At 41.2% G+C, this 121896-nt stretch overlaps 4 protein-coding genes across 12 annotated transcripts in view; 2 read left to right on the top strand and 2 right to left on the bottom strand.

The window, feature by feature from the left end:
* The window catches only part of LOC125464842 (uncharacterized protein C1orf232), an 11401-nt gene extending 11217 nt beyond the window's left edge, over positions 1-184 (top strand). Inside the window, exon 4 of the mRNA XM_048557673.2 lies at positions 1-184. This exon is cut by the window's left edge and continues 3178 nt beyond it. The gene's annotated coding sequence lies outside the window, so the exon portion shown is untranslated.
* Positions 185-12132: 11948 nt separating this feature from the next.
* On the bottom strand, positions 12133-105223 carry LOC125464835 (palmitoyltransferase ZDHHC18-like). Of its 5 annotated transcripts, none has more exons than XM_048557657.2 (10): positions 104407-105223; positions 95760-95920; positions 94682-94831; positions 92005-92142; positions 91331-91379; positions 88692-88794; positions 82848-82960; positions 80636-80732; positions 69125-69209; positions 62818-62929 (listed from the first exon to the last, which is right to left on the bottom strand). In XM_048557657.2, the coding sequence occupies exons 1-9, from the start codon at positions 104628-104630 to the stop codon at positions 69168-69170; spliced, it is 1077 nt and encodes a 358-aa protein (XP_048413614.1). In that variant the 5' UTR covers positions 104631-105223; the 3' UTR covers positions 62818-62929; positions 69125-69167. The 5 variants fall into 5 exon arrangements, with proteins under 5 accessions (XP_048413616.1, XP_048413613.1, XP_048413612.1 ...); XM_048557658.2 differs by having other exon boundaries at positions 62873-62974; XM_048557659.2 differs by lacking the exons at positions 62818-62929; positions 69125-69209 and adding an exon at positions 12133-13381.
* Positions 19255-56503, top strand: LOC125464833 (uncharacterized). The gene is made up of 17 exons (XM_048557654.2): positions 19255-19509; positions 25553-25780; positions 26872-27219; positions 28503-28567; positions 31139-31301; positions 38580-38963; positions 39050-39146; positions 44018-44226; positions 45340-45479; positions 46512-46677; positions 46764-47005; positions 47123-47251; positions 49355-49532; positions 50298-50435; positions 50517-50606; positions 54006-54131; positions 55051-56503. Exons 1-17 carry the CDS (start codon positions 19362-19364, stop codon positions 55335-55337), a joined length of 3138 nt encoding a protein of 1045 aa, XP_048413611.1. The 5' UTR covers positions 19255-19361; the 3' UTR covers positions 55338-56503.
* Positions 105224-112252: 7029 nt separating the features above from the next.
* Positions 112253-120532, bottom strand: pigv (phosphatidylinositol glycan anchor biosynthesis, class V). 5 transcript variants are annotated; one of them, XM_048558398.2, is made up of 4 exons: positions 119968-120529; positions 118246-118496; positions 115613-116788; positions 112253-114737 (listed from the first exon to the last, which is right to left on the bottom strand). In XM_048558398.2, exons 2-4 carry the CDS (start codon positions 118312-118314, stop codon positions 114468-114470), a joined length of 1515 nt encoding a protein of 504 aa, XP_048414355.1. In that variant the 5' UTR covers positions 118315-118496; positions 119968-120529; the 3' UTR covers positions 112253-114467. The 5 variants fall into 5 exon arrangements, with proteins under 5 accessions (XP_048414355.1, XP_048414353.1, XP_048414354.1 ...); XM_048558396.2 differs by having other exon boundaries at positions 119861-120529; XM_048558397.2 differs by having other exon boundaries at positions 118246-119468; positions 119861-120529.
* Positions 120533-121896: the final 1364 nt, after the last annotated feature.

Consider the following 121896-nt stretch of genomic DNA (forward strand, 5'->3'; position numbering starts at 1 on the left):
TGGGATTTGGATCCTGGATCATGGACTTAAGTGTTATCCCAAGTACACCTGCTGCATTGTTTTCAGTTTTTCCTTTTATACCTTTATCGTACAGGAATGCAGAGCCAGATGTTTGTGTTGGCTTTATTGCTTCCTATAATATGCATGATTCCATTGCTTTGTCAGTGTTGTCACTTGCTGTGTATTGAAAGTAAATTTACATAAATTATTTGTCATGTGGTTCTGATTGCTTCTCTGTGCTCATTCAAATCTGTACCCACTCTTGACTGTGTTAAGTGTTCCAATGCTGTAAAGCAACATAACTTTATGCTGCTCAACATTCTGTTCAATGAGGTGCATGTTTTTGACCAGGCACTCAAGTGTAGCGAAATACACAACCACACAAACCTGCTGAACTGGAGCTGATGAACAAGACACAGAGGAATGATCGGAAAATGGCATGATGTGCCTCCCTTTCATGCATTTTAATCTTTCACAGGAAACCTATTCAGCTTCCTCTTGAATTTTCTGATATTCTCACTCCCTTTGAGGTCTCACTCACTTGGGGAAGAATTTAAACTGAACGATACCAGAACAGAGAGGTTTAATCATCAGAAAAGAGTGAATGATCTTTTTTATCACTCGGAAAGGTGATGAAGAATGAATGACAATTTTATTTTACAATTGTGAAGGAGTTTCACAGTAAACAAGGGAAGATGTCTCCTCTTATGGGGAAGACTGAAATAAGGGGCATAAGTATATTCATTAATAACAAGGAATTTTGGAGAATTACCTTTTGTCAGAGAGTTTCACTTTACTTTATCTTTCACTTTAAAACTATGGATCGAAATCAAGGAATAGTTCCCAAAATATGACACATTCAGAGTCTACAGTTGAGTGATCACAGACAGATAATTCCAATGACAGTAATTGGACAGAGTCCAAATGAACCTAATTTTAAACACAAACGTTTTCACAAAACAACACTTTGCTAAAAAGTTTGGCGGTAAGATACAGCAGCGACAACATAATCCAGGCACACACACAGTTGTCAACTGATGCCAGCCAGCAATAAAATGTAAGTTGAATTGACTGGGAATTTACAAGTAGGACGTGTATATGCAGGAGCCCAGTACCCCACGTCAATCCTAACAGACTGACTGGAGTCGGTCCGGGCCGTTGCATACATTCCAGACTGAGTCAAACAAATTTTGATCCGGTGGGAATCAAAAAAATGAAGTTAACATGACAGTCAGTTCAGCATTGCTCTTATCACTCGATAGCTCTACCCCTTTCTGATGCTATGATCCATCCGCTGCTCTGGTATAAACAAACACACTACAATAAATATCCTTTATGGCAGTATCATGTCGCCAAAATAATGTAAGTTTCAACCCAGTGTCTTTGCTGAACTTCCAAAATTTGTTCTGCTCTTCTTGTCAGTTGTTTGGTTTAGAGTCATGGAGTCACAGAGATGTACAGCATGGAAACAGACCCTTCAGTCCAACTTGTCCATGTCAACTGGTTATCGCAGATAAATCTAGTTCCATTTGCCAGCATTTGGCCCATATCCCTCTAAACTCTTCCTATTCATTTACCCATCCAGATGCCTTTTAAATATAATAATTGTACCAGCTTCCACCACTTTGTCTTGCAGCTCATTCCATACACACACCACCCTCTGCATGAAAATGTTGCCCTTATGTCCCTTTTAAATATTTCCCCTCTCAACTTAAATCAATGCCACCTAGTTTTAGACTCCCCCACCCCAGGGAAAAGACCTTGTCTATTTACCCTATCCATGCCCCTCATGATTTTATAAACCTCTATAAAGTCACCTTTCAACCTCAGGCACTCCATGGAAAGTAGTCCCAACCAATTCAGCCTCTCCCTATAGCTCAAGCCCTCTAAACCTGGCAGCATCCTTGTAAATCCTTTCTAAACCCTTTCAAATTTAACAACATCCTTCTTAAAGCAGGGAGACCAGAATTGCACGCTGTACTCCAAAATGGCCTAACCAATGTCCTGTACAGCTGCAATATGACCTCCCAACTCCAGTACTTAATGCATTAACCAACAGAGGCAAGCAGACCAGACATCCTCCTCACTATTCTACCTACTTGCAACTCCACTTTCAAGAAACTATGAACCTGCACTCCAAGGTCTCTTTGTTCAGCGACGGTCCCCAGGACTTTACCATTAAGTGTATAAGTCCCACCCTTATTTGCTTTTTGAAAATGCAGCACTTCACATTTATCTAAATTAAACTCCATCTGCCACTCCTTGGCCTATTGGCCCATCTGATCAAGATCCCGTTGTACTCTCAGGTAAATTTCTTCACTGTCCACTATACCTCTAATTTTGGTGTCATCTGCAAATTTACTAACCATACCTCCTATGTTCACATCCAAATCATTTATATAAAATGATAAAAAGCTGTGGTCCCAGCACCAATCCTTGTGACACACCACTTTGATTGAAAGAAGGTTATTGTTCTGTGCCCAAACAACATTATATATTCTTAGCATTGAAATTGCATAGAGGGTCACAGTCTGATGATAATTAGCCTAGAACTTCACTGATTAGTTAATGAATTTGAAAAACTGTTGCCCACTTTCACATCTGTTGAAAGTTGCTTCTGTGCTACATTTATTATCAAAATCTGGGTGAAGTTTTTTCACTGTCAGCACATTACCAACGTACCTTGCTAGCAGGCATCTTCAGCTGCATATTTTTCTTGTTAAGATTTAGGTGCATCTGGCAAATGCTGTCTAGCAGTCTCACTAGATTCTTATTGTTGGCTTCTTCTATCTTATTCCCATATCCATGGACTGACAGATCATCCACAGTTACACACACACCTGGAAGCTCACTGACTATCTTATGCTATCTCCTAGAGCGGTAGAAATATAAAATGGCAAGTAAAACCAACTATATCTCCCAAAAAACACACACAAAAAAAATCCTGCTGTTTTTTTCCAGTTTCCTTTCCCAATAACCATCCTTCAAATGTAGCATAGCAAAGGTCTTTACCTGGACAAGATTTGGCAAAATCTCTTCACTGGTTGGTACGGGGGCAGATCTGTTCAAAGATCCTTTGGGTTGGTGACAAACACTGCTCCAGATGCTTGTCACGGCTAACACGCTGCTAACGCAGCCTGTAAATGTTCACAGTTTCTTGATTGCTCTCTTCTTTTCCAGCTTTTCCATCTTGTCTTTACTTGTGGGAAACTGGAACAGTCCTTGGCACAGGGTTGCTGAATTGGTCTCAATCTCTCATCTACTTCATGATAATATTTATAATATTTACTGGGAAGATATCCACATCCTGTAAAAATGTTTTTGCGATCTTTTAGGATCTGTTCAGCAGTCAACCATTTAGTAACCTGCAAAACACTGCAAATTCCTCCTGCCACATATAGGGTTACTAGTCCAAATTTTAGACTTAAAGCTGAGTTTAGTCAGTTTTGTGTAATGTCCATAGCAGACATTGGGCTCAAATAACTGCAAATCTTCATGCTTCTTTTTTGCTTTTGTACAGTGATCTCTGCAATATCTACATCCTGTACTCCAGCCTTGATTTTTCTGTTGGCTCTTTTGCAAACATTTCTTCTTTTTTTCCTGACCTCTGATCCCATGCTATCTATAGTAATATGAGCAAAGGGTTCAACACGTGTCTTCAAAATTTCTCCAGTCAGACTTTTCTGCAGGATATTTAGAACATCATATCAGGATCAGACAGAGTGAACATGGTTTTGCAAAAGTGAAAATGTTTTCAATAATTTGTTAAAGTTCTTTTATATAAATAGTAAAGTGGATAACTGGGAACCTGCAATTATAATCTTAGCTGAAGATAATATTGGACAAGTCCACCTTAGGTTTTTGACCCTGATCAGCTATGTTTGATTTTAAGACTTATAAAACCTCTTATTGTAAAAGTATGTTTCTAGTCCTATTCTCTTCCACAACAGAAGACATTCTCTCTGAATCAACCCTGTCAAATCCCCTCAGGGTCTTATATGTTTCAATCAGATCACCTCTCATTCTTCTAACTGCAGTGGGCAGACCAAACTGGTTAACGTTTCAATCAATATCTACTCACACAGCTACCTTGGTTGTATTTCGTTCCACCTCACTACCTACTAAAATGCTAATCCTGGTTTCTCCACGTCCATCACTGTTTTTATGACAATGTCACTTTCCATACCATGCTTCCAATATGTCTGCCTTTTTCTTCAACTTAGGATATTCCCTCATTGTGACTGACAAGGTTTTGCCCAAGACCATTCCATGCCCTGCACCTCTGTCCTCACCCTTTCACCTCCTTCACAAGTACCAGGAAACTGCCTGCTGATTCCCATTTTCTGTCCCTAGGTCAGCTGATGAATCAGTAATCCTTCATGTTGAATGTTTCGAGGGCACAAAATGAACTCTAGAACTTTGAACTCTGGTGTTGCTTCTCATTGCAACTGTGTCCAAAACTGAAAAGCCATGCCTCCATTACCAACTGCTGCCTTCCTTGTGGTTAGGTGATCAAATTGCACCAGCTCATTTGCCCCCACTCTTCAATTCCCATTATGCCAGGAGGGTTTGCAAGCCCCTGTAAGGCATGAGTGCTCTTTTAATTCACCAAAGGCAGCTGTTTCCCAGTGGTTGACTACTCCTCTGTGTCTTTCATCATTTTGTGGGTATCAACCTGACTGACTGCCACCTGGTCATCATGAGACAGCATGTGCAGCCCCTTTATCCCCTGAAAATCATTTCACCTGCCAGTTGGAAGGCAATGGCCAAGTGCTATTAACACTGGACTATTAATCCAAAGACCCAGGTATTGTTCTGTGGACCTGGGTTCAAATTCTGCCCTGGAGATAGCTGAATTTCAGTTCAATCAAAATAGAATCCCTACAGTGTGGAAGCAGGCCATTCAGCCTATCAAGTTCACGCCGACCCTTCCAACAGGATTCCACCACGTCCTAGTTCCCCATCGCTGTGATCCTGCATTTCACATGGCTAACCCACTTAGTCTGCACATCCTTGGATACAATGGGCAATTTAGCATGGCCAATCCACCTAATCTGCACATATCTGGACTATGGGAGGAATCCCACACAGACAGGGGTAGAATGTGTAAACTCCACACAGACAGTTGCCTGAAGATGTGATCAAATCTGGGTTCCTGGTGCTGTGACGCAGTAGTGTTAACCATCATGCGGCCCCTAATCTGGAATTAGGAGTCAAATGATGACCACAAATCCATTGTCAATTTTCAGAAAAATCTACCTGGTTCACTAATGTCGTTTAGGGAAGGAAATTGCCATCCTTACCTGGTCTGGACTACATGTGACTCCAGACTCTCAGCAATGTGGTTGACTCTTAATAAGGTATGGGCATTAAATGCTGGCCTAACCAGTGATGCCCTCATCATGTGAATGAATTAATAAAAAACGTCCGGTTATGCACTCTTATGAAACCACCTCAAGCAGCCTTAATCAGGGTATCAAGGAACATTCATGTCACATGCGTACCAGGTGGTGACCATTTCCAAGAAATGATATAACATCTGTCCTTGGGGTTTAAAGGCATTACCACTCCTGGATTTCCCATCAGCAACACCCTGCAAGCTATCACCAGCGAGTAATTTGTTTGAACTAGCCACAGAAATTCTTGACTCCAAGAGAAGCTGAGAATCTCACAGAGAATCTCACACCTCCTGACTCTTTAAAATAAGTCCACAATCTATAATGCATAAGTCAGATGAGGGCTGCTCCAGTGACCTTAAGAGAAGAAAGTGAACTTAAACCAGGACAAAGCAGCCTGCTTTATCAGTATCCCATCCACCACCTGAAACATTTACTCTCTTCACCATTGGCGCAAAGTGGCAGAAATATTTTCCATCTACACGATAACACTGCAGCAAATTGCCGAGGTTCTTCTGACAGGACCTTTCAAATCCATGACCTCAACTACAAGAAGAACAAGGCAGCAGAAGATTGGGAATATGATCACTTGCAAGTTCCTTCTTGAGCCACACACTATTCTGACTTGGAAATAAACTGTCATTCCTTCCTTGTTATTGGGTCAATAAACTGGAACTCACTTCCCAAAAGTATTGAGGGTAAACTTATTCCACATGGACCACCGCTGTTAAAGAATGCAGCTGACTACTACCTTCTCAAGATAATTAGGTACTTCTTTTAATCTAGTTTTTCATTTTATTTTAATCAACTTGCCATTTGTACCTATGAATTTTGTTTTCTTCTGATTTAAATCACTATTTGGTATTTGAAAATCCACATGTATATCAATTGCAATATGCTTATCTCACTTCTCCATCTACTCAATTGAATTTGTCAATTTTTTATGAATTTGTCAATTAATTTTGTCTCATCTTTATCTCTAAACTTTATTCCGCCACTAACATTAGACTAATTAGTATTATTGTTATTATATTACTATTATTATATCATACTGTTATTAGTATTACAATTATTAATCATTGCTGGTTTCTCCCCTCCCCCTTTTTGCAGTTGTCTAGTCCTCTGATACCACTGAGGGATTCAAAGACTGTGGTCCTATCTTCAGCAATTTCCACCCTGACTATTCCTTTCACAATCTTGCAGACCTCCCATCTGGATCCCATCTGGATCTGGTGACTACTACTCTAGGTCCTGCTCATTTTTTGTTACATTTTCCTTAAATTTGTCTGACCCAATTTCTTTATTATTTCTTTACAGTGACATTGGTAGTACTGTAGTGAAGATAGAGGCAAAATAATTTTGATCAATCGGGATCACAGCAACATCCCTTACCATCCCAAAATTATTTCAATTTTGGCCCCCAATTGTCGACATCTTTCCTCTGATTTCCCTTTGTTATTTGCAAATTGATTCTAATCCACTTTTTTGCCCTTTTTCTTTAGTTTACTCTATATGTTTTCAATTCAGCTTGATTCTTTACAATAGTATGAGACCACGAGATCAATCTTTAGCATAAGCTGCCTCTTCCAGTTTCTTTATTTTGAACTGTCCAGGTTGCTCTAGCTTTTGATGCTTTTCCTTATTACCTGCAGGAATGTGAACATTCTGTAATAAAACCATCTCCTCTGTGAGGGTCTTCCATTACACATTTACTGCTTTTCTTCCGTTTGGGCAAGGTGATCCACCTCCTGGAGCAATACAATTGGAGAAAACATAACATCATAACTCATGAAGAAGTTTAATATGTTAATAGTTACTAAAACTGAGGATTTCGCTTAAAGTTCAGGTTTTTTGTGTCTAACTGCTGGTGCAAGGTGAACATGTAGCACACCAAACCATGTGCCCAGTACTGTGCTCCAAATCAACTTGAATATTGCACAATTTTAGCATTGTACAAGAACAGGGGATATAGAAAATTTGGCTCATATTCAAAAAGGATGGATATATTTAAAGGCAGCTGGGTCCTTAGAAGCAAATATTGTTTTAGTTTTTAAAGTGAATTTTAAAAATTGATTAGCCTTGGCTAGGATGTGTTTGAGGGAGGACAGATGTGTGGCATTGAAACAAATTGAAAGGAGTTTCAAAATCTAGCCATGAATCATAGAATCCCCACAGTGTAGGAACAGGCTATTTAACCCATTAAGCCAACCTTCTGAAGAACATCCTATCCAGACCTAGATCCCTACTCTATCCCCATATCTACTATGGCTAACTCAGCTAGTCTGCTCAGCCCTGTACACAACGGGTGATTTAGCATGATCAATCCATCTAACCTGCATATTTTTGGGCTATGAGAGGAAACCAGAGCACTCAGAGGAAACCCACACAGACATGGTGCAGGCTGGAATCTTGCCCTGGCCCTGGTGCTGTGAGGGAGCAGTGCTAATCACTGAGTCATCCTTTGAGCCACTGGACCAAAACATTAACTCTGCTTTCTCTCCACGGATTCTGCCAGACATGAGCTTTTCTAGCAAATCTTGTTTTTGTTTCTGACTTCCAGCATCTGCAGTTCTTTACTTCTTCTTTGTTTAGGAAAATATAGGTTAAATTGCATGAGATGGAATGAGGTGGATCTTTTTCTGTGCGCGATATTAAGATGCAGCCCCCAGAAAAGAATGGCATACCAGTCCAGGGGGAACACTAATTTTAGGGTCTGGGAAGAGAGGGAGAATGAGGTAAAGTACTTTAAGGAATCTGTGAAGGAAATAATTCTTGATGCTTATATTCATCAGATAGGAGGACAGTAATTGTACACTGTGAGGTATTGTTGTTAATCAGTTCATGTGCTGTTCAGCACTGCCAAGACTTCACAAGTTTACAACTTTTGATTATATATTATGGAAACCCATACATAAGTAAAATATACATTTCTAAGCAATACATAATTGAAATTCTGGCTATATTCACATCTCCCAAGGCATACACCAAGTAATTATAGCACAGACCTGGGCACGAGATTTGAAGGCACACACTGACACCAGTTTACCAGGGTGTTGGGAAAGGTCTGTCACTGTCGTTTTTCCCCTCAACTTCCAGCATTCGGGACTGCTTCCTCACTGTGTTATCAAGAATTATGTGAAGAATGAGTTTTAATGCTTCATTAATTAGACATTGTTTTATTATAGAAAAGCAATCATAAAGAAAAATGAGAAATTTGTAGTTTTGTATGGGCTTCACCATGATTGAATAATTGAATACTTCTATGATGACACTTTTTACCATATGACAGTTCATTTTCAATTAGGAAGCTGAACAATTTCAATTTATGGGAAATGCTAAAGAAACAGCGACAAACTATGAAGTAAAATTTAATATTGAGAAATGGGAAATGTGATCTTTTGTGTTGGGGGGGAATGAAAATAAAATAAAATTACAGGAGAAACTTTGGAAGCAAATGTCAATAACTGAAAAACAAGGTATGCATTGTAACCATTTTTAATTTAACGTCAATTTATGCAAAGTATATTATGATTTGGAGATTTAATAAACTGTCTTGTCTCACTACATTTTCTTTTTAGATGGAACAGGTGGCTCAGTGGTCAGCACTGCTGCCTCACAATGACTTGATGGACCAAATGGCCTCTTTCTGCAGTGTAGGGATTCTATGATTTCTATACCTTTTCTATACTCTAGAGGCTGCAAAGGTGCATATCTAAGCAATTAACAATTATCTGTTTTGCAATAATCAGAATTAATGTAATCTCATACCAAACTATTCAAAAGGTATTCATACCTTGGAGACCAAATAATTACTGACCAACAGGCTGATAACGTTATTCAACCGTGCTAACAACTTATACTGTCTTTAATGCAGGAACAAATCCCAAAGTACTTCACAGTGGCAAAATTAAATAAAAATGGATAGGGTAATCAAAAGCTTGACTGAAGAATTGGGCACTAATAAAGTGTCTCAGTGGTGGGGAGGACAAAAGCTACATGCAGGGAATTTTGGAGAGAATTTTCTAAACAGCTAAAGGACCACTAATGATGGATTAAACAGAGTATACACTGAAGTCGGACATATGGGATAACGCAATATCATAGTACTTTTGATGAACATAAGTTTCCAGAGGATTGAGGATATGAGGATGGCCATATTGGAATAGTGAAGTGTGAGGTAACAAAAACATGGTCAGAGGTTCATGGGGCAGGAGCTCTGATGGCGATATTACAGAGGTGGAAGTAGGTTATCTTGGTGCTGAAAAGACAATGTGGCCAAGAGATATGTTGAAGGTAAAATCGGATGCAGGGCAGAGAGATGGTCTAAAAAGACACTTAACCACCATCTTCTCAAGGACATTAAGGGATGGACAACAAATGCTGGTACAGCTAGCAATGGCCACATCCCAAAAACGCATCTTTTATGATGTTCACTCAGCACAAAGTGAAATTGAACCTGCCTCCATGTAATCTCCGTGACTCAGCCATCTGCTGTGTTTCCAATTGAACCAACAGGGAACTCTAGTCAAGTTATTCAAAATCATTTAAAATATAACGTTGTATGCAGCAGCATCAGTGAAGTGTAAAGTAACAGTTGTATTGTCCACACCAGCTGTGGCCCCTGCTCAGCAGCAAGTAGGAAGTGTTCATTATTCTCATTACTCTTATGAAACTGATGGTCAAACTAATCTGCAGTTTCCAAATAGAGTGTTACTCCAGGGCCCACCAGTTAGCATCCATTACAGCAGCTCACAGAATGTTTTGCATGGTAATCATCATAGAATCCCTACAGTGTGGAAGCAGGCCATTTGGCCCACCATAGTTGGCAAAGTCTTTACACAACAGGATTCAAACTACATGGGGATAATGAGCAAATCCACCCTTGAAAGCTCCCAAAATTTACTTATTTGGAACCAATGTGTGAGGACAGGTATAGTGTGAGGGAATGAACTGCTTTTGTTTCTGTGTTAAGGCATATTCAGAATGCGAAAATCATCTTCTCTATAATCATAAATACATTAGCTTATTTTTTTCTTTTCACAGAATCCCTACAGTGTGGAAGCAGGCCATTTGGCCCACTGAGTCCACAACAAACCTCCAAAGAGCATCCCACCCAGACCCACCCCTTATCCCTGTAACCCTGCATCACTGATGATCCACCTAGCCTGCACATCCCTGGACAACATAGCATGGCCAATCCAGCTAACTTGCACATCTTTGTGCTGTGGTTGGAAACCAGAGCATCTGGAGGAAACCCACGCAGACACAGGGAGAATGTGCAAACGCCACACAGACAGTCACCCAAGGCTGGAATTGAACCCAGGTCCCTTGTGCTGCGAAGCAGCAGTGCCAATCACTGAGCCACTATGCTGCATTTCTTCAAACAATGTGCTCTTGACCTGTGTTGGAATAACAGAGTTGCCACATCTTTATTGAGATCAGGTAATGTATTCAGTGAAAAGGTGTTTTAACAAATTCAGTGACATTGTGCTCAAATGCAGACTTTTTTGTATTTGTATCACCTGCATCGTCAATGCAAGTTATCAAGCAATTTGCTCTCAGATGCCCCCCACACTACTCTCGGGTTCTTACTACCCTCCTTAATTGTTGCACTGACCTATACAGTGAAGCTCAGCTCTTTAATGATGACCACCACAGAATATCACTCTGATAGCCAAAACTGCAAAGTTGTTTTGTCCTGAAAATGTCCAAAGATTTTCCGCACTCAAAAAGCACGCAAGCAAGGAGATGTGGCTGAAGGCTGTTCCTCTCCCATTTCCCAGCTGAATTAGGACTATGTGGGTTCCAAACTCACACCAAAGACTTGAGGTGTGTAATCCAGGCTGTTAATTCAGTACTGACTGAGTTGGTGTTTCTGATTCAGCATCAACTAGTGTTTCAGTCCAAGTATGTTCAGTGCCATTGGTTCCTCAACAAGGTAAACTCAATTAGATCCTTCTTCCATGTTGAACTTGTACAGAATATTTGTGTGGCCACAATTGGAATACAGAGTGCAGCTCTGGCAGTCCCATTATAGGACAGGCATTAAAACCATGAAAGGATACAGAAAACTCACAAGAATGATAACTGAAATTAGTGTTTTTGACAGTTGGGGCTTTATTGACAGGAGCAGAAAACGTAACAGGAAATTTCAAGATAATAAAGTGTGAAGCTGGATGAACACAGCAGGCCAAGAAGCATCTCAGGAGCACAAAAGCTGACATTTCAGGCCTAGACCCTAGATCTCTGATGAAGGGTCTAGGCCCGAAATGTCAGCTTTTGTGCTCCTGAGATGCTGCTGGGCCTGCTGTGTTCATCCAGCTCCACACTTTGTTATCTTGGATTCTCCAGCATCTGCAGTTCCCATTATCTCTGATCACAGGAGATTTCAGACTGTTGTAAGGGTAACATCCCGGAGAATCAATGGTTAAAGATTGTTTCCATTGTTCAATGAATCAGTAACATATAAATGGAAGACTAAAGTGGAAAGTCAAAATTGTGTTACACACAAAACGTTATTAGAATCAGGGATACTAAATACAGTGGTAATAGAGTAAGACTTTGAAAACAAGATCATAAAAAGGTATATGGAAGTGGCCTCCAGTTTAAAGTCTACGGCTTGAATGACCACCTCATAGTGATGTTTATAAAATAGAAATAAAAGAACATGAAAGTGCAAAAAGTTGATTTTAGTCCTGAGAGATTGTATCCATCAGGAAATATTGAATAGCCTGACTCTATTACAGAAGAACAGAACAGACAATTTAGAGTAGAGGTGTGCCATTTGTTTAATTATTTATTTCACTTAATTAGCATTCAATTCATTCCCTTAAAGTCTCCTCCAGCATTCAATAAGATCATAATTAATCTGTGCTTGAAATTCTAATCTATCCCCAATAACCTTTGACTGTCTTGCAAACACAAATCTATCTAACTCTGCCTTAAAAATATTCAGTGAACCTTCCTCTCATGCCTTCTGTGGCAGTGAGTTCCAAAGTTACACAGAATAGAAAAACAATCCTTTCAATCTCTGTTCTAAACGGGCAATCCCTAACTTTAAAACAATGTACCCTAGAAGGCTGAAGGTTTATCTAATAATTTCAGTAAGATTGTGAAAAAGGTTTTATAGTGTACAAAATAATATTCCTACTTGTTGGGCAAACTAGTACTGGAGACCATAAATATGAAATAATCACTAACAAATCCAATAGGGAATGCAGGAGAAATTTATTTTGATTAGAATGTGGGACTTGCTACCATAAGTAGTTGAGGGAGATAGCATAGTTGCATTTAAGGGAAAGCTAGGCATGAGTGAGAAATGAATAGTTGTGGAAGTGAAGAGTAGGAGGAGACTCTTAAAGCTTAAACACCAGCATGGACATATCAAGCTGAATAACTTTTTATGCACTGTTATGTTTTATGTAATGCCTGCATAATTGTCTAAGGGCTGTGGCTTTTTCCTTGTCTGTTCAAATAACTTCCTGGAATCCTGATAGAAAGTAAATATATTCACAAATGGAACATTAAAAGAATACTATTCTGTGAGAAAATATTGGAAATGTGGATGTTCATCATTTGGTTAGCTTGTTCTATTTTACAGTAACTCCACTGCCTTGATTACATTTCATTCAGAAACATGACTTGCAATTAACTGAGAGACTGATTTAAGTTGACTTGATCCTATATGGCTTGAAAGAAAAATATTTTATTTATCAATATGCTGTCTCCAAAGTGTACACTTGCAGTACAATTGAGGATCAAGTTAATGATTTGTGTAGCAAGATGGGTAATAACACAATGGTTTATTGTCATGACATTCTTCACAATTACCATAGAGATTTAGTGTCACAGCTGGAGCAAAGAAACGCAGCAGAATAAAGCTGTTCAATTCAGAACATATCATGATCAGACTTAGCATCTCATATGGTTCTCTCCCGAAGATTTGACTTTCAACAATTCTTGGAATGTTTCTTTTTCTTCTTTGGCTGTAAAGATGGAAACAAGATACTTGTTTAAATCTTCTGCCATTTCCTTGTTTCCCAATATTAATTGTTCAGTCTCACTCTTTAATGGTGTTCATTTTTGGTTATTTACCTTTATATTTACTTGTAGAGTATTTACTGTATGTTTTTACGATTTTGCTAGTTTTCTCCCATACTCCATTTTCTCCATCTTTAATAATGTTGAACAAAGACAGATTGTGTACAAACTTTCTGACTTCCACTCAAGATAATTTGCAAAAAATACGAACATTAAGAGAAAACAAGATTTTACTGTATGAGAGACATTCTTTGATTCATTTTCAGAGCAATGCCTTGACAAATCACAGTCAACCTGCCTGGTTTAAAATTTAAACAAAGCTAGGTAATTAACTGTCAGTCAACGCCTACCTGGTGTATTTTCCATGGCAATGCCTCTACTAATTAGCATCCACTTGGAAACAAATCAGCACTCTCATACAGAATATTTTGCCCCTTTAGAGAAGCATTTCTTGCAGATTTTCCTGATCAGTGCAAAATCTTTCCCATCACACAATATTCCAGTTCTGTAGTACTATATGTCAGGTTCTCTGTTTTTATTACTTTAGACATCCTTTGCTAATTCCTAAAATTCTCTCAGCTTTCTGCCTTACCACTAATCTTCACAGTATTGTGCACCTTCTCTTTCAATGTAATACCATCCTTAACTTCCTTAAATAATTATGAATAGTACATCTTTCTGGTAGTCTTTCTTCCACAAAGGATAAAAATATGTCTTGAGATTTATGAAGTATCTCCCTAAAATGCCTGCCACTGCATCGTCACTATTTCATCATTGAACCTATTTCCCCAGTCCAGCTTGGCCAACTCTGTGTTCATACCCTTGTCATTATCTTTTTTTCATGTTTAAGGCATTAATTATGGACCCACATTTCTCACTCAAATTGAATATGAATTTTTACCATGTTATGATTATTATTGCTGAGAGAATCCCTTACTGTGAGGTCTTTATTTTTCCTACTTCATTAATATTCCCAGGTCCAAAATAACCTTGTTCCTGGTAGGTTCCAGAATGTATTCGCCTAGGAAACTGTCTGAAGGAACTCATCTTTCAGAAAACTGTTGCCAATTTGCTTTGTCCAATCAATGGGAAGATTAAGGCCAGCGTTAGTATATTACCTTTCTTACAAACCCTATTTGAAGCTTGACAATGTTGGGAATACACATATATTTTTGTAGAGTACATGGATATAAAATGGACAATAATGAACTGCTTTGACACTTTCTGGAATAAAAACGGTCTATTCTTTTAATTGTCAGAATAACTATCTCTAGAAGAGGCTGTGAACCTGTGTGGTGATGGCTGCTTTGCAACCCTGGCTGGATTTGACTTGTGCTTCAAGCACCTAGGGAGTCAGAAAGAAAAAAGAAGCAGTAAAGCTGCAAAATTTACGTATCTCTCTTTCTTAAATCTGATGAAGTCAACACCTTGATGTTCTGACTACCTCAAAAACCCTGAGAAGTAGAACTGTTATTACATTCAAAGTTTTGGATCTTACTTCATTTCCACTCGAACTGAAGCTTAGTACAAAAGATTGTCAATCAGTTTACAGCTGTCAGCAATTCGATTTTATCAACAGGGAGTTTGGTGGTTAGGGGTTAGAAGGATCAGGTAAAGGCTCTTATGGTGCAGTAATAGTTTTGAGCCAGGAGGCCTCACTTCAAGTCCCACTGCCCCAGACGTGTATACTAGCACCTCTGAACAGGTTGTTTAAAAAAAAAGCTTAATGGACAGAGAGATTTATCAACCTCTATTTTTTTAACAGACAATTGGTCAATAAGGGTGTTTTAAAAAAAATTCTCCAGAGTTGTTATTGCCATGTGTATGTATGTTTATTTGGGATTTGAAGGAGATACAATTCTGGACTATATTGAGATATTAAGCAATATTCAAGCAATATTAATTAGCTTTGAGTTTATAAAGGAAGTGTGGTGAGAGTCTCTTTTTTTCTGGATAGCAGTGTCAAAGAAAAACCATTGATCATTTTCATGTTTGAAATTAAACAGTTAAACTAATAGAATGACTAATGCAGTAATGGGGCTGAATTACCAGTGCATTCTGCTTGTCATAGTCATAATGCTTAATATTCTGTACTACTGTATAACTACTGTTAAAGGGCCTATAAACTGTTCTCACCAGCAACTTATTTCTGTTGCAATTTCTTCTCTTCACCCAGACTGAATGTACATCTTGAAATTCTGAAACAAAGGCTATTTCTTGCTATTGTAATCATCCTGTATTTTATGAACAGTGCTAGCCCATTGCTTTTTCCTTAGCCCCTTTGGCTGTGAAATGTTAACTACTTGGCCACATTGCAACTATGTCTCTGTGAAGATAATAATATCCTACTCTTGCATTTCTTTTTGTGCTGTCCATTCATCCATGTTGTTACAAATGAAGTGAGCAATCAGATAAAGAGCCTTTAACTTTCTGATGAAGGGTCCAGGCCCGAAACGTCAGTTTTTGTGCTCCTGAGATGCTGCTTGGCCTGCTGTGTTCATCCAGCCTCACACTTTATTATCTTGGATTCTCCAGCATCTGCAGTTCCATTATCTCAGCCTTTAATTTTTGTCTGTTTACCATCTTTGTTTACTCTGACCCTATTTACTGGTGCATATTTAAGTGTGTACACTGTGTCACTTCCTGTCACAATCTGCTTATTTTTATGCTGCAATAAAATCCCCCATAGTTCTGCTTATATGATTTGTGAGAACATGAATTCCAGAATAATTCTCACAAAGACTTTCCCAAGAGAACAGCTCCTTCCTTCCCTTTTGGTAAGTGATGTGTTATCTGATCTTGTATATTTTCCAATCAACCCGTTCAGAGTTTTATTACACACCTCTAACACAGGTGTGGTTTGAACACAAGCCTCCTGGTCCAGAGATAGGGACACTACCACTATGCCACAAGAGCACCTTTGTTATCAGAGCTAATATTTGCAACTTAATAGATTTCAGACTGCTAATTTGCCATTTAAAAAAATCACTGATTTGGCCAGATTTAACCAATGGAAGAAAAAGTAAGATTCTCTGGATAGTAAATTTTGCAAAGCAATTTATTGGAAGTAGAGGTATAATTATTGTTATGAACATTCCTAATACTATTATTTGAGAAACTGGGTTTTAAAATAGAGCAAAATGAATTTTAGTTTCTCAGTTCTGTGAAAAACTGACTTTTTTAAGTCAGAAAGTAATTTTTAACATTGAGTTCAGAAGACTATTTACAAGAAGTCATGAGATTTCACTGAAGTGACCAATAAGCCACCTGGGGACACTGCTGCTAAGGTGTTTCGTGACTTGAATTTTACAGTCAGTGAGACAGAAAGAGGACCAGAAGCAGGTTCATGCCAAAAACAAGAGGCCGCTCACAAGTACTGATAGCTGCAGTTTCCAAATAGTTAGGGCTGGGAAGAAATTCTGAGATGCTCTGCTGCAGTGAGAAGAAAGCTCCAGAAACAGAACTCTGTGAAGGTCTTGGAGGAGAAGATATCCTACAAGGCTGTTGAAGATGTAAGTTTAGGGAATCCATGTTAAGTAATAAGTCAGCAGATGTTGCATTTTGTTTCAGGATTGTTGGGGAGAAAGACTAACTGAAGAAAATATCATCAAGCGAATGCACTGCAATTAGTTGAAAGAAAACCATTCGCAGTCATGCTAGCTGAGCAAAATGCTCTTGCATGGAGGTAGGGGCGTCTCTTCACTAAGCTTGCAATGTTTATAAAAATGTCGCTGAGATAAAATGGATAAATATTTCATTCTGATATTTGTAATGAGATTATTCCAATAGTCCTTGTAAAGTGTAATGTATTTTTTATTTTGTGTAATAGACAGTTATGTTCTATGTTTGTTTGTTAAAAGTGTATTAGCACTCTCTTATGACTATGTTCAGACTTCCATGGTCAACAAAAATAAATTGAAAACTTAAGATCTATCAATCCAGGTTTCACTCTGGGATCTGGCTTGCCTATTATTACCATCAGCTGGAATCATAATATTATCAATTTATGTTAAAATTTCACAATTTCATGTCATTCTGTAGAGGTATAACCTGCGTGGAATTTCCTCTAAAAAGTAGTTCATTTGGAATTCTGCTTTGAGAGTCTTCAGTACTTGACTGGCAAAGAAGCTCCTTGGAACCTCAGTTTTTAATCCAAAAATAACTATTACCTCACTTCACAGTTGGACCTGTTGTAACATAGTTGGTCAATTCTGTTACTTAATTAATCTAATTGTAGCCCTAATTACATACTCCACCTACACACATTATTTTCAATCAGAATACAATACAGTTTCACACTTTCTCTTTATGAATAATGAATTGTATGGAATCAGAGAAAGTTTCAAATGATGTTTCACTTACTTTGGTTCTTCTTAAGTTTGTTTCACACCTTTGAGTCTGAAGGTCACATTGTCAGCACACTTATCTGTATTATACATTCCTTTTATAGCCACATGGGCATACAGTCATTTAGTGGCTTTCAAAGACTAACAGTGAAAAGTTTAAAATAGAACTGTCTTTATAATAGAACATAGAACATAGAACATAGAACAGTACAGCACAGACCCAAGCATCTGTTGACTATCTCATGACCAATTCATGCAAAATAAAAAATGGCTATTCCAACTTAATTTCAGTCTCAATATAGTTTCCTGAAAGTTGTTAGTTTGTTATAGATAATAAAAAGTAAACATGGTCAAATTAAACTAGTCCAGGCTTACTAACACTTCATAAATGGTAGTTCCATAAATTGAAAACTAGTTTTCTAAAGCTGCTCTTTGAGCTACTTATTCAACTCTCTGATATTTGCAATATACCAATTGTTCACAGTTCCAGTGGAAGTACAGACACGTGATATTGATAGTTTCACTTTTTACTTTAGTCCCCAGCTATTCATAATCCTGTAGCAGAACCTCTTTCTTAATTCTCCAAATGTGGCTGGTACTCACAGGGTTCACAAAAATCAGATCCTTCCCCTCCCACTCTAAGTTCCTCTTTTGTTCTGAGGAGTAGTCTTTAATGATGGTCCCAGACTCAGCCTTTGAGACTCACTTTCTTGACAACAGAGAATTGCATCTATTATCTGAACTATCCTGTTGCCTGCAACAATTTATTTCAAGCCTTGCTCTAATGGAATAGCTTTGTACTGCTATGGTTGGTCTGCTCATCCTCCCTGCAATTTGTTTTCCAGCCCACACAGCTGCAAGAACTTCAAATCGGCTGGTCAATTGTAAATGCCAAGGTCCCTTGAGTGCCACCTTCTGAGTACCATACCTGCCTCACTCATAGCAACATCCTCCTTTTCCTGAAAACTTTCCCTTTCCCCAATTCAGTGTCTTAATTTCAGACTCCAGCTCACCAAGTCAGGGCTGAAGATCCTCAAGCAGCAGATATTGATGCTGGGGATGACACAGGAGTCTATTGGCTCCTAAATGCTACTGCTTCAAAACATCGCTACCCTGCCATCTTTAGTGTGTACCCAGCTAGAGCACGCGTGCCCACATTCAGCTCTCTCCTTACAGTGTCCTCATCTAAGGCCAAAGTTCAGCTTCTGAGTCTTGAACTCTTCCCGCCAGATTACCCAGATTGAGGTTTCCTGGTTACCGGGTTACCCAGGTATCAAGTTTACAGTTACCTGGTTGCCAGGTTATCTGGCTGCAAGGCTCCAAGTTGCCAGGCTCCCAATTGTCAGGTTTCCTGGGTACCAGGTTACCTGAGGGCAAGGTTCTGGTTGCTAAGTTCCCAGTTGCCTGGTTTACCGAGGCGCGAGGTTTCGGTTGCTAGGTTATTAGTTGCCTGGTTACCGAGGTGCGAAGTTTCCAGTTGCCTGGTTAGCCCCCGAGGAGGAAGCGCGTGTGGGTTAACTCTGTGAGGCTTGGGGGCCGCGTCGTGAGGATCCCGCTGCTGGAAGCGGCTGAGTCTGGGATGGCGGGGCTCAATCCCCGGGTCCTCTCACCGCAGGGCAGCGTCGACTCGCTGGATTCCGGCTATCTGTCCGCCGACCTCGGCGACTTTCTCCTTCGCTTCTCGGCGCCGGTGACCGAGGGGCTGCGCCAGGTGTACGGCCCGCAAGGTAAGGGAGAGCCGGGTCCAGACTGTGTCCGGGGATGGGGTGGAGGGATCTGCGCACGGACCACTCCGGCTCCCTGAAGTAGGTCACCGCTCCTGGTCCTCGACTGAATATCAAATTACAACAAGAACTTTGCGCAGCACCTTCAAACTGGTTAAACCATCGAAGGGTTGGCGACAAAATAAAACTTGACAAGGGAGCCACACAGATATTTGGAAGGTTGAATCAGACAGAAGCAGAGGCTTACCAGGATTTCCAGAATGGTCCAGCCAAGGTGCTGTAGGATTGCGGCGGAGTTTTCTTTTTAATTTAAATGTATTGTTGTCAGATTGAGAACCATTTTATGTCAGTGTGCACACTGAGGGTTGATCAGTGATCAAGAAGTGGTGGCGTTTAGGACACTGATGCCTAAGCTTTGATAACGATGTGTTTTATGGAAGATGGAAGACTGACCAAGATGACGTTGAAATAATCAACTGTGGATGAAAAAAGATGTGAGGATTTCAGCACAGATAGACTGAAGCCAGAGTAAATATAGGCGATCTTAAGGTATGGAACGGGCCATCTTTGTCATCAGAGGGATATGAATTTTAAGGTTCATCTCAGGGCCAAACAGGATGACAAGGATGTAAAAACCGAAAGAACTGCAGATGCTGTAAACCAGGAACAAAACACAAAGTTGCTGGAAAAGCTCAGCAGGTCTCGCAGCATTTGTGAAGGAGAAAACAGAGTTAACGTTTCGGATCTGGTAACCCTTCCTCAGAGCAAGGATATGGTCTGGCTCGGTTTCTCGTGGCTAGAGAGAGGGATTGAACTGTGGTTAAGAGACAGAGTTTGTATTGGAGTCTAAAGACAGTGGACTTGTTCTTCCAGGTATTTACCTGGAGGAAATTTCTGCTTGCACAATACCGAATGTTAGATAAGCAGTCTGGCAATTTAAATACAGCCGAAGTGTCAATAAAGTGGCGTTAATGTAGAGTTAAGGATCTTCAATGTACATGAGAAACCGAGAACAAAAACAAAGTTGCTGGAAAAGCTAGCAGGTCTGGCAGCATCTGTGAAAGAAAAAACAGAGTTAACGCTTCGGATCCAGTGACCCTTCCCTTCCGAACTCAGGGTCACCGGACCTAAAACATTAACTCCGTTTTTCCCCCTTCACAGATGAGAAATGGAAAAGGACAAAACTCTCGTATTACATTAAATATCTCCATGAATACCTGCCTGATTTTTTTTTCTATAGATTCATCTGTAAAAATGTTTGGCCCATTTTAGTATTCAGCTTACACCTCATTCTTACAAAATAAGCTTTACTTAATTAAGCCTAAAACCAGCTCAAATTTGATATCAAATTCTACCATGTTGTGATCCGATTTTGTCTGATAACATGCCCGTAAAGTGCCTTGGGACATTTTAGCATGTTGAACAGGCTATATGGATGCAAGTTGTTTGTAACATGCTTCTTCGCTCTCAGATTAGTAATTAAAACTCATTTGTTTATAACTAAAAGCTGTTTAGAAAGTTGAAATACATCTGAAATATTTATTGCATTTACTGCTTAAGCTGGTTTACATTTCTTGATTATTTTTGAAAATTAAAGTTTCTTGATATATGTTCTTTGTCTTTGCTCCAAGCTTTTCTGGCATGTATTTTTGCATCCCTTTACTAAATCCTCACTTTTGGCATCTATAGACATCTCTCAACAGAGTCTAACATGTGATGCAGTGGCTTAGCCCTGTCCAGAGATTCTGTGGCTCATGGACCATCGTTGACTTACTAAATTCTGTCGTCCACCTTGTCTGAATGCACCAAAATTTCCCAACCAGTTACAAATAACAAGTATGGAAATACCCAGCTGCAGGTAGCCCACAGGCAACTGTTGAAGAACCACATCTATTTTGTTTCCTCAAGACTGTTTATGTTGCAGATACTGGACTCATATAAGCACCTAAGAGCTTAAAGATTGCCAAAAAGAGATATGAAGACAAATCTGTTACATTTATCAAGATTGAAATGCAAGAAAATCAAATTCATAAAAGAAGACAATTTATACACCTTGGGAAGATATTACAGATTAGTTAGAATTATGGTTGGCTTGATGATGCAACAGGAGCTGTTAACCTTGTTTAAATACAAAGCAGACAAGTTGATTCTGATCAGTCAAGTCATCACGATCAGCAGAAAAAGGTACAGTGTGTGGACATATTCATTTTGCTCACAAGGAACAGGGCCTTATGCACAAATAATGTAAATTGTAACACACAAATTAATTGAACTGTCAGCCTGACTGATAATTTTAAATTGATTTCTGGTGTAATTCTTAATACAGTCAGGATTATTTAAGTGCTATGGAAAAGCAGAATCGCATCTAATATTGGACAGCATGGGCTGATTTATTTTTTCAAAATCAGCCAAGTGTCAATTTTGGTGAGTTTCATGAGTGTTTCTCTCAATGAGACCAACCATGTTTAATCACTCTATCTTCTGCAACTCATCTCATTAGCTAGCTAGCACCTCTTGTGCTGCTTCCCTCTCACCAGCAGTGGAAGTTATCACCATTGTTGGGCCCTCCCAGATTCCTGGCATCACTGTCATTTTTAAAGCCCAGCTGTGCACCAGGTCAAGTACCATCAGTTCAGAGGTGTTCTTCACTGTGCACTTAGTGAAAGGGGAACCAAAAATAAATGCTCGTTAGAGCAAATTGATGACACAGCTAACATTTCATTGCAAATACAAATGTAGATATTTGCATTTGTATTTCTGAACCATCCAACATGTTATGAGTCCTTTGCTTCATCCCATCTTAGAACCCTGTCTCTTTCTGCCATGTCCAGTGTAACCTAACATGTTCTCACTGTTCAATGCGGAAGCATTACAAATTCGGATCCGTTTCAGCAGTTGAAAACAACTACTTTTATTCAGCAACAGCGAAAATGAAGAAAAATCAAACAAAAGATACATTTGCTTCCGGGAATAGCTTGCCTTTTGAGAAGCAAGAAAATGTAGTCTAAGAGTGATCACTGCACCCAACTTAGATCTGTTGGAACCAAGTGTCAATTAAGTTCTCTCTTGCCTGTTACACATAATGTTGCTCAAAGTCCTCAGTTTTCCTCCCTAGAAGACTCTCCTAGTTCTTCAGGATCCATCAAATCTCATTATTACCTGCTGTGGTTGTGCGGAGCACAGCATGCTAGGATTATGCAGCACTATCTGTCCAGGGTGTAGTCCAAGGCACCCCATACACTGATCTAAGCATCAGAATCTTATCTTTTTCAGGACTATTGTCTGTTTCAACATGGCCCTAATCGAAGAATAGGCAGCATTGTAGTTATGCTTGGCCTCAGTCAGGGCCTGCAAAAACAGGATTATCAGCCATGGTTGCAGATTTATCCCAACAACCATCCTTGTAAGGCATCCCACTCTTGAAACAAAACAGGAACATGAAAATTCTCAAGGATGTAGAGAGATGGCATCTCCCGGGTTATGTGGTATTGACTTCCCATGATATCAATGTTATGGACCAGATCAAATCCCCTTCAAATATATCAAAGAGATAGCCTAGACCCTAACATTTATTTAAAGGCACATGTAAGGTGCTATGTTTCAGATGTAATTTGATTGGTCAGTACTTGGCTTTAAGCAAAATACATTTTATTCTTAATGCCAGTTAAAATACAAACAAAAGATATAAAAATTTGTATAACTTTAACTCTATTGGAAAACATAGCAGATTAATAGATTTTTAAATACGGAGCAGCAACTGTTCCGAAATAGTAACATCCCATAAACGCATACAATGTAAAGGCAAATTCAGTAAAATAGATGGCCTCACATATAATGTTTCTCCAGTCCAGAAGAAAAGAAAAGAGAAAATTATGGCAGAAGGAGAATTGAAGCTTTTTGCTGTAGTGGAGACAGATGTGTGGCAGCTTCCACAACCAACTTCAAAATCCCAACAACTGAAAACTAAACTAAAACTCTGGTTCTGTGGGAGCCTGACTCCACCCATTCATGTTGCTTCTATTGTTCTATCTTTTAAAAAATCCCAGCAACTCACAACATGCTTACTTTATTGGGTTGGAAGAGACAACCTGGCATATTTGTCATAAAACCTCATTTCACAGAAAAGGACAAAAGAGACTTTTTAAAGCCATAGTAACATCACACCAATGATCACAGATGACTTGTATTTTGATAACAAAGTGTGGGGCTGGATGAACACAGCAGCATCTCAGGAGCACAAAAGCTTTTGCGCTCCTGAGATGCTGCTTGGCCTGCTGTGTTCATCCAGCCCCACACTTTGTTATCTTAGATTCTCCAGCATCTGCAGTTCCCATTATCTCTGACTTGTACTTTGATCCTGTTCTGTGGATGAATTGAGCTGCAATATGATGTGGCGTTCTCAATGCAACGCTTGTACAGTCTGTAGCATGGAAGAATCTGACTTAGTTGGCAGAACCTAGTGCCTAATTTGCAGCATTGACTACTGATGTGGTTCTGCTGTCTAAACTGTGCGCTGTTGAGGTGCTCTGTGGGAACATATGTTGAATTGTTCTGGGGTCAGAGACCTGAACACACACACACATTCCCCCTTAAGACAGCCATTTAGTTTTAAATATTACTTATGTTGGTGTACTGGCTGAGTGTCTAAAACCAGCCTTAAGCCGTTACATCACTAATCCTTCACTTCAGACCGTGCTCATCATGTCTCAGTAATACCATTCCACAGTGCCTGACATTTTGGGTCACTCAAAGTGGTAGTTTGAAGAAGTTTCACAGTTGCAGATGCTGATTTTAATGGCCAGTCTCTGAATCCCGCCTGTAGTATGTAACAACAATCAAACCTCTCTCCAGTTCATGATTGGTCTTGTTTGTCGTAAGCAGCAGGTGACAATGATGTGTTTTCCATAGAGCACTTGCACACTCTGCTGGCTGTTGCACCAACAAAGATCCAAGTTGGGAAGCTGTGGACTTCAAGGGGACCTTGGAGGTGACATTATTCTATGCAACTTCTGCTTTTGTCCTTCTTGGACTTGAAAGTCATTCATTTGGGAAAAGCTGTCAAACTAATATTGACAAGTTGCTGCAGTGCATCTAGTAAAGAACCAGTTTAATGTAGTGCTTCTGGTGGAGACGTGAATACTGAAGTCTGTTGTTGGGGTGCCAGTCAAATGAACTGTTTTGTCCTGGATGGTGTCTTATATATGGCCAAACGGAACTAAGGAAAATGCCTAAATCTTGCCTTTATCAGGAGTGAAAGGTCTTTTCTTTCTGATTTTAAAATGTTTCTCAATTACAGAGGTCTTCTGGGAAGGTTTCTCAAGAGGGAAAAATCATAAATGTCTCATGATAAATTGAGCTAAAATCAAATCTCCCACCAGTCGATTACTTATCCTAAATTTGTTGCCGAAGGTAATGCTGTAAAATGGAAGCGTTTTGAAAGCTAGACTTTAGCTGTTGACTAATTTCGGTTTTCAGTCCTTGCAGTGCTATCGAAAGCCTGGACCTGATACAGTTGTGATTAAGTTCTGCATGGCCACCTAGTGGCAGCTCCTACAATTACACATGTAACTGATTTAAGAGCCATTAAACTTCCGTTTGTTCAAAACCTTGCCTCCTGTTTATTTTAATTCGTCTTTAGAAGGATTGCTGTTCTGGAAATCACTTTGTCTTGCAATTCATGACTACACTTTGTATTGATTTATGTAAGGTGTTTAAATTGGAATTTTAATGAAGGTGGAATCAGGAATGGGGCAGGAAGGAGGTGCTGAATGTGCATGCTAATACTTCACATATAATAACTTTAAAGTATATATACTCATCTCATATAGGAATTGTTGGTTTATGATCTTGTCTAAAGTATAGCTGGGCTTTGTGACCAGAGTTTGGAATTTTAATTATTTATAATTTAACCTATTTTTCTAAACAAACTGTTCAGAGATGTTTTACACACCTCTGTATGAGATGGAACTTGAGCCCATACCTCTCAAGTCACAATTGTAGTTAGTAAAACTCCTCAGTTATGTGAGCATTTGACTTGTTTATACAGGAGACAAACGGCCCTTCCTACAACAGCTGGAAGTTCGGAATGCAGAGAAGTATCCAATGATCAGTGAATGGACGGGAATCCAGGACACTTTATGCCAATCTGAGTTGGACTTAGTTGTGGAAAAAGCGAAGACTCTGATACAAGTGAACAATGAATATTATTCTTGTATTAGGCATAATCAATTCCAGGAAATCTACAAGCACCTGCTGCAGGTGGACCAAGAAATAGGTAATTAGACTCAACCACATTAGGACAGAAATGAGGGGGTGAAGTAATTTTTCCCTTGTCAAGCTGGTAGTGTAAGATTGGGTGAATGAACAGGAAGATGTAGGATTTTTAAAATTTTGAAGTGTCAGTGTCCTCAGGTACAAAAGAATGAAAATAAACGTGAGCAGGAAAGCAAAGTGGGATGTATTAGCAACGATCATTTACAAATTTGATCAGTGATATGGGTGTTGCTAGTTAGTTCAGCAGTTATTGCCCATCTCCAAGTGGTCTAGAAATCATTGTCTTACCAGGTAATTTCAGAGGCAGTTTAGAGGCAACCATGTTGCTCTGGGTCTGGAGTCACATGTAGACCAGAACAGGTAGGGACAACTGATTTCCTTGCTAAAGGACATTAATGAACAAGATGAGTTTTTACAAAGGTCAATTACGGATTTTTGTTGAATTCAAATTTCAACATTTCACACACCATGGGATTCAAACTCATATTCCCTGAACATTTGAGTCTGGGGTTGTTATCAACACATAACTCCAATGAATTCAAAGGTTGTGAGAATGGGCAGGAGGTATATGGAGGAATTGATGCGATTCTGCATTTGTCCAATTTCACTCTGTACATCTCACCACACACTGCTCAACATGGGCAGACATCCTGTTGCAAAATGACTGAACTGTTCCACTAGCTAGAGCCAGGGGATATCTAAGGACTACAAATGGTTCCCTCTCTGTCATACCCAGTCACAATGAAACAGCCTCCAGTGGAAAATCTTAGCCCTTGTCTACATTAACACGTAGATGGGAAGGGGAGCGGTGGAGGAAGGGAATGGAAAGAGTGCATTCATAGATTAACTAGTTGCAAATTTGCAATAATTGACATGGTCAACACACAAATTCAGAAAATTATTGGTTAGAAACTAAGTAGAGAATAACTAGTATTACAGCTGAAAGCCTTCAAGAGTATTGCACATGGTTAACTTCGTAATTGTACAGTTTACTTTGAACTGCAGTGTTTAATAAATTTAACTTTGCTTTCACAAGATTATTGTAACTTTGGTACTTCTCTGTTCTGATATTCATCTTTCTTGTTATATCAGGGAGTCTTTTGGCCTACTCATTGAAAGCTGCTGGAACAATGGATTTGACAAAAGTGGATTTGGATCTGTTTGACTCTTTAATTTCTGTACATCCACTATTTCCTGCCTCTCTGAAGGATATGACCTCACAACATGGTCAACAGGAACTGAGAGAGTTTTCCCAGAAAATATGCTGGATGCTGGGCCAGAAAAGTCTGGATGATATCTCGGGCCAGATAAAGCAAGACCTAGCTTGGTGTGCACGAGAGTTCCTGCATGCTGTGCTCCTCTCATTAAAAAGGCCGCAGGACCTTCAAAATACATTCTCACTGTTTCAAGGAAAGAAGATTCTGCTGCCAATCAATATTGGTAAAAAGCAATTACATTTAAAGTATACCTCCAAAAACCAACAGCACATTTGTTTTCAGGTTTAGGTTAGAGCCAGCGACCTCATCTCTGTGATGTGGGTCATGGGTTCAAGTCAGAGGGGTTGAACTATAGACAGAGGCTGAATAGGTTGGGGCTATTTTCTCTGGAGCATTGGAGGCTGAGGAGTGATGTTGTAGAAGTTTATAAAATCATGAGGGGCATGAACAGGGTGAATAGTCAAGACAGGCAGAAAGAATTGGTTTCATTTCGTGTCATGTTCAGCACAACATTGAGAGTCGAAGGGCCTGTTCCTGTGCCATAAAGTTCTTTGCTTTATATTCTATGTCATTTCCCCAGGAAGGGAAGTCCAAAACTTGAGGCCAAAGGTTTAAGTTGAGAGGGGATAGATTTAAAAGGAACCTAAGGAGCAACTTTTTCACACAGAGGGTGGTGCCTGTATGGAATGAACTGCCTGTGAAAGGAAGTGGTGGAGGCTGGAACGATTGCAATGCTTAAAAGGCATCTGGGTAGGTAAATGAATAGGATTGGTTTAGAGGGATATGGGCCAAATGCTGATATGTGGGACTAGATTAATTTAGAATATCTGGTTGGCATGGATGTGTTAGATGGAAGAGTCTGCTCAATGTAGTACATCTCTATGACTCTAGGATCCTAAGTCACACTTGAAGATATGAATCTAAGCAGACACTCTGTTACTGAACTGAAGGAGTCCTGAAGGGCAGTACTGAGGGAAACACTGCACCTTTGGAGGGGCAGTACTGAGGGAAACACTGCACCTTTGGAGGGGCAGTACTGAGGGCAACACTGCACCTTCAGAAGGGCAGTACTGAGGGAAACACTACACCTTCAGAAGGGCAGTACTGAGGGAAACACTGCACCTTCAGAAGGGCAGTACATGGGGAAGTGCAACATTATTGAAGGATCAATGCTGAGGGACGTTACAACGGTTGAGTGTCCTATCCTATGTCACGCAGGGAATTTCCCCAATGTCTGTGCTGACAGTCCTCCCTAGGACAAACATTCTTTCTTCAAGCAATATTACCAAAGGCAGATTAATCTGTTGTTCATCTCTAGCTGCTTTCAGTTTCTCCTGTCCGTAAAATCATTGCATGTCATTTAATTGCAGCTGATTTGATCTTTTATTGCTGGGCAAGGAGAAGGACTTTGACTGTCGACCAAAGTTTAAATTGTGGGATGTGCTGAGAGGAAATAAGATGCTACAGAAATTCAAATCTCTCTTTAACCTGTTTCATTCTGTTTAGATCCCAGATGGTCAAAGGATTTTAAAAAAGTGATGTTACTTGTACATAAACACACCTCCTTCAAGGTTTGTATTTTAAAAACAGGCAAATGTTATGGATTATTAGCTGATCTAGAAGCTTTGTCATAGCCTTAAGTTCTGAGCTGAGCTGTATTGTTGAGTTGCTCATCTAGCCTGTCCCTTTTACAGTCACTGCTCAAATGCACTGCAGGGAAGCATTTCACATAGCTTAAGATAGTCAGAGCGTAATTGTAACTAGAAGTGTGAAAATAACGCAGAGTTGTGACTGAAGCAGTTGCAAGTGGGGGAGAGATACCTGCTTCTCCAATCACAGGTTCTGACTCTTCCATCATCACTGTTCCTGTAGTCACAGGTTCCCTCCCTTATTGCTGCTCCTCCAGAGGCAGAATCTGTAGCTGGAGGAGCAGCAAGACCAAGAGGAAAGAAACTGATGATTCAGGGGAGAGGTGGAGTTATTCTGGCTAGTTCTGCTGGTGCCTCACAGGAGGCTTTTGACTGTGTCATTGGAGAGATCAAGGAAAGAAGCAGAAAAAAAAGTTGGCAGGTATTTTTCGGAAACAAGGTGGGGAACTGGGAGCATGGCCCTCTGGCTGTTGCTTAACCAAATATGGCCAAACCCAAGAGGAGTCAAAGAAACTGATACTACCCAGTTGGTAAGTGGGCAAGAGGGTGTTAGTGTACATGTCCTTGGTTTCACTCTACATATTACAGACTGCAGCAAGGAGCAGGCAGACAGAAAGGGGATGGGATCTGGTAAGTGAAACTTTATTCTGTTTTCAAAGTTCTCTTAGCTGTAATGGTAAAGAGTGCGAATGTAGCTCAGAGTTTAATTTCTGCAGAAAAAGAATCAACATCAACATAGGTATGTATAAAATGCAACACTCAGTGATAGTCTGATATCTGTGGACAGAGCAGGGAGAATATTTACATGATCATTGTAAATAACCTGATTTTTTAAATGGAACAGAAGTATTCAATATATATTTAATATACATATTTTTGTGGTAACACTCTATCTGTATGTTATATACTGTATAAACATAAGAGAGTCTTTCAATTTGATGTTTGTGTTATCACCTGAGAAAGAAAATCATAAAAATCAATTCAACACAACTACAGAAGTTACAGTCACTATGTGGCTGCATCATTGAATGGAGGAGTCAGTGACAATGAAACAGGAGCTCCTGAAAATCAAGAAATAGCCCTTGAGCAAATTAACCCAGGCAGTGATTTTCTTCTCAAAGATAACCCTTAAAACAAAAATATTTTGTACCCCAATACTAGGGGATTCCCTGCAAAACAGTCTTGGGAGTTCAGACATATAATACTCAAATATTACTTTTTCAACCTGGCAGAAGATTGTAATTGCAGTCTAACAAGTTTACATAGGCTGATTCTTCTATAAATATCAATACAGGAATTTAATTTTTGACAGGAACCATGTGTAATTATAAGATTCTTAGAGTGATTATTCAAACATTTCACAGTAGGAATATACAATGGTAGGGCTGTGAATCCTGTTGTCTGGATTTGTATCAGAAATTAGAACAGCTTATAATGATTACAGTATAGAAGATGGCCATGAGGCTATATCTAACCCTGTGCTGTATCTATCCTGGGAATTCTGGGGACAGTGTTGAGGGAGCTTTATTTACAGCTTACTTTCAGTTTGAAAGAATTGAGGGGGCTTCAATGGGGACTGTGTAGAGATAGCTTTACTTTCCACTTAAAAGAGTAGAAGGAGATTGAATTTCAGTTTAGAAGAGTAGCAGGAGCTATATTTTCAGTTTCAAAGAGTACAGTAAGCGTTACTCAGTATCTAACAATTTGCTGTACCTGGGAGCATGTGATCAAGACAGTGTTGAGGAAGCTTTACTTTCAGTTCAAAAGAGTAGAAGGCGGCCACTGAGCCCATGGTGCCTGTATCAGCTGTTCAATTCTCTTTTGAAAGTTCCCACTGAATCTGCTTTTATTTCCCTTCAGGCAGTGCATTCCAGAATATGAAAATGTATGTACAGTAAAACAGAATCTCCCAATCTTCCCTCTGTTTCTCTTGTGCCAACAATCTTACATCTGTCTCTTCTGGTTAGTGACTCTCCTGGAATTGATAACATTTACCCTCACAATTTTAAACACCTCTATTAAATCTTCTCTTACTCTTCCCTGCTACAAAGTTGCAGCTTCTCTCTTTGTTTAGAAACATTTTATTTGTCTTGGAAGAGTGGATGTTGAATAGAGCAGTACAGAAACAATTCACTTTGGAAAACCATGGAATATTAGTACAGCACAGTAGGTTGTTCAGTTCACTGATAGTGCACTGGTTCCTTCTCTAATATGTCCTTCAGTACTCTAGAAACATCAATAGATTTAGTCAGGGTACAGAGACTTTAGAAATCAGGTGAGGGAAGTGCAATCTACAGTTTATTTCTACATTGACCGAACAGGTCGGAGAGCCAAGTGGTCCTTCCCTGTTCCAAGTCACTTTTTTTATTAATTCAGATTAATTTATATGGAGCATTGTTACTTTGTTGTATCTACTGTTGAGATTAATTCAAAATGTTTGTGTCCATTTAATAACAACCAAGTTCTACTGATATTTTAACATGGTTTTCACAGGAGACTGAAACAATGATGTGGTTTGGTCCCACCTTAGTTGATGCATTTCTGAAAATGTGTTCGTGTTTTGGTTACCCGCACATTAGTCGTGAGATGAGCAGGAATAAACCTGAAAGGAATGTTGTCAGATTCACTCAACAACCGGGAAAGCAGGATAAAGGCGGTAAATTGATATTTGTGTGTAACCTGCACTGATTTTCTATATAATTACAGTGAATTTAATTTGTGTGTTTGAGGCTGTAATTCCTTCTCAATATAAAAAGAGAAGTACAGAGCAGGCAGCAGGAGTCAGAGTGACTCTGAAAGACAGAGGAAGCAAAGGTTAAAAAATATGCAGCACAGCAAACTGGCAGGGTTAAAAGGTATACATGTAAATACAAGTTGTGTAGTGAATACAGATGATGAGCTGAGGTTACAGGCACATAGCAGCATGATATAATTGATAAAGAGAAAACTTGGCTTAAAGAGAGGCAAGAATGGCAACTAAACATCTTGGTAATAGAGTTTTGGGTCGGATGGAGGAAGGAATAAAAACAATGGGGGTGAAACATTATTGGTTAAAGCATTGATTACTGCTGTGAGGAGAATGATATACCAAATGAAGATCAAATGTGGATTGAGCACAGAAACAATAAAAGTGCAAACACATTGCTAGGTGCATATTACAGACCTCTAAATAGTGGGAGAAAGTTAGCCGAGCAAATATTTAAGTGAATTTCTGAGTACAAAAATAATGGCGCCATAAACTACCCAAACATCAATTGGGATACAAACAGTTTGAAAGGCATAACATTCTTGAATCGTACTTGTGAACTTTTTAGTAAGCACATAACAAGCTCAATGAAAGAGGCTGCAATTCTAGATTTATTCTTTGGAAATTAATCTGGGCAGATAGAATGAGTTAGCAGTGGGTGATCATTTGGAAATAGTGATCATAATACAGTTAGATTTAGTGTCATTTTGGAAAGGGACAAAGACAGAACAGGAGTTAAGTGCAGCAGATACAGTTGACTTTAATGACATATTACTCAAGGACCCACATGTCAGACTGGTCTGAAAAAGTAGAGATCACAGGACAAAGGGGGATGTGGCAAGTTGGATCCAAGCTTGGCTCAGCGATGGGATGAAAAAGCTAATGGCTGACAAATGTTTTCACAAATGGAAAACAGTTTCCAGTGGTGTTCCACATGGCTCAGTTTTTGCTCCCATGCTGTTTGTGCTGTATATCAGTGATTTAGATATAATTATGGGAGGCATGGCTAGAAATTTGCAGACAACACAAAACTTGGCTGGATAATTGATAATGATCACTATCGATTACAGGAAAATATCAATGGTTTAAGAGGTGGGTACAGTTACAGCATCTAAAAAAATGTGTGGACAGGTACATAAATAGGCAAGGTTTAGAGGTCAAACAAAGGCAAATGGGACTAGTTTAATTTGGGAAACTGGTTGGCATGAACGAGTTGGACCCAAGGATTTCTTTCCATACCGTGTGACCCTACGACTCTGTGACTCAAATGGAATTCAATACAGAGCAGTGCAAGATTATACATTTAGGATGAGCAAACAAAACAAGTAAACTCACAATAAATGGAAGGATAAGGTCGGTAGAGAAAGTGAGAGGCTTTGGAAGGCATGCTTATGGGCCTCTGTTGATGACAGGACAGGTAAATAATATAGTAAAGAAAGCATATGAGATGATTTCCTTCCCTGCACAAGTTATTGAATAAAGCAGCAAGGTTGAAATGCTGGAACTGTACAGGACATTGGTTAGGACACAGCTAGAGTTTTGTTTACAGTCTGGTCACCACATTACAGGAAGGACATAATTGCTGTAGAGAGAGTACAAAGAATGTTACCAGAGCTTGGGAATTGCAGCAATGATGAAAGCTTTAATGGGATTGCTTTTCTTAGAACAGAGGAGGCTGGTGAGTTAATGAAGGTGTGTAAAATAATAAGCACTTGGGTAGAGTTATCTGTTTCCTGTAGTGGGGAGGTCAGTTATCAGGAGCATAGATGTAAGAAGATTGGAGAGGAACATGGAGCGGGAGGGGAAAGATCCGGTAAGCATGGTCCACACCGGTACCAAAGATGTAGATAGGAAGAGGAAAGACATTCTACAGAGGGTATATGAGCAGTTAGGGGCTAAATTAAAAAGCAGAACCAAAAATAATCTTTGGATTACAATCTGAGCCATGGGGAGACTGGCACAGGGTCAACAAAATTAAAGAGACAAACGAGATAACAAAGTGTGAAGCTGGATGAACACAGCAGGCCAAGCAGCATCTTAGGAGCATAAAAGCTGGTGTTTCAGGCCTAGACCCTTCATCAGAGAGGGGGATGGGGAGAGGGTTCTGATATAAATAGGGAGAGAGGGGGAGGCGGACCGAAGATGGATAGAGGAGAAGATAGGTGGAAAGGAGAGTATAGGTGGGGAGGTAGGGAGGGGATAGGTCAGTCCGGGGAGGATGGACAGGTCAAGGAGATAAACGTGTGGCTTAAAGATTATTGTGGGAGAAAAGGGTTTGAATTCATTGGTACCAGTACTGGGAAGGGAGGGAGCTGTTCTGATGAGGTGGGCTTCACCTGAATTATGCTGTGACTGGAATGCTGGCGAATAGCAATCCTAGGACCATGTATACGGCTTTAAACTAAATAGTCGAGGGGTGGTGGATGGGATTCAGTTGCTTGGAAAATTAGGGAAAATATTAAAGGGGAGAGGCCTCAGCTGAGGTTATTAAAATTTTCAGAAGAAGTAGTAGGACACAGAGTATGGAAAGGGTCAGGAATTTAACTTCAGGCGCAGCAGGTATGGGGACAGTTATTAGAAGGACTAAGGGTGTTGAACTTAAATGCACACAGTACATGAAACAAAGTGAATGACCTTGAGTCTGGAGACGTGGTAATGGGGAACAATGAAATGGTGGAGAAACTGAATAGGTACTTTGCATCAGTTTTAATAGTAGACTACACCAGCGATGTACCAGAACTTCAAGAGAGTCAGGGGCAGAGGCGAATACAGTGGCCATCATTAAGGAGAAGTTGCTGGGGAAGTTGAAGGGTGTGAAGGTGGATATGTCATCCGGACCAATGGACTACACCCCAGGGTTCTGAATGAGATAGCTGAGGGTATTGTAGTGGACTTCAGGTGACTTTCAGGAATCACTGGAGTCAGGAGGGGTCTCAGAGGACTAGAAAATACCCTAGTAACACCCTATTTAAGAAAGGAGGGAGGCAGAAGACAGGAAATTACAGGCCAGTTAGCCTGACCTCGGTTATTAGTGAGATTTTCAAGTCCATTATTAAGAACAAGATTGAGGAGTACTTGGAAGTGCATGGTAAAATAGAACTAAGTCAGCATGGCTTTATCAAGGGGAGGTCATGCCTGTCAAATCTGTCAGAATTCTTTCAAGAGGTAACGAGCAATTTAAACAACAGAGAACCAGTGTACGTGATCTATTTGGATTTCCACAAGGCACTGCGCAGGAGACTACTAAATAAAATAAGAGCCTATGATGTTAGTGTCAGGTACTGGCATGGATAGAGGATTGGCTAGCTTGCAGAAGGCAGAGAGTGGGGATAAGGGGGTCTTTTTCAGGATGGCAGCTGGATGACTTGGTGGAGTTCTGCAGAGACTCAGTGTTGGAACCACAACTGTTCACATTTTACATTAACGAGTTGGATGAAGACGCTAAGGGCATTGTTGCTAAATTTGCAGATGACATAAAGATAAGTGGAGGGATTGGTTGTGTGAGGAAGCAGGGAGGCTGCAGAATGACTTGGATAGATTAGGAGAGTGGGCAAAGAAGTGACAGACAGAGCACAATATGGGAATATATAAGTTTATGAAATTTGGTTCATTTTTTAAACTGGGAAAGGCTTAAGAAGTCTGAGGCACAAGGCAATTTAGGAGTCCTTAGCCAGGATTCCCTTAAGGTTAACATGAGGTTCAGTTGGCAGTTAGGAAGGCAAATGCAACGTTTGATTAATTTCAAGCGAGTTAGAATACAAGAGTAAGGATGTACTGCTGAGGCTGTACAAGGCTCTGGTCAGACCAATTCTGGAATATTGTGAGCAGTTTTGGGCCCCATATCTAAGGAAGAATGTGCTAGTGATGGAGAGGGTCCAGAGAAGATTTGTAAGAAAGTTGAACGCGGATATCATTGAAACTGTTATGAAGTCGAGTAGCGTAGTCATGAATTGGAAGGCAGGAAACTTCAATTTGTTTGTAAAAGATGATAAGGGAGAAGAGTGCATAAAGAACATAGAACAATACAGCGCAGAACAGACCCTTCGGGCCTCAATGTTGCGTCGACCTGTGAACTAATCTAAGCCCCTCCCCCTACACTATCCCATCATTATCCATATGCTTATCCAAGGACTGTTTAAATGCCCCTAATGTGGCTGAGTTAACTACATTGGCAGGCAGGGCGTTCCATGATTCCTTTAAGAAGTAAAATGCTTTTCTTAGCTTAGAGATTTACTTAAAAAAAGTCTGTTTGCAGCTGCAGATGTACAGCCAGTTCGGAAATTGAAACATGTATCAATTGGCCGTGTGATTGGAAACATTGGGCTTGTTTTGGTGTTTTAGCAACCAGCTGGAATCATCCAGTTAATTTAAATGAAGCACATCGCAATTGATTGCCAACTGAATTAAATTTGATGGTTTTGATAACGTCAAATCAATTATGAGGAAATTGATATGTCATCCAAAGTTGGTGTGAGAGCAAACCGTCATCTAAGAAATAAGCATCTAGCTCTCACAAGAAATTGCTGATTTCTCTAAGGAATGTATCTATAAAAAGATACCATGCCACTTCTAGCTAAGAGTCCCCTTGAAGGACTTCATAGAGAAAACATCCCTGATAGCCACATCAGCAGAAGAAAGGCATTGATGACTTGAGAGCAGCAAGAAAGGCATGTAGACTTTGAGAGACTAAGTTTTAATTTATTTTCTAATTACTTGGGTTTATATGTGAGACATGTGTTTATTGGAACAGCATACTAATAGAATTCAGCTCAGTTTGGGATTAGTTAGTAGTTACAGAGGGAATTGTTTGGTTTGTTAGTAATTCTGTTAAAATTGTTCACTGTTGGGGTTAAATAAATACCTTGTTACTTGTAAAGTGAACATCAGGGATTTTCTTTCATTTAACCCCTCTTTTTGATAGATTATAAAGGCAAGGTGAGCTTCTCTGTGCAGTTCAGATTTAATTATTATAAGGGAACCTCTACTCCCACCATAACAGATTGAGAGCTTGTGTTTCAATTTAATTATCAGTGGGGTTCGAACACCCCTTTGTGACAAAACTTACAGAATACCGAAAGGCCTAGATAGAGTGGATTTGGAAAAGATGTTACACTGGTTGGAGAGACTAGGATCTGAGGGCCATAGCCTCAGAATGAAGGGACGACTCTTTAGAACTGCGATGAGGAGGGATTTCTTCAGCCAGAGGGTGGTGAATCTGCAAAATTCATTGCTGCAGAAGGTCGTGGAAGCCAAGTCATTGAGTGTATTTAAGTCAGAGACAGATAGGTTCTTGATTAGTAAAGGATTCAAGGTTACGGGGAGGAAGGAGGAGAATGGTGTTAAGAAATATATCAGCCATGATCAAATTGTGGACGGGTAGTCTAATTCTGCTTTTACATATAATGGTCTTATAATTGGTGGAAGGATGAGAGGGGACATGAGGAAAATGTTTTCATGCAGAGAGTGGTAGAAATCTGAGATATGCTGTCCAATTTGATGGCTGAGGCAGAAACCCTCAACTCATTTAAAAGGAAACCTTTTTCTGCACCTGAAGTGGTGTAACCTGCAAGGCTGTGACTCATGTTCTAGTAACTGGGATTAGAATGGGTGGTAACTTTATTCATTCAATGAGGACATAATGAGTTGAATGGCTTGTTCTGTGCTGTAAATTTTTATTGTTCCTAAAATGAGCAAAATAACATCTGGCAGACCAATAGTTTTTGCACTGATCTCGATGTAGGTGAATATCTGATAACATCTCCAACAGGTGGCCAGAGTGCTAGTGCCCAATTTGTGCTCTCATTTGAAGATGAAAAGGTGATTCTGCTCAGAAAGATATATTCGAATAAGATGTCAGGCCTTCCTCCAAGGGAGCTCTGGAATTTACACCAAGGTCCTTGTTAATGGCTGAATGCTCCCGTGGAAAAGCAACAATTTGCTTTTATACTTCACATCATGCCATTGACTCTCTCGAAGGCAAGGCAAAGATTTCCTGATTAGAATATACCCACAAGTAAGTTGTTTGCCATGCATCATGTAGGTCAACGCCTACTTTCCTGACGACCACATGATGCCTTCATTTCTTGCTAGTCTTTGATCCTACATCAGAAGTCAGATGACACCTCATTGTAGTCCAACAAACTGTTGGACTATAATCTGGTTTCGTGTGACTCATGACTTTCTCCACCCCAGTCCAATACTGGCACCTCCACGTCATCGAATCTATGTGATACATGGCTAGTCATCAACAGAGCCATCCTTGAACCTCACCCTGGCTCACTGCTTTAGGAAACCTACACTCAGTGGCTGAAACTGAGCATGAACCAGATGGACAGTTTAAATATAATTCTTACCAAGCGGTAACACTTCTGTCTCAGGACCATCAACCAGATATTGAAGGAACAGTGTCATCACTGATGTAGTGAATAAGAAGAGCTCCAAGAGCATCTGTAGCTGTACCTTTTAGAAACTGCTTAGCTGTTATCTCCACAATGACTGCCATGTCCAACATCTCCTAGTCCTTCCACCCATCCAAAAAATAATTCTGATAGTCAATCACAAGAGTGTGACATGACTAAAAAGAAAGTAGTAGATGTGCGGAGGAAAGAAAACTTAGAGAAAATGTGGCAATGTAATATTATAAGAAAAGGGATATTAAGCAATTGAAATGGTATAAAGAATACTGTTCCTCTGAGGATTAGGGGCAGTGAACAGTTGTTTTGGGGGGTTCAGACTACCAAGAATTTGGGCTGGTGCCAGATATTTGGGAATTTGAAGCATTTCCATTCCAAGTAGTTGATGTTTGGGGTAGTGGATGTGTTGAGGGATGAAAACGTGTGAGAAATTAAATAATATTTGAGTGGTGCATTCATTTCCAAAGTGGGGGGGGGGGGGGGGGGGGAACATAGATTTTTTAAAAGTTGATTAATTGATTGTTTTGAATTGGGCTGTGGGAGCTTGTGTGTATCTGTCTCTGCCTCAGGGCAAGAGATGTGTTGGAATTGGCCTGATGCAGTTTATATTAAATGAACTGACTCCTTCCAAGTTAATAAGCTTTTATCACAAGTGATTTAACGACAGAACCCACGTGCTTTGGAAGGGCTAACAACAGACATCATTCTGTTCTACAATACTGTGAGAAGCATGTTTACCTGAGACTAATGTTTTTTATTTATCAACTGTGCACAGTTCATGAACTGGATGTTGATTTCTCTCCCTCAATCTTTCTTACCCAAACTCTGGAGCATGTGCAACATTCTGAGTTAATTAAGAAGCAAGAAACTGTTAAACATCCATCATCTATGGACGCCTGGCTATTCAGAATGGCAGGGGCTTTGGCCTCGGAATGGAGGGCAGTAACCAAAGATTTGGGTTTTAACAACTCTGACATTGAACAAACAGCTTTGGATCCTTGGTACAACCACCAGCAGCGAATGTTCCACTTCCTGAAAAGACTAATGGGTGAAAAATGTGTGAAATTCACAGAACTGTGCTTCCTGCTGTTATGTAAAAGCAAAGAATATAAATGTTGCAAGGTGTTGGGACAAATCGTAGGATCAGCTCTGGCAGCCGGTACATTTTATTTTTCTTCTCTGAATGTTCTGCTAAAGGCTAATTCGAAGAAGTAAGACAAAGTCAGTGATTGTGGCTTCTTTCAGACACAGTTTCAACCCTCGAACCAATCCAAGATGCCGCAAGTAATTGGGATCAAATACATTTGCAAGAGAGGAGTAAAGAACCAGTGCAGCAGAACAGGTGAGCTGCCCTGGAACCTCAAAAGGGAAATTTTCTTTCCTGCATCTCAACAAATAGCTTCCAATCATTGCAAAGGAAAATATTCTTTTCTTGCTGAAAATATATATTTTCTTCATGTGTGCTTTAAACAATATTGTTCAACATAAAAAAAATAAAATTATCAAATCATTTTATTGTTACTGGCAGATGTTTAATAACTTGTCAGTGTAGTTGGGGCTCTGGATTCTCGGATTGTCGCACCATATAACTCATAAGTATTATTCTGCCACTGGGATGAAGCATTGTCATGGAAATCTGACAGTAACATATTGCACCTCCTATGCATTTCCAAAAGATGTAATCATTACTTTCAATTGCACCAGAATTGAAGAGGTAAATAATGTATTAATCTAAAAGATAAGGTGTTGGAAAACTTCATGTGTCAGATTTTGCATTACCCAAATTGTGTCTTACATTAATTATATGTAAATTCTTACAGCCAAGAAACTACTTTCAATTTTGTTCAACCTCAGATCAAATTTATTTTACCACATCAGCTGATTTGCATATTTATTTTAATTTATTCATTAACAGGATGACAGCGTCACTGGCTCGGCAGCATTTATTGCCCATCCCTAATTTTCCAGAGAGCAGTTCAGAGTCAACCACATTGCTGTGGGTCTGGTTGGGGAAGGAAACTGCCATCCTTAAGGGCATTAGTGAACCAGATTGGTTTTTCCTGACAAATCAACAATGGATTCACAGTCATTATTAGATTCTTAATTCCAGCTATCTTACTGAATTCAATTCCACCTTCTGGCGTGGTGGATTTGAACTCAGGTCCCTGGGATGATGTCTGGGTCTCTGGATTAACAGTCCAGCAATAATACCACTAACCCATTCCCTCCCCTCCTTTTATCTAGAATACATTACCTGAAAGCTTAGAGGAACTAGATTCAATAATAAATTTCAAATGGGGATTGAATATCTACTATTTGGAGAACACAGGAAAAGCATCATGGTGGGATTAACTGGATAGTTCTTTCAGAGAGCACACAAAAGCACAGGCACAATGCGTCTGATGGTTTCTTTCTATGAAGCAAGGTTCTGTGACTTTTAGACAAAGAACAATTTCAGGGCAGAAGTCAAATGTGGCTAACTTCAGTTTCATAACACTGACTATTACAATTCTATGTTCCATCTCCTGTACTCAACTTAAAACTAAAAAGTGTTGGAAATGCTTAGCAAATCTCCGGCAGCAGATATGGACAGAAAAACAGACTTGACATTTTAGGTCGGTGGCCTGAATCCAAAGCCGATCAAACTGAAATGTGAACGTTCCTCCCTCTTTTCATAAATCCTGCTGAGAATGTCAGCATTTTCTGTTTTTACCTCGGATTTTTCAGTGTACACAGCATTTTACTCTGTACTTGACACCCTCCTTTACCAATCCTAAAATAGTGAATCTCCTTTCAATACGTTTTTTCCATTCACGCGTGGGACATGGGCATTGCTGGCTGGCCAGTATTTATTTCCCTTCCCTAGTTGCACTTGAGAAGGTGATGGTGAGCTGCCTTCTTGAATTGCTGCAGTCCGTATGCTGTAAGTTGACCCACAATGCCCTTAGGGAGGGAATTCCAGGATTTTGATGCAGCAGTGAAGGAATATTTCCAAGTCAGGATGGTGTGGCTTGGAGGAGAACTTGCAGGTGGTGGTGTTCCTTTTGTATTTGCTGCTCTTGTCCTTCTCGATGGAAGCGGTCATGTGTTTGGAAGGTGATCTTCAAGGATCTTTGGTGAATTTCTGTGGTACATCTTGCAGATAATACACACTGCTGCTACTGAGGAGTGTTGGACAGAGTGGATATGGTACCAGTCAAGAGGGTTGTCATGGTTGGTGTAAAGCTTCTTGGATGTTGTTGGAGGGGCACCCATCCAGGCAAGTACGGAGTATTCCATCACACTCCTGACTTGAGTCTTGTATATGGTGGACAGGCTTTGAGGAGTCATGACATGAGTTACTTGCCATAGTATTCCTAGCCTCTGACCTGTTCTTGTAGCCACAGCATTTATGTGGCAAGTCCCTTTGAGTTTCTGGTTAATGGAAATTCCAAGGATGTTGATCATGTAGGATTCAGTGATGGTAACACCATTGAATGTCAAAAAGTGGCCATGAGATTGTCTCTTATTGGAGATGGTCACTGCCTGGCATTTATGTGGCACAAGTGTTACTTACCACTTCTCAGCCCAAGCCTGGAAATGATCCAGATATTGTTGCATTTGAATGTGGAGTTCATCAGTATCTAAGGAGTGATGAATGGTGCTGAACATTGTACAATCATTAGCAAATATCCCCTCTTGTGACCTTATGATGGCAGGAAGGTCATTGACGAAGCAGATGAAAATGGTTGGGCCTGAGATACTGCCCTGAGGAACTCCTACAGAGATGCCCTGGACCTCAGATGACTGATGTCCAACACTCACAACCATCTTATCTGCCAGGTATGACTCCAACCATTGGAGAGTTTGCCCAATGATTCCCATTTTGCAATGGCTCCTTGATGCCGCACACAGCTGAATGCAGCCTTGATGTCACTCTCCCCTTACCTCTTGAATTCAGCTCTTTTGTCCACGTTTGAAGCAAGGCTGTAGTAAGGTCGAGTTGAATGCCCTGCCAGAACCCAAATCGGGTGTCACTGAGCAAGTTATTGCTGAACACTTGCTGTTTGATAACACTATTAATGACCCCTTCCATCGCTTTACCGATGATTGAAATTAGACTGATGGGACAGTAACATGCTGGGTTGGATTTATCCTGCATTGTCAGGTAGATGCTAGTGTTGTATCTGTACTGGAAGAGTTTGGCTAGGGGAGTGGCAAGTCTTCAGTACTAGTGCTGGAATATTGTGGGGGCCATAGTCTTTACAGTATCCAGTGCCTCCAGCTACTTCTTGATATCACATGGAATGAATTGAAATGTCTAAAGACTGGTTTCTGCAATGCTTGGGACCGCTGGACAATGCCGAGCTGGATCATCCACTCACCACTTCTGGCTGAAGATTGTTGCGACTGTTTCAGCCTTATATTTTGTACTGATGTGTGTTGGGATATTTGTGGAGCTCCTCCTCCAATGAGTTGTTTAATTGCCCACCACCATTCACAACTGGATGTAGCAGGACTGCAGAGCTTAGATCCAGTTCATTGGTTGTGAGATCACTTACTCTGTCTATCACTCGGTGTCCCTGCTGTTTGGCATGCAAGTAGCCCGGTTCGGTGGCTTCACCAGGTTGGCACCTAATTTTTCTGCTGTTGCTGTTGGCATGCTCGCCTGTACTCTCCATTGAACCAGGGCTGACCACTTGGCTTGATGGTAATGGTTGAGTGGGGGATATGCCAGGCCATGAGGTTGCAGGTAGTGCTGGAGTACAATTCTGCTGCTGTTGATAGCCCACTGAACGTCATGAATGCCCAGCCTTGAGTTGCTGGATCTGTTTCAGGTCTTTCCCATTTAGCATGATAATAATACCACACAACACTGAAGGCAGGATTTCATCTCCACAAAGACTCTTACTGACACTGTCTGGACAGATGCATCTGCAGCTGGCAGATGGGTAAGGATAATTTTTTTTCTATTGTTGGTTCCTTCACCACCTGCCATAGACCCAGTCTAGCAGCTATGTCCTTTAGAACCTGACCAACTCAATCAGTAATGCTGCTGCTATGCCATTCTTGGTGATGGCAGTTGAATTCCCCACCCAGAGTACATTTTGCAGTCTTACGCTCTTCAGTGTTGTTCAACATGGAGGAGAACTCATTCATCAGCTAAGGGGGGGACAGTACATGCTAATCAAAAGGAGCTTTCCTTGCATATGTTTAACCTGAAGCTGTCAAGACTTAATGGGGTCCAGAATCAAGGTTGAGGATTCCCAGGACAACCCCCTCTCTGTGCCAGCACCTGTAATGGGCCGGTCCTGTTGGTGGGACAGAACATATCCATGGATTGTAATGGCAGTGTCTGGGATATTGTCGTATTTCTGCAATCATACCTGACTGACAATATCAGGCTGTTGCTCAACTTGTCTGAGAGACAGCTCTACCAGTTTTGGTACAAGTCACAAGATGCCAGTGAGAAGGACATTGCAGGGCCAGCAGGACTATTTCTGTATTTTTTTTAAAAAAAGGTGCAACATGCTAGACTATTTCAGAGGGTGTTCAAACGTCAACCACATTGCTGTGGGTCTGGATTCAAAAATAAGCCCAACCAGGTGAGGATGGCAAATTTCCTTCTTAGAAGGACATTAGTGGGTGAGTTAGATGGATTTTTCTGACAAACAACAATAGTTTTGTGGTCATCAGTAGATACTTAATTCCAGATTTCTTTTATTGAATTGCTATGGTAGGATTTGAACCTGGGTCCTAAGTTTCTGGATAGCTGAGTCTAGCAATAATACCACTAGGCCATCATCTTCCAATCAAATTACAGAAAAAATGACATAGCATCCAAAAGCCCAAGTTCTGAGCTGTGATTTGAGTCTACATTGCCAGCATTTACTTCAAGAAACCAGGGCAACTATTTCCCACAGCCTACAATGTGCAAAACATGGTACTTTTCTCATAAATTTACAACAGAATGATGATTTCCTTAACCAGCACAAAATATCCAGTTTCATTGGTTGAGCTTGCCAATAATTAAAAACACTTCACTCTCTTAAATGGTCTACAACTCATAATGAGCAACAACAGTTAAGGTACACAATAATCAGGACTCCAGGTAATTATAAAATGACAAATACAATCATTTTAATTAGCAAAATCATACTTTTGTAAGGTTATGAATTATGTAACCAGTTCTTTGTGGTTATTTGTTTACAACTGCACATATTCTTCTCATAGGTACCAACATGTAGCTACCATGCAGTGTGGTGATCTTAGACTGATTTATAATGGAAGCAATGGAGCTCCAACTGTAAACGAAATACATGTGAAGGAGTTTGAGAATTTTCTGGGCCAGGTGTCTCTGGCTGGGCCTCCCTTCAATGTGCATACACCCAGTACTGACACACAGCTGCTCTTGCTCCTGCCCAAATGTCCATCGTGCTCAGGTTAGTCTGTCAGATCATGAAGTATTACATTAAATGCCATTTCACAAGAGGCTGTGTTTCCATTTAATTGACTATTGATTTTCATTGAAAATACACTCAGTACTAATGGAGTTTATATAAGATGAATATGGAATGATATGTCCTGAGTTTTAATAATGATGCTGCAAGTTTCTCCCATAATTACAATAATTAAAAGGACAAATCAAATTCATTCCACAATCATTTTAGATTACAGCTGCTTTTTAAGCTCAGTTTAGATTGTGAGAGACTTAAGTTCATGAACCAGTCTGTATCCACTATAACTTATCCAGATCACAGATCTATTGCTTTTCAATGCTACCTACCCAAATTTTACAAAGTATTTGCAACTCAGATCCAATATCTGTTATAAATTTATAACAGTCTCTTCAATAACTTTCAAGAATTAATATTTTTATGGCATTATTTACTTGCAGTATCACCAGCAAGCTGTGTTTCCACATCAAGGTCTTTTTGACTTTCTATGCATCTAGAATCTTAGCATTTAAGAAGCATTTCACTCTCCTTTGCAAGCATTTGTATTTCACACTTTTGTACATTGATCTGTATCTGCCACCTTGTTTTGATCATTTTTCTGCTCTATTTCATCTTTTGGCTTTTTACAATTTGTCATGATTTTCCAAACTAGCACCTGACAAATGTTTAAACTGCATGTGGTGAACATTTAACCAGTGCAAAGTGAACATTTATAAAATGCAAAGTATTGCATTAATTGCTCAAAAGCCTTGGGTTTTTGCCCTGTAATCATCTCTTGTAGTTTATAAGGCTATGCCTGAGACGAAGTATAAGCTTGAACCTAGAATACCTTCACCCTGAAGTTAGGGCTCTGCCATTTTTGTTAGAAACTTGGAATTCCTGGCCATTCCCGTTCTATTCCATTTCCTAGTGCAGTCAGCAGTTGGATCAATCATATGACTCTGTTTACTTTCCAACTTTAACATTCAAAGATCTCAAAATTTGTCTGAACAGACCAAAATAATTGCCCAAATAGAGGCAAGCCTAAAATTATACTTATCTTAAGGTGTCTGAGACTAACAGTAAATTATGCAATGAACTTAACGTCATCTCTTCTAGTTACAGGAATGGACATCAATGCTGAGTTAAAAAAGAACCTTGCACTCTTCCTAATAGGGAAATATCCAGGTCAGAAAATACACCTGAAATCTGTTTTATTCAGAAAATTTCAGCAGTTGCTCAGTGAAGAGGAGCAGAAGGTAAGCTGGTGCCTTAATCAAACTGTAAAGTAAGGACTTATCTGAAAACCCTCAGGCTTACACTGCTATTGTTTCATAATTTGGTGTGCTAGGAGGGAATTATACCTCGTGTCATCCACTAGAAACAGAATGAATCCAGAGTTTAAAAATGAACAGGAGTAATGTATGGCCTGTCCAAAAATGCTGGTCTTCCATAGCACAGCATTGTCAATGACTGAGTAAATCAGACATGCAAATTTCGTGGTCCCAGGCAATTCATAATACCACAGGCAACAGCCACAAAGGTACAATAAGCAAAGGCAACATTTTAAGGCCCCCTTGCCATAAGACGGTACACTCATATTTTGGAAACCATGTAAAACCAAACTGTATATGTGGCATAAAATTAATATTGTAAATACAAGCTGTAATTGCTAAGCACTTCATAGTTTGACTTAGTTATTTGAAAGAAACTGATCGTATTTGCTTTTTATCTATGTCAATTTTGAACTGTCATGTGCTTTGATGAGTTTTATAAATTTAGCGTAATTTTGAGGGGAAAAGATCAAAATCAAACTTTTAAACATTTGCCTGCAATAGACATGCATTCCCATACCAGTGGTGCAACTGCAGCTACAAGTTGCTTGGTCACTATATGAATGAACTATATTACACAATGCAAACAAAAGATTTAAAGATTTCATTATAGACATCAGAAAAAGATTCAACTGCACATTGAAAGAGTATTCTTGGGATAAAACTTTTAAACCCCAGTGAAGATTCACCACTATTTTCACACTAAAGGTTTCCTCACGTCAAATGATACAAAGTGAGAATTGTATTTGCATCGTAGAAGATTTCTGCAGTGTGCAAGGAAGTCTTGTTACTTTGGTAATTAAATCTAAAAATGTTCTGTTAATGAAAATGCCATGGAAAAGACAGTACTATAAAAAAGTCAAAAGCTTCAGCACACAATACATATTATGTATACTTTTATTTCACAAATCATGGAGTAATATTGAAAGTATTAAATTATTGGCACTCCTATTTCAGCTTCTTCATACTTACCTGGTGCTGGAGGATGCTGGTGCAATTGTTAACCTCACTGTAACAAAAGGAAAGCAACACTTACATCTGTTGTGGGATGTCATGCAGGAATGTGGGGCATTGATTAGAGCCTGGCCTACAAGATATCAGGATCTGCTACAAAACATGCGAAGTAATATTCCTTTTGAAGGTTATTGAGTTGCATTTTGTTGTTAGCCTTTGAACTTAATTTGTAAAGTAAGTTATTTTCCCCTCCAGTTCGAGTTGCACACATTAGAGATGGAAACCTTGAGCTGTTTGTCCCTCAGGCTGACAGTGGGTCACATGTCTGGATTCTGCTTCGTTCCCACTCTCCAGTCGCTGTGGTAGAAAAGCTCTGGAATTACTTCACTGACTGTGAGGCCTACTGTTTATTGTACAAACCAGTGGGACGATTATATATAAAGAATAAAATCAAGATGTATGCGTATTTGATTCCCAACTGTGACACTTTGGTTCAGGTAAATTATCTTGGCTGATTCTCAATTCTTCAAAAATTCTAAGCAATCTGTTGAAACTATATATTGCATTCTCCCCTCTTACTCCAAACCACAATCTATTCTCAATTCTTTTATCAGGCCTTGAACAGAGAGCATGACAGCTACAAACAAGTGTTTAAAACAAAACTGCTGGTACACAAGAATGCCTCATACAAACTGCAGTTTAGAAATACAAATGTAACCAAAGTTGTCTCCATCACCCCTGCGGTAGGTTTGGTGCTGTTTTCGAAGAGATTTTGTAATTGTAAATCTGTCTCCTGAAAATTGTTATTGCAAACGATCATTGGAGAGCTGACTGCTTAGTTTACTGCTGTAGAGTTCAGTTTATATTAAAATAGGTGACTTCCAAGATAGTGTGTGACTGCTCAATGTTATGATCCCAGCTGATGTGAATATGGACCATCAGATTCAAGAGTAAAATCTGGCTTGTTAGATTCTGACTGTTTTTAAAACTATGGGACATGTTACTGAACACAAAAGGCTGCCAGTATACTTTTATTCTGTGTTAAAGAATTTATTAAACAAGGAAAAAGTGAACTATATTACACAATGCAAACAAAAGATTTAAAGATTTCATTGTAGACATCAGAAAAAGATTCAACTGCACATTGAAAGAGTATTCTTGGGATAAAACTTTTAAACCCCAGTGAAGATTCACCACTATTTTCACACTAAATGTTTCTGTTCACATTAAGGCTGAGAGAGCTGCAACCAGTTACTTTACAGCAAATTTCTTTGTAATCATTAGATACTTTATCACTTGACTGGGTGCCCCATTCCTCAAGACACCTAAAATAAATGACAACTTTAAACTTCAGAGCAAACATATTAGTTTTCTAAACTCACTGGCCAGCTGCCTTATCTTCAACTTTGGCACATCTACAGACAGACTAATTGACTTTTTCTGTGGCACTGGACTTATGTCACTAAGCATCAGCTGTTTTTAATTTTTTTTAACACACTGAATTGTTTACCTCAAGGGTTTAAAGCCTCAATTAAAATACATGTAAACTAGACTCCAGACACATTGTTCTAAACAGTCCATCCTATGTTCCCACTCCCATTCCCCCAACCCACATCAACCTACCGCCAGCAATCTGCTAATGTGGACACAGCATAAATCAAGTCCTGAACCAAAAATTGAAAAGTTATTTCACTGAAACACACTCCGGTGAGGCATCTAGTGAGTGTATCAGGCTGAAAAAAATCTGCTGCAGCATTCTGACAGTTCATAGAGACTTTTCTCTTTTCCAACCTACCAGCAGAACCTGTTGACTATCCACTTAAAATTTTTGTTCATTTTGCACAATTAATATCTTCCTAGTTATGACTAGAAATTCTTTCATGACAAGAACAGCTTTAAAAGTTTTGAGTCTTCAGCTTTGAAAAGGAGATGAGGAGGACCTATGCGTGACAACCTGGTACATAAGATTTACTGAGTGTAGGAATTGGGATTGATGTCGTTGTAGAGCTCAGAATGTCACTCCCTAATCCTGGACTAGGAGACCCAGGTTCAAGTCCCACCTGCTCCAGAGTGTGTAATTACACCTCTGAACAAGTTAATTAGAAAAATAGTTTAAAACAAAAAAACACAGGTTCCCTGTCTAAAGCTGAACTTGGAAGCTTTGAGCAGGTTCTCCCCTTGGGCCCATTCATGCTTTAATTTACTGTCTCGAATGGTGGAAAGTGTAATTTGAGGACAATGATGATGGTCATGCAAATTCTGAATATTCGCGATTCAGCACTGTTGCAGCAAATGAACTGGCACCAGGGAAACGAGGAAAAGTGTGAATTTCTGCATTGTTGGAGTTTTGAGTTAAATCCCCCCAATCTGGCAGAAACCAAGTGAAGCAGTTAAAATGAGGAAGAATTTAAACGCTTCTTTTGCATTGCTTTCGCTGATATGGACGAACAGTATAGCAACGAGCAGCTATTTTTAAGCAAGCTAAGAGTTCTAGAGATCCTTACCCAGGAGGAAGAATGTTGTCTTCGTCCCTCAGCCAGCATCTTTCCAGGATATCTTCTGTTCTTTTAACTCTTGCTTGAATGTCGGGAACAAATTCAGCCGTCGCCCCCTGTTGGCGATTTTCTGCTCCTGCCTGCCAGCCAGTTGTACTTTGGCCGGGTTCAGGCAGCAGTTCGATTAAAGGTATTGAATCCTGGATGTTAAGATCAGCTGCGCCGCAGCTCAAATGCCCAGGCTTGCAACTTAGGTCCTGCCTGTACCTCTCATAAAACTAAGATAACTCCATTCCTTCCCATTGCGACTACGTTGCTTTTCAACTTAACTTCTCTAAGTTGCGTTTGCAGGATGCCGCAGTGTTCAAGCATTCACTATGTCCCCATGAGTCAAAGACAAAGTACATCCTGCAACTGGACGGACATTTCGATGACTGGCCGTTGGTGTTTCAACTGGTACAGGAGGATAAAAGCTGTGTGGTGTTAAATGAGCTCATAACTGAGGAACAACTACGACACGAAAATGAAGGTTTGAATCCATGTTTTGTATTCATTTCAGGAAGGGGTTTTCACTCTGATTGAATAGCCGAGAAACAGGAGTGCTGAACTTACAGCAACAACAACGGGAATGTTCAAACCCGTCCCTATGGAAAAATCCAGAAGCCTAGCAGCAGCTAAGGAGCCCCTTAACTGTCATTGGGGAGCAAATAGCAACTTTTACCAGCCATGGTAATTGGTGAATACTAGGAACTAGAAGTCATCCAGAAAATAAGGTGCCAGTGCTTGATTCCTAACTGCATTTTCGCATGAGGTTCCCGTCTACCTGTGGAAGGTGCTCTTACACAAAGCCTGCTAGGGGGGAAAAAGTCACTCGAGAGCTGCATCATTTCAGTTTGACTCCGTCCTGGTTTGAAGAAGATCACCCGGCTATGAATCGCAGTTTCACCTTTCAGGCTATGAGCGCGGGACAGGTGTGATAGATGAATGCTGTTGCTGTTGCCGTTTTGGCTATGAGTCCCATATGAAAAGATGAGCAGTTTAAATTTCGTTACTTCAGATGGAGGTGCTTTGTTTGGTGGATAAGTCGGAGAAAACCGCTTAGAGGATTGAATTATGTAGGTTACAATTCTTGCGAGAATCTGCGGTGGATGATTCTGTACTTTGCTGTATTCTTTTATAGTATTAGAGGATAAACAATAAATTACTTTCATAAGTTTAAAGGGAAATGAAATACAAGTTTTAATATTTACTACCCAGAAATATTCCTAACATCGAAACTTTTTTTTCCCCACAGAATACATCTTGGTTACAGTGAACGGAAAACGATATTGCATCCTTAGAATTCACAGTCACATCACCTACCAGCAATTTGCATCCGAAATGGAAGAGACGTTCCCAGGAAAGACATTCAACATATATTATAAACAAAAAGGTGATGTAGCTACAGAATATACCTCAGACTGAGAGCTTGGAGTAGCCATCAGCTAATGAGAAGTACTTAATTGTTTTGCAGGCAATGCTCCATTGCTGATTAACGGACAGAACAGTATAGAATATCTCCTCAAACAGTGCGAGACAGGGGACATTATCCTGCAAGCTGAAGGTAAAAGCCGCTATCCCAAGGCCATCCTGGTGCAATATACCAACTCCATGCTTGGAGGTATTATTACTTCTCATGTCTCCATAACCTGCTTTTCCCGTCATGTTATTACTCTCTAAATTTCAAGTCAAGTTAATGTGTTTTGCCGTTTATATGAAACAAATGAGATTCAGAATTTACAGCGAAATAACGATGAATCAAATTCAGATAACCTGAAATTCCAGGCCTGTAAAAATTGTCAGTTAATTTCACCGGCAGAATAGCAAATCTAACAATGATACCACAATAAATCAAAAGGCCCAGCCTGGTAACCTAAGTTAACCACATTTCTGTAAACCTGGCATATGGTCACAGCAAAGACATATTTCAGTGAGGAAGGAGGATTCTAGGCAGAAGATAAGCCAAACATGGTCAACCAGGGAAGTTCAGGATAGCATCAGATTAGAAAGTTTCACAAATATAAACAAAATATGAGTTTAAAAAAACTTGAAGATAATGTCAAGACTTCTTTAAATATATAAAAAGAGAGAAGCCAAAATCCCCTAAAGTAAAATTGAAACAGCATGTGGAAAACCATAGTGTGAAGTCAGAAGTGGAAATTGCTAACGAATGACACATTACAGAGTCTGTCAAACACACAGCCAACATTTTGGAATGCTTCAAGTAGGCATTCTGTCTAGCAAGAGGCTGAGAACAGTTGTTTATCCACATTGAAGCCTCGCCAATATGCTTTAGAATTCGAGCAAAGAACATTCACATTGAGTCGAAACCTGCGGGTAGGACCACGAGGAGATCACCTGCAACACAGGATGGATGGACTGATAGGGTCTAGGCCCGAAACGTCAGCTTTTGTGCTCCTGAGATGCTGCTTGGCCTGCTGTGTTCATCCAGCTTCACATTTTATTATCTTTGATTCAAAGGACAGCCTTGTCTTCATTGGAGTGAGGAAGCGGCTGCAAAATGGTCTTGTCCTCATCCTGAGTGTGCGCCATGGGACATGATTAGAGCTGATAATATTGAATTGCTTTATCGTCTTTTATCTGACCACTCATGTTTCAGAATGAAACGCGCTTAGCGGAAAGAAAACGAATGTATCACTGCTATGATCTACATCAACAATGGGTTTCGAAAATCTGCTGCTGCGTGTATTGGGAAAAAACAGGAATCTACACCTCTGCAAATGTCAAGTCACATCTACACAGTTACGAGACTAATAAAATCGCCAATATTTTTGGAGCATGGATCAGGAAACTGAACAAAATTTACTGTCAAAAGGAAAGATTATCATCACAAACAACTGTCCCACGCTCCTAACTCCCAACGTTTGTCAATTTCTTGCTGTACAATGCTAGGCCATAAGGTATGAACAAATTGTAAAACAGACATTTTCACATTTAAAAATATAAACACAGTCAAGCAGTAAATTTGCTGTTTGACAGTGCCTTAAAATAGAAAAAAATCAAGTTTCATATGGACTTCTTCAAATATGTAAAGCTCTACCTAACATTTGTGGGTGGATCCCTGCAATTCTGCTCATTGCAATAGTTCTGTGGAACAAACACAGGCCACCGTGACTAAAACATTAACTACAGATCATGGAAATATGAAACAGAAAGAGAAAGGTTCTGAAAATTCAACAGGCCAGTCAGCACCTGTAGACAGAAGACAAAATTAATATTTGAGATCAGTGACCTTTCATCGGTCTTGTGTCATGCCCATAACCCTTAATTCACCCATTTCTCACATACTACTATATTGTTGAAAGTACCTCAAACACTTCCTGTGTCAAAGTTCCAAATTTCCTTGTCGGTTTTATTACTGACCTTTTCACTTAAATCTTCTAGTATATTTTTCTCAAAAGTGGAAATACTTCTAAATTCATGGTCAATACAATTAGTTCCGAATTTTAAATATATCAGTCTCTTTTTCAATTTCTCCAACGTGTCTACATCTTTTTAAACTGTATGGAAACCAGAAGAAAACACTGTTCTCTAAATACAGTCTGACTACAGTTCAAAAACTACTTTATTTAGCCCGTGGAATAAATCAATTATTTGCAATGTTCCTTTTATTGATTATGCACATCTATCCTATATCCCCTTCATCCTCTTGCTGTTTAGTTTATTCTCTTGGCATATTGGCAAGGTTTCTCTTTTTCTTTGCCAAGTGCACCTACTCACATTTATCCACAAAGTTCATTTGCCACTTAAATGCCCAGTCGAGGAATTTCTTGATGTCTTTATGTTGCCTTCTTCCTCAATGTTAACTGTTACTTGTGTGTCCACACCCCCAACCTTTAAGATTAGTAACATGGAGTTGTTTATTCCCACTTTAGGTAATTATGTTTTCCGTGAATAGCAGTAGTCCCAGCATTGGTGCTTGCTGAACTTCACTTTCTACCTTATTTCGATCTGAATAATATTTTGTTTTCTATTTTTTATCCTAAAGAAAAGTAGGTTCCAAGATGTGAACAAGCAGAGGATTTTGGGACATAGATTCACAGCACATCAGAGGGATGATACAGCATCATTTAAAAGAACAAATGAAGTACTAGGCTTTCATCACAGTATATACACAGCAAGAGGTTGTGAAGAGTCCACAAAATCTTAGTAAAACATTTGGAGGACTGTGTGTAGTTTTGGGCTGCACGATACAGGAAGATAGTGAGGCTTTGGAGAGGCTAGAGCACAGGGTTAATGAAATTCTAGCTGATGTGAGGAAAAAGAATACATAGATTTGAGAAATTGTTTGTTTTTATTTGAACAGATTCCAAGGTGATAGGACACAAGCAATCCATCTTATCAATATTTTTGTACTGTCCTCACATATTCATGTTTTGCAGAGGCCACCAAATTTAATTTTGTTATGTAACTCTATTAATCAATTTAAAAGCATGAGGAGATAGTGGAACAGTATATAGAAACAGCCTGCTTGTGGAAGTTGAGGGATTTAGTGTAAGAGGCCATAGATACATAATTAATTACAACAGACTTGGAACAGAGGGTAGGATACCAAGTTGTGATACCGTGGGATTCACATCAAAATTAATGGTTGACAGTTGGGATATTTAGATGAAGACAACAGCACTGGAAGGATAAAGAAGCAGGGCAGAGAACTAATCATTAGACTAAGTTGCTTGTGGTAAGTGGAGAGAGACTGTTTTAGCTGACTGACCATTTCCACAATGCAACTTCCATCTATTTCAATGCAAGAGTTAAATCTTACCTCAGAGATAAAAGAATATTCAAATATCCTTAGTGTTTGTGTCAATCCTGGTTAAGTTGGCTTCCCCTCACATTTTAGTCTATAATATTTTAGTGCTTGTTGCTCAAATGGGTTTATATAGATGTAAAAACTGATGAGACAAATTTCTTGAACTGTTTCTCTGAATTTACTCTGTAGAAAAATCACATTGTTCCAGCCTGAGGCAATCCAGTGAGGAAGAAGAGCCAACACTTTCTGAACTCAAGGAAAAGGCATTCAGTCAGTTAGGGAGCTTTAAGTCATCCAGGATTCCACACTCACAAGGTACAGACAAGAGGCGGCTCTGGATAAGTGCCCATCATTCAGTGACAGACATAGTATAGTTGGATGTCTGCGTGACAAGTATGTCAGTTTGCACAGGATCTGACAAAACTGTATACCAAGCTGTGATAGTTCATAGAGGCAAATTACATTTTAGAAATTCAGAAGGGTGCAGGATCAAAGTCAGTGTAATTATTTTCTAGCAGGAGTTGGATACTAACGCCTTATTATCACAATCTTTGAGCAAAGGGAGGTCAGTCAGATCATTAACTCTGTGCAGGTGAATTTAAATAAACTATCCAATCAGACTCACTCACCTTTTTCCCCATAACTCTGCAAATGTTCCCTACTGTTGCAATGAATTTATTTATTCTCTTTTGAAATTATCGTTTTATGTGTGTGCCCTGACAGGATTCCAGGTTACAACTACTTTCCATAAAGCATATATTGTAAACCTATTCACACTGCATATCATTCCTATGCTGCAGCCAGCTTGAGATGAATTTTCTGCTCCATGCTTATTTTTGGGCAGTAATGAAGCCCAGAATGCTTGCTTCTCAGTATAATCCCAAATGCACTCCAACAGACGTGCAGGTATATTCATGTCATAAGTTCTAGACTAGAACATATTAACCAATATGCTTCCTGTACGCAAGATCTCACATACTGGAAATGTATTTTCTTCCTGGTGTCCAGCACTGCCTCAGATAATGGAGCAGTCTAGCCCATTTTAGTTGCAATTAGTTTTCGCCAGAAAGAGACATTTCTTCTGCCCTCACTGGTTAGGAGAAATTCTGCAGCTATTTCTCTTCGAATCCAAATATTTTCATCCAAGTAAACAAACTACCCTGGAACATTTGCACTGAAATAGGATTGGTTGAGCCTGCTAGCATTTACAGTCTGCACTTTTCTTTTCTTCCAGGCAGAACACAGATTGTAGGGACACCAAAACACTTCCTGCAGAAGAATAAGTTAGCGCTCATAACCAGGCTCACAGAAATCCACTGCATCATTGAGGAACTGAAAACAAAGGACATTCTCAATGAAACTGAATATGAGAAGTTGCTGACAGCCAAACATCTTTCAGACCAAAATAGAGAAACACTGAATTATGTCATTAAAAAAGGAACTGTTGCAATGAATTATTTTTGTGATCTCCTTCACAGATATCATCCATTGCTTGTTAAAGACATAGAGAGTAATGAATAACCTGTACAGTAGAATTCAGAATCTGTCCTATCAACCAGCTTTACAGTAATGCAACAGTCAAAATTAGCTAGGTTGTAAAAAGATTCTGCAATTACTCAGTATTTATGATCTTGCAGATGGGTGCAAAGTATGGCTATTAAGGCCCTAAGACTGCTTGGCCCATTATAGCCTTCAACTGGATTTGTTTAATCTCAATTCAACAAATGCATCAGAAAGGCCATTCAGCCCATTGAGACTGCTCCACCAGTTAGTAATACCTTGGCTGATCAAACACTTATCCCCACAAGTCTTTGTGCCATCAATAATCCCCCCAAAAAATCAAAGTCTACTTGAAATATCCTGAATGAACAAGTTTCCATATTCTCTGGGGTAGAGAATTACAAAGGTTTACAACCCTGAATTTAAACAAAAATCTCAAGGGGCTGAAGTGGCATTCCTTTTTAAAAAAACAATGTGCTTCCAGTTCCAGACTTCCTAAACAGTGAAAACAACAGAATAGATGCAGTAATGTAGTTTGTGGATTTCAGTGAGATCTCATTCTTTAGGCTCAGATTTGCTCTCTTCAAAGGACAATCCTGTTGTATCACAAATATGTCTGTTGAGCTATGCAATGTAATTTAACAGCTACAGTTTTCCTGTAAAAAAAGGCAACATCCAATTTGAACACACGATCCCACAATTAAGAATGATCAGTAAATTGTGAGAGACTTTGGCTGAATGATAAATATTGGCCAAGTCATTGGAGAATGCTTGTTTGCTTTCTGTAAATTGTGCCAAGGTATCTTTTATCTTCACCTGAAAATAGATACACACTCAGTACTGTATTGGAATATCAGCCAACATTTTACTTGAACTCTAGTGTAGGACTTGAACACACAACATATTAACTTTAAGATTCAAGCGCCATCCTCTGAGCTACAGCTGAGACCACACTCTGTAGAGACACTGACATTACATCCAAATATGGGACATAGAACAGTACAGCACAGGCCCTTCAGCCCCTGATGTTGTGCCAAACTTTTACCTTAATCCTAAGGTCTATCTAACCTCCACCCCCACCTTACACAATCAAGTATGTTTCTATGATATTTTATTGGTCCATTGAAGATCAAGTGGTTGGTATCACATTTTCACACAGCTAATCACTTTCTCAAGGGCAACTAAGAATGGGCAATAAAGGGCTGACCCAGCTAGTGGTGCCCACATTTCATGAATGAATAAAAATGACTTTATTTACAATGACAAAAGATTGTAGGCTTTTATCTGTTAATGCTAGGTAATGTGCTTCCTGTCATTTCAAAGTTTGGCCATGTGGCTTGGGAGTCCATTAAATCCTGTAAACAAACGATGGATTTAGGGCAATGCTTAACTCCGTGAGGATGCAACTGTATCAGAAATTAATATTGCAAAGACAACATAAAAGCAAAACACTGGATGCTGGAAATTTTAGTTAAAAAGCAGAAAAGCTGAGGAAACCCAACTTGTCAGACCACATACGTGGATCAAGAAACAGAGTTAGCATTTCAAGTCCGATATGGCTTCTTGAAGGCTGAAAGGAGCTGCAAAATAATGTTTTTTATGCTGTTGACAGAGAGACAGGAGGATTGTGGAGCAGATGGTGAGGGTGCCCAGAGCAAAAGACAAAGCAAGTGCTAGCTGTAATAAAAGAGTGATAGAAATGTTAGATAAGTGTGAAAAGTAGAAAGTAGGTCCACTGTGCTGTGGGTCCATAGGGCAGAAAAAAGGTTCGGCTGAAACAGGGCTACGACTTGCAGCAGGATACCACCAGTGAACACATATTCAATTCCCATCTACTGTCAATATTCTACAAGGACCATCACTCCACAACACCCTGGTCTATTCTAAGGCTTCCTTAGCTCAGACCTTCCCGCCCCGTGTACTGGCAGAAGGTGTAGGACTTACACTTTCACCTTGTCCCTTCCCACTGTCCAAAAATCCAAATAACCCTTGAACATGATGCAACTTTTCACCATTAGTTCTTTCATTCCAGGCTATTTGCTGCTCAGTGCAATTTTCTTTACATTAGCAAGATTAAGATGACTGCTTTGCAGAACATCCCTGCTCCATCCGCAGGAATGATCCTGACCTTCCAGTTGCCCGGCATTTTTACTAAACCACCTTGCCCCCATGCTAATACTTGATTGTAAACTTGTTACACAGTGTCCCAACAAAGCTCAACACAAGCTAGACGTACAATACCTCATTTTCCACTTAGGCATTTTACAAACTCTAGAATTCAGAGAGTTCAACAATTTCAATCCATTGTTTGTCTTCCACCTTAATTACAAATCTGCCCTCCCCACCATGTCTTGTTGGTTTTACTGTCAGTAATATGAACTCCTCCTCCTTTTTACACCAACTTTACATCTCTATCTCTCCTTTACTACCTTGACGCACACTGTCTTTTGCTCTGGGCACTCTTTCCCGTCTGTCAGCAGCATAAAAACCATTTTCTAGCTCCTTTGAGTTCTGAAGAAGAGTCATGTTAGATTCGACACTAACTCAGTTTCTCTTTCTACTGATGCTGCCCGATGCTGAATTTATCCAGCATTTCCTGTTTTTATTACAGAAAAGGCAATACTTTACATGGGCCACAGAGAAGTAACGTTTTTACTTTTGAAGCATTTTTTAGAAAAAGCTTTATAGAAGGTTCAACATTCTAAAATCTTAGATCTTACAATAATCCATGCTGTGGAGTAAAAACACCAAAATGTAATGAGCAAGCTTGATCTCAACAGGGAAATGCACTGTAGCTCTCAACACTCCCCCCAAAGCGCCTCTAAAGAGCAGAGACAGAACATACCATTAATTTAATCAGACTTCAGAGACAAAATGCTAATACATCTTGGTTCTGTCGGGTGGTTTTATTAAGTTCTACCCGTTGAAATAAAACACTGAACTCAAAAAAATTGACAATTTAGTTGTGATAAAATGACTGAGGAATTAGGTTACAAGAGGTGATACTGTCTCAGCTTGAATTGTAAAAGATGAAAGTATTAAAACATGCAAATTACTGTCATCTCAATACCCTCACAGTCATCATTAAGTGACACTTGGTTTGGAGCATCAGGGAGCATTCAACTTCAGATCTTAATTCAGACATGAACATGAGCAACTGAACATGACACTTACATGCCTACATATACTCAGGATCTATGGCACTAAGCAGAAAATCCTTCAATGGTTGACACGAGAATGCAATCACAGTTGTCAGTAGCTGAACATCACTGCACAAATTCCTTGGGGAAGCATGTACAGCCCATTCATCTTTAGCTGCTTATTAAAAATGGCCTATCATACTTGGGATATTTCAGCACTCTTGTATTTGCTCCAATACTGCATACTGGCAACGTTACATGAATAGTAGTCTAGAAACCAAAGCTAATGTTCTGTGGACATGGCAAAATCCTGACATGGAAAATGGTGGAATCTGAATTCAATAATTAGAATTAAATGCTAGTCTAATAGCAGCTATGTAACCACTTTCTGCTATCATAAAAATGCATTTATTTCACCACTTACATTCTTAACTGGCCTGGCTTTCAGACCCATAGCAACATGATTAGCCATTTCAGACGACAGTTGAGTCAAAGAGCCAAATCAGTTCAAGAGCAATTAGGGATAGACAACAAATATTGGCCTTGCTAGCAATACCCAGATTCGAAAGTTCAAGTTCAAATCAGCTGAATGAAGACCGAGAATAACAACCAGACTTGGGACAGTTATTATTTGTGCTATATATCAACAATTACCATTTCCATGAAGAGAAAGATCTCCCATTTCCCCATCATTTTCAATGGTGCCACTCTCAGTATTGAAGACTTGCAATCAATCCCCAGAGCACATTAGCCAGGCACTTGTAAGAAATACTTCCTTAACTGCACTCATGTGTGACCTAATCCTATGTTTAAGATTGTTGTCCTTGGTTCTGGGTTTCTCCACTAGAGCAAGTAGTTTCACATGTTCACCCTATGAAAACATTTTAATACTTTGATCAAAACATGCCAATATCTATCACAGTCAAGGGAATACAAGCCAACTGATGAAAGCTAGTCTCAGAATTTAACACTCTAGACTCCCTCAAAAGTATATGTATCGTTGATGTGTGACACTGAGAAATAAATTGCTCTCTCAATCTCATCATCTCTTTTTTAAGACACACTGTAAAATTTCTCATTGAGCATGCTCTTGGCCATCTATCATATATTATGTGGCTCAGTGGCAAACCTTGTTTGACAGCACGCATGAGGAAGCCTTACTGCTAACATTAGGCTGATTGGCCAATCATTGCTGAGTTTCTCCCTCCTCTTCTTTGCAGTCCTCTGACACTACTGATTCTTTCTATAAAAGAATCAAAGGCACCATATAGATACATATTACCATTGATATAGAACATTTCACTTCCTCTGGCCAACTCAAACTCAGTCCAGTCTACAGTTTCTGTCTAGGTTCCCAATTCATTCTTGAACTGGTGGAAAATGAGATAGATAAACACACAACAACAGCGAAGAGGAAAGAAAACCTTTTTAACAGACCAGCTCACTATTCTAGAAGATACAAACCATACAAATATTTAACAAGCAGCTAAGCATCCTAATATCTCTAGAAAATTCAAAACTGTCTCAGAACAGTTTAACATCAACTTAATATCTGATAGTTTACAGCCTTAAAAACACAATTTGACCCAACATAAAATTAAAGGTTGAAGTAAATAGAAAAGTAACATTATAATAAGCCACTTCAGATGAGAATTATTGACTTCAAGTGGGTAGGAACATGTCTCCTTTCATTTACCTTCTATAATCAGCAGGACTGCAGACCAAAGCATTTGTACCAAAATAACCTCAACAGTTCACCATTCATTGCAGTTAGGGCAAGTAATACAGATTGAAATCTTTTGTTAACAGCAGAACATGGTCTTGCTGGATGTACTATGTGTATGGAGCAAAACAAAGAAATATGGAGACAGGAAGGTAGAAGTCAGAACAATGTTTTTTGTAAAAAAAAGACTAACTGAAAAGTTGAGTCCCTGTCAAAGCAGTGAATCCCACATCCAGAAGTATCTTTCTTGGCTGCATTTCATATTGCCTCATCAAGTGTTATTTCCCATCAGGTTCCTTAGTATCTTGAAGGTGTCCATTGAAAATGAACAGGTAGTTCAAAATGACAGGTAACTTACTCCAGGACATTATTTTCCAGAACTTGAATATAGTAGATTAAGGATTTTTGCTATTCAAAAGAGCTCTGGTACTTAATTCATAATTTTGTATTTTTGAGCTCATTTTAGAGAACGAGATGTCTCAGACATTCCCCCACATTGCCCCAATAAAGACACACTACTGTCCCATCAAACACTCACTGGTGTTTCAGATTTCCCATTAAACAGTTCTAGAACAGGTAAAATTATGGGATCAGATGAAGAGTGGAACTTTTTCTGTATTCTAAACTCCAATCTGGGTCAAGAACTACACAGGTGTAAAATTTGGCCATTTTCCACACTGGCTATCCTCTGTCCTGCATGAAACAGTCTAGGGATTCACATTCTCGAAGATCAGAACTCAGACTATTTCAAATTTGTGTCATGGGAGCACAGGACCAAAGGAGGACAGGGGAGAGAGAGACAAAAGCAAACTTTTTTCTTCCCATTATAATTTGGGATAGATTCGTAATCAGATTCTGAACAGAGCATCATCCAGACTGCAATTCTTATCAAATGCAAAACCAGAGAAAATACTGGCAAATAACCATTCCTATAATAATCCAGTGAGAGGTCAACAGCTTTACTAAAAAAAAACCTGTGTAGCAGAAAGTGGCAATTGACACACACACACACACAATAACCCACTGCAGATGCATAGCATGAAGTGCATCTATATTTATTGAAGTGAATACAAGATAACTATGTTCAATGGTAAACTGATGCATTTCAGAATAAATACACAGCAGTTGCACAAGGCACTTCATATCACCTGAAGCAATGCACAATACAGAGGCGCCAGTATTGCTTAGTAGTTTAGATTATAGATAGTCACTTGAAATCAGGTGACTAAAGTTTCATTCTCAATGAATCGTCTTCCTGAGTGCAGCTTCTACATTGAAGCTGGCCATTTATTACATTCATTCCAACCGCTTTATTTGTTTGGTTGTCAGTTCAATCAGCTCTGAACACCAGACAATAAACTGTGTTTCAAAGTGCTGGGGTGGTTTAACAGAATCACCACTGGGCCCAAAGGATATTTGAATTGCAGATATTGAATAAGATTTGTCTATTCAGAGTGCAGAGTCAATTAAACATCACCTCACTTTCAGACACATTTGAGCAGCAATGACTGGTGTTGTACAATTACAGATACATTACCTCAAAATCTTGCTGATTGAACACAAACACCTTTAATATACAAGTCCAGAAAAGGTGGATTTTATTCAGCAAAGTAATTTAGATAGTAAGTGCTGCAAATTCTAATTCAAGTGATCCAAAACACATTTCGTAACTCCCTCATACTTTGGTGAATGACATCCTGAATTATTAAATAATCTGTATCGCTTGTGGATCAAGCACACGTTCAGTCATTTGCAGTATAAATATTATGAAGTAAGTACTGATTCCTGTATCCCTCTTTAATTTGATTTGGATCCAGATTAAAAGAATCTTTGAACAACCACAACTAGGAGTTGGCGTGGCACACCCGGTATCCTATCTGATACTTGACATCTCTTCCCCGGTGTGATATTGTGCTTATATTGCTGTAGCATTTAGCGTTAGTTCTCCACAGTGTGGACAGTAATTGATCATTTTTATTATAAAGATATATAAAATGATTCAACCCAGTGGAAGGGATGATGACTGTCCTTGCTTCAAGTGTAACATACTCAACGGCAGTTTTGGCATCCAATCAAGATGAGTAATTGACTAATTTGTTTCTTAGCTACTTCTGATGCTGTAAACAAATTTTTACCCAGCCAAGACGTCAGTATGATCTGATCCAAGTCACGTGACCTAAAAACACTCAATTATCAAGCCATTCAGCATTTGTACCAAAATTCCAGATTTTCAACAAGTTAAATGGCATAAAGCCTATCTGCCCCATTCACAGCCATAGATATTCAGTCTTTTCAACAGCAGTTCTAAAGATTCAGTATGTTCAAGCATCTGGAATTTCAGAACATTTGCAAATCCTTTCGACAGAAATTCAAGTAACCAAGATGAAAATACTATAGATTAGACAGCAGCCTGCACTGCTCATGTCTCTGAATGCTCCAATGCAAAGCAGCAATAACAAAATAGCTTTCCATGTAAACAGAGCCAAGTGTCATGCGGTCTCTCTAATAGCTCACATTTCGCCATTTCGAAGATCTGCAGTTGTCCCGATGATTTAATCTGGGAAGGCTCATGCACTGGGTGAAGAGCCTGTCCTTGAAGCTTGAAACTTCAGCTGCACTGTACTTTTTCCTTGTGGATGTAAAGGCTTGATGTGGCCAGGGGTCGCGGTGGCACACACCATAGCTGCCTTCCCTGGCAGAGTTTTATTCAGGACACACAAACCTGACTGGAAAAGGGATGTGGGTGTACTCTGGAAAAAAAAATTAACACCTTGACCACAAGAGCCCTGGCCAAACTAAAGGCATAGAGGATGGAGGAAAGGGTTTAATAGGATTGGGAGGGAGGGAGGGGGAAGGAGGGAGGGGAGAGAAAAGAAGAAAGGCTTTTAGTAACATTCAAAAATTATTTTTACATAGGTGATGTTTCAAAAGATGCTCCAAAAACAGCGTATGGTCATCAACTGAATTCAATTCCAAAATGGGACAGTGCGCTAGGTTTTAGCTCAAAACTTACTTAAATATTTAAACATAACAATTATATATTTCTATAATGGTACAGTTGTCTCAATAAAGCAGAACTATTGAAATGAAGAGCAAAATTACACAAAGATAGCACAGGGCCAGAAGTTCCATTATCACCATTTACAGTCCTGGATATGACACAGCTAACCCACCCACCATGCTTCCTGCACCAGCAGACAGAGCACCAAGGAGGAAGAAACAGAGATCTGTTACAATCCACAAGGGTCAACTTAAATCAGTCAATTAGAAGTATGCTGAGTACTGATGCGGGAGAGCTGTGATACAGTAGCCTGACTCAGGGTTCCTGTAGCAAAAAAGTGATAAAAAGACTTCTGAAATGCACAATTGGGCCTGATTTAGGAACAACCTTTAAATAATTTCAATTTTGCAAAATCTACATTAATAACCTGTAGATTACATAACAGTCCAACAGAAAGTTCCTTCAAATGTCCTTGGTATTAGAAAACATGGATTCAGATCAAAGTTAATGGCTCTAGTCATGTCCTTAATGATTAAACTGCTCACTGCAGTTGGCAACACAACAAAACCCAAATGAGTGTGCACAATCCATGTCTGAGAGTTTTACTTGTGTACGTTAAACTGACCTACAACTACTAACGATGGAGGGAACAAGTTCTTAGAATCCTAAATTCTAATGATGTTTCTTGAAACCAAAGTGCTAAAAATCAGCAAGTCTAGCAGCATCTGTGATGAGGGATACAGAGTCAATGTTGAGTTAATATGACCCTTCTTCAGAGGAGAACTTTTGATTCTTTGACAGAAATAAACTGTTTGTTCCTAAAGGCAGTGGGACATCTGATTTATCATCTGCAACCTTAATATTAGTGCTGGGTCATTCAGAGGTAATGTGATGATGCACTTGTTCAGACAAACGGTAGTGGAAATCTGCAACTCCCCTCCTGAAACCACTGTGTAAGTCATGGGTCATTTGAAAATGGATAAATTCGTTAGGTGAGTCAGTTCCTAATTTCAATCTTAACATTTTGAGGGGCTCAGGTTTCAGTCATCTCATCTCAGAAACCCAAGGCAGATGGATTACTGACACAAGCCTAGGATTAAATAACCATCCAGCTCCAAGGGAGCTGGGGAGACAAAGTATTCATACAAAGTCAGGTAATGATTCAAATAAAGGCAGAAAATCTGGAAATACTCAGCAAGTCAGGTAGCACTTGGAGAGAGAAACAGAGTTAACTTTCAGATCAATGACCTGCAGCCAGTTTCTGATCAAAGGTCATCAACCTGAAATGTCATTTGTTTTTCATTCCACAGATGCTGCCTGATCTGCTGAGCACATTCTATTTTTATTGCAGGTTTTTAGGATCTGAAGAATTTTGCATTTTTATTTTAAAACAGCTCATTACTCATTCAGCTTCACCAGTTCATAGCTCAGCCATGTCAATTCTGATGCAGAATCAAATTATGGCATTGTCAATACCACCCAAAATGTAGTGCAGATGGCAAAAAAGGATGAACGCCAGCAAAACCAAGTTTGAACAGGTTTGGTGGAAAGCTAACAAAACAATCAGCTGTGAACTCAGTGCTCTCTAAAATTAGCAGCATTGGATCGCAACTCAAAAATAGCCAAGGCTGCAAAGTAAAAGGAAGACAGTGAAGAGCAGAGGAGGAAAACAAAAAAAGAGAAGTAAACGAAGGGGAAACAGAATATTTGTCGGAAGTATTTTTCACTGTGTAATTATCTGATTAAAAATAGCAATTGTGTCACATTTGAGCTTTGGGGGTTACTGGCCATAATCCTCACCTACATGAACTGAATAGAGATGTCTATAAGGCCTAGCATACTGCCAATTCTCAAAGAGTCAGGGTGAGACAGAATTAAGGCTTCAGTGTTCCTCAGGCTATCACCATTCACATCTGGCAGAGTAACACTGAGCCACAATGTTAGAACCCAGTAACCTACACCATAATAGCAGTCTGCATCTCGAATACAAATCAGCCCAATACTAATTCGAGGCAAGTGAGGACTACCTTCTTCTGTCTTATTATTTGTTTGCTTCATTACCACTTTCATCTGCAAGTATGCCATGCAACTTAAATATAGATGTGTTCAAAGAACAAGGTTTCTGCATGGTGCTTTCCAGGGGAGACAGTACCAGCTCATATTTATATCATTCTTGGCAGATGCTGCAAACAGCATGAATAATAGCAAGATGCACATATAAAGGGTCCGGAAAATGTCACGTTCATTTGTAGTATACACAAGGGAATTGAGAGTGACTGCAATGTTTTGATTAAGAACTCTCCATTAAACTGGTACAGGGAAGGAAACATCTAACCCTAAGCAGGCCTACCTTCCCCACTATCTCACAACGTAACAGGAACTTAACAGGTTATGGCTCTATTATGAAAGGGGTAATCTGATATGTCTTACAAATGCTGGAAATTTTTGACAGGGCGGATGTTTTTACTTTTGTGGAGACCATAACTGGAAATCATAAATAAAAGGTAGCACAAATTATGTATGAAACTCAGGAGAAACATCTTCACTAGGAAGTGGCTACAACGTGGAACTTTGTACCTTAAGTAATTTGAGCAACTAGTTGTGATTCATTTAAAGCAAGAAAAACGAAAGATAGAGAAAAAGGTTAGCATTGGATGGTTACAGTTCAGACATAGCCTGTCAGCTGTGTTCACGTCTGCCTTCTGCAAGAGCAACTTACCCAGTACCACCCCTGCCTTTTCCCATGGTCCTGAAAATGTTCCCTCTTCAGATAATTATCCAAATCTCAACTTAATTTTCTCTTTTCCAATCAGAACAGTCCCAAGTTTGTCCAACCTCTCCAAATGAAAAAAGGCTCCTAATCTCTGGGACCATTCTCATGACGTTTGTTTCTGCACTCCCTCTAATGCATTCACATCGTTTTGAAAACTTATTGTTCAAAACTGGATAATACTCCAGTTGAGGCTGAGCCACTGCTAAATGCAATTTGATAATAACCTGCTCATGTTTGGACTTTTTGCCTCTGTTCATAAAACTCCAAATTCCATCTGCTTTATTAATCACTTGCTCAACCTCCCTGCCACCTTCAATAACTTAGGCACATATATCCTAAGATACTTTGCTTTTGAACTCCTTTAAAATTGTACTGTTTCTTTTAATATACTTTATATCATGTTAATGGAATGAGATGAAAGCAGGAGGCAGCAAACGTGGGATATGAACATCAGCACAGGCCTAGTTGGCTTAATGGCCTGTTTGTGCCATAACATAATGCAATACAAAGTCATTCTTCACATGAACCTCTAAATATACATCAAAAGGGAACCAAACTGCGGGCCACAAATAATGCTCAGAATCCAGAAAGGTGGAAATGAAGTCAAATATAAACTATCTAACGTCTGTATTTCAGACCAACTCTGAGCCTCCTCTGTACCTGTAACTAACAGTGGGTCAGTCATGCTACCAAATGTCTACATTTAAGTGAAGTTGGCAGCCTCTGAACTATACCCTGAACTATTCAAACAAGTATCTAAGTGCTCAGGATTTTAATGTGCCTTTCTTTTGTTGGACAATTAGCATCATTATTACATTGTCTGGAGGGGCAGGTAAATTTTTAAAAGCTGAGAAATACAATTGGAAACATAAAACCTGAAGTGGTACATCAAATTAGCTTCACTATTTCAGAACATACACATATCACAGCTGTATGCAATATATGTGAGACTGAATTGGTCTTAGACTCAACGCCAAATATTTCCATAGCCAAGTTCTTTGGCTGGTCTCACTACAGATTAGATCTGTGCATGGCAGCCAATCAGGGATTGTTTACCCAATCATAAATTAGGATTTTCGACAACACAATTCACACCAGCACGTAATTGAAATGATTGGCTATGAATAACATAAACTATAGTCTGAATAGCAGCCATCTGCCTGCCTCAGAAGCCCAAGGTCATCCACAATGCGAACTATGATGCTGCACATTCTCAGCCTGCTTTTCACAAATAGGTTGTTGGGGCCCTAAATGTCAACGGCAGGGCATTGTTTACAACCGAATCCCAGTACAGCAAGCCACTCTAAAAGAGATAGAAGATAGTAGGATGGTACACTCGCATATACCCCCTGTAGGATGATGCTTTATTTAGAAACATACTTCCTGTACTATTGACAGACAGAAAAGTAGGACAGTTCACAGTGTACGTACATTTAATAGGCCATTTTACTGTCTGTCGCATTTCCAATGGTCACTGAACTGTTGCACTACAGAAGTGCTTTATTTATTCACGCAGTAAATTGTACTGTATTTAAGGGAGATTTCTGGTCGGACTGCATACATTTTACAAGCACACCTGCGTAAGCAGGCCATACAGTATTTACAGGCACACTTCCAAATCAGGGACAAATAGTAGAGCAATAAATTATTTCTGGATGTAAGCCTATAGATGGCAACTTGCAGCTCTTCAGCCATGCAGCTCACTAAGGACTGAATTGCAGCTCCTCAACTTGATTAAGGGTACGTACTTTTTTTGCTATTGATTTTTAGAAAAGAAATGTCTATTTTAAATGGCAGATCAGATCTAAAAAGCTCCTTGGCAATGGATATTTTAACAGAGTTAAACTTATGAAATATTTAACAAAACTATGAAATTCTATTGGAAAAGTTGTAAGTGACAACTGTATGATTTGCTAAGCAAAAGGACATCACATGCCCTCACATTAATAGCTTACGTATTAGCCGCTGGTTGATCGGGTGCATTGCTCACTGACGGACGTATACATCAATAAAGTAAATTATTAAAGTGTTGTTTTGGGACGATTCTGTTATAAAAAGTTTAATTTATTGGAGGGAACAAGTTTGTGACTTCAATAGTACAATGCAGATTAAGGCTGACAGACATTTTAAAACTAATTAAATTCACATGCTAATTTGAAAAAATGTGGAATTACTACAGGGGTTGAAATCGTTTCTAAGGACAAATATGTTGTTATCTTATTTCTTATTTATTTCTTTGTTATCTCCCAAGTTCGTTTTTCACTAAATTTAAAAAATGATTCATGTTGTCCAGCTTGTCAATTCTCAAGTTAGGGCCATAGCCTTGAAACATAATTAACTTCCTCAGAATACATAATGCAATTTAATGTAAATGATATAACTTTGAGTCACTCAAAAACAAATTGTAAAGCTACTTTTTGGTTTTGTTTACATCATTCAAGATATTTCCTTTACTGAATGGAATAACTTTCAAATGTTCATTTCACTATTGCTAATTTTTCATTAGCATTTCTCTTACTGGACGTCCAAATACGTTACATTCAACTATTAGTAGTGTTGTAGCCCAATCTCAGTCACATTTACCTTCCAGCTACAGCTGCTGGATTAGGACTAGGAACTCTAAGTTGTACCTTTCCTCTCTGTTGAGGCCAATTATAAAGTATCACTTGTCACACCAACTAGGACAACTTTACTGAAAGGTTAAAAAAATTATTAAAATTTAAATTGGGAATTTAGAAAACAGTAACAAGACATGTGCTGCAAATGGCACCTGCAGATAAATACGAGGAATACTTCTGGGGATGTAGAACCATCATATACAGAGTCATAGTTTTGGGAACACATTCCTAGTTTAAATCAGTATCTGCACCTTTACCTGCAAAAAAGCTTCCCTACAGCAACCTTCAACTTTCAAATCAATGGCCCTAAGCTTTGTGCTAACGGCAGGCCAGGGCTTTCATTTCCCTCAGAAATACAAATCTGACATTCCATATCTTGACAAGTGGAAAATCTTTATGTAAGAAACACACAAGGACTTGGCATGTTGAAGGCTGGATAGCAACAGGTTAATGAGAGACTATCCGGTTGTGGACTGTTGGCATTTCCTCATGCAGTGTCCATGGGTGATGAAAATGAACAATGAGCATGTTGAATGAGCGAGAGAACGCTTACCAGCCGTCAGCACCAGCCTCACTCTGAAACCTCTTACATCCAATCAGGCCGTGCATGAAACTGCAAAATCCTCACAAGTATCCTCCTAGGGAACAAACACTCAATTACATACAGACCAACAACTGCCATGTGTCTAGCTCTCTCACACCCAACAACTGTCTCCTCGGAATCCATATCAGACTTGAAGAATCTGACCTGACCAGAGAGTTAGGAGGGGTCCTTTGAAGCTCTTCTCCCAACCCCAAAACACTCACTCTTCCATGCAACCATTAGCTTGAATCACTTTCAGCTGCGACCAGCTACACATCAGCAGTATTTCCATTTCCTTGGATTTCAGTACAAATTGTTCAATGGATTTTTAGACTGTCCTAAGGGACTCTGGCATATAGTGCTGTGCTTGCAGCTCCCTCAGCCAAAAAGGGAACTGTGCTGAGTTTCCAGTCTTTGTTCCAATTTGTTTCTACCAATACAGAGGGAAAAACAACTAAGGTGAGAATGACTGAATTGATTCTGATTATAGCCCACAGTAAAAACACTGAAGCATCCCAGATACGATTGACTGAACACCACTGGCACTGTGATCTCAGATTCTCATCACAAGGAATGCCAGTGAATAAAGTTAGCTGGCTACTCCATCTTTCCTTAGGCTACTACACAATGACTCTGCTGCAATGTCACAGCTGCCATTTCGACAAGAAACTAAACTATTAAAGTTCACCAATATCTAAGTGGATATATTCACTCTGATCTAAACCAAATGCAGAAAGAGCAAACAAAAACACCTGCTTCAAATTCTGGATCCACTGCATTATTCTGAACGTAGAGTGGGACAGCCTGCCAAGTCAGAGCATTGTACCTTTAGAGAGAGTTGGCTTTACTGAGAGTGTGTAATGGGGATTCCGAGGCATGATGCATAGATCTTGTAAGATTTTCTCTCTATGTCCTCAACCAGTGTAGGTGAATGCAGGATTCTCTGTCCAAGTTACTAGATCACTTAGAGATGCTTACAGATCTGGCCAGGATTGCATGATTACAGCTCTGCTGCTGGTTGAAACTATATAAATTTTTAAATTCAAGGAATAAATAGGTTAAACTGCAGGTAAAATGGCATTCATATGGAATTTTTAAGTATGTTTTATATAGAATTCAATTTGATAATTCCAGCCCAACTTTAGTCTTAATTACTTATCCATGCACTCTAAGCACCAAATTCATTGGCTCATCATGACCAGAAATCTATATTTTATCTAAGCAGTGGAGCATATTTAAGTAAAATGTAAAGATACTAGTGTAAGTTTTTCCAAGATAATATTGGGGCTGGTCACAGGATTGCACAGCAGCAACAGTAAGATAGTTGGAAGGATGCTGACCAAAAAAATGACAGCAGGGTAGTGGCAATCAAACAGAGCCATTAGAGACATAAGAATCTCCAAGGACAGAAAAATCAGAGGGTTAGATACAGAGTAAAGTTCCCTCAGCATGTCTCCATCAAATACTCCCAGGACATGAACAGCATAATTAGATATAGGGTAAGGCTACCTCTACTCTTTTAAACTGAAACTAAAACTCTTAACACCGTCCCACTGCCACTGTATCTCCTGCATAGAAGTCATTGTTGAACCAGTGATTTGTGTGTGCTGAAAGCATTCCTTCCTCCCATTTTATTCCTTGCTCTTTCAATCAACCCGACTGGAATTAAATGTGCTCAACTCTCAATGGTTGACTATCCTGTCAAAAATTCTCATATGGTGAATGATCATTTGGCTCATATTTCATCGCATAGATGTCATCAATTATGCCCAAGCCTTGAATACCCAGGATAACACCCACACTGAATGTCCCAAATGGCAGAATTAGAAGCAGAATTGATGATCATAACTTACTTCCCAAGAAATGTTCTCTCTTGCTCAATGTAAGTCAATAACCAGCAACAGCTCAAAAATCTCAGGATACAGCTCAAGTTATCGAATAACTCAAACAAACCATTTCTCTTTGCTGCTGGAAGTGTTATAAAGATATTTTCTTTGGATACTAGTTCTGTTGCGTTTTAGCATTATTCCTGTCCTCACCAAACCCGTGCAGCAGTGAGGCACAGGAACTCAAACATCAATTCTCGTACTCAACTGCTAATGCAACAGACTGAAGGGAATAAACTTGGGATGTTCTTACTCAAGGTGACTCACTGTTTAGATTAGAGTAGATTCCCTACAGTGTGGAAACAGGCCCTTCGGCCCAACAAGTTCACACCGCCTCTGGAGGCATCCCACCCAGACCCATTCCCCTATAACCCACACACTCCTTAACACTACTGGCAATTTAGCATGGCCAATCCACCTAACCTGCACATTGTTAGATTGTGGGAGGAAACCCACGCAGACATGGGGACAATGTGCAAACTCCACACAGACAGTCACCTGAGGCTGGAATCGAACCCAGATCTCTGGCGCTGTGAGGCTGCAGCTAACCACTGAGCCACCGTGCCGTTGTCTGTTCCAATGAGAAATTGGAAAAGCTTAAACTGAATACACAGTTCACAAACGGAGCTAGTTCTCCCTATTTTTCAGCTGATGGTCCTTACTTGAGACCCCGTTGAGGTCAAGCTCACAACAGTGGTTGAGGTAAGACATCCGGACATATGGTTAGGGTGTAATGGACATACACGCAAACAGATTGTCTTCAGCAGAACTTGAGCAGCAAAATAAATTACACGTAGGGACAATGCTGAGATAAGACATCACTGTTTACACTAGTCAAAGCAGAAGTAAATGTTGCAGTAGATTAAGGTTCCTCAAGGAGATAAATTCAGTTGATGTGCAAACGATCAGGAAGCGAGGATACATTTCCATTGGAAGCTGCAGCCTGCTGAATAAGGTATGTTGGAGTCATAGTGTCACAGGTGCTATCATCACGACTTCTTGGCAAGGCAGTAGCATTGTCACTGAACGACTATTCAGAAACCCAAACTAATATTCTAGGGATATGGGTTCAAATCCCACCATGGGCAGCTGGTGGATTTTAATTTAATGTACAGCATTAGAAATAAATCCCAAATTGAAAGTTAATGGTCACCATAAAGCTATCGATTGTCAGGTAAACTCTGCAGGTTATGTCTTTCAGAGAATGAAGTCTGATACTCTTCGATAGTCTGCACTATGTGTGACTCCAGATCCACAGCAACACAATTGACACTTAATTGCCCTCTGGAAAGACCTAGCAAGTCAAATCAATGCAAGGGAAATTAGGGATGGCACAAAAATGCTGGCCTGACCAGCAATGCTCTCATCCCATGAAAATTAATCAAAATAAACTGACTTATACAAGTGCAGACAATAACCAAAGTATCTAATCACTTAAGGAATTACCATCTTTGCTTTTTCCCAAATTCATCCTGGGGCCAGAAACTCAACTGAACCAACCAGATAAATAGTATGATTGCTACAACAGTTCAGAGGCTGGGTATTCTGACCTGCTTGTCCACAGCCTCCTTATGACGTACAGGGCACAAATCGGAAGTACAATGGAATATCTGCCACTTGGCTGATGACTGATGTTAGAATTGCACCTAAGAAGCTCAGCAAAATCCAGGATAAAGCAGTGCACTTGATTTTCACACCACCCACTAGCTTAAGCACTCACTCCTTCCACCACCAAGCAGACACGAGAGGGAGTATAAGCTATCTAAACTTTGCACTGCTGCATCACGCACATCTTCTTCATTGGTACCTCCAAAATCTGTGACCTTCCTGACTGAGAAAGCAACAGGTGCATAGAAATACTCACCTCTAAGTCATACACTGTTCCGACTTAGAAATGTGATCAGAGATAATGGGAAATACAGATGCTGGAGAATCCGAGATAAAAGTGTGAAGCTGGATGAACACAGCAGGCCAAGCATCATCTTAGGAGCACAAAAGCTGATGTTTTGGGCCTAGACCCTTCATCAGAGAGGGGGATGGGGAGAGGGTTCTGAAATAAATGGGGGGGGAGAGGTGGACCGAAGATGGATAGAGGAGAAGATAGGTGGAGAGGAGAGTATAGGTGGGGATAGGTCAGTCCAGGGAGGACGGACAGGTCAAGGAGGCGGGATGAGGTTAGTAGGTGGGAAATGGAGGTGTGGCTTGAGGTGGGTGGAATGGATAGGTGAGAAGTAGAACAGGTTAGGCAGGCGGGGATGAGCTGGGCTGGTTTTGGGAAACAGTGGGGGAAGGGGAGATTTTGAAGCTTGTGAAGGTCACATTGATACCATTGGGCTGCACGGTTTCCCTTCAGAATATGAGTTGCTGTTCCTGCAACCTTCGGGTGGCATCATTGTGGCACTGCAGGAGGCCCATGATGGACATGTCGTCTGAGGAATGGGAGGGAGAGTTAAAATGGTTCGTGACTGGGAGGTGCAGTTGTTTATTGCGAGCCGAGCGCAGGTGTTCTGCAAAGCGGTCCCCAAGTCTCCGCTTGGTTTCCCCAATGTAGAGGTAGCCACACCGGGTACAGTGGATACAGTATACCACATTGACAAATGTGCAGATGAACATCTGCTTGAAATGGAAAGTCATCTTGGGGCCTGGGATAGGGATGAGGGAGGGAGGAGGCATGGGGGCAAGTGTAGCACTTCCTGCGGTTGCAGGGGAAGGTGCTGGGTGTGGTGGGGTTGGAGGGGAGTGTGGAGCGGACAAAGGAGTCCCGGAGAGCGGTCTCTCCAGAAGGCAGACAAGGGTGGGGATGGAAAAATGTCTTGGGTGGTGGGGTCGGATTGTAGATGGCGGAAGTGTTGGAGGAATATGCATTGTATCCGGAAGTTGGTGCGGTGGTATGAGAGGAATAGGGGGATTCTCTGGGCAGTTATTGCGGGGGCAGGGTGTGAGGGATGTATTGCAGGAAACATGGCTGAGGGCTTTCTCGACCTCTGTGCCGGGGGTGGGGGGTGTTGCTCTCACCTATCCCCTCCTCCCACCTCAAGCCGCACCTCCATTTCCCACCTAACCTCATCCCGCCTCCTTGACCTGTCCGTCCTCCCCAGCCTGACGTATCCCCTCCCTACCTATCTTCACCTCTATCCATCTTCGGTCTGCCTCCCCCACTCTCCCTATTTATTTCAGAACCCTCACCCCATCCCCCTCTCTGAAGAAGGGTCTAGGCCCAAAACGTTAGCTTTTATGCTCCTAAGATGCTGCTTGGCCTGCTGTGTTTATCCAGCTTCACACTTTGTTATCTTGACTTAGAAATGTATTGCTTTTCTTCCTTTCTCATTACTGGATCAAAATCCTGGAATCCTTGACCAAACCACATTGTGGCATTTTTTTTTCTTTTTTCATTTATGGGATGAAGGCATCACTGGCTCGGCAGCATTCATTGCCAATCCCTCATCACCCAGAGGGCGATTACGAGTCAACCACATTTCTGTGGGTCTGGAGTCACATGCAGGTCAGCCCAGGTAAGGATGGCCGTTTCCTTCCCTAAAGGACATTAGTGAACCCGATGGGTTTTTCCGACAATCAACAATGGATTCACGGTCATTAGACTCGTATTTCCAGATATTTACTGAATTCAAATTCCACCATCAGCCAAGGCGGGATTCGAACCTGGGTCCCTAGAACATTATCTACATCTTTGGATCAACAGTCCAGTGATAATAGCACTTGGCCATCGCCTCCCCATCTCTTTAACAAGGACTGCTGATGCTCAAAGAAATGGATTATCAGCACCTCTTCAAAGACAATTACAAATGGGCACTAAATGCCAGCAATTCACAATTCTCAAGAATGAGTGAAAAACACAGCATCCTTGAATGGTGTGAAAGAGCCCTAGCGAAGGTCCACTGATTCAAGGGCCAAGGAATCTTTATCACTAAATAACTTGGATCCAGCTTGAACTACTTACAGTTACTGCAAGTCTCGACAGACTGCCACTAGACAAAAATCTCAGAACTGACTCTAAACAACTTGTCTTCCATTACCCCTTCCTGGCATGAAGCATGTCAACAGATCCTAAGAAAGTGAAGTTATAGGATGATTAAGCAGATTCACCAGCTCAACGTAAATAAACCTAAAGCAAACAGCCCCCAAAAGTATTTAGACCATTTGTTTATGCTGAATCCAAAAGCAAACAGCTTTACTGCCGTATCTTACCTGAAGTTTTGCTTCAAACTCTCGTCCCTTCCCAAGTTCCTTGCTGATTTATCATTGGCCCTATATCCCGACAGTGTAGACATTTTTTTCTTGGTCTTTATCATAATGACAGCTACCTCCTGCAGACACCTGGTCTCCACAAAGCCATGGAAAAAATTAAAGTTGGGGGAAGGGCTCAGCAGAAGTCATTGAAGTTTTCAGATCAAGTAGGCTAGAGAGCCTGGAAAGGGTCAGGAATCTAACTTCATGCACAGCAGATAAGGTGCTAACTATGAGTCAACACAGACCTGAGGGTTTAGTACCTAAATGCACGTAGTATATGAAACAAGGTATATCAGCTTACATGCAGATTGAAATTGGCAAGTATTACGCAGACATCACGGGGGGAGGGCGGCAGCAAGGGAATCAGGGCTGTCTAAGGGACATGTGTTCAATGAAAGGACAAGCAGATGGGTCAGAGTTGCCTTGTTAGTAAGAAATTGAACCAATAGCCAACAGTGATATTGAATCAGACGGCACAAAGTTATGTGGAGCAAGGAACCGCAAAGGAAAAAAATGACCCTTGAGGGTTATGTACAGGCCTCCTCGCTGTAGCCAGGATGCAGGGGAGAAAATAAACCAGGAAATAGAAAAGGGATGTAAGAAAGGCACTATTACAATAACCACGGGGGACTTCAATATGTAGGTGGCCTGGGAAAATCATTGTTGGTAGCACGTCCCAAGAAAAGGATTTTGTGGAACGTCTACAAGACTTTTTTTTGGAGCAACTTGCGGTAATGCTCACGAGGAACGGATAGTTCTGGATTTCGTGATGCGTAATGACACAGCCTTGATTATGGAGCTTAAGGAGAAGGAACTCTTAGGAGGCAGTGACCATAATATGATAGAATTCACCCTGCAGTTTAAATGGGAGAGACTGGGATCGGATGTAACTATTGAGTAAAGACATTACAAAGAAAAGAGGGAGGAACTGGCTCGGGGTGGTCGGAAGGGGAGCCAAAGAGAAGACTGTGGAAGACCAATGGCAGGGATTTTTGGGGGCAATTCAGGAGACACAGCAGAAATTCATCCCAAAGAAGAAGAAACATAGAACATAGAAAAGCACAGCACAGTACAGGCCCTTCGGCCCACGATGTTGTGCCGTGGAATAATCCTAATCCAAAATTAAATTAACCTGACCCACATTCCCCTCAATTCACTGCCGTCCATGTGCATGTCCAGCATATTAATAGTTAGCTTATCTTCATATGTAATCATCGTCCTCTTTATTGCTTTTTTTAAACGTACTAAAGGAGTGGACAAGGCAACTATGGCTGACAAGGGAAGTCAAGGACAACATAAAAACAAAAGGAAAAACATACAATGTGGTAAAGGAAGCCTTTAAAAACCAGAGGACAATTAAAAAAAGCAATAAAGAGGACGACGATTACATATGAAGGTAAGCTAACTATTAATATAAAAGAAGGACGTAAGAGTTTTCTTTAAAAAAGACAAGAGAGAGGGGCAAGATTGGACACGACTTCTGGAAAATGAGGCTGGTGAAGTAGGAATGGGGAAACAAAGAAATAGCAGAGGAACAGAACTGATACTTCATATCAGTCTTCACAGTGGAAGACACCAGCAACATACCAGAACTTCAAGAGTGAGGGGACAGAGACAAATGTACTGGCCATCACTAAGTTGGTGGAGCTGGGGGAGCTGAAAGATCTAAAGGTGACAGCCAAGGAGATTGTGAAGGTAGTGGTGGTGATCTTTCAGGAATTGCTGGAGTGAGGGAGGGTCTCGGATTTCTAGGAAATGACTAGTGTAACAGCCCTGCTTCAGAAGGGAAGGAGTCAGAGAACAGGAAATTATAGGCCAGTCAGCCTGACATCAGTACTGGCAAGATTTTCAAGTCTATTATTAAGGGCAAGATTGAGGAATACTTGGAGATGCTTGGTAAAATAGGACTAAGTCAGCATGGCTTAGTCAAGGGGAGGTCATGCCTGTCAAATCTATTAGAATTCTTTCAGGAGGTAACAAGCAAATTAGACAAAGGACAGCCAGCATACAAGCCCTACTTGCATTTCCAGAAGGCCTGTGACAAAGTGCTGCAGAGAAGGTTGCCAAATAAGAGCTCATTATATTTGAGGCAAGGTACTGGCATGGATGGAGAATTGGATAAATGGCAGAAGCAGAGTACAAAAACAATAGGGTCTTTTTCAGACTGGCAGCAGGTGACTAGTCGAGTTCTAGAGGGGTCAATACTGGGACAACTATTTACATTATACATTAATGACTTTGACAAAGGAGTGAGGTCGTTGTTGCTAAGTTTGCAGACAACACAAAAATAGGTGCAGAGAGATAGTAGGAACTGCAGATGCTGGAGAATCTGAGATAACAAGGTGTAGAGCTGGATGAACACAGCAAGAAGGATCTAGGCCCCGAAACATCAGCTTTCCTGCTCCTCTGATGCTGCTTGACCTGCTGTATTCATCCAGCTCTACACCTTGTTATCTCAAAAATAGGTGGAGACAGGTAGTATTGAGGAAGCAGTGATGCAGCAGAAGGGCTTGGACAGGCTGGGAGAGTGGGCAAAGAACTGACATGTGGAATACCATGTGGGAAAATGTGAACTATGCACTTTTGTAGGAGCCTAGAGGTATAGGCTATTTTCCAAACAGGGAAAGGCTTCCAAAAATCTTAAGTACAGAGGGGCTTGGGAATCCTAGCTCAGGATTTTCTTTAAGGCTAACATACAGGCTCAGTTGCAATCTACAAAGGCAAATGCAATATTAGCATTCATTTCAAGGGACTTAGAATGGTGAGGCTCTAACAGTGGTCTGGTCAGACTACATTTGGAATATTGAGAGTAGTTTTCTGCCCCATATCTAAGGAAGGATGTGCTGGCCTTGGACAGGGTTCAGAGGAGGTTCAGAAGGACGATCCTGGGGTTGAAGGACTTGTCACACAAGAAGCAGGTGAAGACTGGAGTTTAAGAATGAGGGAGGGGAATCTCACTGAAAGGCCTGGATACAGCTGACGCAGAGATACTTCCACCAACAGGACAAATTAAAACGTGAGGGCACACCCTGAGTGAAGGTACAACTCTTTAGGACTGAGATGAGGAAGAATTTCTTCAACCAGAGGGTGGTGAATCTGTGGAACTCAATTGTTATAGACAAGTGCGGAGGCCAAGTCATTGACTGTATTTAAGACAGGGGTTGATAGATTCTTGATTAAAAAGGAGATCAAGGATTATGGGGAGAAGGCAGGCAAACGGAATGGAGAAACACATCAGTCATGATGGATTGGGGGAGCAGACTTGAATCAAACAGCCCACTTCTACTCATTTATCTTATGGAGTGCCACTCCCCTCTGAAGTTGCAGAATGATGTTATGAGGACCATGACTGGAGAAAGACAGTCATCACTGGTATCTGAGGGCCAGACCCTCAAATGAGGCTTTGTGTGGGACCCTCTGATATTCAAACTCTAAAGGTGGTGCACTTACTTGTCCAAGCAGCACATCTCTGTCAAATGACTTCCCATTTTAGCAGTTCCAGTGTTAGAAATATTTTTTAAAAAATCAAACTGCCTCTAATAAAACAATTCCTTGTTTTGTTTTTTCAGATCTTATCCCTTTCATCCCTTCCCCACTAAAAAGCAGGCATTGAGTACTTTGCTGCTGTCACAAGCCATTTGTTATGTGAGCTGGGGTGAAGTGTGAGCAGGTCATTCAAATAGGAGGGTTGAGGTGGTGGTGAGAGCATGAGAGGGGAGGGCATCAAACTTGATGGTGATTCCAGTCATTTACTTCTTACACACACTTGAAGGTGGCTGTGAAGTGACCAGGAATGGGAACTCTGGCTCACCATCACCTTGTGATTCCCCATCCAACTCTAGCCTCATCTGAAATTAGCTAAGTGAGCAGAGGTTGGAGTTAAATACAGGGCCACTTTTGTTTTGCAACATTCTAAGTAATGCTTTCACTAACACAAGCAATAGGGAACCTGCGCCAGTATTAATTCAATATAAACTTTCATGGTCCTGTGAAGGAAAACTGAATATTGTATTTTGAATCTCCAAGGTGGACAGTATTTGGTCAAGATGCTTTATCTCAGCTGTTGCCTTTCTTTCTCAAAGAGTATGTCAAGAGAACCATGCACCGCATGGAAACCAATGTAGTAATAAGTCAACCAGAAACTTACAGCTGGCAACAGTAGAGCTGATAATACAGTGGATCACTCCAAACAGCCACTTCTATCTTCTCAAGAGCTCAGCTCATCCTAATTTCTCTATGGTCTCTTCTATAATCTGTAATTCAACTCTCCCACTTTATTTCAGATTATGAGTTCACCAGGGGAGACTTGTAGACAGATAGCACCAATTTTATTATAAATACATGATGATGAAAAATAAAACAGCAATAATTAGACAACATTCTCTGTACAGACAACAAGCTGGCACAGAGGATTCAAACAAAAATGTTTTAAAATAAAATGTGGTAGAACAAGTTGTCAGGAAGTTTCTTGTGCAATTCTTACTTCAATATGCAATTGGCAAAGATAAAACAAAGCACAGGCGGGATCCTGGAGCCCTCTCACCACTTTCATGAGGTTTCAGGCTGTAGCAATGCTCAACAAACACTGTGACAACTATCTCCTGGAGTCCTTTCCTGGATTAATTGCCTTAAAACACCCAAAACAAGGGAGTACTTAGTTCCTTCGGGTAATGCACTGAACTGGAACGTTACGCCAATCCACCATAACAATCACATGATATTCATCAGCGCCCCCCCCCCCCCCCCCCCCCCACCCCCAACCCCAATCCCATTTGAAGCAAAGATGGAAGTCAGTGGCTTAAATTATGTTACAAGATTGGCCTCTTCTACCCTTGGGCTCCACTTCCCCCTTTCAAATGTAACTCCTACCCGTTAGCACTCACTTTCAATCTGGACCATTACAGTATTAGTAACAGTCATTGTGCTATGTTTGAACACAGCAGGCTTCAGTATTTCATCTCTATCCAGCAGGATGATCCTACTCTTATCTCTCACTACTGTAATGGAGAGAAACTCTAAAGAAATATCCCCTAATCAGGCAGATGACTGCAGACAATAACACATCCCATGATTCTTTGCTGAGCAGTCCAGCGTTGATCCTTCACAGCACCCAAAGAGTCAATCTGTTTCCAAGAGCTTGGCTCAAGTGACATTTCCAGTCATGAGAACTGTGTGCAAAATGTCACCAAGTCAGGCAACTAAACATTCCCACAATGGGCGGCCTTCATTTCTGCTCATGCTCAAGCTGAGGTCGCGGTAACAGGGAAATGAACAGATGCATGAGGGAAGGTGGAATCAAAAACAACAGGCACGGCATTAATTCACATCATTGGGGGTCACCTCCTACCAGGTTGACTTCTGGTTTTGCTCCCTGAGAAACCTTACGTTGGGGCCCAGGCAGCTGTATCTGGTCTGGGTCCAAGAAACCACGCCTGTCAATTAAACTGAGGAACAGAGAGAGAGAGAGAGAGAGAGAGAGAGAGAGAGAGAAAGTAGTGAGTAATCGATATCAACAAAAATATCAGAGTATATTCAATTTACTCATACAAACTTAAGTTACCTAAACTAGTCCCAAGCCACTGACTCAATATTTTTTGAAGGTTCTATTTACAGAATTGAGAGACCAGGACAAAAGGTCATTGAGATATTTATCCTCATCCTTTTCCCATACTGACTGCCTCAATGAAGGCCAACTTTCTGCTTCCCCAAATCTTCTATGAAAGCCCATCTTTCCAACATCTCAATATTTCCATAGAAACACATCCTTTCAATATCCCAACTCTCTCATTGAAGCCCACTCTTCTGATATTCCAACATTTACACAGATGCTGGTCACTTTGCTAGCTTAGCCTGAGCACCACTAAAGATTGTGTGCTTAATACCTTGGCAGTTATTCCAGACATTTACTACTTTATGTGGAAATAAATATTTGCATCTACTTAAAATCTAGCTCTCGTGAATGGTTAAAGCAAGGAGCATCTGCAAAGAGGAGTGAAGGAAACTGCAAGGAGAGTAAATGCTAATAGGCTAAGCAGAGGTAATAAAATGTGAGGCTGGATGAACACAGCAGGCCAAGCAGCATCTCAGGAGCACAAAAGCTGACGTTTCGGGCCTAGGCCCTTCATCAGAGAGGGGGATGGGGTGGGGGTTCTGGAATAAATAGGGAGAGAGGGGGAGGCGGACCGAAGATGGAGAGAAAAGATGATAGGTGGAGAGGAGAGTATAGGTGGGGAGGTAGGGAGGGGATAGGTCAGTCCAGGGAAGACGGACAGGTCAAGGAGGTGGGATGAGGTTAATAGGTAGGAGATGGAGGTGCGGCTTGGGGTGGGCGGAAGGGATGGGTGAGAGGAAGAACAGGTTAGGGAGGCAGAGACAGGTTGGACTGGTTTTGGGATGCAGTGGGTGGAGGGGAAGAGCTGGGCTGGTTTTGGGATGCAGTGGGGGAAGGGAAGATTTTGAAGCTGGTGAAGTCCACATTGATACCATTGGGCTGCAGGGTTCCCAAGCGGAATATGAGTTGCTGTTCCTGCAACCTTTGGGTGGCATCATTGTGGCACTGCAGGAGGCCCATGATGGACATGTCATCTAAAGAATGGGAGGGGGAGTGGAAATGGTTTGCGACTGGGAGGTGCAGTTGTTTATTGCGAACCAAGCGGAGGTGTTCTGCAAAGCGGTCCCCAAGCCTCTGCTTGGTTTCCCCAACGTAGAGGCAGCCACACCGGGTACAGTGGATGCAGTATACCACATTGGCAGATGTGCAGGTGAACCTCTGCTTAATGTGGAAAGTCATCTTGGGGCCTGGGATAGGGGTGAGGGAGGAGGTGTGGGGGCAAGTGTAGCATTTCCTGCGGTTGCAGGGCAAGGTGCCAGGTGTGGTGGGGTTGGAGGGCAGTGTGGAGCGAACAAGGGAGTCACGGAGAGAGTGGTCTCTCCGGAAAGCAGACAGGGGTGGGGTTGGAAAAATGTCTTGGGTGGTGGGGTCGGATTGTAGATGGCAGAAGTGTCGGAGGATGATGTGTTGTATCCGGAGGTTGGTGGGGTGGTGTGTGAGAACCAGGGGGATCCTCTTTGGGCAGTTGTGGCGGGGACAGGGTGTGAGGGATGTGTTGCGGGAAACGCGGTCAAGAGCTAAGCAGAGGTGACAGTTTTAATTGAAAAGACAGCACAAGTGCATTACATTGCAGGCTTAATCAACAGGCAGTGTTTGTTGGAAACTATGCCACCGGCACATGCAACTTATTTTCTACAGTCACCCAGTGATTCCAGAACTATGAGGTGCACTTGCTACTTTAAAATTTATTCAGATGCACAAGAGTACATCAGCGCCTGGCTTCCCTCCGATCTAAAGTCAAAACTTCTTCATGCCAAGAGTTCCAATGCTTGCACACTAATCCACAGCAGAAAACACCAAGTAAATCTCACTGTTCGGCAACATTGGCAAAAGGAGTACTGCAGATACATGGAATTCACATGAAAATTGGACATCCTGTGTGTAAGAGAAAGAGCCAAGAGGAGAAAATGGGGGAGAAAAAGATTAATTTGCAGGTCTCTCTGTCTACCTGGGTGGCATTGGTCCACACAAGACTGCACAGCAGTTAGTGACAATACTGTTGTAACTGTAGGGATTAGTGTTTTCCTCGGAGCTTCGTTTACTGGACCATGAGCCTTTAATCTGTTAAAACATTAAAAGATAGTACATTACAGAAACAGCAGGGTCAAAACATTCATGTCATAAGTTTGTTTTGAAAACCACACTTCAATACTCTCAGAAATTTCCCTGCTGTATTAACCCCAGTTAGTTAACGCAAATAATCATCCAAGAAGCACACTGTTCTGTTGCGTGATGGGCAATGGTCAAGCAAATGTAATCCTCTGTACATTCAGTGCCAGGGTCTCTCAGCAAGGGATTCATTAAACCTGAAGGATAGGCATAGCACAGGTTGTTTACTGAGTAATTAATCCATCTACACTGCTGCATGAAACAAACCGAAAGCAGATATGGCATGAACCGGAAACAGAACAAACTTCCTTCAGGCTACCTCAAGCACTCATGGAGGACTACAGAAGAAATTGAGATAACAAGGCGTAGAGCTGGATGAACACAGCAGGCCAAGCAGTATCAGAGGAGCAAAAAAGCTGACGTTTCGGGCCTAGACCCTTCTTCAGAAATGGGGAGGGGCAAGGGGTTCTGAAATAAATGGGGGTGGGGGGGAAGAAGGCAGATAGAAGATGGATAGAGAAGATCGATCAAGAGGAGACAGACAGGTCAAAGAGGTGGGGGATGGAGCCAATAAAAAAGAGAATGTAGGTGGGGAGGTAGGGACGAAATAGGTCAGTCCAGGAAGGACGGGCAGGTCCGCGGATGAGGCTTGTAGGTAGGAGATGGGGATGGGGCTTGATGTGGGAGGAGGGGCAGGTTAGGGAGGCAGGGACAAGCTGGGCTGGTTTTGGGATGCAGTGGGGGAAAGAGTGATTTTGAAAGGAAGGGGGACTTGAAATGGTTCGCAACTGGGAGGTGCAGTAGTTTAGTGTGAACCGAGCGGAGGTGTTCCACAAAGTGGTCCTCAAGCTTCCGCTTGGTTTCCCTGATGTACAGTATACCACATTAGCAGATCTGTAGGTGAACATCTGCTTGATGTGGAAAGTCTTCTTGGGGCCTGGAATGGGGCTGAGGTGTAGCACTTCCTGTGGTTGCAGGGAAAAGTGGTGGGTGTGGTGGGGCTGGAGGGACGTGTGGAGTGGACAAGGGAGTCCCAGAGACAGTGGTCCCACCAGAAAGGAGACAAGGGAGGTGAGGAAAAAATGTCTTTGGTGGTGGGGTCGGACTGCAGATGGCAGAAGTGTCGGAGGATGATGTGTTGGATCTGCAGGTTAGCGGGATGGTACGTGAGGACGAGGGGGATTCTGTTCTGGCTGTTATTGTGGGGAGGGGGGGAGAGGGATGAGTTGTGGGAAACACGGTCAAGGGCATTCTTTACAACTTGGGCAGGGGTGGGGGGGGGGGGGAATTGCGGTCCTTGAAAAACAAGGGCACCTGAGATGTTCAGGAGTGGAATGCCTCATCCTGGGAGCAGATGCAGCGGGGGCGAAGGAATTGAGAATGGGAACAGCATTTTTTTCAGGAAAGTGGGTCGGAGATGTATTCAAAGGTAGCCGTGGGAGTCGGTGGGCTTGAAATGGATATCAGTTTCCAGATGGTTGCGAGAGATGGAAACAGAGAGGTCCAGGAAGGAGAGAGAGGTATCAGAGATGGTCCAGGTGAGCTTAAGGTTGGGGTGGAAGGTGTTGAAGTGGATGAACTCACGCTAGGGCGCTGAACAGTTTTTCCATTGCCTCCACCTCCACGCTTACTTCTTTAAGCGTGAGTCTAACCCTCCCTCTACTGACCCCTTCCCCTGCCTCCAACACAATCCCCACCTTGATACCACCCCAAGGCCTCCTTCCCTCCCTCGAACTCCCTACCTACGTCCATGACACCACTCACATCCTCCTCCTCCCTCGACCTCTTCATCAACAACCGCCGTCGAGACATCAATCGCCTCAATCTCTCCACCCCTCTCACCCACTCCAACCTCTTGCCCACAGAATATGCAGCCCTCCGCTCCAAGCCCAACATCACCATAAAACCCGCGGACAAGGGAGGTGCAGTTTTAGAGTTCAGTGCGCCATACTACATCACTGAAGCCTGGCACCAACTCTCCGGCACCACCTCCTACCGCCCCCTTGATCATGATCCCACCCCAAATGACCAAACCATCATCGACCAAACTATCCATAATCTCATCACCTCAGGTCACCTCCCACCCACAGCCTCCAACCTCGTCGTTCCCCAAACCCGCATTGCCCACTTCTATCTCCTTCCCAAAATCCACAAACCAGGCTACCCTGGTCGACCCACTGTCTCCGACTGCTCCTGCCCCACTGAACTTACCTCTACCCATCTCGATTCCATTTTCTCCACCTTGGTCCAAGAACTCCCTACCTACGTCCATGACACCACTCACATCCTCCTCCTCCTCCAAAACTTCCAATTCCCTGGTCTCCAACACCTCATCTTCACGATGGATGTCCAGTCCCTGTACACCTGCATTCCCCATGCAGATAGCCTAAAGGCCCTCCGCTTCTTCTTGTCCCGCAGACACAACCAGTCCTCCTCCAATGACACCCTCATCTGCTTAGCCGAACTCGTCCTCACCCTCAACAACTTCTCTTTCAATTCCTCCCACTTCCCACAAAGGGGTGGCCATGGGTACTCGTATGGGCCCAAGCTATGCGTGCATCTTTGTAGATTATGTGGAACAGTCCCTCTTCCATAGCAACAGTGGCCCTAAAGTCCACCTCTTTCTCCATTACGGTCATCAACGTATTGGCGCCGCCTCACGCCCCCACGAGAAGCTCAAACAGTTCATTCACTTCACCAACGCATTCCAACCCAACCTTACGTTCACCTGGACCATCTCTGATACCTCTCTCTCTCCTTCCTGGACCTCTGTTTCCATTTCTGCAACCACCTAGAAACTGATATCCATTTCAAGCCCACCGACTCCCACAGCTACCTAGAATACACCTCCTCGCCCCCACCTTCTGGAAACAATGCCATCCCCTATTCCCAAGTCCTTCGCCTCCGCCACATCTGCTCTCAGGATGAGGCATTCCACTCCTGAACATCTCAGATGTCTTCGTTTTTCAAGGACCGCAAGTCCCCCCCTACCAGTGGGCAAGAACGCCCTCAACCGTTTCTCCCGCAACTCATTCCTCACACACCCACACCACAATATCAACCAGACTAGAATCCCCCTCGTCCTCACGTACCACCCCACCAGACTCCAGATCCAACGTATCATCCTCCAACACTTCCACCATCTGAAATCCGACCTCACCGAAGACATGTTTCCCTCCCCACCCTTGTCTGCCTTCTGGAGGGACCACTCTCTGAGACTCCCTTGTCCGTTCCGTACACCCCTACAGCCCCACCACACCCCGCTCTAGCCCCACATCGAACACTTTTCTTTGCAACTGCAGGAAGTGTTACACCTGCACCTATACCTCTCCCCTCACCCTCATCCCAGGCCCCAAGACTTTCCACATCAAACCATGATCATAATGAATGGTAGTGCTGACTCAAGGGCCGAATGGCCTACTCCTGCACCTATTGTTTATTATCTATTATCAAGCAGATGCTGACCTGCACATTTGCTAATGTGGTATACTGTAGCCGCTATTCCCGTTGTGGCCTCCTCTACATCAGGGAAACCAAGCCACTTTGCAGAACACCTACCCTCAGTTCACATTAAACTGCACCTCCCAGTCGTGAACCATTCCAACTCCCTCGCCCATTCCGCAGTCGACATGTCCATCCTGCAGTGCCACAACAATGCCACCAGAAGGTAGCAGGAACAGCACCTCATATTCTGCTTGGGAATCTTACAGCCCAATGGTATCAATGTGGATTGCACAAGCTTCAAAATCCCCCATCCCCCCAACTACATCCCAAAACCAGCCCAGCTTGTCCCCGCCTCCCTAACCTGTCCTTCCTCCCAGCTATCCCCTCCTCCCACCTCAAGCCACACCCTCCATTTCCTACCTACTAACCTCATCCCGTCCCCTTGACCTGTCCGTCCTCCATGGACTGACCTATCCCCTCCCTAACTCCCCACCTACACTCACCTTTACTGGCTCCATTCTGCCTCTTTGACCTGTCTGACTCCTCTCGATCTATCTTCTCCTCTATCCGCCTCCCCCCCTCCCTATTTACTTCAGAACCCCCTTCCCCTCCCCATTTCTGAAGAAGGGTCTAGACCTGAAACGTCAGCTTTCCTGTTCCTCCGATGCTGCTTGGCCTGTGTTCATCCAGCTCTTCACCTTGTACCTCAGATTCTCCAGCATCTGCAGTTCCACACACTCAGAAGAAATATTGAGTTAGTTTAGAAAACAGATCATGCACACCAGTTCCCACAATGTGTTCCTCTAAGTCTGCAGCCATTACTGAATATGTAAATTTATGATGTCCACCAGCTCATTTGTTGGCCGTCATTACTTGTGTACACAACTTCAGCTATGGCCCTTTAGAATTTTGTACTGGCTCTGTATCATACAAGTCACTAGCCCAAAAAAAGTGTTTATCACTGCTAGTCTACACGTTTGCTCGTTGGCAAACTGGGCTACTCTGTTACTGACCATCTATTTTTACTATGTTTTACTGAAATTTATAACAGACCGACCGTAAGTCATTGCTTGATAGTGAGAGAAAGCGGTTGAGATAAGGAGCCTGAGCAGACAACAAGAGACCAACTGCAAGGGAGCAAAACCAAGTAATAGAGTCTGATCGATTGACAAGAGAACAGTGAGTGAGGCAGACATTTTTCATCCCACAAACGTTCAATTCAAACACAAATTCTAGTTGGTGCTCACTAACTGCACCACTCAGCAATATTAGCAACAAGCTGGCATTCAATCCATATTCTTATTAAATCCAGTCAACCAGAAAATTCAGAAGAATTCTGAAAGGTGAAGCATGTTCACACAATGACATTATAATTAGTACAGCTTCATCTCCCCCACAGTTAGTTGTAATTACTCCACATGCTCATGGAGAAACCAGTCAAAAGTTGTTTGCAGGTTTTTAGCGGTTGGTGAGCAGGCTGAAATGTTACTGAGTGAACACTGGCTGGTTCTGCACATTAATAAACTTTTATTTGTTCCAATATTATGAATTGTTTAATAATGTTAGAATAATTTTACAAAACAGGTACCACTTTGACAATGGGAGCCATGAAGCCGATCCATATCATTTCTGCACTTACACAAATAGAATGGTTTGACTTTTTTTGACGACAGGCATTAATAGTAAAAACACAATTGTAGAGAGAATGATTTCATCAGACAAGTTAGATTTAAAACAATTTTCTAGATTTTGAACTGGCTATCAGGGCATCCAACTGCACTGAATGGAGCTGAATATCAGCACGTCGTTGTACACTGAACGGAGCAGATAGTAGGGTTTTCCTGTAAATGGAATGGATATTGGGGAATCTGCATGCATTGAATAGAGCTAGGTTTCATGGTGTCATTGGGCACTGGATGGGGCTCAACAGCAGGGTGTTGCTGGGCATGGAATGGACCTGGATATCAGGGTGATCTTGTGCACTGAATGGAGCTGGATATCAGGGTACCCCTGAGCACTGGGTAGAACTATTTGGAAAGTGTACAGGTGCTCCTATTTACCTTCGTACAAACACTGAAGACAAAGGTGGTTGGATGCTTTTTCTGTGACTCATTTAATTGTTTCATAAAATAGGCTTAATGGAATAATAATAAGCAAGACCCCACTTACAAAAGTTAGATATCACAGACTTTTGTTTTTACTCTTTGATTCAAACACAAAGAAGAGTCTGTCTACTCACATCTTCGTTTGTTGTCAGGTTGGAAGCCACCAGATATGTGTGGAAACCTGAGAGGCCCAGAATGGACCAGACTGAGAAAAAACAGACCACCAGCTCAAGTGCGGTAAGTGGAGTCAAGGAAAAAAAAAATCAGAGTTCAAACCCAACACAAATTCTCTTAATAACAAAGTGTGGGGCTGGATGAACACAGCAGGCCAAGCAGCGAAGGAGCACAAAACCTGATGTTTTGGACCTAGGCCTTTGATCAGAAAAGGAGGATGGGGAGGCGGGAGACGGATAGAGGAGAAGATAGGTGGAGAGGAGACAGACGAGTTAAAGGGGCGGGGATGAAGCCTGTAGAGGTGAGTACAGGTGGAGAAGTAGGGAGGGGATAGGTCAGTCCGGGGAGGACGGACAGGTCAAGGGGGCGGGATGAGGTTAGGAGGTAGGGAAAGGTGGTGCGGGGCACCTAGCAACCGATAGCCATTTCAAGCCCACCGACTCCCACAGCTACCTGGAATACACCTCCTCCCACCCACTCCCTGCAAAAATTCCACCCCATTCCCAAATCCTTCGCCTCCGCCACATCTGCTCCCAGGATGTGGCATTCCACTCCCGCACATCCCAGATGTCCTCGTTCTTCAAGGACTGCAACATCCCCCCCCCGCCGCAGTGGTCGAGAATGCCCACAACCGCGTCTCCCGCATTTCCCGTAACTCATCCCTCACACCCTGTCCCCGCAATAACCAGCAAGAGAATCCCCCTCATCCTCACATACATTCCCACCAACCCCCGTATACACTGTATCATCCTCGGACACTTCCACCATCCACAATCTGACCCCATCACCAAAGATAGTTTTCCATCCCCACCCTTTTCTGGCTTCCAGAGAGACCACTCTCTCTGCGACTCCCTTGTCCGTTCCACACTGCCCTCCAACCCCACCACACTGGGCACCTTCCCCTGCAACCGCAGGAAGTGCTACACTTGCCCCCACACCATCTCCATCACCCACATCCCAGGTCCCAAGATGACTTTCCACATCAAGCAGATGTTCACCTGCACATCTGCCAATGTGGTATACTGTATCCGCTGTACCCGTTGTGGCTTCGTCTACATTGGGGAAACCAAGTGGAGGCTTGGGGACCACTTCACAGAACAGCTATGCTCGGTTTGCAACAAACAACTGCACCTCCCAGTCGCGAACCATTTCAACTCCCTCTCGCATTCCTTAAATGACATGTCCATCCTGGGCCTCCTGCAGTGCCATAATGATGCCACCCAAAGGTTACAGGAACAGCAACTCATATTCTGCTTAGGAACCTGCAGCCCAATGGTATCACAAGCTTTGGATTTCATAAGCTTCAAAATCTCCTCTCCCTCCCCACCCCGCATCCCAAAATCAGCCCAGCTCATCCCTGCCACCCTAACCTGTTCTTCCTCTCACCCATCCCATCCTCCCACCTTAAGTGCACCTCCATTCCCTATCTCCTAACTTCATCCCGCCCTCTTGACCAGTCCGTCCTCTCCGAACTGACCTATCCCCTCCCTACCTCGCCACCTACACTCACTTCTACAGGCTCCATCCCCGCCCCTTTAACTTGTCTGTCTCCTCTCCACTCATCTTCTCCTCTATCCGCGTTCAATCCGCCTCCCCCTCTCTTCCTATATATTTCAGAACCCTCTCCCCATCCCTCATTTCTGATGAAGGGTCTCAGCCCGAAACGTCAGTTTTTGTGCTCCTAATTTGCTGCTTGGCCTGCTGTGTTCATCCAGCCCCACACTTTCTCGGATTCTCCAGCATCTGCAGTTCCCATTATCTCTGATACAAATTCTCTTAAAAAAACTCCTCTTCCTTGCCCCCTGTCAATGGCGATCGTAGCGACTCCTGACCTGTCCACGTGTGATTCATTCAGCCTCCTTCAGAAACGCTTTCTGTCTACTGTAGTTTTACTGTCATTACTGTTTTATTATTTTAACAAATCCTTGATTTTGACACAGGGGTAGCTCAGAGATTTGATTAGTCTATTGTCACCAGTTCAGTAAAGTACTTTGCAAAGTACTGCACTAAGAGCCACAGCTTGCTAATACCTGCAAGTTGAGACAAAAGATAATATTTCTCTTACTGAACAAAATTAAAACACCTATTGTCCCCAGTCCAATAGACAAAGCACCACTCAGTTTAAATACTAAACATACAGGACACACAATGCCAGGTTCTATAACAGCTCTCGGTTAAATTTACAGATTCAGCTGGTGGGCCATTTGAGGCAGTAGAAACTAGTCTGAATGCCCTGGGATACACAAGGGAGGAGACAGAAGAAACAAAATCTAACAGTATCCCTGTTTCCATTCATTCCAGCATGGACAACCTTCACCCTCATGCATTTTCTTCTTCCCCCCACCCCTCCCCCCACTATCTAGGCTTGCTCTTACAACTGCCATCTATGGTATTTCAGGAAGGATAAAACCAATGGGAATAAGAATCAGTCTCCATGGAACTGTTCCCCAATGGAAGTCAGTGCCTTTAGAAAGGACAAAGTAAAAATTATAAATCAGAATTTTTATAAAGTTGGCAGCCTCCCCTTCCTTGATCATATGACTCCCTCCAAATCAGACAACAGCGTTGGTGGTACCATGTCAGAGCAAGGAAAGGATATCTTGCTGGAGTTTCCTGGAGTGCATTTAACAACCCAGTGTTCTGAGATCCTGGGAGGGTGAAAGAAGAAAAAATGGTCAGTGCAGTGTGGACTCCCCATGCAGAGAAAATGAGACTACTGTGCAAGTTGGTAGGTACAAACTGCAATTAACTCCATTCAAATAGCAACTTCGTTATGCCTATTTTTCAATTTTGTAAACTTCAAGCCAGGTGATATCCAAGTTCTCCTGAGGTAAACCATTAAGTATGAAGATTTACCTGGTTCACGATTCCTTGGTCCACTGATCTGAATCTTAGGCCCTGATCCAAAATGTTATTCCTGTGTCACACCACGGTGAAACTCAGCACAGGCATTGGACGCTTTCCATGTTGTGCAAATAATATACCTCATCATTTCAAAGAATTCATTAATTTGTTTCCGTTTTCATTCCTATTCTCAGCATGGCCCCTCTACATTTTTTCAGAGAGCAATCTCATCCCACACTGGCCTTCCCTCCTGGTTTCTTTGAAAAATTACTCACATACCAGCTCCCACTCTACTCTATTTCTGGGAAAGTCTTTACTCCTGGACTGGCTCCTGCTTTGATTTTCATTGTCACCTTATCAACATCCTGGACTTATATAGCTGCTTTAAAATAGCAAAAGTAGTTCCAAGGGTAACTTTAGGGGACTTACGGAGTGTAAGGTGAGTTATTACACAGGCAAATATGAAAGCAGTTAGAAAGGAAAGAGAGAGCAGAAACATGTAGAAAAATCTGTAATTCCTTTTTCCAACGCAGTTTCCAACCCAAGGACAGTGATGGTCAAATCGTTCTGTAAGAAAAGGGACAAAGATTCACAGTAGTACAGCATACAGTGTCACTATCTCTTCTCCAAACACAACAGATCAATACTTAGACTCTAAGCAATAATGAGTCTCCCAGTCTTCACACTTCAGCCTTCAGCAACCTTCCAATCCACTGTTTCGTCTGTCTGTGCATGAACCAAGCATTCCAATTTCAGCTCTCAAAACCCAGAGGGCAGCAAAGTGGAGAAAGATCCCATCTGCATCTGTGACATTTCCAACATAATTGACCAATTTAAGATACCAGATTCTCACAATGGATATCCAACTCCTCTCTGCCCTCGCCTTCCCAATAGTATTGGGAGAGTACTCTCCACATTTCTTCCCTGAACACAGACTCAAATAAAATCCATCCACCCACCAACCTCTACTTAGTTGAACCTGTTCTTACATTGAAAATCCTTGTCATAGACTTTTAAGATTTCTTACAAGTCAAGGTATTTCCACAGGAACCCATTTAACTGAATTTTTGCAGAATGTGTGGAAGATTCAATATTCCAGTCCTAAAGTTTCCTCCTCCTTCACGTTTTTCAGTGCATTAATAACTAATTTCCGCTGTCACCTCAAACTAAAAAATGTTACCAACTTTGTAAATGGTTTCTCTTCTTTGCTTGGTTCATCTTTGAATCCATCCTTTGACTTTTGTTGCCCCTTTTCAGGTTTTCAACTGCTTCTATCCAGCATCCACCTCAAGGGCACCAATTTTCCTTGAAGAATTACCAATACATCTTTCTTTAGCTCAACTGGGCTTTCCTCTCCAAAAAGACCTTGATTATATCATCTCCTGCACTCTCACCTTCCCTTCCTTTTCCACAATTTTGAATGGGATCCCCATGTCGGCATTGCCATCCCCTACTATTTCTGTTGCCTCTAGCATGCTGCTGAAAAGGCAGTACAGTGTCTGAGCTTGCCCCACCATTTAATAGAATAATGGCAATCCAAAGGGATTTTCTTTTTAACATGACATCTTGGTACATTAATCAAACAACTAAACACTTCAGTCTTTCTCACATTTCTAACCCCTCCCACTCCTTCCATGAGAAAAGAAATTTCTCATATTTAAAGCTCATGCAGCTGGCTCACCACTGAGGTGAACAAATACAGATTGTGAGATTACTTTGCTTAACACTTAAGTTCAGTCCACAAACATGACTTTGAACTTTCCATCACATGTCATTTTAATTCTCGATCTCACTCTTCCACTAGTTTCTTAGAACATAATATCATTAAGGGGAGATGGCAATGGCCTAGTGGTATTATCGCTGAACTGGTAATCCAAAGTCCTGGATAACATTCTGGGGATCCGGGTTCAAATCCCAGCATGGCAGATCAGCAACACATATGGAATTAAGAATCTAAAGATGACCATGATTCTATCGCTGACTGTTGCAAAAACCCACCTTGTCCACTAATGCCCTTCATGGAAGGAAACTGACATTTTTACGTGGTCTGGCCGACATGTGACTCCTGACCCAAAGCAATATGGTTGACTCTGAACTGTCCCCTGGGCAATTAGGAATGGACAATAAATGCTGCCTAGCCAGCGAAGTCCTCATCTTGTTAATGAATAAAACAAATTTCAATTTTTCAACTTTACAGAACAGCATTGATTTCTACAATGTCAAATCATGACCAGCATACCCAATCGGAAGGTCCATGCATATATTATCAGTATGACTTCTGACTTTGGAAATTGATGCCGTGCACGGACTTTGAAGGTGCGTGCAGTAGTTAAAAAAAACTGAGGTAACTTTAATCATAACCTCTGCCTCATTTCTCCCCACCCCGAACACAGGTAATTGCTTTTCCCATTTTATCTCCTCAAAAACATTGTTTTGATTATTTCACGTGTCCCCTTAAAATCCCCTTAGTCTAATACCACAAACCCTTTTCTCCTTTAATCTGCCCTGCTTTCCACTGACCTTCCTTTTTACATTTTCCTCCTTTCCCTTTCTCAGATTGCTTAAAATCTACTTTATCTTCAGTTTTCCAATTCCAACGAAGTCATCACTTAAAAGTTAAGTGTTTGTCTCCTGAATATTTCCAGCATTTTCTGTTTTTATGTCAGATTCCAGCATCCCCATTAATTTGATTTTGTACAAGTGTTTAAAGATAAGTTGCTGTCAAATTGAGAGTTTTAGCTCAATTCCCACCCACAGTCCAACAGGTAGATGATGAAAGAACACAAGAATAAGGTTTAATGCCCAGAACTGCATTTTTGGGATTCAGCGAGGACAAATAAGTTCTTGATCAAAATCATTTATTCTTGGAAAGTAAATGGGGGACATTAGTATGGACAGTATCAGGACAGGCTTTGATTGAATGGTCAGCTGACACTCAAAATTTGAGGCAAAGTATCAGGTAGGCCATTGGTATCCACAGCACTGGACTCCAGTAACGAAGCAATACAGGAGGAAAAGGCTTCCTTCAACCAGCTCCCTGGCTGCCCTCATTCAGTTTCTTGAACTCTTAATGATGTTCCAACACTTAGCCTCACTCTACACTCACCAACACAGTTGTCACACAGACTACAGTGTGATGTCCGTGGAGGCCGGAACATTTTGCAGCTGAAGCAGTACTTGAGTTTCACTGTCTGTCCATTTATCACCACTTCCTTTGTACGAGGTGGGGGCCGGTAACCTGATCCCCCAGGGTTATCTGGAAAACAAAGGAAGATTTGTTGTAGTGTACAAGGAATCAAGAGCTTCACCCATCTAAAACATTACAACAGTCTGAACTGCAGAAGCCCCAGTTGTCTGGGGTTTAGAAGTAATTGTCTCCCAAATGTCCCCTCCCAAGCTGCATTCATGTATCTTGCTGGGGTACAGGTTGCACAAACGTAAGATAAGAGGGCATTCAACCCAATCTCCAGTTCTGGCAATAATGCGTGTGTCTTTTAGTTCCATAACTTTTAATATCCTTGTCTAATACAAATTTATTGATCTCAGTTTTGAAAATGTTCAATTCATCCCAGTTCATAGGCTCCTCTTCGGGGTAAAGAGGGAGTTCGAGATTTACACTGCCTATTGTATAAAGCAGCATTTCCCAACCTTCACTCCAAGCAGCCTGAATCCAACTTTACAGTTACATTCCATTGTTGAGGATTCCTTCATCAACAAGTATTGAATTGACATAGCACCTTTAGTTTAGGGAAAGTTACAGGACCATTATTAAACATAACTTGAGAACAAGCCCCCATAGGAGGTAGAGAAGAAGAGTGGGTTTTAAAATGACTGAGAGGCAGATATGTTTAGGAAGGAAATTAAGGCCCTGGCAACAGAAAGAACAGCTGCCACAAGTCAGAAGAAATAGGGTGGTTAGAGAGAAAGCATCAACTTCTTTAATCACATTTCCCCTATGTCTTCAATACTCAGGGAATACCAATCTTGTCGATGCAACCCGTATACACAATTTAACCACTGTAGCCCTCGTATTATTGACTTTAGTTCTGCTCCCAACTCCAAGGTGAACATATCCTCCAGTGCGCTGCCAGAGTACAGTTTACAGAGTCTGTTAACTTGACAGCCCTGCCACTCCCATCATGCAGTAGGCACTCAGTTACATAGTTAGATGGCAGTAAAGCTACCTATCTGCCTCTCCAGATCAGCTGCTTCATCCGGAGTGGCTCGTGGAAGAATCCCAGGGTCTGTGAAACTTGTGTGCAGCAAGGTGCTCACCACAAACAGAAAGAGCAGCCCAGCAATAATCGGGATAGCCAAAGTCAGGTTCTCCGTCAGGTAAGGACAGCTGTCAAAACAAAATGCAGACAGTTTCCATCAACTTGAATACTGGGAAAACGTTTGACAAAGTCACGCAAGCAAATTAGGAAAGGCAAGTCCATTGTTCATGTCTGGCTTCAATCTGTATTTTATTCACTATACATGCTCTAGGAAATTTGGGGTGCAGGGGGCGGTGGCAAGAAGGAGGAAATTGCAGTTCACAGAATCAGGAAATTGTGCTAATACAGACAACAGTTGATGCAGCATTGCAGCCCTTCAGCCCCAGGCACTGTCCATCTGACGCTTAGAATTTTGATTGGGGAGAGAAGAGTTTCACTCACTGTCACAATGAAACAACAGCAGAATTGATCAATATTAGACTTTGAAGGGGAAACTAGAAAGTTAGACCATTATAAACAGCGCCTTCTCTCAGTCCACAGCAATGACCAGAGTTTCTGATCCTGCCTGAGAAAATACACTTCAGCAACCTGCTACATTCCATTATCAAAATGTTTCAATTATTTCATCACTGTTCCATGGTGCACCCATGACCATGTGAAATGGTACTTGATTTGCTGAGGGCAGGAAGGGGCAGATCACCAATTTTGGATTCCTGCCAGTGTGTATTAGTGACCACCGGTTCCATGGCCTACCTGTTGCCTTCTGTTAGCTGATCATTAAAGGAGAAGCAAAATGGGAATTCAGCTCAGATTCTGGGAACGGATGTATTAGCCAGCTTGTACGGAGGCACTACCAACAGATTACAACATTGGTAGAGGTTGTTCAGTCCACATTTGTTTATTATTGTCACACGTACAAAGAAACCGTGAAAAGTATTGTTTTGTGGGCTAACCAGACAAACTACACCTTACATAAGAACATCACAACAGAATGCAGAATACAGTGTTACAGCCACAGAGAAGATGCAGAGAAAGATCAACTCTAATATATGAGCCAGTTCATAAGTGTGATGTAGCAGGGAAGAAACTGTTCTTAAATCTGTTGGTACCTGTTTTCAAACTATCTTCTGCCTGATGTAAGAGGGTGGAGGAGACTGAAAGAGACAAGCAGGGCGAGAGGGAGCTTGGATTATATTGGTTGCTTTCATAAAGGTAGAGGGAAGTCTGGACAGAGTCAATAGACAGAAAGCTGGTTTTTTTGTGATGAAGTGCATTCACAAATCTCTAATTTTTGCGGTCTTGTGTAAAGCAGTTGCCATACCAAACTGTGATGCATCGAAAGAGGATGCTTTCTGTGGTGCATCTATAAAAATTGGTAATGCTGAATTTCTTAGCCTTTTGAGGAAATAGAGACACTGCTGTGCTTTCTTGACTGTAGCATTGATGTGGATGGACCAGGATAGATCATTGGTGCTATTTACTCCTGGCAAAGCTTTCAACCACTTCCATCTCAGCACCAGTGATAGAGACAGGGGCACGTCCTCTACTCTGCTTCTTGAATTTGTTGACCAGCTCATTGTTTTCTTTACACGATGCTGTTACCTCATCTATCTCTTTCCCAAACTCTGACTTATCATTGTTTGAGATCAGAACCACTAAAGTGGTGGCATCAGCAAATTTGTAAATAGAGTTAAAGCTGAATTTGGCCACACAGTCACGAGTGTACAAGAAGTATAGTCAGGGGCTGCCGAGTATGCAGCCTTATGGGGCACTGGTGTTGAGGATTATTATGGAGGAGGTGTTGTTGAACATCCTTACTGATTGCTGTTCAAAACTATCATTAACCCTCCACACAAGCAGCATCATATCACATCAAGTCAGGACGCCTTTATCACCTCCATAATCATTCTGACATGGCCTCTTTTTCAATAATTAACCACTGAGAATTCATTGCTTTCAGCCCAGATCATTAAGCATTGCTTGGAAGATGTAGCTAAAATGGCCAGTCTTAAGTGTCACTCTGAGTGGCACAAGATCAAAGGAGGAATAGGAGTTCATAAGATAGTCTGATTTCATCTAAGAATAAAACAGGAATGAATAAACTCTAAAGACTGATTTCGTTTTCTGTATTTTTGATTATTGACTAAAATAGAAAAAAGAGGCTGTTTAAAACCAAGGACTGCGAAAGGAATTACTGAATTTTTAAAAACAAGTTACTGAAACTCATTGCATGTAGTGTTTACACTGCTGCTTTTTTCAAGTAATGGAAGATATTTGTAGATGCACAGCACCAGAAGGTGTGTCCACAGCGAGATCTGGCTGACAAACAGCCGGTTTGTGCAATTATGACCAGTCACAAATATCAATACTCATCAGCCTGACAACAACCCTCTAAGTTCCTGGGTATCGAAACAGCTTATAGGAGAAGCCATAGAGTTTGCTGGAAGGGCAGTTGTGTGTTTGTCTGTGTCTGTCTGTCTTTCTCTCTGTGCAGTAAAAATACCTGAAGATAGCTGGTTATTTTGTTTCACCAGTTGCTGTTAAGCTGCCACCTTTAATTAGTACTTAAGAGAATTTGCACTTAATATACTAATTGACCTCTGCCTCCTTAAAGAACTGAAAAAACCTGTAAAAGGAAACTGAAGAACAGGAAGTCCAAGCAAGCAAAAGGCCAGTTTCAAATGAATTCTATGGACTGGTACAAATGGACTGTGTTCCCCCAGTTTCTTCCTCCACCTTCAAAAGCCAATGCTTTTGGTTTGTCTATGTCTGTGCACGCAGGAAGTTTTAAAAGTTGGAGAGAGTTTCAATTCGTATGACTGTACGTTGGTAGTCCACAGCTGTTTACTTGTGATTAGAATTTTATCTGTAGTAAATAACAGATTTTGTTAGCTACAGGAACTTGGTTAATGCTTTCCGTTAAGCCAATTCCAACAGACAGAAAAATCAGGCAGTTTGAGAGATTTGGTTAAATGATTAATAGACAATAGACAATAGGTGCTGGAGTAGGGCGTTCGGCCCTTCTAGCCAGCACCACCATTCATTATGATCATGGCTCATCATCCACAATCAGTATCCTGTTCCTACCTTATCCCCATAACCCTTGATTCCACTATCTTTAAGACCTCTGTCTATCTCTTTCTTGAAAGCATCCAGAGAGTTGGCCTCCACTGCCTTCTGGGGCAGAGCATTCCATATATCCACCACTCTCTGGGTGAAGAAGTTTTTCCTCAACTCTGTTCTAAATGGCCTACCCCTTATTTTTAAACTGTGTCCTCTGGTCCTGGACTCACCCATCAGCGGAAACATGCTTCCTGCCTCCACAGTGTCCAATCCCTTAATAACCTTATATGCCTCAATCAGATCCCCCGCTCATCCTTCTAAACTCAAGCGTATACAAGCCCAGTCACTCCAATCTTTCAACATATGATAGTCCCGCCATTCCGGGAATTGACCTCGTGAACCTATGCTGCACTCCCTCAATAGCAAGAATGTCCTTCCTCAAATTGGGAGACCAAAACTGCACACAATACTCCAGGTGCGGTCTCACCAGGGCCCTGTACAGCTGCAGAAGGACCTCTTTGCTCCTATACTCAATTCCTCTTGTTACGAAGGCCAGCATGCTATTAGCTCTCTTCACTACCTGCTGTATCTGCATGCTTGCTTTCATTGACTGATGTACAAGAACACCGAGATCTCGTTGTGCTTCCCCTTTACCTAACTTGACTCCATTGAGATAGCAATCTGCCTTCCTGTTCTTGCCACCAAAGTGGATAACCACACGTTTATCCACATTAAACTGCATCTGCCATCCATCCGTCCACTCACCTAGCATTCTCATAACATCCTCCTCACATTTCACACTGCCACCCAACTTTGTGTCATCAGCAAATTTGCTAATATTACTTCTAATGCCTTTGTCTATATCACTAATATATATCGTAAACAGTTGCAGTCCCAGCACCGAACCTTATGGTACCGCACTGGTCACTGCCTGCCATTCCGAAAGGGACCCGTTTATCACTACTCTTTGCTTCCTGTCAGCCAGCCAATTTTCAATCCAACTCAGTATTTTGTCCCCAATACCATGTGCCCTAATTTTGTTCACCAATCTCCTATGCGGGACTTTATCAAAGGCTTTCTGAAAGTCCAGGTACACTACATCCACTGACTCACCCTTATCCACCTTCATAGATACATCCTCAAAAAATTCCAGAGGATTAGTCAAGCACGATTTCCCCTTCGTAAATCCATGCTGACTCTAACCTATTCTGTTACTGCTATCCAAATGAGTCATAATTTCATCTTTTATAATTGACTCCAGCATCTTTCCCACCACTGACGTCAGGCTAACTGGTCTATAATTTCCTGTTTTTTTCTCCCCCTCCTTTCTTGAAAAGTGGGACAACATTTGCCACCCTCTAATCCACAGGAACTGATCCTGAATCTATAGAACCTTGGAAAATAATTACCAACACGTCCACAATTTCTAACTTCTGTGGCAACTCAGTAATGCTGTTGGGAATCAGTGCGCTTGCCCTCACGGGTGGTAACAGAGTCTACTGTCCTGCTCTAGGGGATGATATTGAAAGACGTTGTTCACTCTTGTGTGGTGTCTGTCTGTCCCTCTCCCTCTCCCTCTCTCACACACACACACACACACACCTTAAGGACATCAAACATCAACAAAATCCTAATTTTGCTGAGTTCTCCCACACTTCAACATGCTCTGAAACGTTCTATGACAGTAGGCATCAAAATTTGGTTATTGTTTCTCTAACATACCATGGCTACAATCAGCAATAAGATGGACTTGCACAGTGCACAAACAGAATTTCAACAGAAGGGCCGAGCAGGGCAGAATCTTGCTGTTGCCTGTGTATCGGATTTGCCGAGCTCATCAACTAATATTTCAAGCAATTCCTCATTCAAGCATTTTGCAATTCCTCAGTGAGGTGCCGAATAAAAATGACTCAAAGCAACAACAGATTTAATATAACTGCCTGATGGGTACCAATTCTGCCTTTACGTCACTTGATTCAATCATCATCTTGTGCTGGTGAACAGTAAAATCACATGATAAAAAGATGTACAGCATTTCAGCTCAGAGAAGCAATTCTTGTAAACTCATGCATCTACGAATGCGATTATTGATTGTATTCCAGTAAACCACATGCAGCTATTTCCAAAACTATGGAGGCTTTCTCAGGATAAGTCATAGGTTAGGAAATTAATCTCCAAATAAAGCATCTGACACACACACACACATCAAAACAAAGATGCTGGAGATGTGAAACAAAGAACAGAAACTGGTGGCAAAACTCAGATTTGGCAGCATCTATGGGAAGAAAGCAGGGTTGAAACTGAGTCCAGGGGCTGGGTAAATTTTATGTACAGCTGACTACATTCCCCCAGATCCAATGGGCTTTTATTTCTTTTAAACCAGTTTGCCACATGGGCCTTGTCAACACCTTGCTAAAACCATGTATATCAAATGAACAGCACCACCCTCATCAATCCTTCTTGTTAATTCTTCAAAAAGAAAATATCAGATCAAGTTAGGAAAAAAATTCCCTTAGTTTTAATTCTATATTTTGCAATCGAACCAACTGTTTCATCCATGTTCCTGCACAGTTGTGATAAAGCTCATTCAGGCTTAAGGAGCAGTACCTGGCCTTTTGAATAAATACTTTTACAGCTTTCCAGGCACAACCTCTGACTTCCATTTTGTTTCCTTACCTTTGCAGGCCTTTTAAACTTGTTTTTCTTGTTTTTGCTTTCAAACAATAACTATTTGTTCTGCCATTTCACTTCCACACGACTTTTTGTGTTTTTTAATATATCCTTTTGGCCCTAAATCATCACTCTTTTAGTTTGATCTTTCCTGCCCTTCCCTATATCATTGATAATGGGAACTGCAGATGCTGGAGAATCCAAGATAATAAAATGTGAGGCTGGATGAACACAGCAGGCCCAGCAGCATCTCAGGAGCACAAAAGGCCTAGGCCCGAAATGCCAGCTTTTGTGCTCCTGAGTTGCTGCTGGGCCTGCTGTGTTCTTCCCTATATCATTCCTGCTTTTCCTCCCTGAAAACCCAACTTCAAACAATTTCCAGTTTTGAAGAAAGTTTGGTGACTCAAAACATTAACTGTTTATTAAACACCTTTCCTTTTAGAAAAAAATATTTTTATCTTTTTCATAATAGCCCAAAGAAGAAAAAGCCTGTTTAAAACCAGTGATTGTGCAAAGGATTACTGTGCTTTCTAAAAACCCCTCCTCATTTTAATTATTGCTTACATTGCTTTTTAAACAGTAGGTGGAGGTTACTTCAGACAAGCAGCAACCATGGGCAGTATACGAAGAGAAATTCAGCTGCCAACAAGTAGCTGATTGACAAATCACAGACCATCAATAACTGGTCAAAAGGCAAACCTACAAATCAATGTGAAAACAATAACATGCTGGAGGAGATCACTGTGGATCAGGCAGCATCCATAGAAAGACAGCATGGATGCAACCTGACCTGCTGCGATCTTCAGTAATTTTTCAGAACAGATTCCAGAATCTGCAGTAATTTGCTCCTACAAACCAACATGATTGGCTTCCAAATGGCTGAACAGCTTGTGAAGCTGAATGTTTGTTCAGATATTATTGGGCCTTTGGAAAGAAGTGAGATGTTCTTTCCTCTGCGATAAATAAGAAAATAAAAAGCACCAACCCTGAAATGTACAGATGAGAGAGACAAGTTAGCGGCATGGTGTAAAGACAACCAATCTCTCCCCCAATGTCAGCAAAATGAAAGGAGCTGGTCATCGACTTCAGGAAACAGAGTGGAGAGCATGCCCGTCTCTGTTAATGGTGCTGTGGAGAGAGTCGAGCTTCAAAGTTCCTAGGAGTAAATATCACCAACAATCTATACTGACCCATCCATGTTGGGCTAGTCAAGAAAGCACACAAATGCCTCTACTTCCTCACAAGGTCAAGGAAATTCAGTACACCCGCAATGACTCTTACCAATTTTTACAGTTGTGTCATAGAAAGCATCCTACCCAGTTGCATCACAGCTGGGGATGGCAGCTGCTCTACCCAAGACACAAAAGATTAGAGTTATGAATGCAGCCCAGTCCATCACAAAAACTAGCCTTCCTTCCATTGACTCAGTCTACATGTCCTGCTCCCTCAGGAAAGCAGCCATAAGCAAAGACCTTACTCACCCTCTTCCATTGAAGAGACAGTACAAAAGTGTGAAAACATATAACAAAAAGATTTAAGAACAGCTTCTTTCCACACACCCCACTCCCACCCCCCCACCCCCGATCCCACTGTCATCAGAACAGGCTTCTCATGTGTGGGTTTCCTCCAGGTGCTCCAGTTTCCTCCCACAGTCCAAAGATGAGGAGGCTAGGTGGATTGGCCATGCTAAATTGCCTGCAGTGCTCAGGGATGCCTAGATTAGGGGGATGAGGCTGGGTGGGACACTGAGGGTCAGTGTGCACTTGTTGAGGCAAAGGGTCTGCTTCCACACTGTAGAGATTCTAAGAAATATGGCAGCTGATCTTTCTCTGTACATTCTCTGTCACTGTAACACTATTTTGTGTTGTGTTCTATTACCTTGATATGCTTATGTAAGGTATGATTTGACTGGTTATCAAGCAAAACAATACTTTTCACAGTATCTCAATACATGTAACAATAATCAAATCAAGAAAATCAGTACATTTTTATCATCAGCTACTGTAACTATGGCTCTTAACCAATAAATCAGAAGCGTGAACCAGTTGTCGAGTGCTGCTTCTAAGCAAATGCATGTCCCTGGAGGAAAAAGATGGAGGAGTAGCAAGTCTTGACAGGGACTACTGAATTTTCCCATCCTTTGCCTCCACCCTCAACACCCATTTTATTTGTCTTGCCTCTATATGTAAAGAGGAGATTTACAGGTTAGAGTTTTATCCAGTACGTATCAACAGTTCATTACAAAGTACGTGCAGCTAGAATCCACTTATGTGCAATAAACAGTAATTCTTGTTAACTAGAGAAACCTGGTCTTTGCTTTCCATCAAACGGGGTGTAAAAGACAGGCAAACTGGGGAACCGAGTATACTACTTTTAAAAAAAATTTAAGAACGTTGGTGATGACTCTGGGAATGGCAAGGCTCGATTTCCAGCACACTCGCCCAGTGAGGCATAACAACTTTTCTTTCCACAGAACACGCATGACTTGCAACAGGTTCTTTAATTTCAAATTTCCGGCAGTCTGCAGTACTTTGCTTTCAACAAGAATACAGGGTGACCATCAGTGCAGTCACTTCAATCCACAGAACTGGAGAACGAAAAAGACGTAATTCTATTACTAGTCACTGTGGGGATCAGACACTCAAGACTGTCTCAAATCGTCAATCTTATAATTCGGAACCACCAACACAAGATCCATCGCGCCGCAGACCATACAAATATTGTTGGCTACTGTCTTCAAAACAAACCCAATCCAACACACTGACTGTAAGCTACTGTCCCCAATATACACTTGACCCTGGGCTGCCGTCCGAACACCCTCAAGCACAACACACACCTTTACCTCGGACCGACGGGACATAAAACAAGAGAAGGCACTTACTCGAAGCCGAAGAAGAGGCCGCTGGTACTAAAGATCAAGCCCAGAGTCAGGTAAAAGGCGCCGCTCTGCCGTCCGCTCATCAGCCGCCCATCGCAGAAGAACCGGTTCTTTCCCGCAAACGACTCCCACTTGCGCCGGCGCCGCTGCTTCCCCGTGGCCTGGGGGCCAGGGGTGGAGCCGTTCCCGGGCGCCAGCGCGATCTGCCGGTACTCGCACTCTCTCATCACCGGAGCCGCAGGGATTCGCCCCTCACGGCCCAGGGGTTGCAGCTCTCGGCGTTACTCACGCGGTCGCTAGGCCCAGGCCCGCTCCCCGGCCGCTGGAAACAGCCGCGCTCAACATTCAGACCCCAGCAACCGAGGAGCCGAAACCAAATTACGGGAAAGAGTGACCAAAATATCCCATCTCCACAAACACCGCCATCTAGACGTGGCGAGGTAGATTCGCAGAATTCAACACTACCGCCACCTAACGGCGGCTCGGATGCAACACCACACACCTGGCGACTAGGAGGAACCAGCCCAAGCTCCAGGAACACCGCCACTTGCCGGTTCGGAGGAGAATGGGTTTCCACCAACATCCGAACAATATTCTCTTTTGGTGGCTTGGAAACCCAGCAACGCTGCCTCCTTGCGGCTGCTTTGTGGTGAACGCCTAATTTAGTTCCCTTCCATCGACACTCTACTAATCTTTTCTTGGCATTTTTTAAAAAATAAAACTGGCTTCCAACAATGCCGCTGCCTCACCAGTCGGAGAGAAGGGGAATCCAACAACCTTCAATAACACCGCCATTTGGCGGGTCGGAAATAAGGAGACAGCCTCCAACACCACCACCACCACCTGGCGATCGGGAGAGCTACAGCAGCCCTGCAGTAGCAAATGCGCAGCTTCTAGTCTTAGTGATGGGAATAAAAGATTCACAATAACAATTCCAGGGATATGAAACGATATATTTTCAACCTGTTACAGCCTTGGGAGAAACTACACAGTGTATTAAAATTCTCAGTAGTGTCAAGAGCCCCAACTACATGAAGTCCTGGATGGATTTCACCACGTCCGCCTCCACAACACGCACTAAATTCACTTTGCCAATTACCCATTGGTACAGTCACAGAGATTTTACAGAGTGGAAAGAGGACAACCTTGCACTATTCAACATGTACCTTCTTTATCCACCCAATATTCATTAACTCCTAATCCGTTATCTGGCAATGCCAATCTCTATCTTGCAGAGGCTGAGCACCAACCCTCAGTCACTCGCTCCCATCTCCCCCTGAGTCACAGCGCCATTGCTGAAAATCAAGCTGTTATTCATAGTCTATCACTGATATCATCACCTCAGGAGATTTTGTCTTCACAAATTCTAATCTCATAGCCTCCACCCTACACATATCTTCATCCCAAAACTAGAAACAGAACACGTCATCTCTAATTATAACAGTCCTGTTGTTTCAGCCCCAGTGAATTCATTTCTTTCTACTTTGATAGAAACTGAATGATTTATAGCATCTGCAATTCTAAGACAAAATTAGAAATTGCTGTAAAAGCTGAGCAAATCTGGCAGCATCTATGGGCAGAAATCAGAAATAACCTAAATTGAGTTCTGAGGAAGGGTTACTCAACCTGAAAGGTTGATTCTGATTTCTCTCCACAGATGCAGCCAGATCTGCTCAGCTTTTCGAACAATTTCTATTTTTGTCTCTTTCTACCTTGACATTTTTCAGTCTCTTCTTAGATATCTGCATGGTTCTTCTGTCACTTCACATCAATTCCACAATTTCCAGTTTCCCCAGCTGCCTCCTCTTCACTGTGGATGTGAAATCACTCTACACATCCATCCCCCATCAGGATGATCTGAAGGCTTCTGTTGCTTCCTTGAAAGGAGACTTAACAGACCCCATTCACTACAACACTCCTTCACCTGAGCTTGTTCTCACTGAACAATTCCTCCTTTAACTTGTCTCACTTATGCCATGTCACAGCAGCTAAGTGTACTCACATGGGTTTCTGAGGTGCATGAAACCATTCTCTCTATTCTCTAGTCCAACAATTACATCATTGGTGTTGCTTCCTGATGTCATACAGAATTGTATAAGTTAATTAGCTTTGCTTTCAGTTTCCAACCTTCTCTCACCTTCACAAGATTCATCCCTGACTCTTCGCTTCCTTTGTTCCTTGACTTCACTGTTTCTATTTCTAGGCATAGGATGTCCAATGTCCACAACAAAACCATAAGCTCCCACACTTATCCACACTTCTTCACCACCCACTTCCTACATGAACTTCATTCCATTCTTCTGGTTTCTCCATCTCATCTGTTCTAATGATGTCACTTCCACCAGGATGCCTGACATGTTCACCTTTTTCCTCAGCCATGAACTTGCCACTCTGGTTTACAGGGCTCTCAGCCACAATCATCTCCTGCACTTCAGTCCTCAGCCCTTTCTTTCCCTCCTAGAATAACAGGGTTGCCCATGTTCTCACTTTTCACCCCAATAGTCTCCAAATTCAAAATAATTATCCACCACTATTATCCCCTCTTCCAATAGGATGCCACAACCAAAAACATCTCCTCGCATGTTGACATTCCATAGAGGTATTTCCATCCACAATCTAGTCCACTCCGCCATCACACTGAACACTTCAATACCTACCCCTTTCCCATGCAAATCGCAAAAGGTATTATAGATCATTAATATCCACTACAAACAAAGAGGAACCCAACGTAGAGTCGAGTTACGACACTAGACATAAGTTTCCAGTCTCAAGAACAATTTTCAACTATGATCCTCTTCTTCTGACACCAAGGCAATTTTTGATCCAACTTTCTGAATTGCTCCAGATTTCATGAGCTCTTACCTTCTTGAACAGTCTCCCATGTGAGACCTTGTCAAAATCTTACCAAAGTCCATGGACACCACATTCCGCTGCACCACCAACATTCACGTATCTAGTTATCTCAAATAATCCAAATAAACCTGTCAAGCATCATCTTGCCCTAACATAGCCATGTTGACTATTCTTAGTTAATTCTTACCCATTTGAAATTGATTCTGCCTGTCAGAGAATCCCCCCACCCCTGGGTTTATTTCCCCCCCAAGTTTCCTTACCACTGATATTTGACTCACCAACCCATAGTTTCCTGGTTTATCCCTACCACCCATTTTGCAGAATGGAACCACATTAGCTGTCCTTCTGTCCTACGGCATCTCTCCAGAGACAATTTAAAAATTCACGAAGGCCCTGCAATCTTCCACAGCAGCCATTAATACAGCGCAGCTGTGCCTGGAGTCTTAATCAATCTTCCATCTAGTAAAGCTAATAATTTTTCCCTCTCAATTGTAATTTGGTCAAGTAAGTTTTTAAGAAAAGCACAGGAATAAGGAATAGTCCTGCAGAGGCTCAGGCTGTGATGCACAAATCAAATTGGATTTAAGAATTGAGGAACAATGTTGAGATTTCTTGGTGACACTATGTTGACAGATCAGCCAAGCTGTGACAGAGTCATGAGTCATGCAACACGAAAACAGATCTGTGGGTCCATGGACCATGTTTTAGTTGTGACAGGAGAGACGGAGACTGGGAGAATGGTCAAATGGGTAACAAATACAACTGAATATTGAGAAATAGGAAGGAATACATTTTGGAAGTAATATCCAATGGGAATAACATTTTAAATGAGTTACATTGAGCACAGAATATTTGATTTCAATATTCTAAACACAAGAACAGGAATCAAGGCTGTGACATCATGAATAACCGACATGATGCTACGTAATTTCTAGGCAAATGAAATGGACCCAGTGGGGAAAGAAGTGAGTCTCTAACACAAATAGAAAAAACTAAGGCATCTGCCACCACCATAAACGGAGATTTTGGAGGGGTTTGAGGAAGTGCATTAATTTACGTGATGTTGCCAATGCCAACATTTATTGTTCAACTGTTATTATCCTCAAGAAAAGAGTGGTGAACTGCCTTCTTAAAATGCTCCGGAACACATGGTGAAAATGTTTTCATAAACAGTGTTAGGTCTCAACTGTTACCTTGCAACAACGAAGCAGGTAACATAGGCTCAAACCAGGATAGCGCATATTCCCATGTGCTTGGTGCTTTTACCCCTTGAAGTGTTTATTACTATTATATCATAACAATTCTCTGTTCCTTTCTCCTTCAAATTCAGTATCACCCTCCACCTCAAAAAAACTGCTGATCCCAGCATTCTTATAAACTACTGTCCCATCTCCGATTGCCTTTCCTTGACCATCATGTCACCTCTCAAATTCAAGCCCATCTTTCTTACTTGTTTAAATCCATCCAATTTTGCCCCCATCTTTCAGTTGAGATGCCTCACTAAGGTCACAAGTGATATTTGACAAAAGCAAACTATTCCTCCTCAACCTGTCTGCAGCCTTCGATATAGATGACCACCAGATTCTGCTAGAGTGCCTATCCAAAACCAGTTGATAGGGCTGTATTCATTTGGTTTCATTTCTATTGTCATAGCCAGAGAATCGCCTGCAGTGGCTTCTCTTCCCATGTCTGTATCATTACTTATGGTGTCCCTTCCAAAGATCTATCCTTAACCCCCTCCCAACTAATACCTCAACACCATCACCTAAAACAGAACGTCTAACTCTATATAACATAACCCTGCTGATACCTCTCTTGACCCAATCATCTCAAGATTGCCAGACTTGTTCAATGTCACCAGAATAATTAAGGATGGACAACAAATACTGGCCTCATCAGCAAAACTCTCATCCCAAAAATGGATAACACAAGACTTAGATGAGCAGAAATTTACTTGAAATATTGGAAATACAAAAGCTATTGTCTTCAGCATGACCACAAATGCCATTCCCTTACCACTGACTTCATCCCTCTCCCAGGCAACCACATAAGCTAATCCAGAGTTCAGAACTTTGGTCTTATAAATCACGTCAAGCTGAACTTCTTACCACCCATCCCATCATACCCAAACCCCCACTGGTGAGCCTAGGCTTGATTATTCTAGTGCATTACTAGTTTGTTTCTCAGTTGTACCTTCCATAAACATGATGTCATTCAAAACTCTGCTGCTCATGTCCTAATTCATTGCATCCCACTCACCCGTCTCTCCCGGCTTCGCTGATTTACACTGGCTCCAAGTCAAGTAACACCTTAATGTTAAGGCTCTCATCTCCATTTCAAATCAAAACATGGCTTTGAACCTCCTCATTTTTATAATGTCATCCATCCTCAGATCTTCCAAGTCTTCACCCTGCCATTCTGGTCCCTTAAACATTCCCAATTTTAACATTCACAGCCATGCCTTCAGCACCTTGGCTCTAAGCTCTAAAATTCCCTCCCTAATTCCTACACACTTTGATGCTTCTTAAAGCCCACTTATTTGACCATTTGTTAGCCATCTGACCTAATAATGCCAAGTCAAGAGCCAAATTTTGTTCCACAGTATCCCTATAGTAAATTTTAAAACATGTTATATTAAAGCATGATATAAAAGCAAGTTGCTGCTGTAATGAGAAGTACTGACAAAATAGCCTTGGCAAGTTGCTAGTATACATGTTAGGTTAAAGGTCACAGAATCTCTACAGTGTAGAAACATGCCCTTCGGCCCAACAAGTCCACACCAACCCTGACAGCACCCACCCAAACCCATCCCCCTACGACCCACCTAATCTACACATCCCTGAACACTGTGGGCAATTTAGCATGGCCAATCCACCTAGCCTGCACTTCTTTCAAGATGGTAGACATTAAGCAAGGTGGTGCTAATGGTAGGGGGAGCTGATCACGTGGAATGCTTTGTCCTGCATGGTGGCAAGCTCCTTCAGTTGTTGCAGCTGTGCAATTCCAAGCAAGTGCGAAGTATTTGATCACACTCCTGACTAGCATCTTTTAGGCAGCAGAAAGGCTTTGGAATTACCGCTGTCAAACACCCAGTCTCTGGACTTTACTTTCATCACAATGAATAGGATGTAACAAATCCTGCAACTAGCAAGACAAGGGAGAGAAAGCTGGCACTGGAGCTGGACTGTGACAGTCACAGGAACATCACGGCAGTGTGGGTAGGATACATAGTAGTATGTAACATTCCTGCTCCCATGGTAGCAGGGCATATCACCAGACAACAAATCAGTCCATCAGTTTCTCTGGAACACTTCCCTCTAGATGTGGCTGATACTGAATTAGTCCCATGGATCAGAACTGGAGCCGTCTAACAGCAGGGACACATTAAATCAGCCTTGGATGTTTTGACCTAAATTCTGTAATAGAGTTCTCAACCTGTAATCCTGTATTGTTTTACAACCAGAGTTGATCTAGCAAGCTTAATCCTGAGATCAACCCAGCACACCTGAAGTTACTGTTATCTTTACCCCTTCATAACAGCTAAATTCTGTGGCAAACAACCAAAAGGACCTAGTGTGAGAACCAAAATATTCAAAGCTGATATTTCAACAAAACAGAGAATGGAAAAGGACAGTGGTAGCTGTAACAAAAATTATATAAAAGAGCTTTATTGAAAAAGGATCAAGAAGGAACCAGAATCAGTATTGGTGGAAATAAGGAGTAACAAGGAGCAGAAAATACCTGATGTAATTACTTTACAGACTTCCTAAAAGTAATGAACTATTATAGAGAGTACTAATTAAACAGAGATTGTGAAAAGGGCAAATCATACTGGATTTTCATCTTCAGATGGACTGGCCAAAATCAAGCTAGCAAAGTAGTGTGGAAATAAGTTCAGGTAATGGTTCCGAGACAGCTTCCTCAACCAATGTACCATGAAACCATTCAGAAATAAGGCTATTTTTAGATTTTGCATTGTGTAATAAGATTTAATTACTCATCTCATAATAAAGAATCCAGTCAGAGTGTGATCACAATGCAAAGGAATGATTAAACAGAGTGCAATTGGCCTTATGAAAGCAAAATAGTTGTTGATAAATGTTTAAGTTTTTAAGGATATACATAAAAATTAGACGAAAGGGAACCAACAATTAAAATTTAGACTTTCAAAAGGCTTTGATAAGATTTCACACAAAAGGTTACCAAACAACAGCTCATTGGCTTGAGGCCAGATATTTTCATAGATAAAGAAATTGTTAACAAATAAAAAGCAGAAGAAATAGGAACAAATACAGCATTTTCACAATGGCAGTCTGGAACCTCAAATATTTGCAATCTGTATCACTGATTTAAATGGAGCAACGAAGAAATAAATGTATCCAAGTCTGCAGAAGATGCAAAGCTAGACCAGCAAGTGGCAAATATAAAGGTTGCAAGGGAATATAAGCTGTTTAAATGAGTCAATAATAAAAAGGTGGCTGCTGGATTATGATGCAGATCAGCGAAGCTATTCACCCTGGTCATGAATAGAAAATCAGAATATTTTACAAATGTTGGTTTTAGAGTATTTTGCATTGGCACATACAAGCACAAAGTTCACGTGCAGGTACAACAAGCAATTAAGACGACAACTGGCATATCAGCCATTATTGTAAGGGGGTGGGAAAGAGTGAAGGTGTAGAAAAGTAGGATTGGAGTAAAAGTGGGCGCAATCTTCCAACAACTGTACACAAGCTTGATGAGATCACTGCTGAAGTTTTGGCTCCTTATCCAATAAAAAATATACCTGTCTCAGAGGCCAGAAAATGTTGAATACATTGATTCCAGGGATGAAAGAATTGTCCTACGCTGGCAGATTGTGTACAGTGGGACTATACTTTTGGAATTTAGAAGAATAAAAAGGTAATCTCACTAAAACACAAGATTCTGAAGGGTTTGTAAGAGCAAATGTTAAGAGGTTGTTTCTCCTGGCTAAGTTCAGGACTCTTTCTGGTGGGGTGGGGGTTGGAATTAAGTAAAAGGGTCAATAATTTAAAGATTGAGATAGGAGAAACTGCTTCAGAGTGTATTTAGGTGATTTTATTGCATATAGACAGTATTAATAAAGTTGGCAAGGGTAGCCTTGAGGGAGAGTTCATTAAATGTCTGAGAGATTGTTTCTTAGAGCAACATGTCGGACAAGCAACTAAGGAGCAGGCTATTTGGGATTCAGTATTGTGTAATGACAGGATTAATGAATGATCTCATAGTAAAAAAGAAAAAGTGAATTCAGCATGCAAGAACTTCAAATTAAGTTTAAAAGTGAGATTTAGAGTTCCACACTGGAATTGTAGATTTAAACAAAGGCAATTACATACGCATGAGGAAAGATTTGGACTGGGCAGAAAGACTAGAAGGTATGATGAACAGTGGCAGATGTTTAAGGAGATAGTCAACTCTTCCCAACTAAAATGAGGAGTAAGGAAGAAAAATTGTCATGGGAGCAAAAACATATCCATGGCTAAGCAAAGAAGTTAAAGATAACAGAGAAAAATTAAGGCATTCCATACTGCAAAAGCCAGTGGCAGGTTGCTCAATGGCATTCAATAATGTAGGTGTTACGGAAAGGGAGGAATTTAAAACATTCACCATAAATGTAAAAGTATAGAGTAAACTACTGGAACTGAAGACAGACAAGTTCCTAGGATCTGGTCTTAAAGGAACTTGCAGCAGAGATAGTTGATCCACTCATTATAATATTCTAAAAATTCCTTGGATGCAGGAAGGGTTCCAATAGATTGGAAAAGTGCCAATACAATGCCTCACTCAAAAAAGGAGGGAGGCGGAAAGTAGGCAACAACAAACCGGTTAGTTTAACACGGTTGCTAGGAAATTGTTGGAATCCATTAAGGAAGTAATAACAGGGCATCTGCAAAGTTAAAACACAATCCCAATCAAGAGTTACCATGTTTTTTTTGAAGAGAAAAGCACATTTGACAAACTTGGGAGTTTTACAAGGATGGGATGGATGGACTAACTGAAAACTTTGCAATGTTGCTACTTATGGTGCCATCTTAGGTACAAGATACCCAGGTACAGCTACTTAAGTAGGTGACATAAAAAATTTCAAGAATAATACATCACATGCCAGCATAAGAAAAAAAGAACTCTATTTATAGTCGTTTCACTCCAGTCCACGCCAGCACCTAGCCTCCAGAACACACTAGGCTTAAACTCGAGGTCTTGCCTTCCCCCCAGTCCAAGGCTCACCTTCCCGTACCAGCCTCATAACGGGGATCCTGTAGATATAGTATATTTGGGCTTCTGGAAGGCATTCAATAACATGCCACACAATATAAGATCACAATAAGTCGAGGGTAATTTATTCGCCTGGATAGAGGACTAGCTAACTAGGAGAAAGCAGACTCAGGATAAAGGAGTCTTTTTCTGATTAGCAACATGTAACTAGTGGGTGCCACAGCAAATGGTCCTCAGGCCGCAACTATTTGCAATTTATATTAGTGACTTGGATGCAGGGATATGATAGGTATTACAGTAAATTTTCAGAAGACACTGAAATAGGTGGGAAAATAAAAAATGCACTGAAGAAATAAGAAATTTACAAGTGAATACAGGTAAGTTAGATGAGTCGGTCAAAATTTGGCTAATGAAGTTTAACATGGATAAGCGTGAGGTAAACCATGTTGTTAGGAAAAGTAGAAAAGCAAATTATCTAAATACAGATAAACTTCACAGTGCTTCAGTCCAGACAGACCTGGTGTCCTTGTGCATGAAACCAGTGTTCAGGTACAAAAGGCAAATTGAATTCTGGCTTTTATTGCTAAAGGATTAGAGTATAAAAGGAGGGAACTGTTGCTGCAACTCAAAAGGTATTAGTGAAACCGCAGCTGGAATACTGCATACCCATATGGTCCACTTACTGGAGGAGGATTGCAAGTGAATCTAAAGACACAAGAATTTTATATGAGAGTGGAGCTAGGGTGATGGATTATCTCAAAGTACGGCAAAGCAGGCTCAAGGGACCACTTAACCCACTCCTGATACAATTTCTAATATTCTTTTATTGGCCCAGATCTCAGTCCTCACAACAGCACACCCCAGGCCAGGAAGGTGTGGATTACATTGAAGAGAATGAGGAGGATCTATTCTATAAATACAGCAGATCAACAGGTGTGATGAAACAGGCAGCGCTGAGGCAGCTTCCCCAGTGATCAAGTCCATGGAAGAAAGTTACAATGTAGGACAAGTCCAAGTAACCAGTACAGCAAAAAATATCCAAGCGTGCAGCGGGCAGTTAGACTGTAGCCACTCCAGTCCTGCAGCAAAGTAGTGAGCTGGTTTCTGGGCAAGATCCCAAACTTGTTGCAGTAAACTGAGGTAGCAGAATCCTGAGCCAAATGTCCAGGCTCCACTTTCTGGAGCAGATGAGCAGAGAACCAGTACAAGATGGGTGAGGAGGAGGCTAGGAATCTAGTTAGAACCTGCACAGAAAGCAAGAGATTTATTAGTTATTTCACATCTTTTGAAACAGAAAGCACGTTCATACAAATATAAAATACTGTGGATCCTGGGAATCTGAACTAAAATCAGAAACTGCAAGAAATATCAAGGTCAGGCAGTGGAGAGAAAAAAAGAGTTAACGTTTCAGATTGGTGACCAATCACACATTTGAAGGTGCACTCATTTCAATCACTCCCAGCCTAGGAAAGCATGGCTTAGTGATATTATCACTGGACTATTAATCCAGAGACCCAGATGTTCTTGGGTTCAAATACTGCCATGGCATGTAGAATCTGAATTCAATTAAATTGGAAAATCTGATATAAAAAGAATCTAAAGTCAACTGTCAGGAAAAGACCAAACCATGTTGTGGCCAACATGTGGCTCCAGGCTCACAGCGATGTGGTTGGTTTCTCATTGCACTCTGGGCAATTAGGATGGGAAATAAATGTCAGTACGCTCATCCTGTGAATGAGTAAAAAAAAATTTCATTAAGGGTCTCCGTTTAGTACAGACTTCTCTGCTTCTAATGACAGGTGCTCAAAATCACGGTGTCCAAATTAAACAATGTCACTAGCAGGACACGAAATTCAATGTCTCAAACCAGTTGCGGAAATACAGCCCATGAACTAACTTAAAGGGAAGTTACTAGTTTGAAAATTGAGAAGTTTTGACCAAGCAGGAGACAGTGAGATTAGACTAGGTGGGATCTTAAAGAGTACAGGTATTCACTGGAAAGTGGGATTAGATTTGGGAACAATAAAGGATATGGATTGTTAAAGGGTGCAGAATGATTCCTCAGTCACATGTCCTCATCACGCACCCAATGTTTATCATTCTTTTATACAGTTCTCACCTGAACGTGCATGAAACAAATGCCAAATACCAGCAGTAGAGTTGCATGGACGATGTAGACAAACACTCGGTCTGTATGGAAGCTGGAGTGTAGTTTGCTATCCTTTTCAATCTTTTCCAACAGCTTTCTGCGAGTCAGGCCCAACTGTACACAATACCAGGGATCAATGATCACATATTGCCAGGCTGCCCACATTCCCAAAGTCACAACAGGAAAAGCCAGCAGGAAGTTGGGCAATTGGCGGAGTTGATAATATCTTAGGAAGCCCACATTCCAGTATGTGTCCTGAATGTAAGAGTATATGATGGGATATTGGCGATGGCACCAGACAGGTGGATCAGCTTCCTTATCAGGGACACGATAACCCTTGTTGCCAGCTAGCTGCAGCAGAGGCTGAGGAATGTCCAGTGCCGGATTCACAGTTGACTTACAGAATGTCAGGTATCCATAATACTGGAGAAGTACAAAGGGCAGCACAATCACCACCATTCCTGCAGCCACTAACAGCACAGATCGAAGGATCACATTCAACCATGATCTGTACGAGTCCTTTTCCATAACAATTGTCTTGTGTCTCACTTGCAAACAGCAAACCCTCAGCTGGGAGTAAAGCAGAAATCCTGCATTTACAATGCCGTTGGAGCGTGCTGCTGCAGACAGAGAAAACAGAATGCAACTGGTCACAGGCCAACCTTTCTCCAGATTCAGCATTCCACCAAAGGCTAGTAATGCAAACATACTTTCAGAATAAGCTGCAGACATGAAGACATTGGCTGGGGTCAGGCAGAAGAGAAGGCTGGAGAGAAAGGCCAACCTGCGATTACGGAGCACAACAACACCCAGATGGTACAAAACGACAGCTGACAGAACAAAGATCACAGCATTCAGCAACACTGCTGCAAGCAGCAGTCGACTGTGGAGATTAAGAAAGCATCGTAGGGGGCTGAGCACTGTGTCTGCCACTACCCGAAGGCACACCGGAAACAATGGCAGAAAGGCAAAGTTATGCTCATAAATGTATCCAAATTCAGCTATAAAGAGGAAGTGCTGTGCATCCCAGCGAGAAAAGCCACTTAACAGGATCTCCAGCACCTCGTCGCTGATGCTCAAATTGTGCAGTTGGGGGGCTCGAAACGCATCTGCTCTGTGGTCAGGTATCACATAATTAAACGCCATCTGGTAAAGGAGCAATGAAGCAGGGTAAGTATTCTCTCCAATAGGTAAATACGCATTAATCCAAGCCCACCCATAAAACTGTCAAAAATCAGAAATGACTGAAATATTAAAATGAGTTTAATAACTAAAAGAACCAAAGACATGCATCCCTGAAGAAGCAACACATTTTAACCAATTAACATTGAGAAAATTTACTTGATTATAATTCGAGTAAATTGGATTTTCTTTTTAGGTTGAGTAAAAGCCCGAGTGATCAAGTCACACAAAACATTAAAAAAAATAGGCTGCTAGTCAAACTGTGCTAAAACAGTGGTGAAGACGTTTAATAAGGAATTTTCAAAACTAAGTGATCGCGTCTTCAGCTGCCCAAAACCGAAACTGAATTGTAACAAATCATATTCTCAAGAAGTCAAAATTAGAAAAGTGCAAAGTTATACGTTTTGGGTTGAAGAGAAGTGTAGGGATGAGGAGAGGTGAAGGGATTTGAAAACATGAGTAAAAATTTTAAAACTGACTGGTTTATGGACCATGAGCCAACGTAGGTCTATGAGCAATGATACGATGGTGAGCAAATGAGAAGCCCATTTCAGGTTATTCTCTGGCTATGACTAGGTACATAGGAACAGAATACAAGGTAAGATGGAGACGGTGGCACAGCGGTAATGTCACTTAAGTAGTGATCCAGCAAGCCAGTCTAATGCCATGAGGACACAGATTCAAATTCCAAACTTTGCACCTGGTATAGTCTCACAAAACTATGATTATCATAAAATCCATCAGGTCGACTAATTTTCTTTAGGGAAGGAGATCTGTCATCATTACTCAGTCTGGTCTACAGGAGACTCCAGACCCACAACTATGTGCATGCTCTTAACTATACTTTGAAAACCACTGGATTCAAGAAAAATTAGGGATGACCAACAAATGTAGGCCTTGCTAATGACACGTACATGAAAAAATAAATTTGATAAACAACAGAAAGACAATATAGGAGGCATAGGAGGATAATATAGTCAATTGTGCCAAAGGCTGAACACAGAGGCACAAGGATAGCTTCGTACAATCAAATGAATATAATGTAATTTGTAACTTTGGTGAGGACTATTTCAGAACTGTAACAGGGGAAGATGGTTGACTTGGGTGAATTCAAACATTGAAAGATAGAATTGGGAGGCCATAACACATTCAAATACGTGTAATACACTGTAATTAGTTTTGCAGGTCCAGTACTAATCTCAGGTTCCAGCACCAAGTCCAGAACTAAAGTAACATATAGCCAATGTGCTTAATCAAAATCCTGTCAATACCGACTTGCATCCAAGGGAAATGTCTGGGAAAATTCCAACATTTTAGCAGGAAATTAACATGTTACATGAGCACTACCACTTCTCCTTGAAGTATTTCTTAAATCAACTATAATGTTCATTAGAACTGAATCAGGATTAACAGAGACTGACCTGGAAAAGAATGGACAGGATTCTAGAACAAAGGGCAAAGTGCACAACCGACTGGAGGTCAGATGCCATGATGTTCCTGGTGTAGGTCTCCAATCCAGATCACAGCATTGATCCCCTGCACACTGACAGCAAGTAACTGCTATCACCTCATTATCACAGATTGGATTACAGAATGTTGATAGGAATATCCCAGAACAAAGTCACAGCAGAAAATGTTGGATACAGTAAAACACTGACAACACAATCAGGATCTAAAAACAGAATTACATTATCAGCAAAATTAAACATGATTTAAAGTGTGAGACATCTCCTTCCCAAGAACAGTAGTGATTCATACCAACTCCACACTTTCCAAGCCTCAGTCTCACATGAACTCCTTCTATCAACTCTTCCCAAACAACATCACCCTCCACAATATTGAAGAAAACAGTTTCTCAATTTCTCTATGCAACTGAAATCTTTCATTCCTGGCATCATTTGGTAAGCCTTCTTTGTACTCTAAGTCACTAATAAATTTCCTGGTGTGGGATCCAGAACTATAGAAAATACTGCAGTTAAGGCCTAAGCAGAGATTAGTAAAAGTTTAGTTTTACTAGTTTTGAGCTTCTGCACACACTATCCCTATTAAATGGAAAAGGAAATTAACCCAATTTCCACATTTTATTAGTTTGACCTGGAATCTACAAAGATCCACACACAGGGGTCCCTCTGTTCTTACATTTTTTTCTACCTTGAAAGATAGATTTTGAGATTATAGAGAGTTCTGTTATTCTTCCCAAAATGCATCTCTTCATGCTTGTTTACATTAATGTGCATCTATCATGTTTCTGCCTGTTGGATCATTTGATGTCCCACTGATAGTGCCATCACCACGCTCACCAACAAATTTGACCAAGCTTCAAATCAGAATTAATTTTATGCTTGATAATAGTTTCTAGTAGCTTTCTCACCACAAATGTCATATTTCATATTAACTGCTAACCTTTTCCCATGATCTTTGTTATTATTTCTTTTTTCAAGTTTCCCATTGTTTGATTGTGTTGTTTTACATTTGACATTAGCCTCCTTTTTCAATTTTATTTTAACATGTATTTTCTCCGTCAAAAAACGCCTGACTTTGGATTGCCCATCTTTCCTCTTTATGGAAATATCATCGATTTGTATTTCTCCGGTTTGAAAGTTTGTGAAAGGGTTTGAGAGAGCAGATGCTTGCATCTACACTTCTGCAGCATTTAACCACCATAAACAAAATACCATAATTAATACATCTAGCTTGAAATTCACTGCCACACAAATAAAAAGATCAACTTAAAGGGGAAGCTTGATCAAGAGGGGGAAGGATCAGAAGGATATACTGGTTAGATGAAGGGAGGTGGTAAAGGGTTTGGGGGTACCACAAGCAGCTGTTTCTATGCTGCAAATTCTATCATATATGCAAGTCCAAAGGGCAATGCAAAGGAAACAAAGCAGTGCTAAGGGGCTGCTACACTAAACAGCCTATCTTCAAAACTGATAGTAAACCAAGTTCCACATTCTCCTTCACAAACAGTTCTCCACAGGATCGTAATCAACATCTCTCCCTCAAAACCACCATAAAATTATCCAATCAGCTTACTGATCTTTCTGGGATCTTCCTGTGTGTCCAATAATCACTGCATAACAGTGACTAGACTTTGAAATAATTATTTGTAATTTTTTTTGAAAAACTTTCAGCTATCTTACAGTAAAGGTCACTAGACAAATGTATGTCGAGTCTACTGCGCACTTTCCGGCTTTAAATCGCCGGCGCAAACTCTGAACCCAGTCGCCCTCCAATCGTCGTCACTGGAAGTTGCCCTCCGATCCCAGCAATAATATCCGGGTTGAAATCCGCGAAACAGTAGGGGATCGCCATCTTTGATACTGGCAAGCATTCCTTAGCTCGATTGTTTACAATAGGACTTTCTTTCCAGTTAAACAAGACCAGCTGAATTATATTTATTTGTAACCACCCAGAAAACCCTTGTACAAGTCAGTCTGCTGAGAATTACCCCAGTGAACAAGTATTTAATTAAATTTCTTAAGGGTCCCGACCCGAAACGTCAACTTTCCTGGTCTTCTGATGCTGCCTGGCCTGCTGTGTTCATCCAGCTCCACACTGTTATCCAAAACATGGATCCGGGTGGTTTCTCTGGGATGCACTGTCTAGGCATCTGTAACTAGCCCAGCATATTCCAGTAGTTAAAAAGATCGTTTTCCTCCGGAATTTCACGATCTCCATTAATACCACACGGCCTTCACACACCTTTCAAAATCAAAATAACCTAAATGTGGGTTACATTCCCGATGCAGAATTCTGTGAGAACGTCTTACTCCATTCATTTGCCACAACTTCCTATAGTTTAGAAGTCTGCTAGAAGACGGATTTAGAATCTGAATTAACTTTGGCTGAGATTGGTACAGCAGTTTCTGTTCCCATCATTAGTGGGACATTATTTCAGAATATAACAGCTAATTGTCCTTCCAGCTGACACTGAGGATAAAAAATAGGTACAGTAGTAGACCAAATGGCCCCTGAATACTTTATCAGTCAACAAGAACTTAGATATCTTTCTACATCAACATCCTCTTCTACCCTCGCACCTTGTATTATTTTAATACCAAAATTTTGTCAATCTCAACGTGAATATGCTCAATAACTGAGTATCCACAGCTTTCTGGCCTTCTGGAGAATTCTGAAGATTCTCAGAGCCTAAACATTTTCATGCACAAGATGCCCAAGTCAATAACTCAAGACAGCACCACATTCACACTCTTGCTCCATCATAGACGCTGAATTTCACTCCCAATTATTTTGTGCCACACTGTAGGAGTCTCTGGTGATTCGACAAATTAGTTCCACTGCATCTGAAGAAGGTGCAATTCTCTGAAAGTTTGAGACTTTAAATAAGCCTGTTGGACTTTGTCCATCCCTGTCCAACACCGGTACCTCCAAATCATGACTAATTAGTTGTGACATATCACTTGTCCAGTTTTGTCCGAACTGAAAGGAAGCCATGAAAAATAAAACGTATGATTTTTTTTAAAAATCTAAAAATATTTTAAATTTGTTCATGAATCAAACATGAACATTAAAGCAAACAATTGATGTTGGAGATCTGAAACAAAACAAATTGCTGGTGAAACTCAGCAAGTCTGACAGTATCTGTGGGGAGACAGCAGAGTTAACATTTCAAGTTCAGTGACCCTACTTCAGAACAGGCCATAGTGTCGCAGCCACTAGACCAATTGCCCCCACCCATGTGAAATGACCATCCAATCACTTCCCAGTTATCACCTGTAAAATAAATGCTCATTCTTGACATTTCTTTCTTCGGCAGTGAGCACAGGCCACTAAACGCAAACAGGAGTATCAAGTTCCCACATCATCTGAAGTTGGTACAAACTGTTCATAGTTTTGATAAATTATAGCCCCTCATATCATAATGGAAAGGAGAACTGTAGTAAAGCCTTTAACCCTAAATAAATATAAAATTATGCTGTACAGTTTGACTTTTAAAAGGGCCTTGCCCACATTACACTGTAGTAGTTACTTACATTATGGAATACACAGATTGAGAAAGAACTAGCTAAGGATACCTTCGTAAGAGGAATGCACAACATGGGCTGCCA

The sequence above is a fragment of the Stegostoma tigrinum genome, chromosome 24, assembly GCF_030684315.1.
Source record: "Stegostoma tigrinum isolate sSteTig4 chromosome 24, sSteTig4.hap1, whole genome shotgun sequence".
Classification (NCBI taxonomy): domain Eukaryota; kingdom Metazoa; phylum Chordata; class Chondrichthyes; order Orectolobiformes; family Stegostomatidae; genus Stegostoma; species Stegostoma tigrinum.

What these genes read in the sequence shown, in the direction of transcription:
- LOC125464835 (XM_048557655.2), bottom strand. Translation starts at nt 104,630, where the DNA reads ATGAGAGAGTGCGAGTACCGGCAGATCGCGCTGGCGCCCGGGAACGGC. An exon ending in GGCCTCTTCTTCGGCTTCGA is followed by an intron (nt 95,921 to 104,406) that starts GTAAGTGCCTTC and finishes TTGTTTTGACAG; the next exon opens with CTGTCCTTACCTGACGGAGA. An exon ending in ACCTGACAACAAACGAAGAT is followed by an intron (nt 82,961 to 88,691) that starts GTGAGTAGACAG and finishes ATGTTTTAACAG; the next exon opens with ATTAAAGGCTCATGGTCCAG.
- LOC125464833 (XM_048557654.2), top strand. Translation starts at nt 19,362, where the DNA reads ATGGCGGGGCTCAATCCCCGGGTCCTCTCACCGCAGGGCAGCGTCGAC. An exon ending in AGGATCAGCTCTGGCAGCCG is followed by an intron (nt 38,964 to 39,049) that starts GTACATTTTATT and finishes GGCTTCTTTCAG; the next exon opens with ACACAGTTTCAACCCTCGAA. An exon ending in CAGGATTCCACACTCACAAG is followed by an intron (nt 54,132 to 55,050) that starts GTACAGACAAGA and finishes CTTTTCTTCCAG; the next exon opens with GCAGAACACAGATTGTAGGG.
- pigv (XM_048558398.2), bottom strand. Translation starts at nt 118,314, where the DNA reads ATGGCATCTGACCTCCAGTCGGTTGTGCACTTTGCCCTTTGTTCTAGA. An exon ending in TCCTGTCCATTCTTTTCCAG is followed by an intron (nt 116,789 to 118,245) that starts GTCAGTCTCTGT and finishes CTCCTTTACCAG; the next exon opens with ATGGCGTTTAATTATGTGAT. An exon ending in TTTGTTTCATGCACGTTCAG is followed by an intron (nt 114,738 to 115,612) that starts GTGAGAACTGTA and finishes CTTTCTGTGCAG; the next exon opens with GTTCTAACTAGATTCCTAGC.